General features: G+C 41.6%; 1 protein-coding gene across 1 annotated transcript; it reads left to right on the top strand.

Annotated features, from left to right (window-relative positions):
- The first annotated feature begins 7,555 nt into the window (after positions 1-7,555).
- ITGB1 (integrin subunit beta 1) lies at positions 7,556-67,860 on the top strand. The gene is made up of 16 exons (XM_075550320.1): positions 7,556-7,703; positions 38,523-38,589; positions 39,474-39,559; positions 39,756-39,978; positions 42,295-42,465; positions 43,356-43,594; positions 46,548-46,703; positions 47,421-47,516; positions 52,825-52,914; positions 55,090-55,230; positions 55,399-55,598; positions 56,435-56,673; positions 56,890-57,112; positions 57,857-58,089; positions 59,526-59,692; positions 66,604-67,860. Exons 2-16 carry the CDS (start codon positions 38,523-38,525, stop codon positions 66,667-66,669), a joined length of 2,397 nt encoding a protein of 798 aa, XP_075406435.1. The 5' UTR covers positions 7,556-7,703; the 3' UTR covers positions 66,670-67,860.
- Positions 67,861-144,179: the final 76,319 nt, after the last annotated feature.

Below are 144,179 nucleotides of genomic sequence, written 5' to 3' on the forward strand. Positions count from 1 at the left end.
TTGAAAATGAAAATGGCAGCGAATGTACAAGTGTGCTTGACAAAGTGGATTGTGATAAGAATTGTACAAGCCCCCAATTAAAAAATTAAAAAAAAAAGAAGACAGTTTCCTCTATTCTGGGAACTAGAAATCATGGATCTGCAGCATTTGCTGGTGGAATTCCTGGCTGAAGAAAATTAATTGACAGCTTAGGCATATGGAAGCAATTGGGCGATCCCAGTTAATGAGCGTGGTATCAGCTCATATGCGGCGAATGGTTGTGGAGGAGTCTCATATAAACTGGTAAAATGAGGAACAAGTCAGGAATACAGAAGTACCGAGTACCGAAAGGTTAGACCATCCATGCTTTCCACAGTAAGACGATTTCATCATCATGAAGTAAAACAACATGCAAAAGACCAAAATTCTACTTTAAAATGCCACCACCACCCCCCCCAAGCTGGCAGTTCTATGCAGTTAAAAATAGGGAATTCTTGTGGTCATTCGGGGAAAGTCTATGACATCAACAAACAGCAATGCAGAAACCTTAAAGCTGAAGGGCCATGCGTTTGTTCCTCCACATACCAGAGGGAAAATCCTGTTTGGAAACATAATGAAAAGTTATTTGAAATATTTTCCAACTCATGAAGAAAATGAAGACTGTTGTTATCGACGAGGATCATAAGATCAGGAGGAAAAAGAGGCTTTCTACGCCCATGAAGAATTACAGTCTTGGAATCCACAGGGGCAGTTCTAGGACCTATGAGTTGGAATACACTCGGTGTCAGTGAGTGATTGTCAGACATCATCCGAAGGTGCTTATGTTCTAGTGTGTAAGTGGGAAGTATGAAATAAAGTGTTCTAGTTCCTCTCTGAAGTTTATTTCACCTTTTAAGAAAAAATAGAAATAGCACACTGTTTTCATGGGTTTATCACACAAGACTGCATGTGTGTTACCGCTCGCCTGTTCAAGAACATTGCCATGAAAAGCTTGTCATACCAAAATTTGTGAATGTATTCTCTGATGTTTGAATTTGTTGTTGTTTAGAGCATATCAAACAATATGCACCTCAACGTTCCAAGGTCAGGGAATAATTTACTCTATGAGAATCAGCAAGAAGCTGGCTCCCATGAGGCAGAGGGTAAAGATGTCATACATGACCAGCCCTTTCAAACTGCTGTATCCCCCATCATCTCTCACATCAATTACTCCTTCCCCCTTCACCACTCTCCCTTCCACTTTTGGTTTAACTACAACATCTCACAGAACTTATGAACCGTTAAAGAAACGGTTCACCCTGTGGTGGAAGCTGGTCAACTTCATGGGCCAGACATCAGACTAGAGGTTTCTCCTGAGTCACATGATTTCAGGGTCCTATGAATCCAAATTGGCAGGTGGGATGACAGGCTGCTTGTTCACAAGGCTGTGCAAGATTGTGAATCAAGTCAGGTGATAGGCTGCTGGTTCAAGAACTAGAGATCAGATGATGATGAGTCAGATTCAGGATTCAGAGCAAGACGGGGAACTTTGCAAGAACATTCATGTACATATTGAACATAGGCTCTATCCTCAAGGAAATCCCCCGTCACGTGAGCAAGGTGGTACACAGGTGGGACTTAAATAAGGACGGTGACTAGGGTAGGAATAATGACTAAAGGGATACCCTAATCCAGCCTCTTAATATAACTGACAACTACAACATCTCACAGAACATCTCAAATGGTGCGTAACTGTAGGCATAGAGATTAGGATTTATAACACATCACAAAAATGGAGAATAATTATACCAGGTCACTAAATAGAGGATAATTATATCATTCTCCAAGTGCTAAATAACACCATCATTATATAACTTCTCTAAAACAAACCAAAAAAATTAAAAACAAACAAAAAACTCATCTCCGTGAGAAAAGGCTGGGCTTTTTACTCCTTTAAACAGTTGCATAAGTGCTAGCCCCCTGAACATCATGACTGGCCCATGTTGACACCAAACCGTACCCATCAGGGTCCATATAACATAGCTGCAGTAGCTGCAGGCTTTTCATTCAGCCACGTGCACTTTATTTGCATAATCTCACTCAACCATTCTGTGAGAATCACAAAGACTATAGCTAGAAGAGTGAATACTAAGGAATATACTGTACTGCATAAGGCAACTACAAAAAATTTTGTGTTATAGGAGCTACATAATTTGCTTCCAACTATTTGCCTCAAACAATGATCCTCGATGTTTTGGGTGTTAAAATTCTTTAAAATCAAGAAAAACACACGCACAAATGTATACATGAAAATGTCAATAATTTTAGGAAATCTATGACCTTGGAGCACAATGTGAAATAGGCCCAGGTCCGAGAACTCTACCCTTCCTGAGAGAGCTCTTACTTACCAAAAACACATACTTTAAAAACCTAGCCTTCCTACTCAGTAATGCTGGCTGATCAGTCTAAAATCAAGCTGCTCCTAAATGCACAACTGCCCAGTGGTCTCAAAATTGCCACTGCCAAATTGTCTCAAAGAGCCTCAAATCGAAGAAAACCGAAGAAAGAAATAAGATGCTGTTTTATAGTCACTAACCATAACCCGTCAGTAACACCATCATTTCCTGTTACTGCATGGCCCCGGTTCCTAAAAATAACTCCAGTGCTATTCAACTGCTTATATTTGGCATAGTCTTCATTCCTCTTTGGGAAGGCGCATTCCCTTCTCCAGCTGAAGAAACTCAGTGTTGAAGAGCTGTCTGAAAACACAGTTTTCTCTGGGCAGTTAGAAACGGTCCCTCTCTGAATGCTGACAAGGAATGCGCACACCCAGTGGAGGCAAGTCTCATCGGACCGAACAAGAGCTAAAGGGAGAACACTATATATGGAAAACAGGAAGCAGAACCAGCCAGGGCAGCCTTACTCATACATGACCCATATTCAGAGTCATAACCCAGCAACTGCCATCTCGAAGGGAGAGCACTTAATAGCGAATTGCCTACGCCATAAAGAGCAGGCCAGACACCTCCTGCCATATGCCACCTGACGTTTAGCTAAGCAAAGGCATGAAGCATCAGCTGAAAATTCTCAGGGCTATCCGATATGCTGACATTGACCAGATGTACACAGTTGGGGGAAGTCTTGCATGAAAATGATACTGGTCTCAGACGTATAACAAGATTCTTTAAGCAACTTGATTTTTGTTCACAGTTTCTTTTATCCTTGTATCAGGACACTGAAGGATGTTCACTAAATGGAAGTTCCCAAGTTAATAAACATATTGCTAAAGAAATAAACTTCTAGTTTCTCAACGTTGTATAAATTGGAGGTAGAAAAAGAAGGAACTGGAAGGATTATCTCACTGTTTCTTAGAAAGAAGAGAGCGACAGTTTATGGTTCCAAAGCCTTTCCACATTGTTGCTGTTGTTGCTAGCTGTCGTCAGGGTTGGTTATGATCCCCAGGGACCCCATGTCTATACAGCACATGTCTATACAGGGTGCCCACTTCTGCACGCTCCTCACAATTGTTATATTTGAGCTCATTGTTGCAGCTACTGTTATCAGTCCAGCTCCTTAGTGATTTTCCTCTTTGTTTTTCACTGACCCTCTGCCGGAAAGTATGGTGTCCTCTCCAGGGAATGTTCTTTCCTGATAATGTATCCAAAGCATGTGAGGCAAAGTCTCGCCATGCTCTTATATAAGGAGAATTCTGTCTGCACTTCTTCCAAGCTAGAGTTGCTTCTTCTTTATTTCAATATTATTTGTCAACATGGTAACTCAAATGTATCAATTTTCCTGCGCCTGCCTTAATCATTATCACATTTTCACATGAGTATGAGCCCTGGTAACATATTTGTTACGTGTTGGGCTGCTGACTGCAAGGTTAGCGGTTCGAAACCACCAGTCACTCCATGGGAGAAAGATGAGGCTTTCTACTTCCATAAAGAGTTAGTCTTGGACTAAAACCCACACGAGCAGTTTTACCCTGTTCTACAGGGGTACTATGAGTCTAAATCAACTTGATGGCAATGAGTTTGGTTTTTATGAAGTAATTGAAAATATCATGATTTGATTCAGACCCATCTTTCTTCTCAAAGTGACATCCTGGCTATTCAATACTTTGAAGAGATCTTTTGTAGCCATTTGCCTAATGCATTCATTGTGGCTCCGCATAAAATGAGATCCCTGACAGCTTGAGTTTTCCTCCATTTAGCTGGCTGTTGTCTACTGGTCTGCTTGTGATAAGCTGCAACCCGGGGGTGTGTGGGGGGGCAGTTTTGCTTTCATCACCAAGTGCTTCAAATCCTCTTGGCTTTCCACATGCAAGGTCTTGCTGCATACCACAGGTTGCTAATAAAACTTCTTTCAATCCTGATGCCATATTCTTCATATAGCACAGTTTCTCTGATTAGGTGCTCAAAATACAGATTGAATAAGCATGATGAAAACATGAAACCCCGATGTATACCTTTCTTGATTTTAAACCATGCAGTATGCCCTGTCCTGTTTCAACGGTTGTGTCTTCATTTATGGACAAGTTCCACATGAGCACAATTAAGTATTCTGGAAATCACATTCCTCTCAATGTTCTAAGGAGTTTGTTATGATATACCAGGCAAATGACTTCATTATTCACAATGTGGACACCTTTATTTATAGGGTGACCATATGGGTTATAATCCAAATTAGGAGACTTTTTTGGAGTTATAAGAGTGCTATAAATAATTATGCTTGGACAACAAGCAAACCGGGGTTATCTTGGACATAGTAGGACAAAGTCACCATTCTTATTTTAAAATGATCTGATGTGGATTTTCCCCCTGCCAGTCAATAGCCAATCCCAGGAACTAACTATATATTCTAACCTATTCTGTGCTCTAACGCCATGAAGCTTTACTCTCTGGTGACTGTTGTATTTGGGAAATTATTTATCAGTGTGTACCAAACCTATGTGTCATATAAATAGGGCTGTTTATACTGCCAAAGATGGAGAAACTTCAAGTTATAATGGATAATTTATGGCTTAAAAAGGGGATAAAAAGTGAGGGATGAAGTCCTAAGAGTACCCAAACTGCTCCTGAAATGAATCGTGACTCCCTTTCACTCCCAATGAAGGAGCTATCATGTGACTGATAGTCCCATGTCCTGGTGTTGTAGTCGGTTGCACATTTGGCCACTAACCACAAGGTCAATAGTTCAAAACCACCAACAGCTTCACAGGAGAAAGATGAGGCTATCCACTCCTATAAAGATTTATAATCTCAGACGCCCAAAGGGGCTAATCTATTCTGCTTTATAGGGTCACTGTGAGTCTCAAGTGGACGTAATGGCACTGAATTTGGTTTTGGTTTTGGTGACACTGTGGCTGCTAACCAAAAGGCTGGTGGTTCTAAGGTTCCAAAAGCACCAGCCACATTTGAGGACACCGTCTGCTCCCATAAAGGCTGATAGCTCCTGCAATCCTATGTGGGGTGACTATGTAAACTGGAATCAAGTCATGGATTATGGTTTCAACTGTGGGAGTAAGCACAGCCTATGAGATCGAAAGGTTGATAATCAACCTGTGATTCCACTGTGGGGAGGCCATAAGTTCCTAGAGAAGTCTTTGTCTCTTGTGCATTTGGTTAAATGCAAGTGGCTTTCACTTCTGTAAACCTATCCTATAGCCTATAATTCAAGAAACCCTGGTGGTACTACTGGGTGAGCATGGGACTGCTATCTGTTAGGGTGGGAGAAAGAGGAGACAACCTGCTCCCGGAACAACTGACGCACGCAGAAACCCTCTAGAGCGTTGCTATGGGTCGAGTCAGCAGTCTGTAATTATACGCAGAAATGAAGTTTTAACATTCGTTGACGCATACGCAGGCATCTAGGAATGTCCTGGATATTTTCTACATTTACACTTTACTTTGGGAACCAGTATAGTAGCGTGGTGCTAATGAAAGGCCACCTTGTCTTCATCATGCTGACTTGAATGAGATGGCAGAAGATAATTTTTCATCATCAGAGCTGTTGTTGTTTTTAGTGCTGTGGAGTTGGTGCAGACCCACAGGGACCAGGCACAGAAGAGCATTACCCTGTCCTGTGCCATCCTCACGTTGGGCATGGTTGCGCCCACTGTTGCAGCTAGTGTGCCAGTCCATCTCATTGAACATTCCTTCTTTGGGCTGACTCTCTACCAAGCAAGATGTCCTTTTTCTGACCTCCTAATGTTCCTGTGGCCAGGATTACAAGTGCCATTCCAAGTCACAAACAGGCACGGGAATGTGGGGAATTGTAGCAAGGAATCAAACACGGATGACTGCCCCACTGTCTATTTTCCTCCATGGAGAACAGGCCGATTTTGACTGACTTTCAACAGCTGTCAATTCATTTTACTTTCAAGGGTGTTGAGTTCTAGCGACAGCTTTCACAGAGATTGACAAGGAAGCATCACTTCAGTCTCTTAAACCTGGTCATTCATTAATCAGGACAAATGATACTCGTTTATGAAACGTCTTCAGAGGTTTGCTAACCTACAGACTTGATTCTGCAAATGAGCAATATGGGTATTTTCCAGAGATGGGATTCCTCTGCTTTCTCTTAAGACTGTTTAAAACGAGTAACTAAATGCGCAACTTCATCTCTGATCTACCCCCAAGAGAAACACTCCATTTTCAGTTTCGTAAATTGATAATTTGGGCTCCATTCCCAACACCTTTTGGGGGCTCAGCAGGTGGCAAGCCACAGTTTCTTCAACAGGACAGCAGGCTGCCAGCAGCTTTGTTCTGGGTTCCTGGGTTTCAGTATGATGCTCGTGGGTACAGGTTTCAGTCCTCTTATCAGTGTGCACTGACGTGCTCATTAAAAAAAAATGTTTCTCTTCTCTTTAAGATAGTCCTAACTCCAGTTCTCATTTCCAACGACTTTCAGCATGAGGAAGAACAGAAAACAACCCCCGAGGATGACAGCCTTCTCATTCTCTTAAAAGCAACTTTGTTTGTTCCTTGTTAAGCCCACCGTTCCAAACCAACCGAACCCCAATAACTGTTTCAGTTAATTCTCTTCCAGAAAGCAAAAGCCACAACAAGATGCTTTTGCCTCATGAAGACCCATCGGGAGGGGTGACTGGTGAAGTGGCCAGTCTTTCCAATTTGCCCAGGATGGAGAGGTTCTCAAAAGGGCGGGGCAGTGCTAAGCAAACCGCTTTGGGCAGAGCAGAACCTTGGACCTGGTGGAAGAGTCGAGTTTTTTGTTTTATTTCTCAGAGGAGGATACCCAGAACCTGGCCAGGCGCCGGCTCATACCCCAAACGCCGCCCTCCTTAGCAAAGAGAAAACTGAGGCACAGAGAAGGCCGCGGCCGAGTCACTGCCCGCCTTCCACAGCCTGCCCGGGCTCCGCTCCCGCCCAGGCAGGCTCCTTTGTCCCGGCCGCAGGCTCCCTTCCTGCTGCCCGCGCGCCCAGGGCGCAGCTGACGCGGCCCGGGAGGAATGCGTTTCCGGAGGGCGAGGGAGAGGGAGGCGGCGGCGGCTGCGGCGGCGGCGGCCTGGGCGGCGGGAGTGGCCTCGCCGAGGGGGCGGTGCCGCCAGGGCCGTTTCCTGCGGGAGGGGCCGGAGCCGCGTCTCCTCCTCCCGCCCCCGAGGAGGAGGAGCCGCCGCCCGAGAGCCGGGAGGCCGCGCCAGCCCGCGGGAGAGGCAGAGCGGGAGCCGCGGAGCTGCAGGCCCGAGCCGACCGCGCCCGCCACCAGGACGCCGCCCGGAGAAGGTAGGGCTCGGGAGGGGCGCGGGGAGCGGGGCGCCGCCGCGGGCTGGGCCGGGGCCTGGGTGGGAAGCGCCGCGACGGGCGCGCGGCGGCCGGGGGAGGGGCGCGCCATTCCTGCGGCCCGGCTCGCTGGGGATCCTGCGGGCGCCGCCTCCTCCCTGTCGCCCTCGGGGACCCTTTCCGCTGTCCCCTCACCCCCTCCCCCCGCGGCCCCCTGTCCGGGACCGGGCGGCCTGAGGGCCGGCCGCGCCGCGCTGGTGACCATGGCGAGCAGCGTCGCCGGCCTGTCACGGTAGAAAGTGGGGGGCGTCCCAAGGATCACGGCCCCCCCCCCACCCCGCCTGCCAGGCACCTGCCATCCGGCGCCCCCCGTAGCCTTCCCCGCGGCTGACACGCTGGTCCCCCCGCCGGGCTCGGGCTTGCGCCCGCCGGCTGCCGCGACCGCAGGTGAGGACGCACGGAGGCCTGCGGGGCCCTGGCAGTCTTCCTTTTCCAGCCCGAGGACAGGGAGCGGCCCGGGAGGATTTAGGTCCCTTTGTTTCTATTTCAAGGAACCGTGGTGGCGCCGCCGGGCGTTCCGCTGAGCTGGGCAGCTAGCCCCGAGGGCAACTGTTCGAGCCCATGCGGCTCTGCGGGGAGGGAGACGGGGCAGTCGGTTGTTTCGGGGAAGGTTGCCAGCCGTGAAAACTCGAGGGCCGTTCGACACCGGCCTGGCAGTGGTTCCGAGACCCAAGGGCGAGCAGACCCGGGCTTTGTGGGCGTGTGAGTGTGCGCGCGTGTGCGCTCCCCCTGCGGCTGCTGTTCTCTGGAGCCTCGTGGAGCCTCGTGGAGCCTCGTGTTCAGCCTCGACGCCGTGGGTCCTTTGTAACTTGCAGGCACGCTGACCGTCACTTGGCCATGGAGTGTGGGATAGGCCACAAACCAAAGTTGGCCTTCAGGAAAGAGCGGCGCAGGATTGGCATGCAGTTTCCCCACAACCGGGTTTATAAAAAGAAAAGTACTGAAGCGGATAGAAAGTGGCCGCAGAGTGCTGCGTGGAAGCCCACGTGCGCGACTGGCACCGCGGGGATCCGCTGCCCTGCCCCCTGTCCCAGCAAGATTCCGTGGCTTGTTCCCAATCCCGTCCCATTACTTACCGTTTTTTTATGCCACGGGATTTAGGAGCAGCTCAGTGTCTTCTGCCTACACAGTTTTCATTTCAGCAAAGTTGCTTTTGAGCCAGAACCGTACACCACTTTATGACTGTCGGTGAATTATACTGGTATCAGCTGGCATTTCCTCAAATGCCAACTAGGACCAAGAACACCTGTGTTAAAAATACAAGTAACCGTTTCAGTAATGATTGTGAATGCCAGGTTCAGCTCCGGGTATGGTGTCTTTTGCTTTATTTAACCTTGGAAGACGTAATATGAAGTAGATGACCTTTTTTGTCCCTTTTTTACAAATCAAGAAACAAACAGGAACATAATATTGTGCCTGTACACCTAGCACAAAGATGCGAAATAAACACTTTCACCCCAAATTAGCAGACTAAAATTTTTAAGCTTGTTTATAACTTCTTTTTAAAAAATAAATCATTTTACTGGAGGCTCTTAACAGCTCTTTTAACAATTCATGCACCCATACATAAATTCCTTATAAAATTAGTGAAATCTAATTGTTAACATCACTAACAATATTTATTTGGCCCGGTATCCTACTTATTAGCTGGGTAGACTTACTGGACTCAAAGCTAGGACAAACAAATTGCGAAGTGAATGTTTATTGTTTTTCTTAATGTTCCCATAAGTTGTATAATAGATCACTTTTAGAAAAGATTATGGATTGTAGTTAAAAATTACTCATACTCCATTTGTAACTATCAAGGGCAGAGGGGACTCCCACTATAGTGCTCATTTTAAAAAATAATTTTAGTTCACTGATCAATATGAAACGAATGACAGAAGATGAGTAGAAAATGGATCAGCCAGATTAGTTACAGATTGGTTACAGACATTTGAAGAGAAAGCCATTTTCTTCATCCAAAAAATTCAATATGGAAGATGTTATTAGAGTGCTAGTTCAGAAGACAGGGAATGTGGTTATACTCTACTTCTATAAACAGAAATCAAATAAACTCCAAATTAGGTCATCTGAGCTGACTTCACAGACTTAAAGTAGTAAGGATTTGTGATGTTGATTTGAAACAACATACAGAAAAACCAGAACATTAGACTCCACATTAAGGTTATTTTCTAATCCCCATACATTTTGCACATGAAAAATAAGGAACCAGATATTTAACTCTCTGGCCAGTGTAAATATTGAATGGAAATGAAGTTCTGTGATGATGTTGGTAAATTCCTAATGTAAGGAGCCACTCTGGGCTTATTTGGTCACTTTGTCACAATTTAAGTGAATCAAACTGTTCAATGTGAATGCTAATTTTCATGAGAATGCTTGTCACCTAATATATATCTCTATATAGTTTGGCTTCTTGCCAAAAAATGTGGCTTACTACATGGGGTAGGGGAGCATAAGGGAGACCTACCACAGTCTATCAGGAATTGCTCAGTACTGCTCTGTTCCGTGAACTGGTTCCTCTAGTAGTACCCTTGTAAGTGATAAGATGGAACTTGTGACTGGTAAACATTTCAGAGAACTTTCTGGAAATTTATACTCTCAGTGTATAACCAGCCATATTTATAGGAGAGGATTCTTAGGACTGTTAGTTTTTTAGAGGATTTCTCTACTCTGACAGGAGAATTAGGATCTATTCATTTGTGAATAAGCCATCCATCTCAGGGTACATCATTGGTATAGGATTAATTCTTAAGTAGCATCAGCCAAGCCTTTTCTGTTCACTAAGTGGCTTCCTTCCAATTTGAAAAGCACAAAGGACTCCGGAATGTTTAATGTCATCATACCAGAGGATGTGCTAGTCAATTGAATGGAGCAGATTTGCAGATGGCGATTAAACTCCCCGCTTCCCATTATGCCGAGTACACATTCTAACACATTTGTTCAGAGGGGAAAAAATGAAAGTGACTTCTTGCCGAGTATACATTCTAACACATTTGTTCAGAGGGAAAAAAAATGAAAGTGACGTCTTAATTCCCCAGGCAAGTGAATTAAGCTGCTTGCTTGGTCTTACAAATTGCTCCAATTTTTGGTGTTCGTAATATTGGTATTTAAAACTTGGTTACGCTCCACTTAACATTAAAGGATGTATGCATCTTTTTTTATCCAATTCCCCCGGCCCCTCAACCCCTATTTATCCATTGCCATCAAGTGAATTCCAAGTAACCTTATAGGACAGACTAGAACTCCCCATAGAATTTCCAAGGCCCTGATGGCAGTGTCAGCAGTTCAAATCCACCAGTTCGCTCTGCCAGAGAAAGGTGAGGCTTTGTGCGTCCTTAAGGATGCATCACCTGGAAACTGCCCCCCCTCCCCCCCCATAGGGTCCCTGAATTGGAGTCTGCTCAGTTGCTGGTGGGCTTGGTTTAGGGGCCACATTTAAAAGTAATTTTAGAAAAGGAAAGTAAGAGCTTCCTTTAGAACTTTTAATCTAGATTTTCTCTTCTTTGTAGACATAGCAGAGCTTTATGGTTAATTAACCTCAATAAGCTAAATAACTCAACTTGCAAGTCATTTTAAAAGAGACTATCGGTAATGCGTTTGATCTAAAAATGTTATACCGGAATCTTTGAGAACTGTATTGCACCAATAATTATTTGTTGTACTAGCAGTGTCTTTCTGATTTTGGCTATATGTTGTGGGATATTTGTCTCCCCATCTTCCTTCCCACCCTCCACCCCCAAGGGTGGGAACCATGGGGGAGGGAGGATGGGTTGACAGAGATGCAAGCTGGGAAGAGGAAATTAGTCTTTGAGGCTCAAAAATGGAAGCAGCGTCCATAGCTGTAGCAAACCAAAATAAAATTACAGTGTGCACTTAGATTAAAGGAGGTGCAATCTATACAATTCACAATATTAGCAGGCTTTAAATATTTTAACAGGTAATTGGAAAAAAATGTGCATCTCTTTTTCAGAAATTGTGTGCCAAAGTAACCAGATTATACTTTGTAAATTGCTCATCTTTTGAAAAGATGGTTAATTATGACTTTTAAAATTAAGTTTTAATTATAAAGTAATATAATATGTAATTTCAGAAGGTGGCTTTTTATAGTTCATTTTTGTTTTATGGCTCCAGAAGATAAGGCTAACTATATTTAGCAATATCCTAAAGTATGTGTATATCATCCTGTCTTAAAATGTGTTCATATATGTGTGAGTATATGAAGAAGATACAAATACACATGTGAAATCCAGACAATGAAAAGGGAACTTTTATGATGTATGTGAGTTGGAATTTACTCAAAGGCAGTGAGATAAGGCATTTGAATTGTGATATTAGCAAAGAATATTGGCTATACCTCAGTCAGACGAACACGTTTGTCTTAGAAGAATTGCAACCAGCATGATTCTAAGAAGTGAGGATGGCAAGGTTCTAGCCTGCTTCTTTAGACACATCAGCAGGGAAGACCAATCACTAGAAAAGCTACAGTACAGGGTCAGGAAAACAAAACAATGTGGATCAACACAGCTACAACAGTGACTCAGAACACCAAGGATCGTGAAGAGTGCACAAAGCTGAGGTCACCATGCATCGAAACAGTAGTGCATACACACAAACACAAGCCCACTCTAACTTCTAGAGACCCTGTAGGAGCCAGTCGAACTGGGGTGCCCGCGGCTCTGCATCTTCATGGGAGCACCGTTTCATCTTTGTCATGTGGAGTGGCTGGTGCATTTGAACTGCTGGCTGAGGCTACTCCATCAGGGTTTAGCACACATGTACAAGTTGCCTTCAAAAAGTTTGTGGGACAATGGAATCAAAAGATGATAATGAATTTTTTTCCATGAGTTTTTTTTTTTTTGGTGTGTGCATAGGTTCAAGAGACTTGTGAATGGTGATACCATTCATTTAGTCTCTCCCTTAAGAACAGAGGATCATTGGCATTTAACCCTGTTGAAGCAGTCTTTTAAAAATTATTAACTGAAGAACAGTGGCTACCTTTTAAAGTTTGTTTGTTTGTTTTAACATTAGGAAACAAAAATCATGAGGAGCTAAATCAGGACTATAAGGTTAATGGCTAATTATTTCCCATAGAAACTCTTGCAATACTGTGTTTGTTTGATGAGAGGAATGAGCAGGAGCATTATCCCGGTGGGGAAGGTCTCTAGTGAAGCTTTCTTGGGTGTTTTTCTGCTAAAGCCGTGGCCAATGTTCTCAAAACATTCCTCATCAGCAGATGCTGTTATTCTTTGGCCCTCCAGAAAGTCAAGAAAAAAGCCTTGAACACCACCACGTCTATTGCCCTGACCTCTTCTTTGTGCTGGTGCTGCAGTTACGATCTTTGGTATAGCCATTGCCTTTCTAGTGCACCATCTTTAGTATCTTACTGGGGAAACATTGTTTCATATCCTGTTGCAGTTTTTTGAAGAAGTGTTTCAGCATCTTCATTTCACTTGTTAAACATTTCCATCGAAAGTACCACTCATGGCCGCCCCTGATCTGAATGCAACAGTTTGGACCCCTATTGAGCAGAACGTTTGCTCAGCTTTAATTTTTTCAGCCAGAATTGGGTAAGCTGACCAGTTGAGATGATCTTGGTGTTGGTTATTGTTTCTGCTGGGACACATCAGGCCTCTTCAATTAGAGCATTAAAATGTCCACACAAGTAGATGTGGACTATCTGATGTTATGGACATCATCTTCAACATCGTTTGCCTCTCCCTTTAAAACAAGTTACTCATTTGTAAATGGCTGATTTCCACTGGGCATTGTCCCTATGAACTTTTCTTGAAGCCTCAGCGATTTCACCGTCCTTTGTTCTTGCATCAGTTTTTGCAGCTTTTAGGTTGCTTTGATAGGGCTCTTTCTTATCTGTTGTACTTTTTTAATCAATATTTTCCGTTTTGTCTTTCAGCAGTTTTACTGGCACTTTTTGCACATATCCGATTCAGGAGTTAAGGCATACCAGGAAGAGCTGTACAGCCATTACCACAGTCAGTTTTAGCACATTTTCTTCTTTGTACTCATTACTGTGCCACTGTTAGTGTGATTTCACTGTGGGAAATTATGAACGCCCAAACATTCCCCAATTCAACACCTTCTACATGTACATTTCATTGCCACTGATTGTACTGTTTGCAGGCATTATTGATCTCCTTTTCGAAAGTATTCTACCCGCATTAACATGAACTCTGTCTCCTTCACCCAGGTTGCCATTGGTCAACTCTGTTTTTCTTCTTTTTTAAGTAAGTTTTCTGATATCAAATTCACATCATCATTTTCATTTTGAGCCACTTTAGAAAGTTGTATATACATCATCACAAACAGTTCTAGTGCTCCCTCTGTCGTCCCACCTTCAGTTTGCTTCCCCATTCTTCTCTCCCTCTCCACCCCACCCCTCTCTCCATTAGCCCATGCATCAGTTATTGTCTACTCATCCATTCCTGTGGTTTATAACTGAGAAACCTAAATAACAAACAAAGCAAAAACTGAAGCAGAATGTAAAAATAATAATAAGAGATAAAAATAAAGAGTAAAAAAGAAAAGACCACCAACAATATTAAGAGAAGAAATTTCTGCCAAGGACTAAGCAAGAAATATTTCAGTCTAGAGCAAATTTAGGTTGGGTCAAGAGGGAGGTTGACCAGCCAGGTATTATACTGTAATTTAATCCACCATAATCAAGTTTACAATAGTCTCTGTCTGATTGTGTTCCCACTGCCCTCTGTAGCCTTCTATAAATTGGGTGTTCAGAATTTGAGCTCTTATACGTTTCTTCATATTTGGATTTTATTATTGTCATCTTTGGATCACATAGGCTGGTGTGCTTCTTCGATGTGAACTGAGTTGAATCCTCCCTTAGATGCCTGCTTGTTTGAATGAAAGCCTTTAAGACCCCAGATACTATTCCACTAGATTGCCGGGCACTATCTGCTTTCTTCACCACACTTTGCTGTAGCACCTTTATCTCCAGTGCTCTCCTTTTGAAGGCAAGTATCTTAAAAGTACACACTGGTTTTGGGTTGGGGCCAGAATCCATCTGGCTTCCTCACGGCATATCAACGGACAACTCTGGTTTATTTTGGCAGCCATATTATAGCAAAAACAAACCAGCAAGAACAACTACCAACCAAACAAAAAAAAAACATAAAAGAAAAGGGGAAAAAACAAAAGTAAAGCCCCAAAATGAAAGCAACAACAAAGAAAAGCATTGTCGATCACCCCCAGTGTCGGAGCGGTTACGCTAACGTCGATATGAAGAATTTATGCCAGTATAGTCCACCTGGGGGCTGCACACCGTGAGAGGCTGTGTCGTACAGACTGATTTCACAATTGATTGAGCTCTGTTTCCGTTGGTTCTAAGGGGAAATTTACGTTATCATTTCTTAAAGGGCAGCTCCTTGCCAGATAGGACTTTTAAAAACTGCTGTCTTACCCTTAGTGCCGCAGCTAGGTCCTGTTGAGAGATTACAAGTTGGTTCCAGCTTGTTTTGTTGTCCCTTCACCTCCAAATTGACATTTATGTATAGTTTTTCCATAGTACGTGTTTTCCATGAACTTTTAGAAAACAGAATTAAGACGTAATGGAATTTTCCCACAAATGTTTTGAAGCCCCCTCATGTACATGTCGATGTAGACATATAATTTATAAGGGAACTTCAAAAATTTAGTAGAAAAATGGTGTTTTTCCATGAACTTTCGAAGCTCTCTTGTATAGGTAGTGCTGGTGGGACAGTGGTTAAAATACTCGTGTTTTAAATGCACCAGCTGCTTCACAAGAGGAAGATGGGACTGCTTCTGTAAAGGTTTCAAGGTGTTTCAACTTTATCCGATAGGCGTGTGTAAGTGTTGTAATCATTTGTACAACAGTAGATTTGGCATGTGTGTACACTTGGAGACACATGAACACATGAAATCATGAATACATGTAATCATGGAACCAAATATACTCACACAGTGATAATATTGTACAGAGTCTTCAAAGCAGGTGATTCCTGGGCCCCAGGTATGTAAAATGATACATGACTGCAGCATGAAAACACTAGGTTTTATGTTATTTTTATTTTTGATATCATTTTTTATAGCTTATATTTTTTTCCCAAACCACACTCTCTACAGCATGCAATTTTGACTTTGCCATGTAATGTCTTACTCTACTGCTGTAGAAGCACATTGATTTACCAATCAGTGCACATCTTTTGTGGATGCATGTATTCTCAGAATTTTCAATGGACAAAGTGAGTTTCCAGACACCATTGGGAGCTCCGGAATATAAAGGGTGCTTTTGGTGGAGTGGAATGGATGAGACCGCGTGTCTGAGGTGAGCGAGGCAAAGGCACCCAGCTTGGCTCAGGTTTCTGGGTTAGGCCTCTAGGTGGTGCCATTCGCCAGCTTGGGCAATGCGACTGCTGGAGGTGGTGCACCTGGGGCTGAGGGAGAGCGGAAGTGGTGCTTTCAGCTGCTGAGGTTTTCCTCTGGATCAAGAGGACACAAGATGTCTAGAGTACAGTTGGATACATAGATTGGGAGCTCAAGAAAGAAAGAAAAGGACTGGTTTGCAGATTTAGATTCTTTTCTTTTTTTTTTTAATCATTCACTCATTCACTGCCATTGAGCTGATTCCGATTCGTGGTGACTTTCTAGGACAGAGTAGAACTGCTCCTGTGCATTTCTGAGCTTGTAATTAAAAAAAATAATAATTTTATTGGTGGCTCATGCAACTCTTAACACAGTCCATCCATCCATCCATTGTGTCAAGCACATTTGTACAATTGTTTCCATCATCATTTTCCTTTTTCTTTCTACTTGAGCCCTTGGAATCAGCTCCTCAGTTTTGCCCTCCCTCCTCTGCCCTTCCTCCCTAATGAACCCTTGATAATTTATAAATTATTATTTTTATTTCACTGACCGATGTGTCCCTTCCCCCGCTTTTCTGGGTTCTGTCCCCCCTTGGGGAGGGTTATGTGTAGATTATTGTGATTGGGTTCCCCCTTTGCTCCCACCACCTTCCCCTTCCCCTCCTTGTATCACTACTCTCAATATTGGTCCTGAGTGGTTTGTGGGTTCTGAGGTGTGTATAGATCTTGGATACCCTGTGTTTCCAGCTCTTATCTGTACCTGTGTACATGCTCTGGTCTAGCCGGGTGTGTAAGGTAGAATTGGGATCATGATAGTGTGGGGGAGGAAGCATTAAAGAACTAGAGGAAAGTTGTATGTTTCAACGGTGCTATACTGCACCCTGACTAGCTCATCTCTTCCTTGTGACCCTGCTGTAAAGGGATGTCCAATTGTCTACACATGGGCTTTGGGTCTCCACTCTGCACTCCCCCTCATTCACAATGATAAGATTTTTTTGTTCTGGGTCTTTGATGCCAGATAACTGATCCTATCCATGATCACACAGGCTGGTGTGATTCTTCCATGTGAACTTTGTTGCTGCTCAGCTACATAGCCACTTGTTTATCTTCAAGGCTTTAAGACCCCAGACACTATATCTTTTGATAGTCGGGCACCATCAGCTTTCTTTACCACATTTACTTATGCACCCACTTTGTCCTCATCGATCCTGTTGGGAAGGAGCACACGGAATGCCAATTTATTAGAACAAAGTGTTCTTGCATTTAGGGAGTACTGGAGTAGAGGCCCAATGTCCATCTGCTACCTTAATACTAAACCTATAAATATATGTACATAGTTCTATTTCCATATCATCATATAAATATATTTACATGTGTACATGCCTGTATTTAGACCTCTATAAATGCCCTTTGCCTCCTAGTTCTTTCCTCTATTTCCTTTTACTTTCCTCTTGTCCCACTATCATGTTTAGCCTTCATTCGGGTTTCAGTAATTCCTCTGGGTCACATTGCTCTTGATCAAGCCCTTCCAGGCATCATACACCCTCCTTGACATTGATTTTAGATCACTTGTTGTTGTTCCCTTGTCCCTGGGTTTGTTAACACCTATTTCCTTTCCCCCACCTCCCCCTCTCCTGTGTCGTACAACTGCCCCACCCCACCCCCAGGAACTGTTGGTCCTATTGTTTATCCCACAGATTGTTTATCCCAGAGTCTGTAACTTTTTTAATTAATATTATTGAAAAAATATTATTAATTGGGGACTCTTACATCTGTTAACACAATCCATATACTCATCCATTGTGTTAATAAGCACATTTACCCATATGCTGCCATTATCATTTTCAGAGCATTCTCTTCCCACTTGAGCCCGATATCAGCTCCCCATTTCTTCCCCCTCCCTCTCCTGCCCGCCCTCCCTCACGAACCCTTGATAAGGTAGAGATGATTATTGTCATAGCTTACATCACTCCCCTGGGCGAGGGTTATTGGTTGATCCTTGTGATGGATGAACCTGTATAGGAAGCTTCCTCCTTTTCCTATGGAGCAGTGGGATTTTCCAGCTGCGGAGCTTGCAGCCCCATGGAGCGTGGAACAGGAGTCTGCAAATGAGCCTGGGAAACCGATCTAAGGGCATGGATGGAGGAAGAAGAGTTGGGAAAAGCACCTTCCTTTCCCAAATTTTTGTCTGAACTTATTCCTTTGCTGTTTTCATGTAAATGTCCAATTCTGATTGACATTCGGGCTTTTGTAGACTTTTCGTGAAATTGGTGTTCCTGAGGTAAGGAAAGAAAGACCAACTGCTCCTATCCCTCTGAGGGAACTTACCTCTAGGTACGTTGTTAAAGAAGCAGATGGATGCCACAGCGGCTTCTTCCTCGGCAGGTGGGGAATCCGAGCTTCAGTGACAGCCGCTGCATGTCTGTGACTTTGTCAGAGTGCTTCACCTTCCGTGGCTTTGGTTTCTGCATTGTGCACTATAAAGTGGTCTCTAAGTTTCCTCCATTTGAACAGCCCATGAATTACCTTATAAACTTGTGTATTAGCTGAGTTTTCCGGCACATTTTAAATGCAGCTTTTGTGGTAAAATTAGGTGCCTCGGCTGATAATCGGGTCAGCTTATACTCGAGTACGTACAGTAAGAATAGCGCTTGCCTGATGTACGCACTGTAGAGTGCAGCCCTTGGCTTTCTGGTAAGCAGTGTTTGCTGGCCCGACCTGAGGGGGTGGGTGCTGTGCTACATAACTCCCTGAAGAACCTTTGCCAGTGCTGATCAGCCCAGTTTATCGTTGTCCCTTCTGTCTTGTGCATGATGTCTCGATGGGTCAGCATGAGTCATCCCTTGTTTCCTGAAAATGCTGTGCTGAGCATAAGGCCAGGTCCAGAAGCTGCTTCTGCTGCTGCGGGCTTTCTGGTTGGGGCAAGTGTGTGCATTTCCCGGAACTTCATAACAAATGCCAAGGAATACTTTATGTGATGTATTGTAACAGTTCATCTGCTCTCGTGGCTGTTGGGAAAACGATCACTGTTGTCTTAAGTAGGTTTGAGAGGCTTTGTGAAAGGCACCCGAGTTTGAATGGTATGAGCACAGAGAGGGGCGGCATAGTTAAGACAGTATAGTTAGAAAATGAGTAGTGATGAAGGACGTGGCCGCTAGCTGTAACATTGGTGGTTTGAACGCACCAGACACCATGGGGAAGAGATGTGGCAGGCAGCTTCTGTAGATTCTGTCTTGAAAATCCTGTGGGACAGTGTGCTACCCACTGTGCCTGCTATGACGATGGAATTAACTCAGTGACGTTGGGTACAGTTAAGGCAGGTTGAGGATCCAGTCCAATTGAGCCGCTATTGCTTGAGTGCTTTGTAATTAACCAAGCAGTGTAAAAGTAAAACTGAAGGATATATATATGTGAAGGCCTGGGTTCTTCAGACTCATCACACAGACAAGTATACAGTTAGATTTAAAAGTAAAAATTGGAGCTACACTGTATTGGTTAGCATTGTTGAATGTTTGTCTTGTGCTGTGCTAGGTAGGCACTCTCAAGCGTATCTTTTGGGACCACAAAGAACAGACTACAGTTATGCATTGTTTAGCATCTACGATTAGTCTGTAAAAGTTGTGTGAACAGAGTATTGCCTGGTTTTTTTCTTTAAGGACTTTGAATTGCTAAGGCTTCTTGCCTTAGCAGTGATTGTCGATATGCTGAGTGATTCACTTTTGTGTTTGTTCCTCAGTGTGTGCCATTTTCCCATGTCTAATAGAAGACACTCTACCATCATTAGACCCATCCCTGGTGTTGTGGGTTACTACAAGGTCAACAGTTCAAAACCACTAGCTGCTCCATAGGAGAAAAATGGGGTTCTCTACTCCCATGTGTCACTAGGTAGCCTACAGAAACAAATCTAGAGACACTCATGTGTAAGAGAGAGCTTTAATTCAAGAAGTTATTATGCATCAATAAAACATCCCAGCCCCATTCAGATCAGGTCCATACGTTTGCTATTTGCCATATGTCTGATACTAGTCCATAAATTCTTCTTCATACTTACCCAGCACATGCAGTGATGCCGAATGCAGACGATCACAGGCTGGTGGGTGGAAAGTCCCATGGATTCAGTGGTGGTGAAAGCATCTCCAGGGCTCTGGCTGCCATCAGCATGGCTCCATGTGGTTCTTCAACAGGAATGTGAAGCAGAGAGAGTGTGTATCCCGTCTCCAGGGAGGAAGAGAGGCTAGTGACCTGATTGAGCAGGCTAGACTCCACCTCTTCATTCTGCTTATCAAGTTAACGTGAAATTATGTAACTACTACATCCCATAAAGATGTACAGTCCTGGAAATCCACAGGGGCAGTTCCACTCTGCTCCGTAAGGTCTCTACGAGTCAGAATTGACATGATGGCCATGAGGCTTTTTGTTTGGGCATCGAGCATCGCTAGCCTTGTAGCTTTCAGTGGAGTTGATCCTTCAACTGCATGCAGAGTTTTTCCTGTTTCTGAGGAGAGTCTTCATGATTGTGGAGCTCAGGACGCAACATTCCTACTTGTGAGCAGTTCCATTCACTGGTTTTCCACTGATTGGAATTCAGTGATTTCCCATTCCAATGCCATTGTTTAATAACCATTTATTTCCCTTGCAAATCGATACTTCTCCCTTGGCTCTGACTGCTGCTAGCACTCGCACTGGTTTACTGTATCTGAGCTAGTAGGGCACTCTCGGTGGCCATGTTTTCACAAGAACATGGTACATCACTCAAGAGATGTGCAGTACACATGGTTGTATGCTGTTGTCCGCTGGTCAAAGCATACACTGCTTATACCTTGAAGTTTCTAGAAGGAGAGTACAGTCCACACGTAAGCTGGAAACATGGTCATCATGACATATGCGATTATAGGTGATATGTGTATGGTGTGAGGAACCCTGGTGGCCTGGTGGGTTATGCCCAGAGCTGCCGAACACAAGGCCAGCAGTTGGAATCCACTAACCATGTAGCGGGGGTGGGGGAGCGTGGGGGGAGTGGAAGAGTTACAGCCTCAGAAACCCACACAGACAGTTCTACTCTATCCTGTAGAGTTCCTAAGAGTCAGAGTCGACTTGATGTCTGTGAGCTGAGTTATGTGTACGGTATCATTAGACACAAGAGGGCTTCGAGAAGTCACAGGGAAATCTCATATTCTTTTAATTCCATTTCTCATGATGTTTCCTCGAATGCTCTGCAACACAGCCGATTGGTATACAGGAAGTAGGAGACACGTGCTGCGGCGTGTGGGAAGCTCTTACACTCTTGCGTTGGCTGTACCTCATTCTCCATGAGGATTTCAGAACTCTGTTCTACCTTATGGGATCATGATGTATATGGATGGGATGTTACCCCAACCAACACTATGTGGTGCATGGCTAGAACAAGGAGTATTCTGTTTTGTAGTAAGCTATCCGAAGGAGGTAGTCTCAGTGGAATGGTGAAGAAAGTGCTTAAATGCAGCATTTAATTGGTATATGCTATTTGCTGACATAGAAGCCACATTTCACTGGATAAAGGTTTCTTGAATGAATACTTCAAAGGATTTAAGCGTTCATACTTTGTTTGAAATTAGGATGAGTAGCTTTTATTGGTTCTTTCCCCCACACTCTGTTTTATGGTTTCTGTATGACTTATTCATGCTAGATTACTGAAAGAGGAGGTGGACACATTCAGTATATTTGGCATGATAGGAAATGAGATTTATGCTTAATAAAGATGTATGGGTTGAAAAAGATTGAGAAACATTTGTTAACTAGCCACTCGAGGTTCTTAATTAGAAACTTATAACCATTGAATGAATTGAAATGAAGAAAATTCCATAATCAAATAAGTTGTGAGCTCTAAAATACTATGAAGAGGTTTGTTGCTAAGCGTTTTCATATCCATGAGCATATTTTATCCTCCCAACAATTCTCAGGCGACTGCTGAATAAAATGAGTTTGACTGTGATTTCTTTGGAAACATAACACAGTCTGAAACCTCCAGCACTGTGCCTTGTCCACTGTACTTACTGCAAGGCGGAGAGGAGAGACGCACAAAAGGATGGAGGCTCCATGGTCAGAATCTTAGCTTGATCGTTCCATCAAGTAAATAAAACATAATGCACAATTCACCTTAATTGAACCGAAGTAGCAAAGGTCTTGCATTTCAGTGTTCAGTGATGCCGCTAGTCGGGCAGTTCACGTTGGCTCTCTGCATTCACCGTCCTGGAACACAGCAGTCAGTTGAGAATGCATTCTCTTCCCCTACGGGACAGGCAACATCCACCAACACAGTCAGCGGTACAGAGGATGAGCTCGCTAGGCTGCTTTGAAAACGCACTTCCTAGAAAACGGGCCTTCTTTGGAGTGGACTAGGAACTGGAGAAGAATTAAGTCCAGGCACTGCTTCATCTTATTTTGGATCTGCCCTTCATATTATGGGCTGTTAAACAGTGTATTTTTCTACTTGTCTTTTTTTTTTTTAACAATTTATTGGGGCTCATACAATTCTTATCACAGTTCATACATATACATACATCAATTGTATAAAGCACATCTGTACAGTCTTTGCCCTAATCATTTTTTTCTCCTCTTTTCTCTTTTTACATTTTATTAGGGACTCATACAACTCTTATCACCATCCATACATATACATACATCAATTGTATAAAGCACATCCATACATTCCCTGCCCCAATCATTCTCAAGGCATTTGCTCTCCACTTAAGCCCCTTGCATCAGGTCCTCTTTTTATTCCCCTCCCTCCTCTTTCCCCCCTCCCTCATGTGCCCTTGGTAATTTATACATCGTTATTTTGTCATATCTTGCCCTATCCGGAGTCTCCCTTCCCCCCTTCTCTGCTGTCCCTCTCCCAGGGAAGAGGTCACATGTGGATCCTTCTACTTGTCTTTTAAGCCCTTCCTTCTTTGACTTTATGGTATCCCTACCCCATTTAAAAAAAAAACAAAACAAACCCAATGGATAATTCTTTTTTCTTTAAAAAATAGAAATCCTCACAGAAGCTATCTTTTCTTGCAAATCTCCACAGGAAAGGGGATAACCTCATTCATATATGAGAGTAAGCCCAAATAGATTGATAAAGTCATAGAAATCTTTATTAAACAGAAATATGAAAATGTGTGAAGCTATTGTTTCTGGACATAGCCTTCATCAAGATATAAAAGCTTCTGGAGGAAGTGAGTGTTCATCTCTTTATTCCAGCGGTTCTCAATCTGTGGGTCGTCACCCCTTGGGGGGGGGGGTCGAACAACCCTTTTACAGGGTTTGCTCCATTCATAACAGTAGCAAAATGACAGTGTTGAAATAGCAATGGAAATAATTTTTGGTTGGGGGTCACCACCACATGAGGAACTTTGTGAAAGGGTTGCGTCAGTAGGAAGGTTGAGAACCACTGATCTAATGCTTCCTGAAAGAATTCTGACTCTTCCATTTGTACCATAGCAGAACATCAGCTTTGACATCCACATTCTTTACTTTTGGAAGCAAAAGGTACACATCTGAAAGAGCACGTTCTGAGCTGTCAGCTGGATGGGTGGGTACCGTTTCCTGATGAAGTTCTCACAGGGCAGCCTTTGTTACCTTTGAAGGATGAGCAGGTGCATTTTCTTGATGAAGGGGAAAAAATTTCTTCACACATTTTTCCTGACCTTTTCTACCAAAGCAGGTTTTTAGCTTTCTTAAAACTTCTTCCTAATAGATTCTCGTGATTGTCCTATGTCCTTTCAGAAAAATCTATGAAAATGACACATCTGGAGCCTCAGAAAACAGTTGCTGTGACCTTCAGTGCTGACTTCTCTGCGTTAGGTGAAATGACCTAGCAGGTCCTCATGGAAACTGCTGTTTTGATTGGACTTTATTAGGAGGGTCCCCAACGAGACCAAACAAATGTATTACTTAGCGCACTTGTCTGCAGCCACCCACGGATGGTAGACATGCTTCAACATGTTTTGCGTGAACCAGTCCATGTATGAACTAGAACCCCGGTGGCAATCTTGTTGATGTAGCCTTCTATTTATTGGGCAACCACTGCCTGGCTCTGTCATCACCCTCTGATGGCCTTGAATCCTTGGGATTCTGTGTGATTTTTCTTTTTCCGTCCTGCTCTTCCTGTCAGGCTGTTGTTTGTATTCCTTTTGTTGATTAATTCTGTAGCCTTTCCTCTTAGATGTATTTCCTTATTTCTGGGTGCATTTCTCCTTGTTTTGTAAGCCTGCTTCTGATGTACGTTGGATGCTATCAGTGGTGTAGAGTGTAATAAACTCATCTCCATCTTCTGCTTCCAGGAAAGGGTCGTCACTGAACTTTTTTCACTTTCTGCCTTGCAGAAGTCTTTTCTCATTAAGGGCCATGCCCTTAGCTCCCCCTGCCCCTCCCCGCCCAAAGCTCTGAGGGTTTTATTTGCCTGCATGTGGCATGTGTGTCCTTTGGCAGGGCGGTGATGATTGGTGATTCTCATCTGAGTCGTCACTAGCTGGATTTTATCTCCAGTTTGTTGTTTCATATCGCTGTGCATCTAAACAAGTGAGTGGCGTTGGGGCAGCCACGGCTTTGTTGTTGGAGCGGAGTGGATTCTGACACAGCGCAACCCTGCAGGACAGAGGAGAGCTGCCATCGTCGGGCTTTCCAAGGCTGTTCATATTTACCGGGGCCAGGCCGCCTGGTGCATCTTTCTTCAGTGCATTGACTGACTGGCGGCTTTGAATCACCGACCTTCTGGTTAGCAGCCAAGCACTTTAACCTCTATGCCACCAGTGTCCCCTTGGCGTGAAATGTCCCAGGCTCATGTCCTAGGAGGCAGAGGTCAGACATGCTTCCACCCTCCAACCTTCTTTACCAATTCTGATGCTACCTGCCCCTCCATACCACTTTTAGAGTCTCTAGTTCATTGCACTGGGCACACAGAAGTTCACAGATACTATGATTATGAAAGTTACAGCTTATAATTCAGGGTCATAGGTAATTCGGGGGCACAGTTTTTTGGTTAGGACAGCCTTTTTGCAGCAATGCCAGAAAGTCCTGCCCCTTTGTAGGACCTTGGTCCCTGCCCGACCTCCGTTATTACTGCCTCTACACCATAAGCCTGGGCCCAAAGACACATGGCTCTCTCTAACTATGGGTCAGCAAACCTAGTTCCTCCAATTCAGTGTCTGGAGGCATTCTACTCTGTAAGCAAGTGTCCTTGCTCTGCCAGCAGGAGACCCAGCACTCTCAGGCTCTCGCTCTCCGTTCTGCTGCTGCTGTTCCTGTAGAGTCAACTGCCTCTTTGACTGAGGAGGTTCATTGCACAGGGTCTTTCAATCAAAAGGTCAAGATCCACTTCAGGTTCTTATTTTTGTGATGGTCATAAGATTCCCCATTCCTGTAGTTTACTTTAAATCCAGTGTGATGGCAAAACAGACAAATCCCCACATTAGAGTTCTCTACTTCTCATTCCTGTGCTGTCCCCCAGGCATTTGATGGGAGTTAAAAGACTGGCATAGCAGAGTCATATTAAGTAATTCACTGCACCATTCATCTCTCTCACTGGCCTACTTGCTTTCCCCTCTTAAAAGGGGCTACAGAAAAAAATGATGGTGGAACAGCTTTGGAATGAATAAATATTTTATTCTTAAGAAAGATTTATACGTAATATACCTCAGTATAATTATCTGTTATGGCACTTGTAAGCCAATTTTGTTTTCTAGAAAAGCGTATATAAATGGTGAGAGTTGTTTTCTTACCTTTCTTAATAGAAACCTGTTAAGACTATATTGTAGTTTTAAGTTTGGGTTTTAGAGTCAGGCTTGAGTCATATCTCAGTTCTTTCTTTTATATGCCTGGTACATAGTAGGCACACAATAAATAGGTATAGACTTTACTTCAGTTTTAGTTTTATTAAATGAAGTTATGCCTGTATGTAAAAGTTTTAGATTCTGTTTTTGGACACAAAAAATCTGAAATGTACAACTGCATCATTTTTCAAAAGTGCTTTTTTTTGCTAAGCTATAATTGTTTAATATCTACAATTTCTGCATGTGTATACACAAGTAGGAATGGGCTCTATAGCACACAACAATGTTTCTGAAGATTTCATTTATAAAAGTAAACCAAACAAGCCAACAAACCCACTGCTGTTGAGTAGCAGCCTTGGAAACCCACCTGGGGAGGTCTGTCTACCCTGCCCCCTCGGGTTCCTGAGTCAGCGTCAACTCAGTGTTGGGCAGTGAGGTTTTTTGAGTTAAAGTTAAATATAGTAAAAAGAAAAAAGATCACAAGATGAAATGTTTTTGAAGAACAAGTCACAGAGCCTATATATATGTGCTCATGAAATACAGTGTTAAAACAGCTTTCTCTTGGCCTCCATTCAGTCTGACGGCCCAAGAACTAAACCCAGTCAGCATTATAAACCTCATTTATTTCTGTGCTCTGCGTCAGTTCTGACTCTTGAGGTATGTTCTTTCATTTAAAATAGTGGTTAAGTAGCTGTTTAACAATTTCTGGTGTAGTAAAGCATAATGCATGAGGTCACACCCTGAGGACTCAGATGGCCTGGTTTCAGTTTTACCCTTGTGACTCTGGAGAAGTTATTTAACCTCTCTGTGCTTTGGATTCCTTCTGATAAAAAAAAAAGTGATAGGAGTCTTGCTAGCCCCAGGTTGCAGGGCTGTGTGGAAAGCTGTTGCCCATAGACACTGTTGAATTAGAACCACCTCCATGGTGGCTGACAACAGCCATAACTGAGATAACTACCTGTCACCGATTATCTTAATCCAAACTCTGGAAGGCTGGATGCACGTGTAGAGATAAACTGATGCAAAGGTTTGGAGTGGGGTGCAGGGCTGGGAGGGAGAAAGGATGAGATTTTGGGAGTAAACAAGAAAAGGGGGGGCACTAGAACTGAATGTGATTACACTACTCATTTTAAAGGTGATTTAATCATGGGAGGAAAAAGTTCTAAAATTGATTGTGGTAATGATTGTACAGTTCTTGATATGATTGAACAATTTAATTGTATGACATGTGGGTTACATGCCAAAAAAACTGTTCATAAAATCAAAACTTGGTTGAACTGCATTAATCTTGTCTGTGCCTGGTCTATGCCTGGAGTGAGATGCCGGGCCTCTACATCACTCTTTCCCAAAGTGGACTGCACTGCCTCTCTGGGAGCGCTGGCCAGATCCAGGGGACTGTAGAAGCAGATTGCTACACCTGTTCCTGGGTTATGGGCTATATTACAAAGGTTTTTCATTGCCTGGGAATACTGAACACCCCCCCCCCCTCCCGCCCCTGCCAAAAGCAGGACCAGAGAAGTTTGGGAACCTATGCTCTAACTCTGTGCTCTCAACCTTCCTAATGCCGGGACCCATTCATACAGCTCCTCATGTTGTGGTGATCCCCAACCATCAAATTATTTTTGTTGCTACTTCATAACTGTAATTTTGCTACTGTTATGAATCATAATGTAAATAAATATCTGATATGCAGGGTATATTTTCATTGTTACAAATTGAACTTAATTGAAGCATGGTGATGAATCACAAAACTGTATGTAATTATATATTGTGAAATATTTGTTTCTAATGACAAATAAATGAAATTTTGTCTTGAGGCATGGTATAGCAGGGGTAACAGTCTTCATGCCGGGTACTTGTAGGTGGGCGTATCTGCATGTGGATGAACCGCCTGGAGATGGATAGAGGAGCAGGGTCTTGGTCCCTGAGACCATCAGAAATATGTGTTTTCCAGTGGTCACAGGCGACCCCCAAAGGTCATTCGACCCCCAAAGGGGTCACGGTCCACAGGTTGAGAACCGCTGCTCTAAATGAATCTCAATCTCTCTCTTCCTCTTTCTCATGCACTCTCACTTTCTCACCCTGCTTATAATACAGTCTTAATACTGAAAGTGTCAAGTTCTAAGTAAATTTCGGAGTGGCTGCAAATGTCAGCATCAGTCTATGTGTTGCAGTTGCCCTTTATCCTTCTTTGCTTATTTCTCGTCTCCCCTAAAGAGGATCCACCCAAGGTTTTCTGGTTACAGTTATGACTGCAAAAAAGCAAAACCCTCAAGCATTGTAACTCCTTCAGTTATTGTTTTACTCCAGCTGTAATATTGTTGCTAATAATCATGACATCGTCGACAAGTAACAAACACTTGGGCAGTGCCTCCTGTGTGCCAGACATGGTTCTAAATATGTTGTGTTTATCAGTTTATTTACACTTCACAAAGCTCCCACTGTAAACCATTCCACATCTATTAGGTAAATACTACTATCTCCATTTTAGGATTAGCAATCTGAGACCCAGATTAAATAATTTGGCTGTGGAAGACAGTTTTTCTACTCCCCTATACAGTTACAGTCTCAGAACCTCAGGGGGGCAGTCCTGCCTTGTCCTGGAGAGTCGCCATGAGTCAGATTCCAGGGCAGTGAGTGAGGGTTGATTCACCCACCTAGTTAGCTGTTTCCTAGGAATTTTGCACCCAGGCATTCTGATTCCATAGTTCATACTCTTAATTCCTTGCTTTGGTGTACAGTGGTGGATGTGACTGGTTTCCTGTCCCTGTGAAGCTTACAGTTTTAGAATGTATATTGTTGTCTGTGTCATTCGTTTCTTCATTTACTAACCATCAAGGCACTTTGCTTGACAAGAGCCCAAGAAGAATTTACATTTAGATGACCTTTCAAAAGCAAGCCAGCCAATCATGCCTACAGTAGAGGTGCGGGCTATTGTGCCGTAATAACTCGATTAAATAAAGTTATGTGATAAATGTATACCTTTGTGTCTCTCTGACTTAGCCTTTCTTTCTTCTCCAGTTCTTACCAGCCTTAAGTGGCGTCATGCTCGCTGGTCTGGCAGTTTTCCCTCATGGCCCGTGCTCTTGGTTATTTGAAGCCTCTTCTGTCTTCCTCATGTTGCCCAAAACAAGAGGACAGGATCACCTATCACTATTGTAGCCAAAGATAGAGACCAGGTCAATTTGAGAAATTTCAGAAAAGTTACTGCTCCCCTCCCCCCAGTTTTATTGGCACATAATTTACATATCATACAATCCAGTAGTTTAATCTTTCAATCGTATCAAAGAGAATTGTACAATCACCACACATCAATCTTAGAGTACCTACCCCTTTCATGAGTAAATTGCCTTTAAAATGAGTTGTGCAATCTCAGTTTTAGTGCTCTGTCCGCCCTACATTCTTTACTCCCCAAATCCCCCCCCATCACCCATCTACCCCTGCATTCCCTGTCACCTAACGGTTATTCTCATGTCTCCACTCCACCTGTGCTTCAAGCGGGACACCACACAGAAAACAATAAAAACAAAATAGCGCTGAGGTTGTAAGGATAAAATCATAGTAAAAGACAACGTAGGAAGTGTATTCTAAATCCTGGGACAGAAGGTAATAATGGGGTTTGCTACTTCCAAACTGCTTCAAAACTCCAGCAGAAATCAATCAAGTTTTACACCTTAAACTGTGTAACAAAAAGCAGGTTCTGAGTGGTTCCAGGAAGCTTGCACAGGATACAATGGATACTGTAAACAATGTGTCCAAAAAGTCAGGCTTCGCAGTGATGGAAGGAAATTGTCTATACCTACGTTTCTCCAGAGGGCATCCACCATCATTGCCCAGAGTCTCATGCACCTGCATCTAAACTGGGAGGGCCTCTCCTCTTTCTGTCCTTACTTGACCACTGCCCCCTGAGACCTCAGAATGGGGTGCTTTGTACCTGGCTACCTACCTTAATGGCCTTGCTAACCTAAGCCTTCCTGAGTTAGACCATCTGTATTGATTCAGTATAAAAAGAATTTTTACTGCAAAGGAGGGAGCTATTGTATTTCAGATTTCTAATAAACTAAATCTTAAAGTATGTTACATTTCTAGTATTTTGATTAACAGCAGGCTTACACTCTGACCCTATCACTCCTCTGTTCGATTGTCTCTCTCCTGATTCTAGTCACCTCTGACTCACTGGCTGACTGCAGTTTGCCTCAGATGCCTCCCACTTTCTCTCCTGGGGATTTTCCAGTGAGTCTTCCAACTCTCTTGGTGTGAGGAGCTGGCTCCCGCCTTCTGGGCAGATGCCAGGCAGTTCTGGGAAGTGGGGGTGGGCGTGGCTATTAATATCCTCCCAGAACCTTTACCTGTGAGGGGCTGGACTGGAGGAGTATACTGGCCCATCTTAAAGATCTTCTTGTGGACTGCCTTCCACCCCTCAAAGCCCCAGCAAAGTAAGCCCCGAGGGATGGACCCCCTGTAAGGAGTCTGGTTCCTTTGTGTTTTCATCTTCTTTCTTCAGGCACACACCTCCTTCCCTGCACTCACTTTGCAAATAAGATGCAAGCCCTCCTCTTGGTTCTCATTAGGGGGAAAGTCCTGGAGACAGGGCAAAAGGCAAAATTAGTCCCTTAGACCTTTTCATGCCTGTCTTTGAAGGGTGAAGCTGGCAGATCTTGTTGGCTAATGCCTGCAGCCTCAGTTAAGGTCCCCTCTTCCTCCATCTGCTGCTACGGCCTGTCCTGCACCCCTTTCTCTTTCTTTGTTCCTCCTCCTGCCTTTGCTCCACAAAGCAGTGGCTTCCTGCCCTGATTTAAAAGTGGAGTCCGAGGCACACTCAATTATTTGACCCATTTCTGCACGTTTTTTGTTCTCTTTTTAATTTGTGCTTTTGTGTTGATAATTGTAAAACATCTAGACCAGTGGTTCTCAACCTTCCTAAGACCACGACCCTTTCATACATTTCCTCATGTTCTGGTGACCCCCTGACCATAACATTAGTTTCTCTGCTACTTCATAACTGCAGTTTTGCTACTGTTATGAATCAGGCACTCCTGTGAAGGGGTCGTTCGACGCCCAAAGGGGTTGCGACCCACAGGTTGAGAACCACTGATCTAGACTCTCGATCACAGCTGTCCCATCCCACCCCCATAAACAAACAAGCAAGAAACTGACTGGATTGTGGAGACTACAGATCTCTGGGAGCAGACACCCTCGTCTGCAGAGTGGCGGGTGCATTTGAATCACTGTCTGCGCCAGCAGTTTGCTGTCTAACCCACAGTGCCACTTGTATTTGTACTTAATATCTGATTTAATTTGGGTTTTATAACATAAAAAAGCATGAGTTTGAGGCCTTTTGTGTCTTAAGTTGCCTCTTATAGATGTAAAATCATCTGAAATGATTAGTTACTAGAGCATCTACAGTACCTTCTATTTTATTTTATCCTTTTGGAAGGGAGGGTCTGCCTTTAATGCCCAGGCTCTGCCGGCCCCCCCAGAGCCTGGGGCTGCAGTCCCTCAGTCTGTGGCTGGCCTGCTTCATCCGGGGCTGGGGCAGTAGTGGCCCTATCATCTTCCCGCACCCGTTCAGCGCCCCAGAGGGAGGGGCCCTTGTCCAGCCTGAGTGCACAGGCCCAGAGCAGGCTGGCCCCCAGCATGGCCCCACCGTCAGGGCGACACCCTCTAACGAGAGCCCCTTCCAGGTGGCCAGGCCTGGGCAGAGGAGGCCACAGGCAGCTTCCTGACCCAAGTCACTCTGCCTAAGGAGATGACCCTTATGCCACAGGCCATTCTGGAAACAGGAAAGGAAGGCTATCTCATGTTCCTTCCAGAGGAACCAGCCTCCTTCCTGTGCCATCAGCTCCAACATCTGTAGCGGGGAAGCCCCAGCTGCCAGGGTCAGGCAAGACAACCAGCTCGAGCCCAAATGATATAATTTAATATAGTTCTACAAAAGCCTTTGAGCATTTTCTTTGTCTCAAGCACTTCTAGGTAGTAGTATAACCAGGTTTTTACCTCTTGGACCCGAGAATCCATCAGGGACAAGCACATCATTTTACGTGAGATGCATGTTTGAAATGTGCATTTATAAGCTTCCACGGTTCGGTCACATTAATCCTTCTGCCGATTTCATTTTTCACTATCAAACTTTCCCATGTATTAAAGGAGATCGGAAAGCAACCATGCCTGGGATCAGATGTATCTTAGTCATGAAAGGTGATATCTTTGTTTTTTAAACTTTTAGATAAATCATTTGTAGAAAATTGTCCAATGTTCTGTCATTTGATTTCTTGAATTTTGTCTTCATTAATGTTCATTGTTGATCCAAGGAACACGAAATTATTGACAACTTCAGTTTCATCTCCGTTGATCTGGATGTTTGTTGGTCTGTGAGTGTTTTAGTTTTCTTCAGGTTCAAATGTCATCCATACTGAAGCTGTCGTTGTTCTTTCATCATCCAGGCAAGTTGCCTTCATTTTTGGTGAGCAAGGGTGTGCTATGCACACCAGTGGTTGTCAGCGAATCTTTATCCAGTCCTCTGATACCATATTCTTCTCCATACAGTTTAGCTTCTTGGATTATCTGCTCAGAGTACAGGCTAGTAGGTATGAAGAAAGGACACGGCTCTGTGGCATACCTTTGCCACTTGAAAATCACACGCAGCCTCCCCTCATGCTGGTCACATGACTGCTGCATGGTTCACGTGCGTAAGCAGAATTATGTTCGGAAACTTCTGTTCTTCACAGTGTGCCTGTGAGCCATATTTTGTTATGTTCCACATAGTTGAATACCTCACCAAGTTGATATAACATAAACATCTTTCTGATACTCTGATTTTGGACAAGATCCAGTTAATATCAGCAAACACATCTTATGTCCTCATCTGAATTCACCTTGGACCTCTGGCATTTCTTTCCCATATGTACTTGTTTTTAAGATTCAGCCAGACTTTTTTCCAGCTTATGGTAAGAATGATATTGCTCGGTAATGTCCACACACCATCGATTTCTTTCCTTTGTGCCTATTCCAGTCAGTTAGCCAGGTAGATGTCTCCCAGATTTCTTGACATAAACAAATACGTACTTCCAGTGTGACATTTTTGTGTTGAAGCATCTCAATTGGCATTCGGTCAGTTCTTGGAATATTGTTTTCATAATTTCCTTCAGTGCAACTGTTACTTCTTTCTCTTTCTTCAGGAGTAGTGGTGGTGGTTCTTGGTCATGTGCTCTGCTTCCCCTAATGGGTGAATGGGAATGGCAGACAACCCAGGCTTCTTTGTACACAGACTCTGTGTGTTCCTTCCATCTTTTTTTTAAAAATGCTTCCTGCATCATTTAATTTATACCCTTAGGATCCTTCAGTATTGCATCTTGAGACTTGAATTTTCAATTCTTTCAACCTGAGACATGCTGACCCTGTTCTCTTTTGAGTGTCTCCACTTCTTTACCCATTGCTCCGAACTAAAGTCGTATGTCTGTCACTTCTTTCTGAAACTCTGCAGTAAATTTTTTTTTTGCAGTAAATTCCTCATTGCCTTCTAGCATTTACATCACCATCTTTTATACTACATGCTTTAACTCCATGTATATAGGTACTCATGTTCCTGCTCTGCTCAGAGACTTTCAAAGTTTTTATGTTGTAATGGAGTAAAATCTAAATTCTTTAGCACGATGAAACATAATGGTCTTTATAACCTTGTCCCCTTCTACTCCCTAATCCTAGTTCCTGTGGTTTGCTGCTTAAAACCTTAAAGATTGTTTTTGACTTTTATGATATTATAGTATCTAAAATAATATATTTATATTATAGGGCTGAAATCACCTTACTTGTAATCCCACTACTCAGACATAGCTACAAATGATGTGTAAATGCTGTTGTCTATTTTTTTTCTTCTATAAAGAAAGATCATTCTAGCTGGGGTGACAGCTCCCTAATACCTACAGTTAAGAATAACATTAGAGAGAAGATATTGTAATTCTTTTCAGGATTCCTAGGCATTCACACGCAATCCTTTAACCTAGAATACCTCCCTGCACGGATCTACTTGCCAGACCATGTCACATTTTAATTCTAATGGAAACACTACCAATTCTGTGAGCATTTGAATGTCCCCACCAGATTTAAATGTGCTTCCTGCACTTTGCTTAGTATATTTTCTCATTACATCAGCTATCACCTCATATTGTAATGATTTGAATATTTGTTTTTAGGACAAATGGAAAGTTCTTTGAGGCAGGTACTTTGTATTTCCAGGTCTAGCAGAAATCCTGATAGAGTGGATTGATAGAGCACTTCCAAAGTGCTATGGGGTTGGGGGGAGACCCATTAGCATCCAAGGGATTAAGAGTATGTGAAGATAGTATGAGGCATCGTCGGAAATGTCTCCTATAAGCTCTGTGGGTGGTTGTGTATTAAGTATCTTGTAGGCAGCCTAGAAACTTAAGAATACATGCAGAGAAATTGCTCGTTTGCAAGAGCAAGTACACATGCATGTGAGAGATGAACTCTGAGTGTGGCAGGTTCAGGAGTTAGGAGTAGGAGGGTAAGAAATAGATAACCACACCATGGAGAACTATTTCTAGACTGATGATGAAGAGAGGAAGGTAGAACTAACCACGCAGCCGCCCTCCTAGTGAGCTGCGGTGTGTGCAGCGGCACGGTGGGACTCTGGAGGGCCGAGGTTCTCAGCATAATTGCTAGGAAAGACTAGAAATGCCAGTGTCTAAGTTTGCAATCCCACAGCTTGTGATTTTTAGGTCTGGGGTGCCCATCCCAATTCAATCTGGTGCAGTTACTTCTGAGATGACACTTCCGGAAGGGTTGCCTTAGGGGGTCTGAAATGTAAATCAGGTAAGCAGAACCCAAACTCACTGCTATCTGGTTAATTCCAACTCACAGCGACTCCGTGGAGCAGAGTGGAATGGTCCCCTTGGGTTTCTAAGGCTGTGAATCTACTGGAGCAGTCGGTGGGTTTCAGGATCTGACCTTGCAGTGAGCAAGGCCTACGGGAGCTACTTACAGCCTCTTCCTCCCTCACACGCTGGAGGGGTCCGCGATACCTTCATCAACGGTCCAGGTGGATGAGGGCAGCTGTTGGGTTTTCTCTGCCATTTCCTTTTGAACCTAGTTTCCCAAACTTGGCTGATCACTGGAATCACCTGGGGATCTGATCAAAATAGAGATATAATAATAATTTATAAAATATCAAAGGTTCATGAGGGAAGGGGGAGCAGGAAGGGAGGGGGGAAATGAGCTGATACCAAGAGCTCAAGTAGGAAACCAATGTTTGCGAATGATGATGGCAACAAATGTACAAATGTGCTTGGCACAGTGGATGTGTGTATGGATTGTGATTAGTTGTACGAGCCCCCCCCCCCCTGCAAAAAATAGAGATCCCTGAGCTCCTTCAAGTTTCTGATTCATTAGGTTGTCAGTAAACCCAGGGATCTGTATATCACCAGATCCCTAGGTCATTCGGTGGGAACCTAGGCCTTACAGTATCTGACTAGCTCTTAGCTTTTTACCACCATCACGACCACTTGTCAACTGTAGGCCTCATTCTTTGCTCTTCTTTGTTCTCCACTGTTGTCTTTTCTCTGCTATGGCATCTCCATTTCCTTGAGAGAAAGGTTGACCTTTTGCAGACATCCGCAGCCAATGGCAGTGCCTCTCTATTTCTGGCCAGTGGGCTGGCCGAATAGAGGAGTTGGACGAGCCCTTCCCAGCTGCTTCCTTGTTATTCTCAGCTGTTCTCCAACACTGAAGCCTTGTCTTGCCTGCTTCTGGGCGTGGAAGTATTCCAGAAGCATGCGGGTTTCACAAAGCTGATCTTTGAGTTGCCATGGCGTATAGAAAGAAATGGCCAATTACATTTAAAGTTATATTTTAACTCTAGATCACTTCAGAGTATTAGGAAACTTTATTTTAGTAATAATTTTCTATCCCACTACTCTGGGCGTAGTGGGATACCACATGAGGCTGCTAAGTACAAAGTCAGCAGTTAAAACCACAAGTTTCTCTGGGAGAAAGACGAGGCTTTCTGCTCCCACGAGCTGTCTTGGAAACCCACAGGGGCAGTTCTGCGCTGTCCCGTAGTGCCACTGTGAATTGGAATCGATTTGATGGCAGGGAGTTTGGTTTGGTTTCTGCGAAAGGTTTAATCAGTTGAATATCATTAAAGCCGTCTGAGTGGTGTCCCAGGGAAGCGTCAACCCATATATGGAGCAAATATTCGTTCTGGCTATTTAGTGTGGAAGCTGCCCAGCGGCTCCATTTATCACAGCGGTGCCTCTCCGCAGGAGGCGGAATGTTCCAGGTCTTTTTGGTTAAAGCTTCGGACTTGATAGCATTGTTTGAATTGCCCAGCATTATTGTCTGCGTGGACTTATTGCACCTTAAGTCTTAAGGCGGGCCTTAAAAGGTGAACCGCCACACGTTCCCCACATCTGTCATTCATCTTGGTCTCTTGGAAGAAGCCGACGCTGAAATGTAAGCAAAACTTCAGCCTTGCAGCACATGGCCCTTGCTGGTCTGCCCATAGTTGCCAGGTGGGTGACTGTGCATGCCATTCTTAGAACTTCTTTTCGGAAGTCAGCAAGTGCCCAGGACGCTCAGAAGCACAGCGTAGACAGTGTCAGCTGTGGAACCAGCACCCTTGAAATGGAAGCATTGAAAGAGCATAATCAGTGTTGGGGTGGAATTCAGCAAACTGTTTCCTTAAAGGAAATTTACCAATAAATAATAATACCACACTCTGCCACACTCTGCCGTACTTGTGTACATTAAGAAAGCAAACACTATAAAGTTTTAAAACCCAAACCACTTTGCTTTTTACATGATACAGGTACACCTTGGAGACTTTGTGGATTCTGGTTCAGAATAAAACAGTACTGTAAATAGCGCAATAAAGCAAGTTATAGGACTTTTTGGGTTTCCCAGTGTATATTAAACTTATGTTGATACCGTTGTCCATTGAGAATGTAATGACATTATGAAAAAGTTTGATATGTTGTAAGAAATGAAAAATGTGACAGCTATGAAGCGAGCACATACTGTTGAAGAAATGGTGCTCACAGACTTACTTCCACAAAAGGTTGCCATAAACCAGTGGTTTTCAACCTGTGGGTCGCGACCCCTTTGGGGGTTGAACGACCCTTTCACAGGGGTTGCCCAATTCATAACAGTAGCAAAATTACAGTTATGAAGTAGCAACAAAAATAATTTCATGGTGGGGGGGGGTCACCACAACATGAGGAACTGTATGAAAGGGTCGCGGCATTAGGAAGGTTGAGAACCACTACTGTAGACCTTCACATATCTGTGAAAGGCAGTAAATGTAGTTATGCATAGATATGTAATTCTTTGTTGTCCCAAGTCTCTTTTGTTACTGCATACGGGTATATACTTTTATTTTTCCACAGCTATCATCATTTTTGCATAGCTTTCAACACTGCGTGGTCGCATAGGGCTGCTAACCACAAGATCAGCAGTTCAAAACCACCAGCTGCTCTGCAGGAGAAAGATGAGGCTTTCTACTCCATTAAAAAGTTACACTCTCAGAACAGTTTGGTACCAATGTATGTTTTGCATCCAGAATTCTTTTAATGATACTGTTTTTTTTAAAAATAAATGCCTAGTCATTCATCGAGTTGATACAAGTAGATGTTTCTTGGTTATTAGACATAGGGTGCTTTCGATTTTTCTTTGTAAATATGCTGTATGATATCGCACTGGACATGTGTATGAGTATGCGAGTGCATGTGTATACCCTCGTTTATATGTTTCATTTAATGTGTTTTTGCTGAAAGCTTACAAAGCCACGCCCGTTCCCTTTCAGCAGTTTCTGCACAAATTGTTGAGTAGCCTGGTCGCGTTCTTCACAGTGTGTGAACATTCTCATCATGTCCATTCTCCTGGATCCACTCGTCTAGCTTTTCTTGCCGCCTGATGTTTTCATCTCTGTTTCAGAATCCTTGTTGACCCTATGGTCCCATTCAGGTGATTTTTAAGGGATACACATTCTTCATGAGCGGCGTTCATTATTTTGTAAGCCAGTCTGCTCCTAGTTGCAAGGTGACTTCAGGTGTTAGTTTTGGCTCAAGGTTTGAAGAATTATCTCGGAGCAGTAGTCTCAGGGAGTCCATGTCTTCATAACCTGTAGAACCTGGGGACCTGGCCTGGAAGTAATTTCCGTTGGGTAGGTGAAAGGTGTGATAGTAAACTGACAGGGGAAAGGTGAATGATGAGATGTTAGGGGAGTGAGTGAGGGAGTGAGTGAGTGAGTGAGTGAGGGAGTGAGTGAGTGTGTGTGTGTGTGTGTGTGTGTGTGTGTGTGTGTGTGTGTGTGTAGTGGGAGTGGGTGGGATATATATATATATCTTTATTTAACAAGAACTCTAGTCGTGCTGTAGGGTAAAGCCTTGGACTGCTAACAACAAAGTCGGCAGCTCAAAGCCAGCAGGAGAAAGATGAGGCTGTTTATTCTTGTAACAATTTACAGACTGCCAGGTGGTGGGGGATTTACAGGCTTGGAAACCTTAGGTAGGTCATTGTAAGTCAGAATGGACTAAGTGGAGGCAGGTTTATTGGTCTTTTAAAAAATTTCTCAATGTACACATTTTGTATTTCAGATGAATTTGCAACTAATTTTCTGGATTGGACTAAGCAGCCCAATTTGCTATGTGCTTGGCCAAACAGGTAAAAAAAAAAAGAAAGAAAAGAAAAACAAAAATGTTACTCAAAGCTGTGTCTTCCTTTCAGTATCCTGTCTCATTCTTTGACCAGTTTATTTTAGGGAAAACCTCCATTTTCAGATATTTGAACTCCTAGTGAAAGTTCTGCGCTAGCCCCCGTCTAGGTCATGGTAAAGCACAGAGTTCTCACAGTGGTCTGCCAGGCCCTACATGGCCAGGCTGCCCCCGCTCCTGCCACCCAGTCCCTCCCTGACCCCTTATCCTCGCCTCTTCTGCCTCCTTGCTTTTGCTCAGAGATACTAGGCATCCTTTTGCTTCAGAGCCTTGGCCTTGGCTCTTGTTTCAGTGGTTTTCTCTCAGGGATCTGTGTGCGTCTGTCCCTCGTTCAGCTTCCAACTCCAATGTTAACTTCTCAGTGAGGCCTTCCCTGGCTGGGGATTTAGGATTGCATGGGGTCCCCCCACCTCCTCTCCCTTGCCTGCTTTATTTTTATCCTTACCACACTTATCTTTTACTAACAGGCCAATATCTCATTTGTGTATTTTATTTGTCTGTCTTCTCTATCAGACTGCAAGCTCCCTGAGGGTAGAGATTTTTATTGGTTTTCATCACTGCTGTATCGTCAGTGCTTAGAATGATGTCTGGCACATCACTGTGCATCTAGTGAATGGCTAGACCTACCAGTGACTTGCCCCTGTCTGCCCATTGTGGGGAGTAGGTCTGGATCAGCTTGGTAACTCGGTTCATAACCTTAATACTTATACTTAATACTTACACGCATACAGACACACATATTTTTTGCCATTGTTTGTCATTTCAACCGTGATTTTTCTCTATTTTCCCCCATGAAAATTCCAACAAAGTGGTCTGTTCTTCCTTTCTTGACAGATGAAAACAGATGTTTAAAAGCAAATGCAAAATCTTGTGGAGAATGTATACAAGCAGGGCCAAATTGTGGATGGTGTACAAATTCAGTAAGTAAGATTGCTTAAATCCTCTCCATTTAGTGTCTGATCATTCATGTTGACGCGGACTGTATAATGTGAGGGACTTTATAAAAACTTCAGGAAAAATATTGTTTAATATTTGGGCTTACGTGGTCGTGTACAGGTTTTGATCATCAGGCAGTGACACACATTTATTACCTTCATTTTTCCATCTGCCATGTAGACATTTTTACAAGAAGGAATGCCAACCTCTGCCCGGTGTGATGATTTAGAAGCCTTGAGAAAGAAGGGTTGCCATCCTGATGACATCGAAAATCCCCGAGGTTTCAAAACCATAAAGAAGAACAAAAATGTGACAAACCGTAGTAAAGGAACAGCGGAGAAGCTGCAGCCAGAAGATATTACCCAGATCCAGCCACAGCAGCTAGTCCTGCAGTTACGATCAGGTACAGCAGTCCCACCTTCTCTGGGCCCTCCCTGTTGGCTTCATTGCTTTGGGAGTGGGGTTTGGGATCTGAGCTTGTGGTTGGCTGCCTCTCCTCTCCTATGCCCACTGGCACTCAAAAACAGGGATAGGTTTCCATGTTAGAATTTGTAATACTTTTTTGGCAATTTGTGTCCTACCTATTTGAAATAATAGTAAATATTTTTAATTTAAATATTCCCTAATGTCGGCCAAAGATCCAAAGAACAGTTCATTAGATTTAATGAATGCTGAAGATAACTTGGAAGTATCCATCCTATGGCATGATCCTTGGATGTAAAATACAATAGTTTCATCCATTCTTCTGCCTTGTATTAGCTTAGTGTCGTTCAAATCATGAGGCCTTTATAAGTAAGTGTCTGTGACCGTCTCTCATCTTGATCAAGAGGGGAAGAAAACCCTCTCTCTCGTTCTGCCCTCCGTAGTTTCCATCTCTTCCGAGGAACTCTGCCCGCGCCCAGAAGGGTGGTGTGCACCCTGTCCCCAGCCCCCGTGTCTTCCTCAGCCAGTGCAATCAGGTTTCACTGGCCTGACTCAGAGTTCTTTCCAGGGAGAGCCGCAGTGACGTGCTTGGGTAGGGGTGGGTGCACAGATGTACATCTGTCTGTATATGAGGGACTTAGCTCAAGTGGTTCTGGTGGTGACTGGGGCCGCTAGGACCTCCAGACTCTAGTCAGATGACAGGCCGGAGATTTCTGCAGTCTCTGCCCCCAAATTCCGAAGGTGAGGGGATGGGAAAAATAAAGAGTAGAAGCATTCTGGCAATATGTCTTATTTATAGTCTAGAGCAGACATCCTCAAACTAACGGTCCATGGGCCACATGTGGCCCGCCGAGGTCATTTATCTGGCCCGCCGGGTGTTTTTGCACATTTTGTCTTTTTTACTCCAAAATAAGATATGTGCAGTGTGCATAGGAATTTGTTCATAGTTTGTTTTTGTTTTTTTTAAACTATAGTCCGGCCCTTCAATGGTCTGAGGGACAGTGAACTGGCCCCCTGTTTTAAAAGTTTGAGGACCCCTGGAGAGGGAGAATACATCCGGGGACAGTCCCATTTTGTTCTCAAGGTCTTCAGCTGATTTGATCAGGCCCACCACCATTCCAGAGGCCAAGTGGTTAGGGCACAGGTAACTATTTCATGGTGGAATCGGGCCAGTGCTTGAACAAGCAGCCGGCCACCATAGCCTAACCAGTCAACATATTAGAGTAACCATCATGCTTCTAAACCCGATCTGGCAAAGCCCCACTCTCTGCGTGGGACCCCCAGTCTAGTAGACCCTCCTTACTCACACTCTGTCATCGAGTCGTTTCTGACTCGTGATGACGCGGAAGAGCAGAGGAGAACTGTCCGTGTTGCTTTCCGGGCTATGTGTCTTTACATAAGCAGGAAGCCATTTCTCTCCCATGGAGCAGCTGGATGACCTGACCTGCCTTAGCCCCTTATTACGGTCTTTGCCCGAACTCCCTGGTGACTCTGACCATCTCCTGGCTTCCTTTGCTTCTCAGGCTCCTCTATGTGGGTTTCCACTTCCCTGGTTCCATAGTCCTCTTTTTTCCTCATGAATTTAAAAAGCAAGTGTGTGTTAATTGATTCACAAATATCTGTCAGTCGCACAGACTTCTAAGTACCAAAACTTTTTTTTTTAATTTTTTTTACCAAAACTTTTATCTATCAGCCGCACACTGGAAATCTCTGGAGAGAAAAACGGCCAGTTTGAAAGCTGCGTCATTTCCTGTGTGCATGCTCTCTTTTGTTTTCTCAGTTAATACCTCATATCTCTCCTCTCCTTCCCCACTGTGTTCATTTCACATCTTCATCTTTCTCTTGAGTTTTTCCCATCTTTCTATAACTGTTTCCTTGATTCTTTTCCAATTATATTTTTGCCACTCTTCTAAAGTCAAAATATGATCGTGTCAGTTTGCTTGCATATATTACCCTCATTCCTGCGAAAAGAGAGCTCTCACAACTTCAGCTGTCAAACCGAGGTATACCCTATATGTACTCTGCCTCGCCCGCCCCAGCCTATTGGTGGCTCTCCTCTGCCAGTGTTACATTAATTAACCACCCCCCACTCCCCATTTAGTGTGGCAAGTGCTTGTTGAATTAAATCGAATAGGTCAATTAGAGTTACTTTTGGAAATTCCAGGGGTTTTTTTTCGGTTGTTGCTGTTGATAAAAATGTGGCATTTAATACATTTGGTTTGTATTCATGTTTACTGTGTAAATTCGCCCTTTGTGTGTGACGGCTGACAAGGCCCTTGTATTGTCTCGTCTCTAGGAGAACCACAGACATTCACATTAAAATTCAAGCGAGCTGAAGACTATCCGATTGATCTCTACTACCTGATGGACCTCTCGTACTCCATGAAAGATGACTTGGAGAACGTGAAAAGTCTGGGAACAGATCTCATGAATGAAATGAAGAGGATTACCTCCGACTTCAGGATTGGTAGGAATGTTGGGGACACAATGCGTTGCATTTGTTTAAGGTTGGCCGTTTCTCAAAACCCATTTTGTAGAGTTGACCTTTGTTGTTCACCATGTACGTGTGAGGTCAATGGGCCAGGGTGTAGGTTTTTGTCTCCTGAGAGGAAGTTGACGTTTCTGACCCACTGCTTGTAATCTTTCTGCCTTTTGGTCTGTTATTCCCGTTGTCATATTGTTTAATCGAGACAGGCTATATTGCGCAGATGATGATGGGCGTGGCCATCATTAATCGAATGCGGATCGACTTTGTAAATGTGTGCTGAGCCTTTGGCTTTCTGGTTCCCACCCCACCGATGTGACTCCACCCCGCTTGTCCAGCCTCCTCACCCTCTGGCCTGGAGCTGCTGACTTACAATGACCTCCTTTTCCGACCCTTGTGTCTGTATTTCCTGCAGCTTCAACTTGATCGGTTTTCTGATTTCTGGGCCAGCAGAGATTTAAAAAGAGAATATTGGGAGCACTGCGTTTTCTTGATGACCAAGATTTCCTTTTGAAAATCAAGTCTGTTTCTGTGGGAACATTAGCAAATAAGAGCTTCAATTGTTTAAAATGATTTTTTAATGATCTTTATTCAAAAAACATAAGCTAGGCACAATTGTTTAAAAAATTTTATTCCAAAAATATCATTTAAACAACAAAAGCAGGAGGCTCTTTTTATGTTAGTCCTTTCTGAAGCGGTCAGAATTCCAGAATATGCACCCTTTGCTCATTGTTCCATGTACCCAGGCAGTCATCCCTGCCTGCATTCAACAGGCAGTTGTGTAGAGCTAGCATGCGAGGGGAGGGTATGGGAAAGGGTGGAAGCGGATAGAAAGAGTAAACAGTACCAATACATGCGCTTTTCCTTCACAGGGTTTGGCTCGTTTGTGGAGAAAACTGTGATGCCCTACATCAGCACAACACCAGCCAAACTCCGGAATCCTTGCACAAGTGAACAGAATTGCACCAGCCCCTTCAGCTACAAAAATGTGCTTAGTCTTACTGACAGGGGGGAAGTCTTCAACGAGCTTGTCGGCAAACAGCGCATATCTGGAAATTTGGATTCCCCGGAGGGCGGCTTTGACGCCATCATGCAAGTCGCAGTGTGTGGGGTGAGTACCTTCCTTTCCGACAAGGTGGCATCGTTTGTGTGAATCTCAAAAAGCGTCATTTTACTGTCATTGGCGAAAAGGCACCACGGGGCTCTCATTGGCTGATTCGGAGTAGATTGCTAGTCCTATCTTCATGGTCCATCTTAGTTGAGAACCTGCCGGGACACCTTTCGGCAGCATGGCACCACCTTAGCGTGCTCTGGTAGGCAGGGGCTGAGCATGACGTGTATCAGGTGGGGCTTCTGCACGGAAGGGGAGCATCCAACCACCGGGCCACCGCTTTGGGTCCGTGACATTGCACACAGTGTTTCCTGAGCCCGGGGCCCAACCACACAGCGCCTGAGAATATCAAGTAACAACAGAGGAAAAACAACATTAGTTTTCATATCCTACTAGGATTATGTCAGAGATGTACATGTTTTCATCCTTTAAATTTCCAACAACTACCGGGGTTCATAGACACCTATTTAATCTAATCATTATGTCCCTATCAAAACCTAGTCATTTAAGTCGTTGACACGGGGTTTTACAATCCAGACTGGGCATCATTTGAAATAGTGGGATAACTCAGTGTCCTCCTTTCTGGCTTTGTACCAGACCAGAAATGGGAGTCCAAGGTTTGAAATAATCACCAGAAACTGGAAATTGTTCAATTCTGTTTTCTTCCAGTCATTTTTGTCTGCTCAGAATCCTTTTTAATAGGGAGATAACACTTTGCCTTTTGTTTTAGTAATCCAGAATGAAGCCACCTTGAAAATCCTAGCTTGTAGGCAATATGAAAACGTGCATTTTGAAAAGTCACGTGTTTATGCTTCTGATGGCATGTTCTCCAGTAGTAGCCAGCATGGCTCTGCTGGACCAGCAAGGAGCATTTTATGACCATTTTATTTACCAGCTGAAATTCTTGACTTGATCCTTTCAAGACTAACAGTTGAAACAATGAGAAGTTGATAAGATTTTCTTATCTTACCTTATTACTGTCTCATTCTCCCCAATCCTATTTTCCCCTTAAAAGACCTTCTTTGACTCCACTTGTTTCTTAAAAATTGTTAGCTGTTTTTTTGCCAAGATGCTACTAGATATCCAGGATAATCGGTGACTCAGTGTGAATAGTGGTTAAGTGAACAGTCCTCAGACGGTTAAGATGTGGATTCAGGTCCTCTCCCTGATATTAGTCCATTTACTTAGCCTCTCTAGGACTAACTCTCTTCTCATGTGCAAGGAGGGGTGTTCTTGTGGACTCTTGTAGAGTTTGTTCATCTTTATTACAGAGCTTAAATGGTGTCCATTTAAGGTGCCACAACCTCTCAGCAGCAGATACTGTCTCCTCTACCACCCGTACTGCTGACATTTCCCACCACAAACTCTGCTGCCACATCAGTCTGACTCAGCAATCTGGGGCAGGTGGCATTTATGCTTAGTCTCTGCTTTTGAAGTCGAAGAAACAGTGGTTTCCCAGGATTGCCAACCTCTACACTTCTTCTTATTTTCATTGTAGTCAGTCTTTGTGATTCTTTTCACAGCTCACTAAGGAGACTGGCTCACTGACTCAGCTTTGGGGCACCCATTACCACTGTTTTCCCGCTGTTTGCTCTGTTTAACTGAGAGTAATTCTGCAGCCTGCCCCTCGAAATACAAAACAGATAGGCTGTGCATGTTTGAAAATTAATGAGCCCACTTTCTATCTTTAAGGCATTATAGTCCTGTGAGGATAAAGAAAGCTCTTTTGCGAGGTTTAGGCAAAATGTATCATCCACAGTTGTTAGATAGGAGCGCTCACCAGGGCTTCTGCAGAATCAAGGAGATAGTTGAATGAATGAATACACCATATGGATGACTTGGAATAGGTAAGATCAAGCAGGGCAAGTTCTGGAGAAATTTTTTTTTTCTCTAATTAGAAATGGAAGGTTTAATATGAGAGATTTATGGCAGAGAAGTCGAACAAGGGTGGGTGAAAGGAAGGGAAACGGGGAGTGGGAAGCATGGCAGCAGCTGTAGGGTGAGGTCTGGGCTGGGACACTTGACTCAGCAAATACTTACTGCACTTTACATGTGCCAGGCGTTGAGGCCAGTGCAGTGATGAGCAAAACGCAGGCGGGCCTCCTGCATTAGAATCTCATAGGACAGATGATAACACATTGATTTTTGAAAGGTTGAGTTTTTATCAAGCTAATATATATATTATATAGATATATATATTTTTAATGGATGAAAAAAATATATTTTTAATGGACGAAGAAGCTCAAGCTGACTGTCATTGAGTTGATTCCAACTCCTGGCAACCCTATAGCACCGGTCGACCTGCCCTGTAGCTTGTAGAAGACCTCATCCGTTGCTTGCAGAGCAGCTGGTGGTTTCGAGCCGCGGGCCTAACCACAGCCATTCACTGTGGAACCCACTATGCCACCAGGGCTCCTGAGGATAAAGAAAACCACCATTAGTTAAGTCTCTGCCAGCACCACCTCCCACCTCAGCCCAAGTTCCAATCCTTTTGTAGTCGTGAGTGACGAGTTTAAGGTTCGATAGTTTCTGGTTCTTAAGTAAATTTGAGTCTCAGCTAGCATCAAAGGTGGTTCAGAGAGACAAACAAAAAAAGGAGAGGGCTTCAACCAATGCCGTCACGTGGTGATCTCTTTATAGGGTAGAAGTTTCAATAGCTTGTTAAAGTGGATTGGAAATTGGGAGTAAACAAGTACCCTTCACTGTCATGCTTAGCAGCAAGTCCCCGGAAAGGCAGCGGCTCTCTAAACGTGTTGAGCCCCGCTCCCTTGTGCTCAGCCAGCAAGTCCATGGTGGAGATCAGCGCCTGGGGAAGAGATGTCCAGGGGCGCTGTGCCATGTTATCAACAGGGTTATCAGCACAGTGAGAAGAGAGGATAAAGTAGGAGCCTACAGGATTTAGGTTGACTTACTGTGAACGGTGTTCTAAGGTGGAAATCTTTTTCTTCCCAAGTCATTGATTGGCTGGAGGAACGTGACACGACTGCTGGTGTTCTCCACGGATGCCGGCTTTCACTTCGCTGGCGATGGGAAACTTGGTGGCATTGTTTTACCCAACGATGGGCAGTGCCACCTGGAGAATGATGTGTACACAATGAGCCATTATTACGTAAGTGCTTCACTCCTGTCCTTACTGAATGGGCTTGCGGTGCATTTGGGAGCCCTGTGAGGCTGGCTGTGGGTTTCCCAGGGGCTGGGGTTCTGTTGTTTTGGTAACTATATGGCTCTAACCCAGCGTGCAGGAACGCTAGCATAGCTGGGTTGTAGCTGTGACTTGGCGTCCACTTCCTTCCACTGAGACGGGGCCTCGCCAGGGGAAAGACCTGCCTCCGGCAGCACTTTTACTGTGGGCCTCAGCCACGGGCTTGGTCTCCTCGCTCGCACACACCCTCTGGCAGACGAGTTGGTATTTCTAAACCAATCAGTCTTCGGGCCTTACAATCGTGATTTTATATGACCTGTAAGACACTGCTGTCACTCAACATAAGACGGGCAAGTTACCCAGTCCTAGGAGAAAACCCACCCTCGGCAAGCCTTGGCCTGTTCAAGAATTGATAGATAGCGCAGCTTTGGATGCTATTAACTTCACGGTTCTTAAGCTTAATATTCGTAGTCATTTTATATTTAAAAGTTTTTTTATCATGGGGATTTTCCTACAAAATTACAGAGAAGATAATTTGAAGCACAAGAGTACACAGTACTCACTTAAGTTATGTATATTTGATACTCTTATTTCAAAGTGGTTTTGTACAACCTCCCCCCCCAAAAAAAATCACATTGAAAATAAATTGCAAGATGTACTTACTTACTATATTTAATTTCTTAGGATTATCCTTCTATTGCTCATCTTGTCCAGAAACTGAGTGAAAATAACATTCAGACAATTTTTGCTGTGACTGAAGAATTTCAACCTGTTTACAAGGTTAGTAAATTCATGTGAGTTAAAACGAGAGTAACGTATCTCTACACCTCTCCCTGTTTAGTGAACAGACTTGAAATCTTTTGTTTGAATTGGAATGAGGCACAATGCTACCAGGTAGACAGACTGAACTTTACAAAAGTTAAGATTTACTTTGTCCCTGTTAAGAATATATGCAGCAGAACACACACCATTGCTACAGTCTGTGTGTTCTCTTTATCTTTTTCCCTGTGTGTACTCTTTAAAGACACTGAGTATATTCTTCAATCATTCGAACCCTCCTTTCCTGATTTCCTTCTCCCTCAGTAACATCAACTCAGGGCCACCGATCTAATGCTTTTGAGACACCATTGTCAGTTTGACCTCAAAGAGCGGACAAAAGTCACATAATGCTCCAAGGCAGGCCTTTTTTTGGTTATTTAAGCTAAATAATTGTTGGACTCTAAATGGCTTCAGAAGGTATTTTTGGTTTATGGTGTAACTTTGTCAAGACAGTAGTCTTAGGGGTTCTTTCATCCTCCGTGGCTCCAGAAAGCCTGGCGTCCGTGAGAACTTGAAACTCTGCTCTCTGTACTCTCCCTTGGGATCTGGATTCTTGTTTCGCATCTTAGATCAGAATGCGACGTAATGATAGCGAGGCACCGTCGGTTTTTCTAGTCTCCTGGCAAAACAGACAGCTCTTCCTGGGGGTGCTTAGTCACAAGGTCCCCATTCTTCTGTTCCTCACTCTTCCTGCTTCCTGTGTTGTTTCCAGGTGAATAGAGACCACTTGTGGTGCCTTTCTTAACCGGCCACTTGGAAGACTCCAGGCACCATGCAATGAACTAGAGATGGAGCTATTGGGCCAGTTATCTGGGATGTCCCATCAAAGCATGGCCCTCACCCTCCAGAAGGAGGCTTGGTGGGCGTAGTGAATTCCATGTGGGGCTGGTAATCGTATGGTCACTAGTTTGGAACCCACCTGCTGCTCGGCGGGAGAAAAACGAGACTTTCTGTTCCTTATAAAGATTACAGACTCAGAACCCTCCAGGGGAAGTTGCTCTGTGCTGCGGGGTTGCACTGAGTCAGAGCTGTCTCGATAGCAGTGAGTTGAGTAGAGACACCTCCAAACCAGCCATCAAATCCCGAGAGATCTCTGGTTGTACGTAAACACCTGCAGCAGGGGGTTGGGTTTTTGCTTGGGTGTGGTGGTGGGACATTGATGAAAATATACCTGTTACACACTTTTTACCAGTTCAACTTTTCAGATACCAAATTATTGATAGCCCTTGTAATACTCAGCTGTGTAATTCTTTCCTTACATAATGCCATTTTCCCATCACCTTTCGCCCCGTGTTCCTCTTTCTTCTTACTCCCTAGTGACCAGTAATGAACTCTGGTCTCTGGATTTGCCCTTTCTTCTCTTTCTATCAAAGTAACTCAGGCGTTGATTTGATTCCCAGTCTTAGGGGCCCTATATGAAGGGGTCGAAATGCATCATCGGGTTTGCATGGCTGTAAATCCTTAGGGCTGCACAGCTGCCTCATCGTGCTCCCATGAAGTTCCAACCGAAGATCAAGACTCAGCACACAGGGATCCAGACTAATTTGGCCTCCTGCCCCTTTTCAGGAAACAAACAAACGAACCCAGCACCCCCATGGAAATTAATTGTACTACAGGCTATTATTCATGATAAAGTGTAGGTATCTCTTCCCCAATATTGCTCTAGTATTTCCCAGGGGGTGGTAGCAGCCATTTTTGGAAACCCTGTGTTAGCAGCTCCCTGCTCAGTCCATTGCTCACTCCCTTTAGCAAACGAGTAAGTAAGCACAGTGCGATATCGGTCCTTTCGTGATGGACTTACTTCACTTTCCATCCCCTCAGGCGCCATCTGTACTGTAGGGTGTATTAAGATTGCATTTTATGTATGGATGGCATTTGTTTGCCCATTCTTTTGTTCATGCACACTTAGCTTATTTGCACCTTTGGCCTGTAGTTCAGAGTGTGGCAGTGAATATTTGTGTCCCCGCCTCAGTTTCTGAGTCTTGGCTGTCAAGTTTTTTTGTATCAACGGAGGAGAGGAATTACTGGGTCATTTTTAGGTTTCAGAGGAACTGCACAGTTTTGTACACTAGCGATACCATTTTCCATTCCCACAGCAGGAGGTAATGGGTCCTGTTTTCCCGTATCTTTATCAACATTCATTATTCTCCTTTTTTAAAATAATCTTAGCTATCCTTGTGGCAGTGAAATGGTATCTTACTGTGGCTGTGATTTGCATCTCCCTGATGGGTAATGATGCTGAACTCATTTTCATGGCCATTTGAATGCTCTCTTATTTGTCATTAAAATTTTTATATAGGAGGGTAGCTGACAAAAATATTGCTAAAAATCATAATACATGAAAATGTATTGAAGCTGCTGTTTTCAACATATCGTCTGTCTAGGCACATACATTTCTGTAGGTGCGGCTTCGTTCTCTTCAACTCTTCCCCAAAGAATTCTGTGCCCTTCTGTTTAAACTATGTCAGCATGAGGGTTTTGACATCCTCAGGAGGCACACATGTGTTCCTTTTCTGCTGTCTTCGGCTTCAAGGGAAGTCTGGAGGCGTGAGGTCCGGGCTGGAGGAGGAGTGGGGTAAGGTTCCGCACAGAGGTCTCTTGGAGCAGCCCTGGAAAGCCTTGAAGAACAAGCACTTGCAGTGCCGGACTGGGAAAAAAAATTCCTTGGGACATTCTTCCTGGTTTTCCATTTTCTTAAAGCCTCTTCATAGTAAGTCTCCAGGATCATCCTGTAGCCTTCTAGAAAACCTTTCACACCCCCTGGCGCTCCCAAACAGGCTCCATAACCTTTGGAGCTGTCCGAGCAGATCCCCTCGTAAACTTCGGTGTCGATCCATTAAACCTTTCTTTTTGAAGACACCCTAGTGAGAACCTTGAAAAACAAACCAACCCACCAACCTCACTGCTGCTCCGTGTAGATGACAGGGTGGAACAGCGCCCATGAGTTTCCAGTACCATGACTCTTTATGGAAGTAGAACATCCTGTCTTTCTCCTGAGAGCGGCTGGCGGTTTCAAACTGCTGACCCTTGTGAATTGCAGCCACTGCCTCACCAGGGCTCCTTGTTATGAAAGCCCAAGACAGGTCTGTCACTGAGAGAACTTGTCTGCTGCTAACCAGTGATCACAGAGTTTGTTTGTTGAGGTTAATCCCATGCACCGATGAACTGGGGGGACCCTAGGACAACCCTTTCTGATTTATCCTTTTTTTACTGGCGTCTCTTAGGCTATGGCTTCCAAAGATATTTTCCCAGTCGGTCTTCCCTTTTTTGGTAAAATCTTTTGATAAAAAACATTTTTAATTTTTATGAGACCCTTTTTAATTTATTTGCTCTCTGTGCTTACATTAGATAATCCATTGTTAAAAGCTGGCCTGAGAATATTTTCCCTGCTTTCTCTTCTTTAAGTTCCTGATTCATTTTTCGTTTTTTGTGCGTGTGTAATGTGAGAATGGGCACTGTTTGTTCTTCTGTTGGTGCAAGTCCAGCTTCCCCAGCACCGTCTAGTTGAGGCTCTTCTTTTACCCTTGAATGGAGTTAGCTCCCTTGTGAAAATCACTCTGTTGCCGATGTGTGGGTTTATTTCTCGAATCTACAGTTGATCTCAGATACCTGGGTGTGTAATGCTAGACCAGCACCAGAATATTGTCATGACTGTACCTGAATTTTTAAAATAAGGAAGTGTTCGTCTTCCACGCGGTTGTCTTTCAGCACTGCTTAAGTTATTCAGGTCTTGCCATTCCATATGCAATTGAAGATTGCTCTTTTTATTTTTATAAAAATGGTTAGAATCTTAATTGGTATTTATTTGAGCATGTAGGCCACTTTGGGTAGTATTGGTAGATTAACATTATTCTGTCTTCCAATCCATGAACAAATTATATCATTCCATTTATTTAAATTTTCTCCAAATTCTTTCAGCAGCGTCTTACTGTTTTCATTGTATAAGTCCTCCATGCCACTGGTTAGATTTATTTCGATGTTTTGTCTCTTATATCCTGTCATAAGTAAAGGTGATTTTTAAATTTAGATATCTCATTACTTGTGTGTAGAAAGCCAACTGCTTTTGTTTGTTGACATTGCACTCTGCAACTTTGCTGAATTCCTCTACTAGCTGTAGATGTTTTCTGGAGGATTCTGAGATTTTCTGTATATAAGATTGCATCTTCAAAGAGAGCTGAGTTAACTTCTTCCATTTCTTGCCCGGACACCTTTTATTTCTGTCTGTTGTCTTATTATGACGGCTCTGGCGTCTAGTAGAAGTGGGGAGAGTGGGCGCCCTGCCCTGCTTCCCTGTTGAAAGGAGGAGCTCTCAGTCTTTCTCCACTAGTGTAATGTGGGCTCTTAGCTTTTCATTTCCCTCCAGGATCGTACTGAGAAGTTTCCCGTTGAGCTCACTCTTTTTCAGGGCTTTCATTTTGAGCTTCATCCAATAAGCCTCTGCTTCCATACATAGGATCCTGAGGTAACTTGGTTGGTTTTCTAATGTTGAACTGTCCCCTCAATCTTGGAGTAACGACCATATCTATATTGATAAGAGATTGGGGTCTATAGTTTTCTTGTGGTGTCTGTCAGTTTTATGATGTCCAGATTATTTGCTTTATAGAATGAATTAAGGAGTATTCCGTCCGTACTCAAATATAAGCTGACCTGAATATCAGCTCAGGTACCTAATTTTACCACACATCCTGCATTAAAAATGTGCTGAAAAACTCGGCTTATTCACAAGAATCTACAGTAATCAGTGGGTTTGGGGGTGTCAGTTCAACTCTAAATGTTTAATTCTTCTCAAGTGTTTGGTAGAATTCCCCAGTAAAGGCATCTGGTCCAGAACTTTTTCTCTGTTGGGAGTTCTTTGTCTACTGACTGTCTCTTCAATTGATAGGGCTCTGTTGAGACCTTCTGTTTTCCTTTGAGTCAGTTTGGGGGGCTGTATGGCTCTAAGAACTTGTCTGCCTCTTCTAGTGTACCTCGTTTGTTGCCATGCAGATATTCACGATACTCTATCGTAGCTCCCTCTGATGAGTGAGTTCTAATGCCCCTTATCTTATTTTGTTTATTTGCATCCTTCCCTTTTAAAAATGCAAAAGATTGAATTAACTCAATGTTAAATTTTTAATTCCATATTTTAAAACATTTTTTCAGTCTGATTATTTAGGAATACATAGGGACTAACATTTAAGAATAAATACGGGTGATCAGTAGATACAAATAGGTTGAATGATGAATGCGTGAATATTTTCATTTTACATGTAAGATCTTTATATTTCAGGAGTTGAAAAATTTGATTCCCAAGTCAGCAGTAGGAACATTATCTGGAAATTCCAGCAATGTAATTCAGTTGATCATCGATGCATACAATGTGAGTACATTTTTAATTGAAATCAGTTTGGGATAATATCTTGTTGGAAATACATGGTCCTAAAAAAAGCTAAACTCTTTATGTATAGATTAATACAATTTTGCATGTACAATTTGCAGGTACTGTAGGAAAACTTAGTCATAAGAAAGCATCATTTTTGCATAGCCTAAACAAAACAGATGATAAAGATGTTTGAGGAAAACTTCTAAATATTTGTCTTTGTGTTTGAAAATGATAGATTTCCTTATAAAGCCTATGTGAAATCTTATTAATTTTAATATAAATATATTTAGTGTTTTTTCCTCCCTGGTATATCCTTTAGAGGCTTGTTTATCTAGATGAATTTTACTAAGAAAGCTTGTTTAGGAAACTTCTGCCAATTCTTCTCATGCAGAGATAGAATTTTCAGTTTGAAAGAGATGTAAGAACTATATGTACACACCCTCATAGGTACAGACACCAAAGGGGCGGGGGAGACCCCACCAGATGCAGAAGTTGAGCTGAAATTAAAAAAGAATTGTATCTTCTTCTGGCACTTTTAAAGAGCATCTTTTAATGATACCCACTAAGCATTGATTAATACTCATTCTAAGTATTCTGAAGGTATTTTTAATATTACGGTAGTCATTAATTACTGCACATCGCACCTCTATCACCTGAAACAATGGCAGGTTGATTTTTTTAATCTCTTGCATTGGGATCAAAATATCTTAGAATGGCCTGACACAGAGAGACAGACTATATCTATAAAGAATTTCACGATTATAGTTGTCCTATGTCTTCCCATAGTTTTTCTCCTTGTCATCAGAATATATTATTCTTATAGGGATATGAATGTAAGATAGAGGGTTACTGTATTCCCCTTTTGTCCTGAGAGATGTGGTATTCCAAATATGCACTTTGACCTAATTCCTTCTTAAAATCGATTTGCTGTCAAGTGGACATGACTCACGGTGACCGTGTGTGCGCACACATGCACACAGAGCTGTGCTGTGGAGGGCAGTTTGCAATGGCTCTTTTTTGGGGGAAAGTAGCTCACCTTCTGAGGCTCTTCTGGATGGACTTTATCCTCTAACTTTTTGATTTTTCCTTTCAAACCAAATTATTTTCTGCTTTATATTTTTTCTTGAAATAATTTATTTCCAAATGGAAGGCATTCCAAATAAAAATTTTAAAAACTTACTTAAAGTTATATGGATTTTGATCTATGTATATGGATCCATATATATCCACGGGGCACTGTTGTAAGTGTCTCCTCACTGTCTCTGGTGCCGAGGCTGGTGAAATATGTCCCGTTTCTTCAGATTCATGCACTTCTGCAGACTCCCAGCAGATGGCAAATCAGACTCCAAACTCACTGCCATCAAATTGATTCCAACTCTCAGTGACCCAACGCGACAGAGTAGAACTGCCCCTGTGGGTTTCGAGGCTGAAAATGGGAACAGAAAGCCTCGTCTTTCTCCCATAGAGAGGCTGGTGAGTTTGAACGTCTGACTTTGTGGGTAGCACCTCAGTGAGTAACCCAGTATAACACCAGGGCCACAGATGACAGCAGGCACTAAACATGGGGTTGCCGCTTCCTCCTGAACCCCAGAAGCTAAAAAAGAAGTTGGGCACAGTGTGATGGTGATCAGCCTAGGTCACAACAGGGTTATCAGCCAAATGGGTCATTGCTCCGTGTGATCTAGGCTGTTCCTAACAGCAAACCTTTCCTTTCTGCTGGGTGGTTTTTGTTTGGGGACCAGGACTGGGTGGCTTCGGGGCAGATGTGTTCCCCAGATGTGTTCCCCAGATCACTTGTCCTGGTTCCTAATGAACTGGGAGAGGTGGGACCGAGGGCAGCTGTATTACTGACCAGGGAAGTGACAGCTTTCTTCTGGGTTCTTAGGACTTCTCAGAAGAGCAGGCCCATTCATTATATAATCAGTGACATTTAACTCAGTAATTAAAATAGAAATATTCCTTTTCTATTATAAACATTGTTTTTAAGATTCCATCTCTATTAATTAAAGCATGAGGGGATTTTTTGTTTCTGTGTTTTGGATTTGGATTGAAAATATTTTATTTAGATATTTTTCCCCTAAAGTTCCTTTTACCCCTTGACTTCATGCTGCGAACGTGGCGTGTAGTCGTGTCCAGCTTGATGCTCCAGTGTGTAAGCAGTCTGTCTTTTAGTCCCTTTCCTCAGAAGTCATTTTGGAAAACAGCAAATTGCCAGACGGAGTAACGATAAATTATAAATCTTACTGCAAAAACGGGGTGAATGGCACCGGGGAAAACGGAAGGAAGTGCTCCAATATTTCCATTGGAGATGAGGTATGTTATGTAAATATTTTCTGATGTAAAGAGAAAGCAATGCTGCCTAATAAGCCCTTTAGTTCATATTCTGAAGAACATTTAATATGTGTGTGTGTCTTAACTTTTTAGAAGATTTAAACTCCTTAGTTTATTCTTACTTAATCTGTTCTTTTTTTCCCCCCTAAGGTTCAATTTGAAATTAGCATAACTTCAAATAAATGTCCAAATAAGAATTCTGAAACCATTAAGATCAAGCCTCTGGGCTTCACTGAAGAAGTCGAGATTGTTCTTCAGTTCATCTGTGAATGTGAATGCCAGAGTGAAGGCATCCCCGGAAGCCCAAAGTGCCATGAAGGAAATGGGACTTTTGAGTGTGGAGCTTGCAGGTGAGCTGGGCCCTGGTGGGGAAAGACCGGTGGGAAGAATGTCGGCTGAGCCCACTATGGGCACACACGCTAGTTCCAGGGATCAGCCATCTGATGATCCTGTGCCTGAGCCGGGCAGAAAGACCTGCTCTTCCTTTTTCTCCCATGGGAGACGGTCTATTGTAAAGGTGAAAGCGTTTGTAGGCATGCAGGAAGGAGAGTTAGCAAACCATTAGTGGAAATGCTCATTGTTCTCCTTGTCATGCAATCTGAATTCTCTAGCGCTAAATGTAGATGAAGTATGCTTACAGAAGTGTTTTGGAAAAGCCTACATCAAACTGAGATTGGAAATTGTTAACTAGGAAATTCAAGTGGGGAGCAAGCAAGCCTGTTGGCCTTGTCCTTGCTGTATTTCTGTGTCGGAACCACATTAAAATAAATGTCAGGCTAAGTCAGCAAGTATCGTTGGTTTCTTCAAAACAAAACATGCTCAGACATGCTTCTGCCATCAGCGGAGGGCTGTAAACCAGTTTTCTCACTTGTCTTCAGGCTTCTTTGGGTGCCTTCAAGGTAAAGGTTCAGTCACAGCAGTGGCTTCTGGGGGATTCCGCTGGGGCATATGGACCAATGCACACCGAAGAAATCGTTATTTCTTTCCTAGGCTCATGCATATATTGACTGCGCCTGCTATGTGTGTGTGCTCGTGTACATCTTTGTCCCTGTCTGTGACTTGGGTGGCGTGATGTAATATGTGTACAGCTCAAAGAGCTTGTCCAGAAAGAGTGTTCCTCCCAGGTTTTCTGACTTACTTTCTTTTTTTAAAAAAATCATTTTCGTCGTATGGAATGTTTCTTCAGGTGCAACGAGGGTCGTGTTGGCAGACATTGTGAATGTAGCACGGATGAAGTCAACAGTGAAGACATGGATGCCTACTGCCGGAAGGAAAACAGTTCCGAGATCTGTAGCAACAATGGCGAGTGTGTCTGTGGACAGTGCGTCTGTAGGAAAAGGGATAACACCAATGAGATTTACTCTGGCAAATTCTGCGAATGTGACAATTTCAACTGTGACAGATCCAATGGCTTGATTTGTGGAGGTGAGAAAAAGAGCCTGAAAATGCTTTCAAACATAGGAGCCTGTGTAATATTTTAAAAAATAAGTTTAACGCTTCCTTGATAGATTCCTAAAAGAAAAGGGGAGGACAGCCTTGTAGATCTGTCATCCCTTGGTTAAGTGCTGAGTCACCACCGTGATTTTCTATCCCTGCCACTGTTGTAAGGAATGACACTCTCAATTGCACTCTCAATTGCAGGAAATGGTGTTTGCAAGTGCCGCGTGTGTGTGTGCAACCCCAACTACACTGGCAGCGCGTGTGACTGTTCTTTGGACACGTCTTCGTGCATGGCCACCAATGGACAGATCTGTAATGGACGAGGGAACTGTGAGTGTGGATCCTGTAAATGTACAGACCCCAAGTTCCAAGGGCCAACTTGTGAGATGTGTCAGACCTGCCTTGGCGTCTGTGCCGAACACAAGTAAGTATTGCTGAAGTTTCGAAATCGTGTACCATCGGCTCCCCAAGACCAGAACAGTGCCAGTGTTGGCTTCCCCTAACTAAAATACCTGCCCCTCTGGAGTGCCCTCTTTAATTTGTAGAATTTTTTTGTCTATAGCTAGTGTGAATTGTATTATGACATGAAAACATGTCACAGGAGGGTTGTTAGCAGTCTTTTGTCCTGCATTGGTTCTGTAATTGAATTCCATATTGTAACTTTTGTTAAATTGACAATACCAGTTGGTTGATTACTGTCTTTTGACCATGCTAAACAAAATTTGAGGTTTTCTTTTTTTGTTTTTTTACCTTGGGCGGGGAATGTTTTTGTATAGTACGGTGCGGTTCTAATTATTTTGATTTTATTATGTATTTACTATCTGATAGGGCTAGTTTTAATTTACTACTTGTGTTTAAAAGGCTTTTCTTTATTGCGGTTTTCATTTAAATCACAATGAATCTCTAACTTCATTTGGAGACCCGCCATCTTGATATCCGGATGTTTCCTGGACCTCCCCAGTTCATTCTGACGAGATCGAGCTTGTTCGGGGTGGTGTGGCTACAGACTCTCTCGTTTATTCTAATTGTCTCCAGTCACGATTTTCTCACTCTGGGTTCAGTTTGGTCATCTGGGGTCTATCACATGAAATAATCTTTAAGCAAATATTTCTTTTAAAATATTAAAAACCCCAAGTCAATTTTAAATGCAACTAATGTGTTTTGCCAGAGAATGTGTCCAGTGCAGAGCGTTCGATAAAGGAGAAAAGAAAGACACCTGTGCACAGGATTGCTCACTTTTCAACATTACCAAGGTCGAGAGTCGGGACAAGCTGCCGCAGCCGGGCCAGGTGGATCCGCTGTCTCACTGTAAGGAGAAGGACGTGGACGACTGCTGGTTCTACTTCACTTACTCCGTGAACGGGAACAACGAGGCCATTGTCCATGTGGTGGAGACGCCAGGTACAAACCTGCTGGTTGCAAACTTGCTCTTCACTCCCTGGCATGGCTTCTTTCCACTTCCTGTGCCTACGGGGAGATGCTGCAGAGCCAGAAATAGCCTCCGAGTTAATCTCAGGAAGATTTCATCTCCCAAAGCTGTAGCATAGTCTGCAACCCAACAATATAATCAATACAGAAACAAGGAAGTCTGTTTTAAGATATAAGGAGTGAGAGTCCATACAAAGCACCTAACAGTTTGATTATGATTGGTTTTATTAAAATTTGAGCTTGATTTTAACTCAGGTATTGAGAAAGCCATTCCATAAAGATATTTTTCAATGCACTGAATTTGATTTATGATTTTCTCCATTTGTATGTTGGTGCTTAGGCGAACATACGTTTTCATTCCTGATAAATACTAAGAGTGAGGTTTGGAGATATATGTTAGCTGTCTAAGAAACGATCACACTGGCTCTTAATATCTCTGTTCTGTCGTTCCTTATCAGGTACATGTCATACCAGTATTGTCTCTCAAGCTGTGATTCCCTTTTTCATTTTTAATGGTGTCTTTAAAGCTCTGCATTTGATGGAGTCCAGTCTGCTCAGTTTCTCGTTCACAGAGCTTGCCTTCTGGTGGTCTACGCAGGGAACGTTTGTCTAAGCAAATCACAAGAATTTGCCTTCCGTGTTTTCTGCTAGATAGTCAGTGTGAGCTTCTGCTTTTACATTTACATCTGTAGTTCCCTGTGAGCTAATCTTTGTAGGAGGGAGCTTCAAGAAATTTATAGGAAAATGGAATGAAAAGATAATGGAATTTTCCCATGAGCTTTTTGAGCTCTTCTTTTTTCCTCTTGCCCAGTTGTCTGTCCTGTAGCACTGCCCTGTGGTTTTGATGAGTTTAGTTTTGTGTGTAGGACACCTTAAAGTCAGATAGTGTGAGGACTCATTACTTTTAAGGATTTTGAAACATTTTTCTAAATTCCTCTGTATTGACTTTATCGATGTTTCTGGGGAGGACTTCCACCTTCACAATATTGGGTTTCCCCGTCTCCATGTATCTGGCATGTCTTTGCATTTGCTCAGTTCATTGATGACTTTCATTTGCAAATTTTGCACATATTTTGTTAGTTACACATAGTTATAATTTTTGTACCATAATAAAAGTTACTGTCTTTTTTAAGTTTCTATTTCCAGTTAGGATAAGTAGGTAGACATTTCCATATCTACATATAAATTGTTGATTTTTGTTTATGGACCTTGTATCCTGTGATCCTGTAGCTTCATGTATTGTCCTAATACCTTTCTGGTAGGTGTTTGGGGACCATCCACATTCACTTATCCTGGCTTTTAAATCTCTGTTGATTTCTTCTGAGCTGCTGCCCACCTCCTTGAGTCTGGGCTGTCGTTTTCTCGTATCTGTTAGCCCTGTGTGCTTATTCTTCCCTTTTACTCTCCAGAGTGTCCTACCGGTCCAGACATCATTCCAATCGTAGCTGGAGTAGTTGCTGGAATTGTCCTTATTGGACTTGCATTGCTGCTGATTTGGAAGCTTTTGATGATAATTCACGACAGGAGGGAATTTGCTAAATTTGAAAAAGAGAAAATGAATGCCAAATGGGACACGGTAAGTTGTCAAGCATAAAAATAGGTGATTCACAGAGTAAATGTAGCTGGTTTAGTAAAATATACAACTGATTTCTTCAAGTCCTTTTTATACATGTTATTCCTCCCAGAATTCAGTGTCGTAATTTTACGTTGAATAGAAAGCAGAAAGACCTTATATACATCTCATTGAAACAGAACATTGTAAGTGGTGTGCACATGGTCACACTGTATCTTCTGGTTACTGTAGCTGTATTTTTACTTCCTCAGTCATTTGGGTTCTAAATCTGCATTTCTGCCTTTTCCTAGAATATGAACTGGGATCCTAAAGGATACCTGTGTGGCCAGGGGCTCCTTGGAACGCTGCTCTGTTGCTAACAGGGAACTGAAGTGAAAAGCAGTTCACAGGAACAGACTGCCCACTTCTTGATCTCGTATACGTGACATTCTTGAAAAGGCCGAACCGCAGGGGCAGAAATCAGCTGAGGGTCAGGGGCGGGAGTGGGGCCAAGGGCCCGATGGGGTGGGTTCTTTCTGAGCAGGCTTAACTGCGGGTGTTTGTGCATTTGGAAACCGATTTAACTTGATACTTACACAGAGAGTATTTTACTCTAAATTGTTTCTTCAGCAAGCGGCTTTACAAGACATTGGAAACGCACCAGACTTGGAAGCAGGGCATCAGAGGGGGTTTGGCTGAATACAGGCGCTCGTGCGCATCCTTTGATTGGGAGCGCGCCTGTGCAGCCGTCAATGTTTTCTACCAGAAGTGAATTAGTCATTCGCATTTCCCGACCATGAGCTCCAGTATTTCTCTGTCTTTAACTACGAACTTTGGAAGTGTAGCAAGAGTAAAAACTCTTTTATAGTCAATTTTCTTTCCGATGAAATCATTAGAAACTGTTTCTTTTACTTTAGCAAGAAAATCCGATTTACAAGAGCCCTATTAATAAATTCAAGAATCCAAACTATGGACGTAAAGCTGGTCTCTAAGCTGCCGTTCGTATTTCCTTTCACCTTCTGTCCTTGCATGCGAGCTTCGTTCTCTCTGACTGCACCGTGTGCCCGTGGTCACTGTTGCTCCTTTTTCAACACCTGGCTTTATTCATATGGCAGTATTGTGGCTTTTCTCTGCGTGTGCTGTTTTAGCGCTGGTGGTCAGACGGCATTTACGGTAAAGGATCTGGCATAGAAGCAGCAGCTGTCTTGTAGTGAAAAGAGAGTATGTGCTGAGGGCAGAGAGACCATCTCAGAATCACCTCCCTGCGGTTTAGTTGTTCACATCTACAGCGTGGAGTCAGAAACTTCTAGGAGTGTTGGATGGGGTTGTTGCTCTCGGCCAGTGAAGACTGAAATGAGTGATCTGGGACCCTGGCTGTCCCGTGCGTTAGATGCTATTATCCCTGGTATTGGGCCGAAAAGTGAGCACAAAGTCCAAAGAGTCCAGTGGGAAGGAAGATCAATACAGTCACACTGACACAACACACAACTGTCACATACATCCTCGTTTAGGAAGCTGTGGGGGTGCTGTAGTTCTGGATGATAATTTGGAAGTTCAGTTAAAAGCCAGAAGAGCCTTGATTCTTTTTGTCATTTCTTGTTGTTACATGGTTCCAATTTTCAAATTTAAGGGTTGTTTAAAAAAAAACAGACTTTAAGAAGGCATGTTTAAGTTTACAGTTTTAGAAATCTGGTTGCTAATTCCACACTGTTGTAAGGTTTGCTTATCCTATTCTCTCGAGTGCTGTTTCGGTGAAGGCACCTAATACCTTGAACTGCTTCCCAGCAGCTTTTTATAAATCCCACAAGCGCCAACATTCCTTCATCAAAATGACCAACTGTGCTAAGGTCCAAGTCCTGCTGGCGTTTATACAGACTCTTCTTCCCCATCTATTGGCTGCCATTGAGTCTGCTCCCGTTCCGCTTTTCCCCGGGCACCTTGCTGCAGTAGTCAGCCACTGTGGGGAATGGAATGATAGTGGAGACGAACAGTACTCTCTGTGCCGGGGGCACAGCTCTGAGTGTCGCACCTACATTTAACTCGTCGTCACATTGATCGCATTAGGAGCTATTTTTATTTCTAATTCACATAGATATTAAACACAGGTAGATAACTTGACCAAATTCACATAGCTAATTTGTTGAAGGGTTGAGATTCAAACTCAGACCCCAGGCTACAAGTGCTAAACCATTACACCCGTGGTTCTCAACCTGTGGGTCGAGTGACCCTTTCACAGGGGTCTCCTGATGACAACAAAATTACAGTAATGAAGTGGCAGCAACGAAAATAATTTCATGGTTGGGGAGGTCACCACAATATGAGGAACTGTATTATAGGGTCACAGCATTAGGAAGGTTGAGAACCACTGCCCTACACTGTTCTGGAAACTCAGAGCTTTAGGGTACTTCCTGTGGCCTACGAAGGAATTAGGAGAGAATCCTTTATAGAGAACTACATTTTGGTACTTGTTGAAACTTAGGCAGAGGAACATTTCTGCTATAGGTAAACATTATGTGTTAGACAGGGTTCTCTAGAGAGACAAAACCAGATTGATAATAATTTTATATATATATTTTTAAAGATAGATATACAACACAAGAAATGAACAGTTAAATTATATACAGATAGATGTATAATACAAGAAATGAACGGTTAAATTATAAGGCAGTACAATCGGCTCAGTGCGACTCACTCCCATGAGAGTTGTGAGACATTGGCAGTCCTTCAAGACTTGAGGGCCGCCAGTTAGTCCTCTGTAGAGAGACTCAGGCTATCCCGGTACAGGCAGCAGACGGCATGGTAGATCACCAACAGTCAGCCAGGTCACCAACATTCAGTCCCCAGCTCAAGAGCCAGTTGTGTGGCGAAGCAGGTCTTGAAGGAACCTCAAATTTCAGCGACACAGTCCACGGGTTAGGTGTCCCACAGGTAGTGTAGCTTGCAAATTGAGGCACAGAACAAGCAAGCCAGCCGCACACTGGTCCGATGATCCGAGAGCAAGAGACAAGAAAGGCGAGGCTCGCTGAGCCATTTATCTCTCCGCCCTTCAATTAATCCCACAATAAACTATCTCACATTATTATGGGGAAATGATTTTATTGCACAGAAACCAGAACTATAGGCGAACCTACTTTATTGGAAATATGAGGAGCAACATCAAAAAGTTTGTGGAAAATGAAGTGAAAATGTAATGCTATCTTTCCATGGACTTTTTGAAGCTGGGTGCTTGTTTTAAAGTGATAAATGAATCGGGGCTTACAATGAAGGCCTGTTGGATACTTTGAAAGGGCTATAGGAAGTACCTTGGACCCTTGGGCCACTTGAAACCTTTACTGGTCAGGTTTTTATTTGAGAACACATTTTGAGGCTTTTTAGACATGGCAGTTAAGCCGGATGGCCAGAAACTATCGTCAGATTTACATACTGGCAGATTAATTAATTTTTATATTGAGGCTAGACACTGTCTTCTCTTCCTCACCCGTGAGTCATTTTTAGGGGAAAACTGGTTATCTAAAACAGTTGCTTGGATTGTGTTCTTTCTTGGCCTCAAGTAGTCATATATTAGCAATTTTGTAAGAATTTTTTCTCATGAGAACAGTTTTTTATATTTGCCCTGCCTAAAGGTCAAATTTCCACCCTTGGCCATACATTTGCACTTTGAAGGAAGTTATGAATAAATTGTTAGTATCAAGACTTAATGTTTATACTACAAACTTAATTTCTGGATAAAATATTTTGGTTCCATAAGCCAAAACAAGCATTTTCTGTCACTCAAGAAGCAAAGTAGGGTAGACGTTTCTTTATTCATTAGTAAAATACAAGTATAGCTATAGATTGTTCTAAAACATGTCTTTCCAAGAACAATCAAAATAAAAGTTAATGAATAAGCATTAAGAAACTGAAATCATTGATATTTTTAGATAAAAGACCAAAGTTGCCAGTCAATGAATTATGTCATTAACAGACTTGGAATAATGGGCAGACACTGGAATAATTTCAGTATGTAAGAGTACCATGTAGGTACACTGTAAAAAAACACATGAAATTATCGACGTGTAGCTCTTAAAAGTAGGGTGAGGAAATCGTGTAATCTGTTCTCTGCTTTGGCATTCGTGTGCCCCCACGATGATGCATTTTATATTTAATGTCCCAAAAGATGACTCCATAGCCACCACTGCTAGCCCAGTCCAGAGTGAACACAGGGTGTAACCTGGGCCCTTGGTTTAAATCGGCTTTGCGTTTTGCTTGGGTGGGTGAAGGAGTTTGCTCAGTGAATGATGGAAGCTAATATAATTATTTTAGTTTTCTTAGCATTGATGCGTAATGCAGGTATTTCAGTTTTATCGCTAACCTTGCATGTTAAACTTCTGTTTGGATTGACTCTGAAATAACAAATATGAGTGCTTGTATGTATGAAAAGGCATTGTTTTCTCCAAAGGTAAGTTCTTCCATAAAAATTACACTTTGGACTCATCAGTAGCAGGGCGTTTTTTATTTATTTTGCCCTTCCTTCATGACTCTTAAAATGTTCGTATAGTAGACTCTAATGGTTTTTTTGTTGTTAAGAAATTGAAACAGTTGTTTCTTTGCCCAACATGTTGGCAAGAATCAGACGTTTAAGCTTTATAGGTAGATAAACTAAGCCAAACAAACTCATTGCTGCCCAATTTTCTTATTCAAAATGATTCTGTAGGACGGAGTCGAATTGCCCTATAGGGCTTCCAAGGCTACAGACAGTTTTACCTGAAGCAGGCAACCAAGTCTTTCTCCCAACTACTGACCTTGATGTCATCTGTCAGTACTATACCCACTGCCATCGAGCCGATTCCAGCTAATCCTGAGCCTGTGCAGGGTTTCTGAGATTGTGCGTCTTGGCAGGAGCACACGGCCTCGCCTTTCTCAACGTGAACTGGCTGTTGAGTTGTTTGAACAGCTGATCTTGTGGCTAGCACCCTAATGCTTAACTCGCTGTGCCACCAGCTCTCCTTTCCTACACAGGATCATAGAAGTAACAAATGTAATTTATCTCTGCCAGATAATTCCTTAAGACTGCAATTCCTAGCAGCCAGTTTGCTTATTCTCACTCTTTGAGATGTTGGCCATGAGTCTAACACAAACTCCTCACATGCCAGCCATTCCGATGTCCAACACATAGCATCTGTGAGGAGTAAAGCATCGTCTGACTGCTTTACATTCGCCACTAGTGAACACCTAGGCGCGCGCTGAGAGAGGCGATGGTTATGCTGGTCACGTGTGTGTCATCTTGGCCGGGCTACGATTCTCCATGCTGTGGCCGCTATGCGGTGACGTCATTTAAGAGTTATACAGCGCTATAATTCGGCTATTACATAATGATGGAATCGCCACTTTCTTTTACAATCAGATATGATTATTTTGCATATCCACGTAATGCCCCTTTTCCCATAATGACCTGGTCATTGATAAGTGAGGAGTAGGTATACTGTAAGGGGACTAGAGTTCAGAACTTGACATTTCCACACTTCTTATCATTTGGTTATATAGAGTTTCTCTCTGGGGGATCCTAAAGGTCTCCATGCTTCTGAATTAAACCACATTAGCTTTTTAAAATCTTACTTTAGGAGGAAATAAATCCTGTCATGTTCCAATAGACCTTAAAGTAGTTACTGAAGTGAAATCACAGTGACTTGGTTGGTATCTGTATCTCTCAGGACTGGTGTTTCTGTGTCACACTTTCCCACAGTGGTTTCCTAGCTCCTGAATATAATTCAGACTTGAGTGACGCATCCAGGACCTTTCCCGGGGCCTGTCTTTCCGAACTGGGCTCTGTTTCCCAAGCTCAAAACAGACCACGGGAAGCCCACATGGAAGTACTTTCGACACACTGAACTGTGTGTGGCTTTATCAGTGTTCTGTGCTCTAGACTTGGATGTGGCTTATGCCCTGTTCACTTTTCAATCTTCAATGAATCGTATCAAACTCAATCTTTTTCCTTTTATGGTTTTCAGAATTATATAAGCTTTTTTTTTTTTTTACTACAAACACTTTAATTTATGTCTGTCATCACCAAACTGTATCTACCTTGAGGACAGAAATTGTGGAAACAAAAGCTTCAAATAAATATAACTTATGGTGAGGGGCAACTGAAACATAAAAACGAGTGACCATCTTTAAAATAACTTACAAATGGTTTTATAGTGAATTAAAAACCCAAGCATCATTTCAAAATCTTCTCTTAATTCCCTGCTAGTTTATGAGAGAGAGAAAAAGAACATTTAAGTATAGCACTTAGCATACGAGACCATTTTAAGGAAACGATAGTGTTGGCTAATAGTTGTTTTGCTGATTAAAACATCACTGTCAGAGTATGTTTGTGGATCTTGAAACTGCTGTCATGTAGAGCTTGCCATTTGCTGGGCTTCATTTGTGTACTCTTTGCTAAAGTATAATATTACAAGAAAAACAACCTATCACCAGCGTAGTGTTGGGAATGGCAATTATTTTACTGGAGAAGAGCCCCTGAGAACACCTCCCTTACAGACCTGGAAGCCAAGGAGTCCCAACCACCTTCTGTGCACAACAAAGGAATAAGAATTAGGTAGTTGGCGACAGAAAAGTTGATGCTTCATTAAGTCTGGCAGCAGGAACTACTTCATAGGAAGGAACTTCCGGACAGTAACACAGTCCCATGGAACCTGGGCAGCAAAGCTTCATGTCTTTCAGTGTCAGCCTTCATCGGTGCCTTTCATTAAGCGAGTGGTAGTTGGACAGATAAAATGGAAACTGCTGCTTATAGTGTCACTGTCATGTACCCACTGCCACCAAGTCAGTTCCATCTCCTAGCAACTGCCTCACCACTCTGCCACCAGGCTCTTGAGCTTTTCGATTGCGATTTGCAAAATAGCATGACCTGCTTTGAGTAGAATCACTGGTGATTTCTTTCTCTCTCTCTCTAGGGTGAAAATCCTATTTATAAGAGCGCCGTGACAACCGTTGTCAACCCGAAGTATGAGGGGAAATGAGCACTGCTCGCGCAGACTTCACAACACCGATGCAAAGTAGCAATCGCCGTAGTCACAGTAAGGTAGCTTTAGGGAAATAGCACCGTGAGTTCACTCATGTGCAGGTCTTGAAAATGTACAATATGTATAATTGTTTTTATTTTTATTTTGAAAATAATGTTGTGATCAATGCCCAGGGACTGACAGAAGACTTCAGACAGGATGGTTATCCTTGTCAGCGAAGGTCACCTTGTGCCTTTTCGACCTTTTCCTCCTGGACTATTGAAATTAAGCTCTCGTTGGCTGAAAAGATATTTTAACGTGATTGAAAGGGCAAGAGATAAAGGAATTTTCTCATTAAGTGTTTTATTAATCAAGTGTTATATCTGATTTTTAGCTTTACAGATATGTCAGGACTTAAGTTTTTCAGTTATACAGAATGCAAAGTAACCAACCTGCTAGCTAGTTTAGAATTGCTTCTAGCTTATTATTATTGCTGTTTGCCTATCACACGACTGATGACATATCTGAAAGTTGAGTATGCTGGGAGTTAAGATGAAAAATAGCTTTGGAATATTTGATTTACAAAGGCCATGGGAAGAATTCAGAGTTAGGAAGGAAAAAAAATAGCTTTAAAACCTGAGTGCCATTTTAAGAGTTACTTAATCTTGGTAACTTCTATGCCTTCTCTTTATAAAGTTGAGCCTTGGGTAAAAGTACTTGGAAATATTTTGCAAAAAAAATCCTTGACTTAGCATTATTTCCAGACAGGCCTTAATTTTTGTCATAGAGGGCCCTAATTCTGAATTGGGACCTTTTTTGTTAAATTTATTTTATCCTTTTTATTTTGTTTAAAGCCTGGTGCTTTTTATCACCTCTTCTAATCCTTTCATGTATTTGTTTGAAATTTGGGGGTAAGACTTTTTTTTTTTAATCAGTACCTTTTCTTTGACATGTTAGCTGTACATTTGCCTTCTTGATGAGCACGTGACATGCACTGTAGCATAGGCAACAGCTGTCCCTGAAGCGAGTCTTACTCTCCACTAGTGCCATAAGAGACCACTGTACATGTCCCGCTCACTGTTTGCGTTGCCCGTCTTGTTTCATACCAGCCACAGCCTTGTTTTAAGTGCCTTTTAATTTTACAGTTCACTTTTTACAGTGCTATTTACTGAAGTTATTTATTAAATAAAAACGCTTAAAATACTGAAATTGGGTGTTTTGACTCTGTTGACTTATTTGTTAATTTGTGTGCAAGAGATTTTTGAAGGGTGAAGAGTTTGGAGGGGGCTATTGTTCTGGTTAATGGAGTATCTTAAGAAGCTACAAATATTTCTTTAAAATGGAGAGAGGTAGGTGCTTGGGATATAAGAAAATTGGTGTAGTGTAAAATACAATCTTTAAGACTAAACCTGGGCATGACCCTGAGACCAAGAACTATATAGCGCCCGGCTTTCTCTGCCAACTGCTCTGGAAGGGGTAACATTAGGAGGTCCTGAATAAAATGGGAGAAAAAAGTAGAACATAAGTCATGAGAGTGGGGAACCCCGAGATTCTGGCCCTTGGTCAGCCTTCAGGTCTGGAAATGAACTCTTGCCCCAGGACTCAGTTTTCAGCCACTCAACAGACCGCTCTGTATAAGCAACGCTAGGGAGCCACACACACTTCAGAATAATCAACTGCTGGGGGTCAAAGGGCAGACTTCACTGCAGGACAAAGTTCAGTTGGTTAGAAAAGGAGGAGGAATGGAAACGGAATACACAGCAGATTACGTGATAGAATTTTGAGGTGAAACAAGCTATGAATTGTCAAAAGCAAAACTGATGATCTGACCACTGAAACCTTTGCGCAGTGCATGATCAAAAGTTAAAAAGAAGAAGAAAGACTTAACGTTGGGACGTCTTCTCGTGCCCCTGGATCGAATTTTGCCTCCAAAATTGTGTTGTAAATCCTAACCTATGACATCTGGTTACAGTCGCCTTTGAGCATTGGTTTTCTCTGTTGGTTTAGTGGGGCAGTGTTCTGACAGAGATGAGTGAGTAGACACCTAGGCCAAGACGGGGGAGAAGGGAAGCCAGCTTACCAGATGATCACCAACGAGCCAAGAAACCAAAGCTCAAGAGACTAGCACCTTCCCCTAGAACCAGTGCCCTGCTTCTAGACCTGCAGCCGCCTACGCTCAGAAAATAGATTTATTCGTTAAAGACACCCACTGGTATTCTTCCCTGAATAATTATGCTTTTTCACTTATTTTACTTACACGCATGTTTTAGTTTAATTTGAGTGTGCATTGCTAGTGTGCAAACTCTGAGAAAGGTGGGTCATCTAACCTATTGCCATTGCAGTTCACCCTGCTACGTCCCGTTCTCTCCAGCCACAATCCCACTTAGCTCATTCACTGCCCTTGCATTAGACTGAATTGGCGGCATTGAGTAACGCGTTTCTGCTCCAGACCCTGTGGTTGCAATGAGGTTTTATAAATATTTTAAGACTGAAATATGTTATTTATATATGTAAATTTTTACCCCCCAGCAGAGTCCTTGAGGCTACAGTACAGTGCATTTTTAGTTTATGTAACGGGAGAAGCAACTCAATAAAGGTTAAGAATATTTGCAAAACTCGCCTAATTGTAAATGTGGAAATCGTATGAGTAGAAACTCAGCAACAAAAATTGTTTGTTTTTTTACGGATTCAAATTAGCCCTGAATAAAAATTGCTCTCAAGGTTAATCAGGAGCTTTGGAAAGGCTTAAAAACAATAAAATAAAACTGAAAATAAGCACTTTCCTTTCAGAAGACATTTAATACACTTTAAAGGAAACAAAAAAAAACAAGCATTCAATAATGTATATCCAATTTAAAAAAACAGACATACAAAGAAGCATAGAAACGTGGCCCATAAGAGAAAAACCAGTCAGTAAAAAATAGACCCAGTGACAACATAGTTGATGGAATTAGCAGGCAGATGTTCAAAGAGCTGGTAGAAATGTCATCCAGAGACTCAAGAATGCAAACAAAGAGTAACAGACTTGGAAAAGACGCTCCTAGATCTTCTCGAGAATAAAATATACATTACATGGAATTAAACGTCACGGATAGAATTTTGAGCAATGTAGACATTGCAGAAGACAGGCCAATATAGTCTATCAAAATCAAAGGACAGAAAAGACTAAAAAGGATATAGCCTCAGAGACTTGTGGGATAAATCAGGTGAATATAATAGGTATGTAGTTGAATCTCAAGAAAAAAGAATTGTCCTATAGTAGTCTCTTTATAAATAAAACATCACCTTATCAAAATAGTATCAGACAAACATGTTATTTTGTTAATTTAATAAATAGAAGTACTCTCGCAGGAAAGTTGAGACTTACTGCTCTAGTAAACAGTTGCATTCGGGGAGACTCACAGGGGAAGTTTGACCGCTTTACAGGGTGGCCGTGAGGCAGCATTGGTGAGTTTGGTTTGGAAGAGAAGCACTAGGTACTTGAGTAAGATCAGAAAGGAATCTAAGGCCCTTGTGCTGAAATTTACACATGTTCGTTTTAGAGGCAATACTTAGTTGTGAATGTTTTGGAAGATTGTTTTACACAATCTTCATGTCTATTATATTACTCTTGTGAAAAATTTCCCTTGAAATGGTAGTTCTTATATGAGCCTCCATACAGAAAAAAAGATAAAATAACATCTTCTTATAGTTGAGACATATTATGAACGTTAGGAGTGTGGAAAGCATTGAAACAAAATGCAGAGTTCTGAATGGTGGGAAAAAGACTAGGCTTCAGGATTCAAGGAGCTATGGCAGTGACTTCTTCAGGTTTTCTTTTTACTTGATGAATTTGGAGGATGCAGAAGCTGGCATCCCAAAGTGCCAATAGGCACAGACAAAAATACACCCAAAAGACTGATTTCTGAAGCCAAAGGATCATTCAAACAAGACAAATTCACTTTTCAGCAGTGATTGCTCTACTTAGCTAAACACAGATACATACCATTGCAACTACCTTTTTTTCCCTGTCAGCGTAGGTTGAGTTTGGGAATTTAGAATTCCATCCTTGCCAAGGTGTAATGAAGCACTCCACCCTCATCCCTTTGCTGGGATGTTGTCAGAGAAAGCTGAGTGAGAAGCCAGTATTGTCTGACCTGCTGACCGTCTTCATCCCACACAGTGCCAGTGGAGGCCAGGTGGACTCAGTCACAAAGTATCCATTCCCCTCTTGTCCAGGTGGGTATCATCAGAGGCCTAGTGCGAAGCCAGCTCAACCATGCCTGCCGGTGAGGAGAGGCTCCACCTCGTCCCCTACTGGAACCAGATTTCCACTTCTACTTAACATGGACTTAATGGTACCCCTTTTAGAATGAATTCTGTGGCAGTTATGTAATCTGTCAACTTGAGACAGGGGTGGACACTAGCCTGTCAATCAGGCCTCAGCTTGACAACCACATTTGGAGCCAAGACAGAGATAAATAGCTCACTGGAGGCCAGACACACTCTGCTTCATCTTCCTGCTGACAAGCCACATGGAGCCAAGCTGATGGAACCAGAGCCCTGGACCCAAATAAAGACCCATGCCAGGGTGGAGATGCTTCCACCGCCACCGGATCCACAAGACTTTCTACCCACTGACCTGTGATCTGCCTGCATTGCATGTGTTGCATGAGTCTGAAGAGGAGTTATATACTGGTATTGGACATAGGGTCTAATATTGGACTTAGGGACTTGTTCTGGACTGGTCTGGGATGTTTTCTTAATATACAACTGTCAGGTAGTCAGACAGGGAGAAGGTTTTGTCCTCTCATGCCTGCACAGTTTCCTGCAGGATGTTGGGAAGAGAATAAAGTGAGCATTAGCCAGCCATAAAGACACCAACTGGGCATTCTCCAATTCAGACCCCAGAGCCACACCTGGGCTGCCCAAACTAGGCCCAGACTCGTGACTACCCAGGTGGGCTTAATTCAGCCAATGGGGTCAACCAATACCTCTGACCACACCTCCCCAGCCAGAGATCTAAATACCTTAGCACAGTGGTTCTCAACCTGTGGATTGCGACCTCAATTCATAACAGTAGCAAAATTACAGGCGTGAAGTAGCAATGAAAGTATTGGGGTCTCCACAATATGAGGAAGGTTGAGAGCCACTGCTAGTGCAGGACTGCCCTCTGCCCTTCTCCACTTGACCCCGGCTCCTGCGCACACTTGGCCGGGCTTCTCTGCCCTTAGGGCACCACTTGACAGTGACTGCGACAAAGCTCAAGCAAGAACAACTGTGAGGCCAGGCCGTGCATAGGGTCTCTGTGGGCAGGAGCGAACTCAACGGTGCCTAACAACAACAACAACTAAGAAACACGACTGCCTAACAACAACTAAGGAACGACTGAAGGCAACTGGTAACCGAAGTCAAAACAACGAAACGAGGATCATCAGGACACACAACCCGCTGGAAAGAGTAACATAAAGGTCAGTATCATAGATTTCCCTTCTTGTGTTGGAGGGTTGAAACAAAAATAACTTTAATCTATTTCCTATATATGCAGGAAACATTTAAGCTCATTATAGGCATAGATCATTTTATTGTTTGCTTTGGATATACGCTTTATTAATTTTTTTTAACACATTGAAGGGTTGGGGCCACCCTGTCTGGAGCCAGCTGAGCTGAGCCGAGCCGAGCCATTTTTCCCAAAGCATGTGCGCACTGCATGTCTCTGTAACATTGCGCCATTCTTACACTGTGGTAACAATTTGGGAGAATTCGTTCCAGACTAGTCTTGAGGAGTTGCCTAGTGAAGATGTCCCAAAGATCCAACTTTTTCATTATTTTCCTGCTTCACACACCCCACTCCCACCCCTGCTCCATCTCCTCCCCTTAGTCTATTCCCTCATGTTCCTGGATTCCACAGTTCGCTTTGATGGCTCACAGAAACCCATACAACTTGAATGTCTCAAGTGGATGTGGGTGCTGCGACGCCCCACCCTGAAAGGGCAGGCAGAGGGAGCCGCATGCTGGGTCCCAATCAAGCCAAGTATATCTGGCTTCTACCAATGCTAGTCAGGAATCGGAGGCCACTGCAACGTGAAGGCCTTGGTGGGGGTACAGTTTTTGTCTTTCAGGCACCACCCCCACCCCAAAGGAAATCAAATGAAGGTAACGAGTCGTAAAGTGGAGTCTAAAGGTCTCTCCATCTTAACCCCGTAGGAGAGGACTGACGCCCTCCAAGCCGCAGTTAGGACGGAGGCACAGAAGCTAGAACTTACAACATCACAAACATGGTGGCCAGGTGATCTAGCATTAGACGTGTTAGAACAGTTCCTTCTCCCACTCGGGCACAGACATAACAATTGTAAGGACAGTGCAGGACCCGGCAGTGCTGCGGTCTCTTGTGCAGGGGGTGGCGGGGTTGCTGAGTCAAATACTGATTTGATAGCCCTTAACGCTAATGAAGCCCAGGTGGTGTAATGGTGATGCGATCCGCATGATAACACCTAGTGCCTAACAAGGAAGCCCAGGTGGTCTTGTGGTGATGCAAGCCGCCTAGTCGGCAGTTTGAAACCACCGGCAGCTCTGACGGAGAAAGACTGGCTTTCAACTCCTACAGCCCCAGTCTCGGGAACCCACGGGGGGTGCTGAGTTAGCACTGACTTGGTGCAGTGAGTGAGGACAACAGCAAAGCCATATAGCGTGCTCTACTCTCTAAAGCTCACTGTAAGTACTTTAAGCCTTCTTTCTTCCTGTTCAACAAAAAAAGCTCTATTATCTACATGGCAAGTTTTTAATGATTTTTCTGCCAATAGTGATACCACATTCTTCATACAAGGGGGTACCACCCACAAAATGGGTGTTTGTTTTTTTGTCAGAACTATGTATTTAAATTTATTGTTTAGGAAACAACCTTACCTTCAAAGTACTGTCCGTTACACTGAATATATTTGTCAAAACTGGATTCTGCTCTTGAAAAGATGTTTCAAACTCATCTGTTTGGATGGCTCACAGCACCTCCCTTGTTTTTGCTTCACTTCTGTTGACAAATCGCTGTCCTTTTATCCCGCTCTTTATTCGTGGAAACAAACGAGGAGTGAGGTCAGGCGAGTCAGTTGTGTGGGGCAAGAGAGCCATGCTGTGTTTTGCCAAAAACTGGAGCACCGAGATGGCTGTGTGAGCAGGTGCATTGTCTTGGTGGCAAAACCAAACCCCTGTCTGCCACAAATCAGGCCCTTTTTTTTTTTTTTTTGGTTGCACACTGTTATGCAATCTTTTCAGAACTTCTAAATAGAAAGGTTGATTGACAGTCTGACCTGGTGGAATGAACTCCAAATGCACTATTCCCTCCTCACAGAAAACAAAAGAGCATTGTCTTGATCTTTGATTTGACTTGATGAGCTTTTTTTGGACGAGGTGACGATGTAGGTTTTCTGAGCTGTAAATCTTTATGGAACAGACAGTCTCGTCTTTCCTCCTGGAAGATGCTGGCGGGTTAAAATGCTGGCCTTGAGGTTAAGAGCCAACGCGTAACTTGTAGCACTACCAGTAGTGTGAAAAGACCCTGACACACTTAGTTTCTGACTTTAAACCATGTGATGCACATGTAGTGCACAGGTACACAAAAATGGCCTCTGTACATTGACCTACGTTGGTTAGTTCATAGAAAGCTTTGAATCGGTAGCCCCCTAGCCATCTATACGCTGGCTAGTTCACATTTGAACACATTTAGCATACTTTAAAAACAGCTCAGCTAAGCAAGTTTTTTAGCTACTTAAAGCCTACTTGATTTACATATCCCACAAAACTTCACTTAACATCTGCCAACCCTCATCAAGTGGACAGAACTGCCCTGTGGGCTTCTGAGACTGTAACTTCTTACGGGAGTAAATAGTCCCATCTTTCTCCTGAGTAGAGGCTGGTGGTTTCAAACTGTTGACCCTGAAGCTAGCAGCCCAACTTGTAACCATTATGCCGCCAGGGCTCCTTAACCCTGGGCAAGATAAAATCCTATAGTGATAAGAACCCCAGCTTCATCTGTTCTTCATAGTTGACTGACCCAGAGACTCTCGGCCTTGCAACAGGAAGACACAGGCTACATATGTTACAGGCATATGTAACTCCCACCCTCATTTCTCCCCTCCCCCAGGGTTTCCAAAAGGCCACAAGTAAAATGAAGAGAAAAAAAAATACACCTTGTAATAGTCCCCTAAAGAAAGATTGCTTGGCTATATTATAATGAGAGACTAAGGGGAATTTCATAGTGATGAGTCAAATAATCAGTGAGCTAATGCAACGTTAAATTTGTAGAGGTCACTCCCCAATACCTCAAAGTCCGAAGCTTCCATATGCCCCAGTCCTCAAAGTCTGAATATTTTATTTCCCCAGCTCCCCCGAGTCTGAAGCCTTCATTTCCCCCTGCTTCTCGCCATGGGCATCTCTCAGCTGTGTGTTAGTTACATAATTTCATGTCAACTTGCAGATGTGAAAGTGTAGGGGTGGAGTCTAGTCTGTCAATCAGGTTGCAGCCTGATGGCACCTCCTGTGGGCGTGGGCATAAGGAGGATCCTGGGAACCTCCTTTCTCTCTGCTTTTATCTTCCTGTTGGCAAGCTACACTGAGACCTGCCAGAGCCCTGTGATGCTTCCACTGCCACTGGATCCACAAGACTTTGCACCCACTGCCCTGTCATCTTCCTGCATTCTGCATCATTACAGGTGGCTGTGTGAGTCTGAAGGACATGGTCTAGTATTGGATTTATGGACTTAAGTTGGACCGGGTTGGGATGTTTTCCTGATATACAGTTACTTCTTGATAGAAAGCATTTTCTAACACATATATGAGGGCAACAGGATTTGTTTCTCTAGACAATCCAGACTCACACACTCACTTAGGGTCCTCATTTTTCGCTGATATCAACCTTACACATGACAGCTTGGTGTGAGATAAAAAATTGGAAGCATGCCTCCTAATATATTGTATGCCAAAACAAGGACCCTAATGGGGGTAGATGCCTTACAGAGTATTAAAACTCTACGTTCCCTTGAATCTTTTAGGCTAACATGGGACCTACTTCTATGTTTTAAGACAGTACGTTTTCATTGTTTGAAGATAATACAGAGACCTTTGCCTTGATAGACGTATGCCTCCTTCAGAATGCTAGCAACCTTCTTTTAAAGCCCTCAGACCCAAACCTAGGACTAAATCGCTGTAATCTGATTGACGAAAAGCTGAGCATGCTATGAGAAGAAAGGAACAATTCTCCAAAGGAGCTGTAGGACTTAACCAGTATTACCATGAAAGGTGGTCAATTATGCATGGGGTTAGATTCTGAAGACACTGTAACAAGAAGAGCAAAATACAAAAATGGCTCCAAAAATTGTATTAGTTGAAAAAGAGTTTGTTGACATGGAAGTGCTCCCGATGTATATGACATAGAACCCACTGGACAGCTAGACTGGCTCTTGGGGACATAGAGTAACTAATCTTTCACCACGAGATGGAGAAACGCCATATATGCTAAGGCACAGGGTGGAAGATGACATCAAGGAGGCTCAGCACACAGTGAAGTAAACATGGAACAAAAATATGTACCACATGGTTCTTTCTGCAGGAGGGTACTTGAGGCCACTCTCAATTAACATGATAAAGAATCGCCACAGAGAGCGTTATGCGCATCTTTGAGAAGCTCAGTGGGATTGTCCTCTTTCTCTGTCGGCCAGGTGTGGGAGGTGCTGACCCAGGACCAATGTTAAAAATAGGAAAATTAACCTGGACATAACAGAAGCCAGGTGGTGACCCCTGCAAGGTAAATGCCACGGTTTTGATGAGCGGTAATGCACGAGCCTGGACGGAGGAGAGTTATAGATATAGGTTAATAGAACACAGTGTCCCTAGGAATAAGATCAATGAGAAGTCAACAAAAGTACTGCTTAATCTGTAATCAAAAGAAACCATGCTGGATATTTAGAATGCTGAGCTGAGGGAAACCACGAAATAAATTTCAGGATGCATCACCCAATTTTATGACTTGAGCCATAAGTGAATTTAAACACCACTTTTATAAATGACAGGAGAACAAAAGATGTCGTTATCTTAGTGGAGGAAGAAGTACACTTGGCGTAACCTTCAATATCTATTGATGAGTCACTTCACTTCACTCGTTGCAGTTCCTTAGTGGTGCGTGTTGATTTGCTTTGGTCTCTTAAGGCGTTGACCGGCTTACACAGCTCCCGCCACGGTATCTCACCCGGACGTCAGATTTTTGACCCATTGCTGGTTGTGTTCTTTGTTTTAATCTTCTCGATTCTCTCGCTTATAATACAGTAACTGAATATAAGCGGCATAAGCCCAGCATGGCGGGAGAGGAAACAATAGCAAGCCAATAAAAGATGACAAAACCTGGAAAACACATGAAGGAGGCATGATTAATTTGGAAGATAAGCGAGAGTTGAAGTCTTTGCCTATAGGATGGGTCAATGTATGCCACAATACCCTAGAAAGACACCAGACAGAGGTACAAGGTACCCTAAACACAGTCTCTATAATACAACTGAAAACGGAGGATGTATTTAAGTGTGTGAAATAAAAAGTAAAAAAATCTAGCTCTAACCTCCTTACTTCTACACCCTGGCCCAGAGGATTAGAGATTTGTAGATTGTTAAACCAGAGTGTCGCTCGCCTAGGGAATTCCTCACAGGGTTGCATGTGGGATTTGAGAGAGCACTTTGAAAAGCGGAATTCTGGGAAAGAAAATGTACCAGATGAGGAAACTCTGCCGACTCCCCTTCCCTTTCATGGTGTCTAGAATGCTGACAGCCAGGATGTTACCACGGGGCAGGAGGTTAATCTTATCCTTCCTGAGAACATTGACTTAAGATAAGTGAACTATAAGGACTCATGCTTTCAGGTTTCCCCCTAAGTGGTTAGAAGCCATTTCCCTGGGGGGAGGTTCTATGGTCAATAAGGCTCCACCTGAACAGGCCACCAGAAATTACAATCAGCCTTTTATTGCTGGACTGGAACTCTGGACAGTAAGACAATTGAGGAAACAGTAAAACAGCGCTATCAGAACAAGGCAATTAGTACTCCCTAAAGTCAACATTTAAAGATGAAAATGTAATCATGACTGATTATAGGACTAGGCTATCAACAGTAATAAAATGTAAGTAATGGATATTGATTTGACATCAACCAAAAGGGATATTGTGGAAGAAAATGAGTAGATGTAGTTTTGTGGGCGCACGTAATGGTATTAGGGACATAAGATTTATATTTAAAAATTTCAGAGTAAGAAATCAGTATATAAACGTCCCTACCCCCAGTCAGTCCTGGGGCTTTGGGGCTCGGCTCAAGGGGAGTCCCTCTGGGACATGGGGGTACAGTGAATGGTGTGACCCTTTGCTGAGCATGCCTACACAGTAGGGTATGCTGGGCCCCTCTAGGGTTTCCCATACGGACTCCAATAATTTTCTTCCTTTTTGCTTAAAAAAAATCAGTACATAAAATTCAAAATAGTAAAAGCAACAAACAGCAGCAAGAATATGAATGTTATTTAGGAATATGAAAAAGGAAGAGGTACCCCACACCTTGAACACAGTGTTTTCAGGGAACAAGCATTTTTGACAGTGCTGTACCACTGTGAAACCATGGGTTCACACTTCAAAGCGGGAGGGATGCGGAGAGCCCCCAGCTGACAGAGAGGAAATGGAGGTTTCATAACTAGCTGCAAGGAGCTGGGTTCTGTCCTTAACATGAATGGACTTGGAGAAGTATTCTTCCCTGGAGGCTCTAAATAGGAGTACAGCCAGGCCAATACCTTGACTTAAGCCTTGTTGAGACCTGAATCAGAGAACCGCTTCAGAACCTGTACAGTCACGGGATAGTAAAACGGTGTTGTTTTAACCTGTTAGATTTAAGATGGTTGGTTACATATCAATAAACAACCCATCACCAAGGCTTTGCAAATGGGGTGAAAATGGATATTAGATGCTGGTATCATGACTCTTTTTTTTTTCAAAATCATATTTTCACCTAAAATATGTCCTTAAACCCTACAAACTGATGACAGGTTGCAAGGAGAAAAAAGCAGCTAACTTGGCATCATAATTCGATTTCCTTGTCTTCCTTTTAACAAATTATTACACAGAACAGATAAGAAATGATGTACAAGAATTGCTTCGCTAAGTTGAGCACACACATGTACAGATCTAGGACCAATCAATATGAGCATCAGTGGCACAATGGCTAAGCCCTGGGGCCTGGCTGAAAATGGTGTGCTTCCAACCCATGGGTGGCTCTGGAGGAGAGAGCTTGATGAGCTACCCTGCTCAGATTGAAGCATCGAAAATCCACAAGGCAGTTCTACATAGGGGTGATATGAGCTGGAATTCCCTCTATGGAAACAGCACCATTCATTTACAAGAGAATATATATATATACACATACTTTTGTAATACATATGTATATATTATATGTGTATATATAACATATAATATATTATGTATATTATAGTTATAGTTGTGTATTATATAATACACAGTATATTATAATGTATATATAATGTATTATGTATATATAATGTATATATAATATACATTATATATAATTCTTTTTCTTAAGTTGCCAAAAATATTGATAAAAATCTACCATGTCTTAACAAATTCCTATGATCCAACATCATTTGGAATTTTTTTTTGTTATTGTTGCTTTTTTGAGAAGAACACAATACCTGTAGGAATCAACATACTGGATAACATTTCAAAAATTCTTATCTGTTAAATTCTGAATTGTGCTATGACAAATCACCATAAACTGAGCAGCTTAAAAAAACAGAACTTTGTTCTTTCACAGTTCAGGAAGTTAGGAGTCTACACCAGGGTGTTGGCAGTTTCCCATAAATCATGCGCATAACCAAGGAGATAAGGAATTAGAATAAAAGGTGTCCATATCATTGAAGTTCTTTCAAGAGCACATTTTCTTATTTTTATTTATGGATAGACAGAGTTTTTTACATCTTTAAACTGTGGTTTCTTTTTGCTTTACAATCAATTTCTCATTTTGTTTCTTCTCACATTTTAATGTAAGCAGCAGGGAGAATCCATCATGCACCTTCCACATTTTGTTTACACATCTCTGCTAAAGATCGAAGTTCATCATTTAAAGATCTATACCTTTCACTTAAATGTAGAAAATAGTTCAGCAAAGTTCTCTTCCACTTTCTAGAAAGAGCTGTTTTCCCTTCAGTCTTCATTACATGTTCATCATTTTCATGCTCATGGACCCACCTTTCCGCATTCACATTTCTAGGAAAGTTCTAGAATGTCTACATCTATCTATATCCATCTATACACATTCTCTAAGATGATGGGCACAACTCTCCTCACTTCTAAGTCCCACTATAATCGTGTGTAACACCCATCATTCTATCAATAGTCTCCTCAAGACAAGTGAGTCTTTTTCTGTTAAGCACCTGAAAATTCTTCTTGCCTGTATCTATTACCCAATTCCAAAGTCATTTCCACACTTTTAGGTATCTGTACAACAGTATCCTACCTTCTTTTTCAAAACCTGTATCAGCAAAGATTCCCCAGATGAACAGAATCAGTAAGATGTATGTATGTATATACACATATTCCTTCTCTTTATATATCTATCAACCTATCTAAATGTCTTTAGTGAGAGAAAGGAAAAATGAGATTTATTTTAAGGAAGTGGCTCACACAGTTGTGGGGTCTGGGAAACCTGAACTCTGTCAGGTAGACTGGCAAGCTGGAAACTTGGGCAAGTTAATGTTATAGTCTTAGACCCAAAATCTGTAGGCTAGAGTTTTTACATTCAGGTCTTGGGACAATTGAGTCTTCTCTAAGAAATTCCATGATTTGTTCTTAAGACATGAAGGCATTCAACTGATTGGACAGGGCTCATCCTCACTGATGAAGGTAATTTCTGTTACCAAAAGGCTCCCGTTCCTCACATCTACAAAATACAACAAACCACGGGGGCACCCAGATTTAGCCAAGTTGACACAAGATTATCCATCACACTGTATGTCTGATGACTAAATAACTTGCTATTATCTTTGAGGTAAGGAAGAAAAGAAAAGATAAAGTGTAACGTGCTCAATGGTAATATAAGTAGTATTTACTGCAATCAGAAGGACGCAAGAGATTATTTAGAAAGAAATATATGAGTTTAAAGTCAGTTATCAGGTCAAATGGGAACATGAGACTTTAAAAAAACTAGAAACACAGGGCAAGATAGGACAAAATAATAATTTATAAACTATCAAGGGTTCATGAGGGAGGAGGGCGTGGGGAGGGAAGGGAAAAATGAGGACCTAATGCCAGGGGCTTAAGTGGAGAGCAAATGTTTTGAAAATGGTGAGGGCAATGCATGAACAAATGTGCTTTATACAATTGATGTATGTATATGTATGGATTGTGATAAGAGTTGTATGAGCCCCTAATAAAACAATTAATAAAAAAACCTAGAAACTGAAAAAGGACAACTGAGTCAAAGAAATAAATAAAAAGAGGGAAAATCTGATCATTAGGATATTAGGAAATCCATGAAATATTCAGTGAGTAAGTGAAAAAAAATTACAAAAGTAAATGGGGGCTCTTCCATATGACCAAAAGAGACAAATCTCAAAAAGTGAATCAATAAAGGAGGCAAACCATGTACAAGATAAAAGGGAGAAATAAAATTACACAAACAGAATTTATTTAAAACAAAATTATGTTGAAGGTTGTTTTTAAAGTTATGAACAAAATATGCATATAAAGCTTAGACCATTTCAGGAGAAATATGAAATTTCAAGATTGCTAGTATGAGAAAAAAATAATTTCCTAGGCAATAAAGAAATGAAAGATCCTCCCACTGTTTTCTACACCAAAAAAGCAGTTCACTTGTTCTTCAAGGAACAGAAGGAAAGGTGTTCAAATCATTTATGATGGCGAACATGAAATCACAGTACACGAAAGGAAGTTGCTGGTCCATTTCAGTTACGGACCTAGAAGAAAATGTCTTTAGTTAAACATTAACCCAGTCCAATTAAATATTAAAAATAAATATAAATTTAGTACATGTGCTGCTGAATCGAACACGTTGTCTCCCATACACGGTTTGGTTGTATAACGGGGAGAGAACAGTCCCTGGAAAAGGACATCAGGCTCGTTAAAGTCGAGGGTCAGCAGAGAGCAGAAGGGGAGGGCTGTCCAGCAGAGGGGTGGACTCCGTGGCTGCAGCAGTGGACTCCAACATGACGACTTTGCGGGTGGTGCAGGACCACGCAGCGCTTTTTTACCGTTGCTCATGAGTTTGCTGCAAGTCGGAACTGACTCTAGGCCACCAAGCAACAAATCTGACTCTTAACTATAGGAGAAGATCCTAACGATCTGAATGATGTGTTTAAGAGGCATTCAGGACATTAAGAATATAATGTGGCATCTTTATTTTCAAAGACCAACTAGAGACCTGGAAGGAGGTCTGGTGTCCTTGTTGGATAAGTCGCTGGCAGCTAAATAAAAGGTCAGCAGTTAGGGTCACTATGAGTTGGAATTGGCTCAGTCAATGACAGTGGGTTGGGTTTGGTAATTTTGCATGGCCCCACATTATATATCTATCCATGTGGGCCTTGGAAGAAATGAGATTCCCCACCCCTGATTGAAGGAAACGGTAAACACAATATAGCACATGTCTGTAGTTGGATAGAGGAAGGGTAGATGAAAGATGATGGATGACTCAATAATAGACACACTTAAGTCATAGATAGGCCTTGCAGGGATGAGTGCCAACAATATGCTTCAGTGTTAGTAGTATGATTAAGCCAACTGTGTTCCCGCAGTTAATAATAATAACACATAAAATGTATCAATTTAAGATCCACTTTAGGAATGTCTGAAAATCATTCAATATTGGGTTTTATCTTTCAATTTCACTACAGAAAATGTTAGCCATTCAAACTTACTGTGATTTTTGAATACTAAAATCAACAAGAGTTCTGTCTTTGAATTTACATTGGTAGCTTACTGATGCTACTGTTTTTGAAGTTTTATGTTGTTTTGATATCTTATTTAAAATTAAAATTCAAGGACAAAGTTGCTGAAGTTAGACAACCTAAGTGTGAAATTTAGTAATACTCTTACCACGGTTGTGACTTACTGCCTAGGTCCTCAGGAAAGCAAATTTGCAAACTCTGCTCCAAGTTTAGAGTTCTTGTGTCTCAGAATTTTCCTCAAAACTTATCCTTGTTTGGTTAGCTTTACTTGTCTCTAAACAAAGAAAATAGCAAAATATCCTTTAGAACATTAAAATTAGAAAAATGTGGAATCTTGTCAATTGGTATCAAGTATAAATTATTAGTTGGTGCCAGTGTTTTACTTAAACGTTAGCAATGGGAGGTACCTGCCAAAATTCCCTGGTCCACTGGTTGCTTCCAAGTAAGATTGTCCACAATGATGCCCGGTAGAACCAAACCTTGTTGATCTCTGGGTAAAATGCATACAAGCATGACCCTTTGGCCTTTGGTAGGACTCACTAAATACCTTTGACCTCTTTGAAACTGGGCTTATTAATACTGGCAATGACAATCCTAAAGGTAATCAAGTGTAAAAAAGAAGTTATCCTATCCATTTTATAAGTCAACCAGAAACTTAGATTCAGAATCTTGCCCTTATTGGTCATATTTCTCTCTCATTTTATTTTATTTATTTTTTTGGCCATCGATCTCGCCCCTTCCAGTTCTGCTCAAGACAACTCTGAAAACTCGCACTCCACCTGGGCATTGCAACCTCCCTTGCCAGCTAAGCCACTTTGTTTCGGGGCGGTTTGTTTATTGTTGCTTACTTTGCTTCTTACATACCTGACATCTTCATAGATAGCACTTTCACGGCTACTATCCTAATAGATTCTTACAGCCGGGGTTATGAGGCAAATATGAAGTGTTCCACAGACTTTCGAAATAAGAAACAAACTTGCAGTATAAAGGTTAAATTATGAAATCAACACATTACTATCGAGAACAGAAGCCATTCTACGACCCACATCTTAAATTTAGGGTATCTTCTGCATCTTTTCCTTTTATTCAACAAATGCCCCCTCTTAAGGTGATTCCTATTCCTTTTATTTATGTCAGAATAAGTTTAGACTTACAGACAAGTTGTAAAAATAGTGAACATTTCCCATAGACCCAATCGCGGGTTCATTCTCGGCTTTGCTTTTGGCATATTTGTAGCTTCTCTTGCCTGGGTCTCACCGTGCATTTGCTCAATCAGCTCCACCGTTTGTGTGCAGTAGCCCGGAATTACAAACTTGTGCTCTGGTGAACAGCATGTAGATCAACTAGAGTGTTTGTGTAGTGTATAAATTTGTTTGTCTCGAGCCTTATAGTTTCTCCTGTGACTTGATTTTTTTTCAGTCCACATATGTTTATTAAAATCCTTTAAGGATTATTCTTACGCAAAGAGTATAGACTGAAGCATTAGGAATACAGTGAATTAAGTTCTGTCTCCTGAGTCAAAGTAAACCTTTTCTTAGTAATACTAAGTAGTAAGGCATGTTCAAATAAATGAAATACATTATCTTAATTTTCACGCTATGGAGACTGTTTTATGAGGCATCTGAGGCACTGGTCAGAGGGTTCTGCTTTCGTTATTTCTTTGAATCTCTTTTTAAAAAATGTCTTTTGTTTAATTCTAGCTTCACCAATAAGTGTAACTCATATAAAGGTAGAATTTGACCCAACGTTAGGAAGCATTACTGACAGGAAGGCAGAAGTGAGATCTCTGTAAATTAGATGTAGAAGTACGCAATCTCTCAAAGAGTGTCTGCTTTCCTGAGTATTGGGCTGAAAGTTCAGAAGTTCAAAGCCACCTGTCACTCTGATGCAGAAAGATGAGGCTCCCGTCTCAGAAACCCTAGAGAGGGATGCTATGAGTTGAAATCAATTTGATGGCCATGGAATGGATATTATTTGTTGGAAGTCATATTCTTCCAGGCAGTAAGGGTCTTGTTTAAATAAACATATTCTATAGATTGAAGGTAGACAAAGGTAGGATAACATTATTTCACAATCAGATCTCACATTCTTCAAGAATAAATCACTATGCTGATAAGAACATTTGCATATCTGGCTTTAAATGTGAGTGTAATCCAAAATTGACTGCTTTATATAAAGTCCCTATAATAAAATGTCAAAACTCAACCAGAACAACTCACTGCCGTCAAGTCAATGCCAACTCATAGCGACCCTAGAGGTCAGGGCAGCTTTGTGAGTTCTAAGACTAACTCTTCATGGGAGTAGAATGCCCCGTCTTTCTCCCATGGTTCAGCTGGTGGCTTTGAACTGCTGACCTTGTGGTTAACAGCCCAATGAGTAACCAGTACACCACCAGGGCTCCTATAATAATAACATGTAGAAGAGTTAAATTGTTAGATGTAGACATTTAAGTACATACTAAATTTCTTTTCATGGTAGCAATAATCTCCCCATGTATCAAATAGTGCAATAATTTTTAGATACTTAAAAAAGTATAATTAAACACATAATAGTATTATAGCATTTAATTTTATTGCATTTGGGGTTTCAAGTAAATAAAAACAAAATAAATTATATTTATAAATATTAGAAGCTGATAAAGTAGTAAAGTAAATGTTTACATAAATAGAGATACATGATTAGATAATAATTATCATAGCAAAAGTTGATCAACCTCAGGGCTAGCAGCAAAATTAGAAGGCATAAAGACACGACCCAACAAGTTATCCTACAGTTACAAGTTCCATTTTTTCCTTATCTTCTAACATGAATGACATTCTCACACAAAATGATTTCTTTGAAGCTATAAATAATATCACTCATCCTTCATTCAGAGCTTATGTGTGCATAATATTCTCACTCAGGGGTAATAAATGTTTCGCAAATAACAACTTGCTTCAGAGTTCTTTCCTCAATGCATTTCCAGTATGAATAGGGGGAGAGGGGGTACAGGAAGATACTGTCTTTCCTGAACTAAATCCTTTACCTGGGAGTGTAAGAAAAGCATGGAGGTGAATTTTCTCCATCTTGGATCATACAGAAAAGATTTGCAGATAATATGACACTTAAAGAACCATGACATTTTCAAAATAGGTGCAGCTCAAATTTCATTTAATTGCGTTTACACCACACCGAACATCTCTGTAGGGAGAGTGGTGAAGAGAAGCAAGCTGGAACTTCAACAGAGCGCTCCTTTCTTACCATCAGCAGCACCGAGGCCTTGATCTTACAGGCCCAAATTTGTCCCGGAGGTTACGGAAGAGTTCTGCAGATAAAGCAATGAGTGATTGAGACTTTTAATTTGGTTTCTAATACATCCACACATTTCTGAATCTTTCAGTGTTATGCACTTTTTGGTACTGTACCATATTTTTTACACACTGTAGAACATATTTTCAAAATAATACCTAGAACACTGAGTCTAAAATAAGGAAGAATCTTCCCTCTCTGAAATAATTCAGCTAGACCCCGAGAGGTTGGCTCTGACGGTGGGATGTGTATTACCCACTGCCACGGGGTCGATTCCACCAGATGGGCTTTCTGAAGCTGCAAATTTTATCGAAGCGGAGAGTCTCATCTTTTGCTGAGAAGCACCTGGAAATGATTTGGTCGGTGGAACTTTGTAATTTGCAGTCCAATGCTGACTCAGTAGCACCACCCAGCCCCTAGTTGGCTCATTAGCTCATCTCTTCCCAAACAAATAGGGGTTGCCTTTCTGTCGAAGCTGACCAAAGTTTCCAAAGGTTTGGGGCCCTATTCCTCTCTGCCTGTATTCTGGCCTAATTTGAGCTGGTCTGACTTTTTTTTTTTTTTAGATACTGCCATTCCCTGAGCAATTAGGAGTCATCCTACTATCCTAGAAAGAATGACATCTTATCCAACATCTCTGCTACAAATTCCTTCCAAGCCCAAACGAAACTCCAGCTATCAAGTCAATTCAAATTCACAGGTGTCACAGTGACCCTAAATAAGTCTTTACAGGAACAGGCAGCCTCGTTTTCCTTTCACAAAGCGGTGAGTGGGTTGGAACCGCCAATTTTGTGGTTAGCAGTCTAATGCCTAACCCACAGCATCACCAGGGCTCCTTAGTCCTTGTTCAGGGAGTTGTTTTAAATTGCTCAGTCTTCATCAGCAAAACAGATTTCCTGTACATACATGGAAGGAGCCCTAGGGGGTTCCATGTTGACCCGCTAACTACAAAGTTGGCTGTCTAAATCATGCTTCCTGGGAGAGGTGAGGCCGTCTGTACGGCCACTGTGAGTCGGAATAGACTGGATGGTAGTGCGCTTGGGTTGGTTTAGATACACTGATAGTTCTGGGGGTAATTTCCCAGCTTCCCTGACCCTTGACCTGAGATGTCCTCTCGAGTATGGGAGATACATGTGGAAATCATTACAATGAAATGCAAAACGAAGCTTCATAGTCCCACTAGGCACACTTCAAGTGCTCAAGTGTGATGTGTGGCTTCTGCATGGGAGAGCCAGATATGGGACTTTTTTTTTTCATACAAAATTAACTGAGAGGAAATGGATCCCTCATGGTATTGTGGGATAAGCATTGGGCTGCTAACCACAAGGTTACTAGTTCAAATCCACTAGCTGCTCCTCCAGAGGACGATGAGGCTGTCTGCTCCAGTAAAGATCTGCAGCCTCAGAAACCCAAGGATCAGCTCTAGTCTGTCCTCTAGGGTCACGATGAATCAGAACCAGCTCCAGGACATACACTGGGTGGCTAGTTGCTTAGGTGGAGAGGAAGACATACTTGCCCATGAAAGAGGGTGGGCTGGGAAGAGGAACACTTCCATGTAGCCAAGAGAGAGAGAATTCATTTATCTGGCTCCTCTGCCAGGACCTGGATGGAAAAGTAATCATAAACTGCAGCCAAGGTTCCAAGCAAGGACTTCACAACATGACCAAAGCATGTGAGATGGAGTCGTGCTGTCTGTGCCTCTAAGGAGCATTCTGGATGTACCTCTCCCAAGGTAGCTTTGTTTGCTGTTTTGACAGTCCATAGTATATTCAGTATTCAACAGCTTGTCATTCAAACACATCCATTCTTCTTCAGTCTTCCTTGTTCAATATCCAACATGCAGAGGAGGCAATTTAAAATACCATGGCTTGGGTCAGGCACACCTTAGTCCTCAAAGTAACTTCCTTGCTTTCTAATGTTTATCATCATCATCATCTCTTAACAGCTGCTTCCATCAGCAATGATTGTGGATCCAAGGAAGATGAAATCTTTGACAACTTCAATCTCTTCTCTAGCATGAAGTTCCCTCCAGGGACAGTTGTGAGGATTTGGGTCTTCTTTGTGTACATTGAATTATAATCTATACTGAAGGCTGCAGTCCTTGAATTCATCAGCAAGCGCCTCAAGCCCTCCTCGTGTTCAGAAAGCCACACTGTGTCACCTGCATTATGCAAATTGTTAATAAGCCTCCTCCAATCTGGACGCTGCGTTCTCCTTCATATGACCCATCTTCTCTGATTATTTGCTCCGCTTTCAGATTGCATAAGTGCAGTGAGATGATACAGCACTGAGGCAAACCTTTCTGGATTTCAAACCATGCAGCATGCCCCTTTTTCTGTTTGCACAATCATCTCAATCATTTCTTATACAGGTTGCACATGAGCACAATTAGGTGTTCTGAAATTCCTGTTCTTCTCAACCTATTCATAGAATTCCCATTTTTCTCCAGGTTCTCCTGGAGATTAGGTCAAAGAACTGATATTTTAAAGAAACATGCCAAGTGAACCTTAATTTTTCAAACAAGTTTGAAAAGTACTGATTTGATATATCAGTACATTAGCTCATTTAATCAAATGAGCACATCTGTAATTGTAGCATTTAATTGTAATATTTTAGCCTAAACAGAGGGCCTTCATATTCCACAGAAGAGCCTCTGAATTTCAGATTTTTAATAAGAATTAGTATATACGTGGCACTGTTATCTAGCTATTCCATAGGAACAAACTGGTAAATAGGATTGGATCCAGTTTACATGATCCTAAGAAGCGCCAGTCTGCTATGTTGAACTAAAACTTCAGCTGGAAAAATAATGCTAAAATGAAGCATCCAACCCACTTTGCTCACAGCCCGATTACTAGCAACTTCTATGTCTCCTGTGCATTTCTGCATAGATTCGCTCCAAAATAACCTCTGAGGTATTTCACAGTTCCAGTCACTAGTGGATTGGGTGCCATCCGCCACAGTCAGATGGGGCTTTCAACTCCCATAAGCAGTTACAGTCTTGGAAACTCACAGGGACAGTTCTACCCACGGCCTCTAGGGGCACTGTGAGTCAGCATCAACTTGCTGGCAGTGAGTGAAGAATGACTTGACTGAGTTTCTCTTGACTGAGAGTTTAACTATGCTCATTTCAGAATTTCTCTTTACCATAATAATAACTTTTCATTGTGTATTATTGTATATATTGTAAATAATAGCTATACAATGAGAGTTAATAGAGGACAGGAACTATTTCATTCACTTTTATTGTATTAACTCTACAACACTTCTATAGAAAGCCAATATCCTTTATTAATTTTTGACACAAAATATACTCGACTGGGATTATTACTATTGCTCATGGTCCTAAGTTTTGCTGGAAGAAAAGAATAAACACTTAAGAGGGAAAAACCCCAATACCACCATAGTTAAATGATCATACAAATTAAGGACAATCTCATAGAATATTATTTATGCCCTCACATGGCTAAAGAATAGTATTTAATGTTCTAAAATATCTTTTGGCAAGAATAATGTCTTGAAAATTCTTAGCAAGGTGTATTATGCCCTTACAGATTCTAAAGCATATGTTTTAACACGTAACAGTCAGGTTATCACCATGCAGTGTTTATATTTACTTGCATTCTTTTATAAACTAATGTGTCATGTTCACACATTACCATTTTGAAGAGGATGATCTGTTTTCATTTCTGGAAATTTGAAATGTAATTTTAACTTTTATTTAAAATTAGAAAAAGTAAAATCCATTTGAAGCCTTAGTACTCACCTGCTGCTTGGTCAGGCCCCCACGATCTGGGCCTACCCTATCTATCCAATGCTTTCCACCTACTGTTCGATAAGCCCGGTCACCAGTTCAAAGCCCCCAGACTTGAGATGGTCATCCATTTCACCACAAATTGGGTCGTGGGCTTTATCCTGTCCAGAATTCTCTTCATTCTCGAAAGCATGAGTGTGATGTTGATTTTCAGGTGGTGGTAAACATTACTTTAAAGAAAAATTATTGTGTGATTTGAAAATACAGTTTTAATTTCATCATAGTTCCTATGTATTTCCATTACATTTGGCATCATAGAAAATAGGATATGAGAATAATATTAACAATTGCCATGGAAAGACAATATACAAATTTAACTACCTATTATTTCTATAGAAATGATAATGATATCTTTCTATCTCAGAGTACTATAAATTTAAGGCAATCATTCTCAAACTTGAGCCTGCAAGAGAACCAGAGGGCTTGTTAAAACAGATTTCAGGGCCCCATCCCCAGAGCTTCTAGTTTAGCTAGTTTTTGGTGGAACCCAAGGATTTGAATTTCTAGTAAGTTCCCAAGTAATGCCAGTGCTTGTATCCAGAGACCAACCTCTGAGAAGCATCTAGGATATTTAACAAGTTCGAGTTCATTGGAATATTGCCCTTTGGCACACAGAAGATGTACATGTTTTATACACCACCTTCAACATATTTGTCAGTTTTAAATGAGAAACCAATTTCTGAATACAAATGAAAAGGAACAGGAGAAATGAGTGGCAGGTAGGAGACGGAGGAAAGCCCATGCTAGGTAGAAGACTCATCTTTGAGCTCACGGAAACAAAGGCTGGATTTTAAAATATTTATCCATGTCTAGGACGTTTCTCTATAACACTGTTATAGAGGGGGTAAAAGTCAAAGTGTCCATTTAATAGGTGCCAACTTAAAGAAATGACATTAAATCCATATATAAATGACTTGAAAATAATTAGGTTAATCTGGATGTTCTCATGTGGAAAGATTTCCCAAGATAACATTATTTATTGAGCTTTTAATGATGCACATGCAGAAAAGATGTGGGGATTCTTGGAACAAATACTAAATAATAATAAATATGCATTTTATATTTAATCATACACATGTCATTTTCTCTAAAGCCTATGCAAGAAACTATTAATTCTAGTTATTTGGGGGAGAAGATTTGGCAGGAAATATGGTTTTAATTATTAACTGTATACTCTCCTATATCGTTTACATTGTCTTACCATGTGGATACACCGCATGAGATACTACTTTTAAATATCAATCATGCAAACATACACAGATTCCAATAAAAAGGAGAAAATAACAAGCATTGATAAAGGTACAAATAAATAACCTTTGTATATTGCTGGTGGAAATGTAAAATGGTATAAGCATTTTGAAAAACGGCTTGATAGCTTATTAAAAATTAAACATTAATTATAATACCATTCACAAATTACAATTCAAAATCAAACTTACATGACAATTCTAATAATAGGTATATGTCCAAGATAACAGAAATTATCTTTCCATAAAAAGACTGACATGTGGATGCTCATACTATAGCATGTTTGTAATAGCCACAGGGTAGAAACAACCCAAATGTCCTGTGTTAGAGCTGAAATTCCAAGGTATTGATAAACACCATGACAAGTGAATAAAACAAAACGAAAAACAGACCTCCAAAAGCCAGCACATTCCAGAAGGCTTCGGATGACCACAAAAACTCAAAGAACCATCTTGCTCTCAGGCAGATTGCACTGAAAACTAAATTACCTTCACCACTGTGCAGCCAGTCCAGAGAGGGTCAGTCTGCTCTAGGGACTTGCTTGGGTGGGTCTTTGATGGATCTCATCCACACTGGGAATGGAACTGGGGGAGTCGCATGGTCACGAATCATGCTCAGGCTGCTGTGGTCAAAAGGCCCTGGCGCTGTCAGTTTCAGCTAGAGGCCTGGATAACCTTATGAGGTCTGAACAACCTATCCTGAGTTGCCTCACTTGGTCCACTTCACTGGTCCCATACTGATGACTCATTCCAATGCCACCTTACTTGATCCATTCCACTGGTCATGTCACGGACAACTAGGTCTTGATGACCCATCACAAATTATCCATGCAGAGGTCATGTCTAGGCAAACTATCAACCAACATTGCTTAATACTGAGGTGCACAAGCTGAGACCAAACATTGTGATGGAATAAGGACCAGCCAAGATGCAAGCCCAAGGGCTAATTGGAAAGCAGGATAGGGGTGGAAGTGAGCCAAGGTGGTCCCATCACCCAATCCCCAAAAGACCTGATGTTATGCCCTAGACCGGGTCTTCCTCAAGTCCAGAGGAGACCCACTTCATGATTGAAGCCAGCTGTGTTTATTAAATCTTTTTCTCCACTTACTGTCCTGCCATATTATCTCTTCTGTATTGTGTGCGTGGCTCCCTTTGTGTGGGGACAAACCACATGACATTTGGGGGTCTGTCTGGGATCTGCCTTTCTCCCAGTGTGTCTAACACCAGAGGCAAGTCACGCCAGGGTTTCCTGGCCTTTTAATGGTTTTTTTCATGGCGCGTCTCTTTGTCTTCTTTTGGACTTTTAGGGCTCGTTCTGTTTTATGAGAGTGGGAGGCTGGTTCCTCTTCAAACCAAAGAGAAGCAGCACTTCATCCCACTTCATCAGGTGGCTGAGTAACTGACCTAGTCATGCAGGGGCTGCACAGGGTCATCCACTCATTAGACACCATCCTTCATGAGCCTACCTACTTGTGATCCGAAGATGAGACAGGAAAAGGTGTGTCCAGAGCTCATGAAACACTTGGCCACTGATGTCTTGTACCCTTGTCCCTGGAGGGCAGAGTGAGTTCTGAGACAAAGACTGGTGACCCCTACTCCAAGAGTCCCGTCCAGGGAAGGCCTAGTTCCGCTACAGTCAGCTCGTACCGGCCCACTTCATGGAGACCCCGGCTGACGGCACGGCCTTTCCAACTCCCTGTGTTGGTATGGAATTTCCAGGGTGTATTGCCTACGCCGGGTCTTGTTTCAACTACCTGTGTCCTTTGTGCCCCAGAGGAGGGCTTTGAAGACAACCTGAAAAGGAGGATTTTCTCTTCTGTGAATTCTGCAAATGTGTCTCTGGGTCTTGGAGCCGTTTGGTTCCGTTTTTGGTCCCCCTCAGATCCTGCCAAAGGGCACATTTGAGACCCAGAAGTGTGGTGGTTCCTTGGTCTCCTGCTTGCTCTGGAGGAGGTATGCAGAGAGTAGACTCCACAGTTTGTGACCCTCTCAAAAATAGTAAAGGGATGAGTAAATTTCTCCCCCCGAAATGCGGCCAGGCATCCCCCTACTACCAAATGTGTGGTACAGGGGCCACCAATTAGGAAGGTTTGGGGACACAGGATTCCAGCCGGGGGGCTCGTGCGCCTCCACGAGGCACGTAGACAGACGACAGGGTTCCATCTCAGGGCAGAGGCCTCTAAAGCTTCCAAGAGGCGGGGTTTCCATCTTTGGCACTTTAGCCTTGCTGACAGGGCGCACGCTGCGAGCAGTGGCTGGAGGAGCTGAGGAAAGGCTGCTGGCGCTCAGCATTCATTTCCTGCCATGGGCTGTGGAGCTCCGGCTGCGGTGGCCGTGCAGCTCTTCCCGGGAAAACCACAGCTCTCCAAAGGGGATGCTCCCAATAGGCCTATGACCAACTAGGGTTCCTAGATCCCACATGCCAGCGGCCACAGACTTACCCTACTTTCATTTCTTGTTGCTGTAGCATGAAGATAGGAAACAGATCATCTATCCCTCACCGCAGCCCTTTAGGATACATCCTGAATAATTGGAAAGCCTGCCTTTTCCCTAAATAGTATGAAGTAGGGGTGTGGTGGTGGCTTGGTGTTCCTTTTACATCACGGTCTGGGCCTGTTTCATTTAGGAGAATCCAAGGCATGGCCAGTTAACGTGTCCCTATTACAGTTGGATTGATTTTGTCAGAGGGAGAGGAGGGTGAAGAGGGGTGAGACACCATATTCCAGGCTTTCAGGCTTCCCTGATAACATGGTGATTTTCGTAGTACACCTTCCATCGCGGTCCCTGCCAAACAGTCTCCGGTCATGTCCTCCCACCCCGGCATAGCTCTGAGAAAGGCAACCCCTAGCCTAGTGTTGGCCCTTGGATGGGAAGTAGGGCTTTGCCCCACCTTGTGCCGGACCGAACGAGAATGTCATGAGAGTGCATGTTCTTTTCAGAACACGCGATTTGAAAACTTGTAAAGGAAAAGGATGCAGTTTCTCCAGTGACAGGAGAAGGAGGCAGGTCAGAGAAGAATTCCAACATGCAATGGCTATTTTTAAAAAAATTTGACCTGGCAGGATATCCTGGTCCTTCTGTCCTTTGGTGGCAGTGCGGATGAAGAGCAGAGTGTCCTCCGTGCTGGCAGACACTGGGCTGACCGTGTGCACGTCAAAAACCAGAGCCTTGCTGATGGGCCTGTTGCCGTCCCTGAATGAGATCTGCCATGGATCTGCCAGGAAGCGCAGTTGGGAGGGTGGCTCAGGATGATTTGCAGGTTTGCCTTATTGAAGGGATGAGATATTCCAGTTAAACCAATAATTAGTGTAAATTGGCAGATGTCACTCAAGGTACATATTACTCAAGTGTAATATCTTAGAAGAGGTGCTCCGAAGTTCACCAACCTAGATTCAGAATCAGGCAAGGCCGGGGAAGGTCATTTTAAACACTCCATGTATCCAACAATTGGCCCCTGACATCTATAGGAAGCTGCAGAGCAAAGCGACTCCAAAGAGCTCCTCACGGTGGCCTTCTTGGTGTACAACAACCAGGACTTGGAAAAAGAACATCCAAAGGTCCTCTGTCCACCTTTGTGGCCATCCTAAGCCCCAGGACACGAGGGGGAAGGGGACCTGCATGGTCCCTATGATCTTGGCCCCCAGTTATCGGCTTCAGTGGGGGGAAGCCAGGCCTTGTCCAGTGCAAGTGTCTTAGCGGAGGTCCCTTAAGAGACACGAGAGCAGAGGGGAAGCCTCCTTCCACCTGTTTCCAATGAGGGGCCCTTGGACATCTGGCCCACGAATGCCCCAAGTGAATCTCAGTGATGACTGAACCTGTCAACTGATGAAGCCTCGGCTCCCAGGCTCTGACTCTGACAACAATGTGGACACATCAAACTTCAGGGGCTGCGTGGGGGTGTATGGGTGTGGCCATTAAGTCCATCCGCTTTCTGCTGGACACTGGAGCACCCTTTCAGGACTAAAATCCCTTGGTAGTCTCTTAACCTCCTCCTAGCTCCAGGTTGTTGGTATCGATGGGTCCCTGTCTAAAAGATTTCCCATCCCTCCCTGGCCTTGCATTCAGGCGGGTGCCTTATTCTCCCACCAATTTCTAGCTGTGCATGAGTTTCCTGCCCCACTTTTGGGGAGGGCTTTCTGATTGCAACTTGGGGCACAAGTAACTTTCTCTCCTGAACCCATGATGTTGTTGGCGAAAAAAGTCTCAGAAGGGCTGGCATCCATCCCACCAGAACGCCAAGATGTCAACCCTTGAGTTTGAGTTCATGGGAATCCGGCCAAGGCCACTCATGCAGAGCCTGTGAGGATCAAGTTGAAATCAGGTGCAGGCTACCCCAAACATCCCAGTGGAGGCTTTCACGACAAGGAACCCAGAGTCTTGGCCTGGTGATTCACCAGCTAAGGGAAGCAGACAAGATGGAAGAAAGGCTATCGCCCTGATATGCCCTGGTCCTGGCAGTTCAAAAGTCAAAGGGGAAATGGAAACTGGTTCCGGATCTGAGAGCAATTAATGAGATAGTGTTCCCCAATAGTACCCTGCCCCCTGTACCTTGTACCTCAAAGCCCGTGAGGAACATAGTATTATCCAGTGCAGGATTGGAAGAATGCCTGCTTTTCTCGCCCTTTGCAGAGAGTCGCAGGTACTCTCTGCCTCCATGTGGAGTGACCAGAAACCAGGAAGACCATTCAATATCAAAGGACGGTCGTTCCAGATTTCCCTGACTCCCCTGCTCTCTTCGGGAATATTTTGGGGAAGCGCCTCTTTACTCCATCTGCCACCCCCCAGTATCATATGTTGGTGACCTTTTCCTCTGTAACAGTCCATCATATGCCATCTCTGTAAAAGGCACACGGCAGCTTTGAAGTTCCTGGGACAGGAAGTATCTAAGGAAAAAGTACAGCCGTGTCAGCATCGAGTGCACTACTTGAGATTTACATTAGAACCTGGTGAAAGGTCACTGTCCCATGATAGGATTCAAGCCATTTGTTCAATCCCAGGCCCAAAGATGAAAGACCATCGGGGGAGTTCCTGGGAATGCTAGGTTACTGGAGGATTTGGATCCCAAACTTTGGGTGCATCACTTTGTGAGGCTCTTAAAGGGGTGTGAAGGGAGGACTGGAAGGCCTGGAGTAGAGCAAGACGCAGGAAGGGGCCTTTCACAGTATTAGATGAGCCTTAATTAGGGCTCGACCTATAATTTTTCTGACCTAGCAAAATTATTTTTCCTTTGTGCATCATCTCAAGAACAGATAGCATATGGGCAAGAATCAATAATACTGAAGAAAGAAGTCTAAGCTGCTCTGAAAGAGTTATCCTAATAAAGGTATTTAATAAATACAAAACAGCAACAACAACAAAAACTGCTCTTAAGGGCTCAAGTAGAAAGATGTTTTGAGAGTGATGATGGCAACAAATGTACAAATGTGCTTGACACAATGGATGTATATATGGATTATGATAAGAACTGTATGAGCCCCCAATAAAATGATTTAATGAAAGAATCAAAAAAAGACAAGGTGGCTATAGGAGGCTTGCTTCAGTTTTTAGGACCTGACCCACAGCCCGTAGCATATCTGACAAGAAATCTGGGTGCAGGAGCATCCACATGACCGCCTGACAGAGAGCTGGAGCAGCCGCTACCACATTAGAAGAAGCATCTCAGAAGCTAACAGACATTGGGAAGACGGCTGGCAGAGCCTCTCACTCATGGAAGTCTCTGCTCTTATGCCAGGGAAGTAGGTAGCCTTCCGAGTCAAGAATGCTGAAGCATCGGGTAGTCCTCTTGGAAAAGCAAGACGTTGTCCGAGAGGTAACTCCATTACTCCGGCCACAGGGTGACCAGGCCTGGGAGTGAGCCTTGTTGTCAGGATCCTCTCTGACTACTCTGTGCAGAAAGGCCCGACCTGAGAGCGACTGCAGTAGAGGAGCGGAAGGTGCTTGGTTTACTGATGGCAGCAGTTCGTCATAAAGGGACAAAGAACGGCCGGCGCTCAGAGTCTCAGTCTAGAGTCATAGAGAGTTCACCATTATCCCCAGGAAGGTCAGCTCAAAAAGCAGAGCTAGTAGCTCTTACTGGACCCTAGAATTGGCAAAAGGAAAACACATTCACACTTTCTGGGCAGCAATATCTGAAAAGAAGGGATTGTGATCAGTCCAAACACTCCTGTTAAATATGGGCCTGGAATCGGTAGACTTTTACAAGCTGTGGATCTCCCTCCCAAAGTAGCAGTCCTTCAATGCCTAGGACATCAAAGGGACGGAGCTTTGGACGGATCCGCTGCAGGAGATCATTCCCAGGTTTGGGCTACATAAGCATATACAAAGTGACATAGGGCCCACCTTCATGTCCAATGTAACCCAATCCTTGTATCAGGCGTTAGGGATTCCATAGCAGCCCCACACAGCCTACCATCCACAGTCACAGTCTAGAGCACACTGTAGACCCGAGCAACGTAAAGCAAGCCCACTTAGACTTTGAGCCATGATTCTTGAACCAATCCCAGTAAATGCCCAATCCCCCATCAAACTTGGAGACTGAGTACTAGTGAAAGGATGGACAGAGAGGGCACCCAGTATCAGAACCAGCATTGGAAGGACTTAAACAAGTACAGTCATCTACACCCACAGCAGTGAAAACCCACAGGAGTAAGTCGTGGAAGCGTCTATCCCAGGTCAAAGCAGCCCAACTCCAGATCACATTGACTCAGAACAAAGATGAAACGTCCCAGGGTGAGCCCACACAAGGTGTGAAACGCTTCTTTCAGAAACAGAGGCCTGAGCCTTAGGAAAGCGAAATGGACATTTTTACTTTTAAATAACACCAAACCAGGGCTGGGCCAGGTCTGTTGGCAGTGTAGCCCCCTCTCCTCCTCCAAAGATCCAGCAACAACCACGCCAGCAGGAGCCTGGCCCACACACACAGTCCCCCTTCATCCTACACGGAGGTCCTCCGTTGTATGATTTCAAGATCACCGAGGTGACAGAACCGTCACTGGTAGGACAGGTCAACTCCTCCAGACATTTAAAGGGGCCCTTGCCGGTGTCACTTCTGCACTGAAGCCAATCTGTGGATCAGCCACCACTTATACGGTGCTCAAATCCAAGCCCCACTGGGCATTAAGAGAACACAGGCCTCTGGCAAACCTTTAGGGATCCTGCCAGACTGTGGTGTAATCCTGCAGCTATACCACAGTCATCGAGCCTTCTAGGGACTATGTCCACTTCCAAGTCTCGCAGCAGACTCGATTCCGACACCTGTCTGCTTTCCAGAGAAACCCTCTACACGGAAGGATGGTCCATCTCTTGTCTTCCTCGTCCCAAACGGTAAGGGATCCAGCGCAAGTGGCTCCCATGAGAACTTCTAAGGGGCCAGAAGAGCTCCGAGTTGGTAGTGAGGAGCCTTGAGACTTGGTTTCGTTCTCCCAAAATAAAAATTTCCGTTTTATGTCATTCGTATCCAGTCTGTCGATCCAGTACAGGTGGGAACCAGCAGACACCCCGGGAGTTGCGAATCTCACAAGTTGCCCATGGGGGAAAAGGGGATGCAGGAAGTGAGTCTTCTAGACGATAACCAGAGCATTTGTCGAACAGAACCTGCTTTTTATGGTAAGGAAATTATACACGAGTAATTTTGTTAAGACATCCAGGCATTGATCTAAGAAGAGGGATCAGGAGCAATATCGTTTTTTAAGTAATAATTTTCTGAATTAATAATATAACAACTAATTGCTTAAAGCTCTTTTGGTATTTAGCTAGATCATTTGATGCCCAGAATTAAATTGGAATTATCTCAAAAATAAAGGTTGGATTTGGGTGCATTAATTAGCAATCTCAGTCTTTACTTCCATACAAAGCTCTCACTTAGAAATTGGCAACTTCCAAATTTCAGACCTCTGAATAATGATGTAGGTCTCTTTATAAAGGGCAGATGAGACCCAGCATATTAGAGATTAAATAAAAGATTATTTTAATCACTATCCCTGGCTCTGTCCTCTGAGAGTTCCCCCCTCACACCTCACTACTTAATATCCAAATCCACATCTAAAGTAGACATTATAGATTATGACCATTTTAAGCATCCATCAACTTGTACAGGCTTGGTAGCCTCGAGATTACTTTCACACCGTGAACAGTGCTTTCCTGTTGAACATAAGACTTTTCATATTGGTGTAATAAATCTCCCTCCAAAGCAAACAAAAAGGAAACCAAATCTTAGCAAGTAGTCTGGCCTTCTTGAGCTAGAGTTTTATGCACAAACACTTCCATCCTCTATCTACCTTCATCTGTGTTCTTGTTTATTTTCCTAGCTATCTTGGTAGCCACCGCCTCAAAGGTTAAATACGGAGGCCGAGATGAGGAAGCACGGCTGTGCACGCTATCCGTCCACGCCGCTCTCCTGCAGCTCCTTCATGTGCAGTCAAGTAGGCAGATGCATGCCCACCACTTACAACTTGGAAGAAAAAGGCAGTTGCTTTTTTTCAAAAACACGACTCCCCACCTGGTAGCTAACTTAGAATGCAGGCTCAAGTAGAGATCCCAAGGTCACCTCATGGTCCAGCATAAATGCTGGCGCCTTGGCCATCGTATCTGCAGCCCATGCAGAAGGAAGAAGCAAGGGGACGGGGTGGTAACTAATTAACCCCTCCACTAAAGGGTTTCCTCAGAAGCTTCACCACCAACTTCCGTTTTCATCCCACAGTGGTCACTCCACACCAAAGAGGTCTACACTTAAGTTACTAGTTTTGTGCAGCCTTGGCCCTGACCCCGACTCTGAGCAGCTGATCGGAAGCTTTTGAGAGACGATGCAGAAGTTGTGTTGAACTCTCCCAGATCATGTGTGCTTACCTCTATGTGGCTCTTCAGATCGCCCGGAGGCAGAACCCGTCTTTGCTGATTTCTTGAGTCTAGTTGAAGATTGCCTAGTCACTTCCCAGGGTCCTATTGAGTATAAACAGAACGTTACAAAACTGGAAACTGAACACAATGTAAGGTTTTACATCTGTTACCAAAGGGTAACTTCCCCTTAGCTATTCTCCAAAGTTTAATTATTTGAAGTAAATTTTAGTCATGTAAAGAAATACTTTCAACGTTCTCAGAAAACGCATCATTTTGGTATTGAAAATCTTAATGGAACTTCCTATCAATGTACTGCTCTGACTTTTTAAACTCATTTTCATAAAAAAAACTTACTTGCATGTGCTTTTGCTTGATAATTTCCATACCCTGTTGGGCCACCTTTCTTTGGGACAGGTGCACATGCGAAACTCTTGATGGCCCAGGTAGCTATCTTCCAGATTTGGGGCATAGATGGGTTGGCACGTCTAACAGTGCCTCAGCTTATGGAAAGATACCAACCAATAGGCTGTCAATTCATGATGCTTTATGAACTGGACCCGTTCCTTCAATACCATCAGTTTTCAGTCGTATACTTACTGCCGTTGCGGGTGATTATTTTTTTGGCCCCTTGACTGTATTCCTCTGATCTTCTTGGGATGCATTCTGCATTGTTCAGTAGTTTGCTCATAAAATCTTTCCATACGCTAACTCGAGGCTTGATGTTTTTCCTATGCTTATTTTGGCCTGAGGGATGTTGACCATGTTCTTTCCGTTAGGTTTTCAAACTCCAGGTCTTTGCACATTTCAGTATGTTACTGTTCTTCCAATCACTTTAGCTCGCCTACATTCAGGAACAAATTTCGGATGATCTCTCACCTCCAGTCGGCCCCTTTCTTTCTGTCCCTAGAATGCACCACTGTTTTCTTCACGCATAATGTTTTCTGTGCCTGCGGCTCCTCAAATCTTCTGTCACCAGTGTTCAAATAGTCAAATGTACTATTTTTATTTTTTTTCTCTTTGGTAACTGGTATTTTATTGGTTGGTCTGAGGATCAGACAGAGAAATTATAAACAATTTGTTCATAATTCTTCTTTGTTGCTGTTCAGGATCACACTGGCTGCATTTCTGATGTTTGGGGTTGGAAGGGGCTGCGAGGGCGGGCAGTTTGTCCACCCTGCTGCCATCGGCTGAGGATGTCCTTGGAAACTGAAGACAAGAGCTCTGCTCTGGATCTCCAGCCTGTGCAGGGATCTCCGGCCTGAAATCTACTCTTCATATGTTCTTGAAATTCATCTACTCTTAATATGTTCTTGAAATTCAGGTGGGATATATTGAAGGGCATATTTTCATGCCCATGAACTCATTTTCATGTTCTTTAGCTTCCCCCTGAAATGGGATATGAATAATTCATAGTTGGTTCTACAGTTGGCCCCTGGTTTTGTTTTGTATGATGATATCAAGCTTCTCCGTCATCTCTTCCAACAGATGTAGTAAATTTGAATTCTATCCATTCCATTTGGTGAGGTCCACTTGGATAGGTACCATTTATGTTGAAAAAGGGTATTTGCAATGAATAAGTCGTTGGTCTTAAACAATTCTATCAGGTACTCTCCAGTATAATTACTTTCACTGAGACCATGTTTTCCCACTATTGTCACCGCCCCCCCGTGTTTCCGACTTTGACATGACTCACTCAACTGCCATTGAATAGATGCCAACTCATAGTGACGCTATAGGACAGATGGGGCAGAACTGCCTCTGTGAGCTTATTCGACTGTAGCTCTTCATGGAAGTAGAAAACCCTTTCTTTATCCCACGAAGTCTCTGGTGGTTTTGAACTTCTGACTTTGCAGATTCCAGGCTAACTCAAAACCACTATGCCACAAAGCCCCTGAATTGCACGTGTGATCAATGTCAGACTGCAGAAGTTGGTAGAATTCTCCAGTTTCAGCACTGGCTTCAGTGGCTGGGGCATGTGGTTTTGGATATCACCCTATCACTGATATAGCAGCCCACTTCAAGAGCGAGCTTGAAATGCTCTTTTTGATGGTAGATGTGATACCATTCCTCTTCAGTGTATTACTTTTGTCATAGTATAAGCCTATATAATATGATTGTCCAATATTAAATGGCCAACACCAGTCCCTTTCAGCTCACTGATACCCAGGTACCTATCCTTAGGTCTACATTTTTGATGATGTCCAATTTTCCTAGAATCATGCTTGGTGCATTCCACAGTTTGCAGCTGCTTGTTCTAATTTTGAGTGGTGCCACATGAGGAAATGAAGGTAATGCAAGCTTTAACTAATCCATATCACTCGTTTCAACTCTACTTTGAGAAACAATCTCTTCCCCTGTCCTGTTCTAAGTGCCTCTCCAGCTGCGGAGCTTATATCTTGCACTGTGTCAGACAAGGTTCTGCTGCTGCTCATGATGTTTTCAGGGGCTGCGTTCTCAGAAATGGTCCATCTATTACTTCTTACTCTGTCTTAGTCTCAGAGGTCTGCTTAAATCTGCATAAATGACCCTGCTAGTATTTGAGATATCTGTGACACCATTTCCTGCATTACAGCGACATGCAAGCCACCATAAGTAACACAAGCCATAGAACAGGTAAAATCAAACAAAGCTTAATCATAGAGGAAAAAAGCAAAGGTATAAGATATCTCTCTATATAAAACTTAGTTATGAAAGAAATTATAAAGGCCATATGCCAGTATTTTATTAAATCTAAATTAAATGGAACGGTTAGAGACAAAATAGAAATCATCAATATTGGCCTAAGAAGAAGTCAAACATTTAAACAATTTAATTATCTTAGACGTGATTGGAAAGACGACTACAGTTGTATTACAGAAAGGTACACGAGAACGGCATGGAATGGTTTTATAGGTGAATTCTACCCAAATTCCAAACAAGAGAATTCTAACACTATTTAAAACATTCCTTAAGGAGAGGTTCCAAGATGGTAGACAAAGCAGGCAGACAAAGCAGACCCTTCAAGACAGACCCAAGAAACCAAGAGAAACAGATACAGAAGACAGTCCTGAAATGCCGAGTTTTAAAGGAAAGGACAAAGAATTGGATCAAATAAGTATCAATTAGAAGAAAAAACTGAACAGAAACAATGAACAAGGGGGCATGCAGAGTGGTGAATTTTCAGCCGGCCCAGCCCCGCACATTGCAGCCATTTTGAATGATCACAGGCAGCATTTCAAGCAGGTCAGGGACCAGATCACCAGCTCCACTTTCCCTGACTGCACTAGTATCCAGAGGGGTGTGACCACAGAGGTGCAATCGCCCATGCTTCCCTGACACATCTCCCAGTGAAAAGAGGAACACTGCCCCACCCACTCACACAGCACCTGCATAGCTAATCTTCCCCCCACTGCCCTATCTTCATTTGGTGTTCTGCCTTCGTACCCCCTCCAACACTCATTGTTCTGCACCATTAGCAGGCAAAGTCACTCTTCTACTGAATGAGTGCTTTTATCCTGCTGCCCAGATTTTTATGAATGGAGCTTGTGCTGGAGCTATTCTGGGTTTCCCAGCACCCCACTCTCTCTCTGTTTTTCTTTCTTCTTATTTCCTTGTCTGTCTTCATTTTTCTTTTTATCTCTTAATTCCCCCCAATCTTTTCTTCCCCATCATATGCAGAATAGGCTGATCCCATTCAGTCATCCTTGCCATACCTGTATGTTTTGCTGCTAGAGATTGTGCCCATGGCTCTGCGATCTACTTTTTTTCTCACCTTTCTTTTATTTTTGCCCTTCTTGGTTTTTTGATTCCCTCCCCACTTTACACATTTTTATCTGCCATTTATTTTATTTTCCCCATTATTTGGAACCAGCAACTCTATCCCGCCCTATCTGCCACACTTGTTGCTCCAGCCACTAGGTGAATGCCACCACCCACCCCAGCCCCACCGGATTAGTGAAAGACAGGGGCCAACATCCGCCCAGCGAGGCCTCACTTGCTGTACACAATGATCAGAGACATGCACACCCGCTCTCACCCATGACCAAATCCACCCTAAGGCAGGCGGGGAGCCCTGCAGAGTTGCAAAACGAGGGACAAGAGGAGCACATGAAACCCATTGTTTTATTTACACTGAAATGAAACAATACAAAAAGGCAAGGTGAAGCAAGCCCACACTCAACAAAATCCTACAATAAAACCTCAGTGTCTCGGGGACGACGGAGCATTTGAAACCATACACACGTGACAAGCTGGGTCGAGCAAGTGACTAAAATGCAGGACTAGAAAATCTTCCATAAGAAAATACTGTCAACAACAAAAAGAAAATATTGTATTGGAAATGCTTTATAATGAATTTCAAAGGCCTATATTGAGGACTTTTCAGTAGATTAAGATATCAACAAAGATGGCACCAAGAAATTCATAGACCAAATTAAGGTAAACACAGACAAAACTCCAGAATTATTCAGGAAAAAATACAAGAAGACACTGACAACATAAAATGAAAATTCGAAAGCCTACAAAAACAAACAAAAAGGAAATCCAGAAGATTAATACTAACATGTCAGAAACACGACAGCAGTTCTAAATCATAGAAACCTTTATGAAACCAGAACTGTCAGTGTGTAAACAATCAGAACTATGGAGTAAAATGAGGGGACTCAATGGCTGACAAATAAGTTAAATTGTGAGAATACTCAAGAAAATAGTTTTAAAATAGGATGACAGGAAAGATTATAGGGAAGCTTCAAGTCTGAGACCCTGAAGGAAAAGATAAGTGTATCAGATAAATATAAAAAGGGGTAATAAATAATGTAAAGAGAATCAATAGTGAGGACAATCAAATTGCAATAAGAGTAGCTTATATGCAGCAAACCTTCCACAATTTTTTTTCTCAGCACCAATAAACCTTGAATTCTATCCCAAATAACACACAGATATAAAATGGATCACATATCTAAATATAAAATCCCCAAATATAAAGCTTCTCAAATAAAACTAAGAAGGCTCTGTTGGTCTCCTTAGGTGTATCAAAGATATAAGGCAAGATAGAGAAATCAGTGACCATTAAAGAAAATCTGACAAATTATGCTTTCATTAAAATTAAAAGCTATACTTAGAAGTGATATTATTAAGATAATAAATAGGCAAGCCATAGATGGAAGCAAAAATACTCGCACTATATATACACCTGATTTCTAGAAGATATAAAGTCTCCTAACTCAATATTAAATAACACACAACCACATAAAAACTGAGCACACATTTTTCAAAAGAAGATAGACAAAACCATGGACAAGCACTTAACCATGTCTTCAACAGCATTACTCCTCAGTGAATTTAAAATTTTAAGTGACAAATTAACCCATTCTCTATCCATCAGAAGAGCTACAGTTTGAAAATGACCACCGCAAATGCTGAGGAGATGGCGTACCTCTAAATTGCCAGCGAGAGTGTAAGATGACAGAACGCTCCGGAAACAGTTTCTGATCTTTCCAAGTTTACAACATGGACCTGTCCTTTGACCCCTCCGTTACAGGACTAGGTAATTACACAACACAGTGAGCACGCCTACATGCACACAAAAGACCTGGAGACGACTGCTCATCGTGGCCCGATTCATAGCCGCTCAAACTGCACACGCAAACGAGTACCAAACAGAAGCTCATAAGAGATCGTGATGCGAAGGGAAACAGCAGCGAAGACAATCCTTTCGCACTAACAGCAGAGGAGTTTCTATGTAGCAATCCTTCCTCAGACTTCTTCTCGGCCCCAGTAAACCTTGAACTCTATCTCAAATCACGCAGAGATCCAAAGGGATCACATACCTAAACATAACGCCCCCCCCACAAATAGAAAGCTTCTCAAATGAAACCAAGAGAAGATGTCTGCACAACAAAAGGAAGAATTAGGGGCCCCCACATGGATGACTCACGGAGAATGCTGTGTGAAAGAAGCTAGGTACCAGCGTATACGCTGCATGATCGCACAGACGCGAAAATTCCAAACACATTAACCTGTAGTGGAAAACAATCAATAGTAATTGTTTGGGGAGGATCGATTGCAAAGAGCTATGAAGAAACTTAGGGTGAGGACCGTGCTCCCCAGAGTTAAAGGTATAGGTTACACGGCGAGGCGAGCTTTGTTAAAACTCATTAATACAAGTGAAGGTTTTTTCCTCTAGGTAAATTTCATCCAAAACTGAAATGTAAATCAATATTATACTATAGTTATTTTTTTGTTTTCTCTTATTGTCTGCAGTCCTGAAGTTAATTCTTCTTTTGTCTCAATCACTAATTCAATCATGTTGCTGTACTTCCCTTTGAACCATTTGGAAGGGTTCTGTACATTTCATTTAAGTAATGTAATTGATCGGCGTACTATTCTAATTTACTTTTACTGCTATTGTGATTTGGGTGAACATTTACGAGACAGCTCAGGCACGTTTTGATTGGTAGCACGATTGCAATCTCCCAATGTAGCACATTCTTTTTATTTCCTCCCTGTGTTGTGTTTCCCATTTCCGCTCATCCGTATGTCACAGACCACTCTGCTTTCTTTGATCTCTAGACCTGGCCCGATTCTGCACTTTTGGTCTCGTCTGGTTGATCGGCTGAAAGAGTGCACACTTGCCTGCTGTTATTGTTGACCTTTTCGATCTGTCTGTGGCGTAGCTTCCAGGTGAATCTCAGTTTGTGAGTTCAATCCCAGGCTTGACTTGGGCTGAAGTTTTGTTCTGTTCTACCAGTCTGAGTCAGACGAATGGGCCTGGCAGCTTTGTGGGGCTGAGTCATCGGGCACAGTTTCCTTCCCCTCTCTCCAGGGTTTTCTGCGCTCTTTCCACAGTAGCTCATCTAAGATGGGTCTCAGGCTTGCAAAGCCTGGGGAACACCGTGGTCTATTTATTCTCTGAACTGTTTCAATATCTTCAGTCTTCTTTGTTCTGGATCAGAGGAGACCATCTTAGATGGCTGCTTCCTAGTATTTAAGACTTTACTCACCAAAGTAGGGTGTAGAGCACTGTCTTCATGAATTAGGCTATCCAATTGACGTAGCTGTCCCCTGACACTATGTTCTTGAGGCTCCAGGTTCGGGACTCATTCATTCAAGGTGTTTGGTATGGCTAAGAAGTTTTCATAAATCTACCTCCATATATATTTGCAGCATATTGAAATAATTGTGTAAAAATATTTTTTTAAACTCCTATTTGTCTGTGAGTGTCGGCCCATTCACTTTTCTACTCCTGTTCAGCTTGAGTATTTATCTATGTAGATTATCCTTATGACTGTTATTGCAGGATGGTGTATATGATAGCATGTTTCTTGGTTGCTTCTAACTTGTGTTTCTCACATATCTTCCTTTGCCTGGATGACTTTGTGCTGAGTTCTCCCTTATTGAACATCGCTTCCTCTTTACGAAAGTGAACAGGCGTACGCTATGTAGAGCAACTTAGCCTCCTTTCCCTACCCGTTCCCAGAAACCTTCCAAGGTTTCCTTCTGTGTGTAAACTTTTTCTTGGTTTAAAAAAACCCCCACCTTTTTATGATGATTTGAGTGCAAGTTTACAAATCAAATCGGCTTTCTTTTAAATAACTTATACATGTTTTATTTTTTTACACTGATTGCAATTCCCATGAGGTAACAGCACTCCCACTTCCTCCCTCTGTTTCCCCTTTCTCTTCCGTCTCTTCCGGCCTGCTGAGATTTATTCCTGAACAAGAGCTGTAGAGAATAAGGTTCCAGAAATGACAGACGATGTATTGAAATGTTAAACAAGTGGATATAATACTTGAAGTACTCGTTTATCTGTGCCAAGACATGCGACATACCTGGAAGAGGTGGGATTTGTGCCCATTCAAAGAAAGGGGACCCAACAGAATGTGAACATTATCAAACAGTATCATCGATATCACACACAGGTAAACATGTGACGGTAATATTAGGAAAGAGTTGCAGTAGTACATTGAGGAGGAACCCAATCTTTAAGCCAGATTCAGAAGAGGATGTGGAATGAGATAGATCATTATTGATGTCAGAATGGCAGAAACATGTTTACTTGTAATGTATTGGTTTTGTAAAAAGGGATTTGATTCTGTGGATTGCAATAAATTACCAAAAAAAAAAAAAAATGAGGAGCCCAGCACATTTAAGTGTGGTCAAGTGGCACCTGCACGGCAGCCATTTAAAAGAAATGCTCATCAGAGTTGTATCGCTTGGCCATCTTTCTTTATTTAATTCCGATTCTGAAAATGCTGAGCAAATAATACCAGAATGTGGACTACGTGAAGAAGAACATGGCAACAGGGCTTGAAGAAGTTAAATGAAAAACAATGATGTGCAGATGATGCAAAAGGCCTTTTTAATCTTTTGAAACGTAACGATCTCATTTTGAAGTCAGAATTGCACCTGAGCAAGCCATGGTATTTTCAGTCACAAGTTGCCCCAAACCGGGCAGTGATTTAAGACCAAAGAGGCATGGGGTGATTCTGTTGATAGTATCATTCATTTAGCCAATGGTAGAGGATGTAAAACACCGCAGAGCAGTGGAAAGGATTCATATATTGGGTAGATTTTAGACCACAATATGTGGATTGCTGACTGTGCGTATTAACAACTTAAACGACTGGACCCTCACACAATGCGGGCTGTAGGGCTAAGCTCTCAGTCTCGCTTTAAATGCCCTCTGAGGCCCCCTCTTGGTTGAGGAATCTTTGTATGGCAGGAGCTCTGTTACCTCTGTTCACTTGTCTTTTAGGTGTCGATATCACAGTAGGCAGATTACTTGTAAAGTCAACAATTGTTTTATTTAGGGCCACAGTTTTTGGCCTCACTAAAAAAATAAAATAAAAATAATCAGTGTTATTAATTATACTAGAAATTAATTGATATCAACTTTTAACAAGCCAAAATAAATCTTAAAATTATTTCTAAAGCATAGTTTCTTTCTAATATTTCTCAGTAATAATATACATAAGCCAGCTTAACATGGCAACAATATATTTTTCTTTTATTCCCTTGCCTGGTCTTTGCCTGGTCTTATGAATATAAGCACAAAGAATATAAATCAAGGAAAACAAACAAAAATACTGTAGAGAACAGAAAAAGAATTTTGTTAACAATAGGACCGTGATTAAATTGCTCAATTACCAAGTATTATATTAAATTCATACAAAATTATAACCTTTATAAAACTGTTTATATTTTCATAGAGAAAAAATTTAATTCTAGTATAGGGAGATTCTTAGAAATGTTGCTGCAAAGATACATATTTTGAGAAGTTTCAAACAAAGCTATATGATAATCATAAAAATAACTTCCTTATTCAAAAATAGTTCATTTTAAGAAACCAATGCTAAAATAAAAAGCCAAACATGGGACTTGATTGTGTTTTACAAAATTCATATTAACATGTTAAGTTTTCACAACTTATTTTGTGTTCAGAGATGAAACTATCAATAGTTTATTTTCTTAAGGTGTTTGTAAAATGGATAATTGCCATTGTTTTTAGATTTAAAGATGTATTAATAAAACTTGAAAAATCCGTATCATTTCTAACCAATTCACCAAAGAAGACTATTTCTCTGTACCATGGAGTAAAAATGAGAAGAGTTGATTATTGACCATTTGCTATTTCTGATTCTTTCAACGCTGCAGGTTTTAGTGCTTGTAATTAATACCACCGTCAGAGCCAAGGCTCTAGTTCAGAAGAAACCAGATTATAGGGTCCCACATGACTGCGAATCAAATCAGCACCCTCCCATGGTCCTTATCCTGTCACCCTTGCTCCTCGTTTCCTGGGGGCCTGTATCTGCGCTTCCCCCTGCTTTTCACCCTGCTCTGGGTCTCATGCTTCTTGTCCCAAGGTGTTCCTCAACCATTCTTTCAGTGAATGCTCTGTCACCGTCTTCAATCGCTATGTCACAGTGATCCGTCCACCTTATCTAAAATTTTCACTATCACCCCAATATATCTCTATTTAGTCTCGAGTATATTTGTTATTCTTAGCTTGTACCCCTGTATCACATACCAACCCCCCCAAAAAACAACCAAACTCACTGCCATCAAGCCGATGCCAACTCAAAGCGATTCAATAGGCCATGGTAGAATTTTATGCATTTCCTTTTAATTTTTACTTAGAATCTTTATGAATAATATATGACTTATATGTCACAGGTATTAGAGAACATACTACACCACAGGAACACCATCTACATTTAAGAAAAATCTCAAACTCAGTGTTAGTCCCACAGTACTAGGGTAATGATTACACAGGGCCATGAAAATAATGCCTACGAAACGAGATCTGTAAATGAGAGTTTCAGTATTAGTGGGATTAGATGCTGGGAAGAGGTAACGGAGAGCAAAGGGGAAATGCGCATCAGGTTCATTGTCTGCCATCTAGTCTCATGTTGACTCTTTCTGCTTCACACCCAATTTTCATCCTGTGACTGAACAAAGGATACAGAAAGATAGGGAAAGGATCTGTTACAATGAACCAAAACAAAGTTGAAACAGAATAGAATGATTATCGAGTGGTCATAGCACAGGATGATATATATGTATCTATGAGATGAATTTAATCCAGGGTTTACAGTACTTTTGTGTCCTGGTACTTTGCTAACCTGGATCTATAACTAAGGTTAGTACAATATGATTCTTTGAATATATTCAAATCTTTACATATTACAATATCACACTTTATACCTAAAACAGTAAACATTACCTGAAGTTCTTTTTCTCAGCAAAGGAAGTAGGGTGGTTTTCCAGGGGATTGATGTGCTTGGCACATCCTTTGCTAATTTCAGCGATGTTCTCGGCATTTCAGGTGCTGAAGGTGAAGCGTTTTTCGCTAGAATAAATTTAGAACATGTTTTCTTCAAAAGTGGACCACATTTGTAATTTTTTACAATTACACATTGAGCTAAAATTCCATAAAAATGAAAGTAAAGTCATCGATAAGTTAATTTTCTGCAATTATTAATTCATTCAAGAACACAAAGATCTGCATGCTTAGAAGGGTAGCTTTGGAGATCAAAATCTTATGCATGCACCACTGTCCTGCCTCCCCGCTACATCCAATGTTTCTTAGATTTCTTCTCTCTTAAATTTTGTTCATCATGAGAGTGACATACATCACATTAGAAAGCACCCATTCAAACAGAGGATTATCAACTACAGGCAGAAACCTGAGAGATTTATGTCGAGATTGTAATTGCAGACTCTACTGAGACAGAGAATTTTGCTGATACCCTTTGCTTCAGAAATCATGACTCAAGACTAGCCATCCCATTTTATCAAATAAGGGCAAAACCCGAGGAGGATTTATAAGTCATTAAAAAGAAAAAAATCTTAATACATCCTGCAGTGATAATATCACGCTGTCAGATTTATATCGATTCTGTCCTTAATTTTTATATGTGTCATGTCTAGATTGTTTTCATGCAGTTGTTTTGATATTAAAAGTTAAAACGTGATTTTGGACACAGGTGACATAAGAGTAGCTAATCCAAATGATCGGATTCTAAAAACTAGGGTAATAGATTAAATTTTTATTTTTTAAAGTATTGCTGAGATGTCCTAAAAAAGGTTGGGGTGTGGGGGCACTCCCTGTCACTGGCTTTATTTGGACTCACGGCAATTGAACACAGACCCCCACCGCCCTTACGGCATCAGGGGGATGCAGCTTCAAAGGGGTGGAAAGAAAGCCTCATCTTTCTCCCCTGAAGTGACTGGTGGTTCAGGACTGGTGACGTTAAGGTTAGCAGACACCTCCCACGCCACCAAGGATCCTCCCCTAGGAGTCCTAAAGGAACTCAACTAACTTAATTTGAGAATGTCTGTCGAACCCAGAATCCAGAGGCTTCTGTCTGACAGGAAGAAATCCCCCGGGGTCAGCACTGAGTGCTTATGGCCTTTACTCCAGCCTAACTCTCTGAGGATGGTTGACAGCCCTGGATGACAGATTAATTTACTGCCCATTATTATAAAGATAATGGCTCCCTCCAGAGCACAGGTCAGCAAGGTTTATTTTTCATATAATATAACCTGCTTTGTGCATATATAAATGTCACCTGACCTTTTTGTCATCCTGTAGGAATTAAGAAGTCCTGGTGACATCGTGATTTCAAGTTGGGCTGTGAACTACAAGGTCAGCAGCACCATGGAAAAGGCCGTGCTTTTTACTCCTATGAAGATTTACCGTCACGGCAACCCAGCGGGGCAGAGCTACTCCATCCGTCGGCATGGACTCAATGGCAGTGAGTTTTTTGCTTTTGTTTTTGTTTTGTTTGGGCGGCACGGTGAGTTAAGTGTGGTGCTGCTGATCACAAGGCAGTGGTTCAAACCTAGCTGCTGCTCCACAACAGAGAGATGGGACTGCCCGCACCCACAAAAATGTAGTCTCAGAAACCCTATGCAGAACTGCTGTGAGTTGGTGTCAACTCAATGGCAATGGATGGGTGTGAATCAAACTTTAGAGAACCAGCACAAATACTAATATTAGCACAAATACTAAAACTCTGGTTACTGCAAATGATATGTATGGAGTAACTCATCCTTTGTTTCTTTGTTTGCCGCTTGTGTTTTCTATCAGCACCTGGCCTCAGCTTGTAAGTACAGCAAAATCTCATACCTTCCACTTTTCTAACAGTGCTTTATTGGCTGCATGAGTAAGACTTAGGGGTCAAAAAAAAAAGCCCAATGTTTGTGTACACCACTGCTCATATCCGCCCTATTGATAATAACTAGAAGGTAGAAGCAATCTAGTAAGTGTTCATCAACAGGACAATGCATACAAAACATGGTGCCTCCATATAATGGACCACTACTCATTCTAAAGAGAAGTGAAGTCCTGAGACATGAATCAATGTAGCTGAACCTTAAAAACAATATTCTCTGTGAAACAAGTGAGTCATTAAAGAAGAAATATTAGATGAAGCCACTTACACGAAGTATTTGGAACTGGCAAATAGATAGAAACCAATATTTATGAAGGGTTATCAAGGCTGGGTAGGAAGAAAAAAGATTGCTTAGGTGGGGCCATTGAACTTGTGCTAATGGTGATGAAATAAATTGGACACCATAGTACTTATGGTTGTACAAGATGCATGTAATCAGTGTAACTGAATTGTATATGTAAACATATTAAAAGGACCATTTATATGCATATATACCCCACACAGAAAAAGAGAGTTAAGATCCCTACCCAAACTGGACACTCTATTATTTATAACTAGATCAGAAAATTACATAGCATTATGTGCAAAAGTGAACAGCGAATCTTGCTTGCAATGAATGCCAAATAAATGAACAAAGGAATGAATGAATGCTTCCCTAAAAATTGGCAACCAAAAAATTTCAACAAGGTAAGTTTAAATAACTCCAGATAGTCCCTTGCCTTCCCTCAGCTCCCTCAACTCAACTCAGCTCCGCTCTCTTGCCTGCCCCACCTGGCTCAGCTTCCTGTGGCTCCACACCTCCACCTGTCTGACTTGGCTTGACTTCTGTCCTTTCTGTCTCCAATCCTAAGGCTTTTGCCCAACCCCAGCCCACAAGACTTCTGCCTGGCACTCGCCCACAGGGCTCCCGCCTGGCTTCCACTAGGCTTCCATCTGGCACCGAATCAGCACCCCATCAGCACCTGCCTATATGACACTGGTCTTGTTAGGGTATTATTCCTGTTTTCTGCTCTGTGTTCGTTCTCCTCCTGTTGAAAGAGTTTGACTATATCTATTACTGTTTACCATGCTTCTTAAAATACATATCCAGTATTTTAATCAACATTTTGATGTTTACCATGCCCCATTCCCCCACCCCCACCTTTCCCCTTAATTCTCTTCTTCCCTTTTCCTCCTTTCTCTTACTTCCTGGCACTTGACTCCAATTAATCCTCTGCTGCCACACGTGCTGGAGTCAACTAGTCAACCCCCACAAGCCCAGGACCCCCAAGACAGGTAGCACACACATCAATCAAGAAAACGGGTGCAAACAATTGAACACCACTTAGGCCCAAGGTCTACTTGGGAATAAAGGCCCTGACATTATTAGAAATAGACTCCAGTAGAAGGGTGTTTGCATATCTGTAATGGCTGGAGGAAAGGAGTGAAAAACCAGAGCCTCTACGTGAAACAGAATTCCAGAAGATAAGCAATAAAAGAATTAGACAACAACAACAGATCAAACATGAATATAACTGGAAAAAAGAAGAAGTAAACCCCTCACATTTTGCAGATGATAGAATTTTATATATAGGAAACCCTAAAGACTTGACCCTCCCCCCCAAAAAAAAACAACAAACAGTTGGGAACAATCTAAAGACTTGGCAGTGTGGTAGGAGACAAAATTAGCATGCAAAAATCAATAGGATTCCTGTATACTAATAAAGAGGACTCTGACAAATAAATTAAAAAAATAATACCATTTTCCAATAGCCATACACAGGACAAAACATATTGGAATAAGCCTAACTAGAGAAACAAAAGGCATGTACAAAGAAAACTCCAGAACACTATTAAAAGAAACCCAAAGAGACCTACACAAATGGAAGACGATCTCATAGGGAGGCTCAGTATTTTGAAAATGTCAATACTACCCCAAACAATCACTAAATATAATGCAGTCCCAATACAAACCCCACCTCCATTCCTTATTGAAGTAAAAGAAAACAACAACAAAACTACCAAATATACTCGAGTGTAAGCCGACCCAAATATCAGTGGAGGCACCTAATTTTACCACAAAAACTGCATTAAAAATGTGCTGAGAAAACTCAGCTTATACACGAGTATATGTGGTAATGACAAACTTCTTATGGAAAGGGGAGTGCTCCGGTTAAGAAAGGAAGTTCTGAAGAAGAACAATGTCAGAGGCCTTGACCCCTTAAAATCTATTACACAGTCACAGTAGTCAAAATAGCCTGTTACTGTTACAGTGATCAGTATAGAGACCATTGTAATACCATAGAAAACCCAGAAATAAATTTATCCACCTACCAGCCACTGATCTTTGGCCAAAGGCCAAAAAAAAAACATTGAATGGGAAAGAGACCATCTTTTCAACAAATGATGTTGGTAAAATTGGATCTCTATCCACAAAAGAATAGTAAAGAATCCATACCTCACCCCACATACGAAAAATGAATCCAAGATGGATCAAAGACCTACAATATCATCAATGAGAAAATGGGGACAAACAACAAGGCCCTTGGACCTTATTGTAGGGCATACACCTACTATTAACATAGTGTAAGGTGCGTACACAATGGAAGAAAAAATAGATGACTGGGACCTATTAAAAATAAGACACTTATGTGCACCAAGAGACCATCAAAAAAGTAAAAAGAGTCCGATAGCCAGGGGGAAAATCTTCAGCAGTAACACAACAGACAAGGGACTAATCTCTAAAATCTACAGACTACTGTAAGACGTCAATAAGTGAAAAACAAATAATGCAATTAAATAGTGGGCAAAAGACTAACAGACTAACAGACACATGACTAACAGACACATGAGAAAATGCTCACGATCATTAGTCATGGGAAATACAAAGCAAAACAACAGTGAGCTATCACCTTCCACTGACAACAATAAACTATTTCTAAAACCAAACCAAACCAGAAAACAACAAAGGGGTATGGGGAGATTGGAATTCTCATCCACTGCTAGAGGGTCTGTAAATATATTCATCCTCTGTGGAAAGTGATATGGTGATACCTCAAATAAATATTCGTAGGACTTCTTTACAATCCAGCTATGTCTCTCCTGGATGTATACCCTACAGACATGAGTCGGAACAGGAAGATGTTTGTGCTCTCATGTTCATCGTCGCACTGCCTTCAGTAGAAGATTGGATAAGGAAACTTTATACATGCACACAATGAGATGCTATATATCTCTAAAACAACACGGATGGCAGCACAAAGGCCCTCACAGCGTGCATGGACCTGGAGAACAGTCCGCTGAGTGCAGTCAGCTAGTCACATAGAACAAGTATTATGTGAGACTAATCTAGAGAGCAGTAACGCTAAGGTTAAACAGCCAGACAGAGCCATCATCTGCTTACTGGTGATGCAATAATTGAACGTGGTCTCCCAAGCACTGTGTAGTTGACTGAACCCTAGAAGTGATTTCTCACTCCTGATTTGTACAGCTACAAATCCACTGCAGACAAGGAGGCCCTAGCTCAAATGGGGTTACATTTTCATTTATGAGGACGTAGGAGAGGACCAAGCAGTTCCTGCCATACAGCATGGTTCCACGGTTACCCCAACTTAATAGACTCTCCTACAATGGTGTTATTAAAGGAATTTAAATACTCTGGGGGTGGTAAGAAGTAGATAACTGCTATTCCAATGATGTGGACTTTGAAGGCATTGGGCTCTGGGTTAAAAATCTTGCTTTCTAAGTTGCCCAAGATTTTATAACCAAAGACCAATATACATTTGCCATTTTCCATATTTCTTTTGCTTTGTGTGGTATAGTTTTACTTTGGTGAAGGAATGTCATCAAAATTTTTGCCTTTGTCTATCCCCATTTTTCCTTAAGCAGTATTCAGTCCCTCAAGTTTTTAACTGGTGTAAGTGAATATTCCATGTATTTTTACCATGTTAAGCTTTCCTATATACATACATATTCTCTTTAACACTAGTATTTAAAATTACTTACCAATGACAAGATCAAGGATATTATTAATAAGGGTTCTCAAGGTCCCCATTCATGCTACTCATGTTATTTTCCAAGAACCTGATAGTGCTGTCTCTAAACTTGGCCGGGAACAACCCACTTGTACACGAATGCATACATTAGATGAAGTAAGACGCGGCAAAAAATAAGTAAATAAGGGTTCCTGGGGAGAGGGGGGAGGGGAGGAGATAAAAGGAGGAGTTCAAGAAGAAAGAAAATGTCCTGAAACTAATGTGGTAGCAATTGTACAATAATGTTTAATGTGATCGAACTATGGAATATAACGATATCTGTAAGAGCTCCCAATAAAATGATCATAACATTAAATAAAGTGGACTGGGGATATATGTAAACATTAGATAGCTGAATGGATTTTGAGCTTGCACTTAATCATAGCCTTAATCTAAAAATAATTTAAAATAATTTATTCTTAAGATACGGCCCTGCTCCACACTTGCTTTCATGAAATGAGTACTATAGCAAAGTGTGATGAAGAAATCATATGGTGCCCCGCTATCAGAAAGAATAGTGTCTGGGTTTGTTTGTTTTTTAATGTAAATTAATTGTTTTAATCATTTTATTAGGGGCTCATAAAACTCTTATCACAATCCATACATCAATTGTGTAAAGCACATTTGCACATTCATTGCCCTCATCATTCTCAGAACATTTGCTCTCTACTGAAGCCCCTGGCATCAGTTCCTCGTTTTTCCCCTCACTCCCTGCTCCCCCCTCCTTCATGAACCCTTGATAATTTATAAATTATTATTCTATCATTCACTGCCCGTCTCCCTTTACCTACTTTTCTGTTGTCAGTCCCCCAGGGAGGAGGTCACATGTAGATCCTTGTAATCGGTTCCCCCTTTCTAACCCACCCTCTCTCCACCCTCCCAGTATCACTGCTCACACCACTGGTCCTGAAGGCATAATCCACCCTGTATTCCCTGTGTTTCCAGTTCCTATCTGCTCCAGTGTACATCCTCTGGTCTAGCCAGACTTGTAAGGTAGAATTGGGATCATGATAGTGGGAGAGGAGGAAGCATTTAGGAACTAGAGGAAAGTTGTATGTTTCATCATTGCTACATCGCATCCTGACGGGCTTGTCTCCTCCTTGAGACCCTTCTGTAAGGGGATGTCCAATTGCCTATAGATGGGCTTTGGGTCTCTACTCTGCACTCCCCCTCATTCATAATGATATGATTTTTTTGGTCTTTGATGCCTGATACCTGATCCCTTCGACACCTCGTGATCGCACAGACTGGTGTGCTTCTTCCATGTGGGCTTTGTTGCTTCTCAGCTAGATGGCCACTTGTTTGCCTTTAAGACCCCAGATGCTATATCTCTTGGTAGCTGGGCACCATCAGCTTTCTTCACCACATTTGCTTTTTCACCCGCTTTGTCTTCAGCAATTGTGTCAGGAAGGTGAGCATTATTGAATGCCAATTTAATAGAACAAAGTATTCTTGAATCGAGGGAGTACTTGAGTGGAGGCCCAATATAATTCTGCTACCTTAATACTAAACCTATAATACACTCACATAGATCTATTTCCCCTTCCTCGTATATAAATATATTTGCATATGTACATGCATTTATTTAGACCTCTATGAATGCCCTTTGCCTCCTAGTTCTTTTCTCTATTTCCTTTGACTTTCCTCTTGTTCCACTATCATGCTCAGCCTTCATTTCGGTTTCAGTAATTCCTCTCAGTTACATTACCCTCGATCACGCCCTACTAGGCCTCCGACACTCTCCTCACCACTGATTTGGATCACTTGTTGTTCGCTTGTCCCTGGGTTTGTTCACACCACTACCTTTCCCCCTACCACCCTCCCTCCCATGTCCGACCAGAACTGTCAGTCCCGTTGTTATCTGTCAATCAAATGGTTAAAAAGGAAGCCCAGATGGCATAGTGGTTGCAAACTGGGCTGTGAGCTGAAGCATCAGTCGTTGGAAACCATTGACCACTCTCCTGGAAAGAGTCTCAGAAACTTATGGGACACTTTTATGTTGCCTTTACAGGGTCATGAGGGGTCAGCAGTGATTCGATGGCAGTGAGTCTTGAGAAAATGGTTAAAAACAGCCCTTTTGTTAGCCTTGCAGCTGAGCGCATGACATCAGAAAATCAGTTCTCTTTTGACTTTGAGGAATGTGGTGAGGTACAGGATGAGGAAAGACCAGTTGGGAGTCAGCACAATACTTGAAATATTTTCTTATTGGATGGGAGTGGGGGTGGTATTAGAATTTTGTGCTGAGAACCTCACTCCCAGAAGTTGAAATGGTATAAAAATAGTATATATTGTGTGAAACAGAAACTCAATAAAATCTAGTGTGACAATAAAAAAAACAAAAACCCAAAATGACTCCAGAGAGATGTTGCTGCCAGGAAACTGGCCGAAGTGAATAAAAGTTTATGCTGGAGAAACAATAGCTAATTCTATACCTGAAATTATTCCTACAGAGGAAATAGATGTAAGCTGTTCAGTTAACAAAATAAATGTATACAGAAAGAAGACCCCATGAGTCAGAGCAAGCAGACAGGCATCAGAGATTAAAGCCACAGTAACTTCAGAAAAGAGACCTGTCTATCAATGACTAGACAACCACCCCATGTAATGCAAATATATAAAAGCGACAAGCTTGCAAATATTACACCAAAAAATCAAACATGTGTAAAGAATTAAAAACAGATCTTCTAGAAATGAGAGCATCTCATAATTGATGTTAATGGAACTTATACTTCTGGTTCTGTCAGTATAGCTTGTATGAGACTAACTTTCCCTTAACTAATAAGTCCATTAATACTCACAAATGATAATTACTGGCATTATCAGATAGGAATTTGAAAATAAATATGATTCATATGTTCAAGGGAGGATTTTAATGAAATTTTCATTAAAAAATCACAATGTATCAAAAAGAAACGAGTTATACAAATGAAAAATATATTACCCCAAATTGATATGAATGCATAAAACAAAAGGATACAAAATGTAAGTGGAATACAATCAATTGAAGGCAAAATTAGCGAACTTGTAAACAAATTTCTTAGTACTCCTTTGCTAGAGAAACAGTCATAAAAAGAGAATGAAAAAGACCCAGAGAAATTTTAAGAATGATGCGGGATGTAATGAAGAAGAATCACCCAAGAGGCCCCGTAAAAATGCAAGGAAGAACTCACATACGCTTCGGTTTAGCATAAAAGCCCAAGTTAAATGATTTAATTTATTTGTTGGCCTCTAGAATACCTTCCTATGACATCTCAGTATTGTTGAAAACAAAATTTTAATCTAGCATTTTAGTTGTTAGAATTGGATCATTTGGGTTAGCTAGTCTTTTATGCTACCTGCATCCAAAACTACGTAATACTTTTAATATCAAGATTTATCAAAACTGCATGGAAACAATTATCACCAGGACATCTTCACTCATGAGTAATGACCTTCTTTAACAACCACCACAGAAAAGACCACAGGAACCAAATAGTCAACATTTGGCGAAGGTACCACCAGAGTATGGAATGAATGAGAGTGAGGTGAACGGGCTCTCCCCCCCCCTCTGCGGACATCCTGAATGAATGAGAGCAATAACCACGACTCTTTAGTAGAAATTGTCAAATGGGAGCTTATTTTGCTGTGTAAACTTGTATCTTAAATCCAGTACAAGATTTTTGAAGGATAAAATATAAAATAGTATTGCAAAAAAGTATTCTAGGTAGATACTCCTTTTATATCTTTACGTGTAATCTCTTACCGCTTGTTATGAAAGGTGATAAATTGATCACTTTTGTTGGGAATTTACTTTGTTGAACTTGCTTGGATGGCATGTTCTCTTGAAATGATAATGGACGATCTATGGATTTAAATATGTACCCACCTAAAAGAAAATTTAAAAAGAGAAATACCATGAAGATTCTATGATGATTCGTCCACACACTGTGTCTCAGCTCCATATCTTAATATTTATTTTTGCATTTGTAATTTTTCCCCTAAATTTTAGAGTATGACTCCTTCTCTATTTCTTCTATCTATAAAGCTACTTCAACACCATATTTTCCTTGTTGCTGTTTTGTGTTCTTGGATGGTATTTTTCTTAATTCGTATATTTATTCAAATCTCATGTTACTTTACAGCATAATATCCATTTCTCTCTTTGTATTCTCCTTTCAACCTCTTCTCTCTTGCCAGTGTCTACATACTTTTTTGTTTTGACTATAAATTCATCTTTAATATGTGCAAGTTGTCTAGCACAGTGGCTCGTAAGAGGCACAGTAGTTTAAATGAATTGACATTAAGTGAGGACATTTTATTCATTTTATCCTAAATAGACTTGGGGTCAGTTAGTAAGTAATATTGGAGTAAAAGAAAGAAAAGGATAAATGAAGGGAGGAAGCAGGAAGGGACAAAGTCGGACTAGAGAAAGAGGGGGAGGAGAGAGGCAAGAAGGGAAAGCTACAGGGCGAGAGCGAGGCCGCAAGAAAGAACCCAGCTCCAGCTCTCTTGATAACAGAGGACGTAGAAATGACTTATCCCAACCCATTATTAACTTTGAATATTTGGCTCAAACAATTTCTTACAGCACCAGCTTTCCATCAGTGATGAGCTGTTTCCACACATATTTTTAATTTTTTAAAGTAACAAAGCTAAGACTTAGTTTAAATAAATGCAGCATTCAAAACTAGTTACAGATATCATGTCTCAATAATTGAATTTCAGCAAGAACACATTTTGATTCTGAGATTTCACTTATTTCCAAATTTTATCTTTCAATACCACCTACTCAAAATGTCCATACATAACATCTTTCTTAAGTCATAACGAAGCAAAAATCTAATACTGTTTTTTGAACTAAATAACTACAGGATTATCCTACAGCTGAGCGATTATAGATGTCTATTTTAATCATATAGGAGTAATTAGTAACCATCTGTTGAAGGAAGACTCATTAACAACCTACAATATGCAGGTGGTACAACGTTGCTTGTTGAAAGCACAGACAACTTAGGCCACTTATGAATATTCAAGATACTTATGAATATTCAAGAATACAGCCTTGAGTACATACACTGGATTTGCCTTCAACAACAAATGCAAATCGTCACAACTGGACTAATTAGCAGCCCATGGCATACGCCACAGCAACACCCAGGCTCCTTTAGCTCGTAAATACTAGAATCCCACTAATTACAGATTAGATACTGTTTCCATTAAACGGATTGACACAGTGGTGGCCGCAGCAGGCTGGAGAGGGTGCACAGGACTGGAGGGTGCTGCCTTTGGTTGTACAGAGAGAGGCTGGCAGTGAGTCAGAATTGCTCCGAGGAGCCTAACTAAACCGTGAAAGATTCACACTTCAACTTCAGAGAAGAAAAGGAGGATACAAAATTCAACTTGCAAAAATTGTGTTCTTACCAGGTTGCATCTTCAATTGGGTCTCCTTTATTAAGTCTTTTCCAACAGTGCTTTTCAGGTGTTCTACATCAGTCTCTATTAACATCGAAGCAATACAAAACAATTCAGAAGATTGCCACTACTGAGTGAGTGTATTACCAACTTAGGATTCATTTGTTTACACTATAGTGGTGTTTTCCGAGACATCATATATTTTTACAGCATGAAAAATGAACTTCAATGAAAACGGAAATGTTAGTCAATAATCTATCACGGTGCCTTCTCTATCACTGATTAGTGCTTTGATAAGGAATCGACAGGTGAATCCTGCTCAGAAAGGGAAAAGTGTGGAACGGGAGGTCAAGGTCTTACATGGACCGATGGAGACTGGAGGAACCCCCAAATCTGCGCTGAGAAAATCTTCACACCATGAACTGTGATCACCCCCAGGGATCATCTTAAACCAAACCAACAGTCTGAACCGTGGTCCTCCACCACATCTGTACTCGACATCATCGGAATTTGACACAAAATGTCGAGAAAATTTTGCATTGGAATTTGAGCAGAACATCAGAATCTGACCTGACACAATTGAGTTTTGTAAACAAAAGTTCGTGTTTCGGTCACTCGGTATTAGTTGGCGTCCTTAGTACACATTGTTTAAACCTTTTGCGGATGTGTTCCAAGCATTTTGTTAATGATTTTCTTAGTTTTTGAACTGTTTTTAGATTAAAAGCATGGGTCCTAAGAAAGTTTTTAAAAAAATCATTTTATTGGGGGCTCCTATAACCCTATCACAATCCATCCATCCATTGTGTCAAGTACATTTGTACATTTGTTGCCATCATCTCTCTAGAAATATTTGCTTTCTATTTGAGACCTTGATATCAGCTCATTTTTTCCCTCCTCCTCATTTCCCCCTCCCTCATGAACCCTTGATAATTTATAAATTATTACTATTTTGTCATATCTTACATTGCCCAATGTCTCCCTTCACCTGCTTTTCTCTTGTCCGTCCCCCAGGGAGGAGGTTATAAATAGATCCCTGGAATCGGTTCCCCCTTTCCACCTCACCCTCTCTCCACCCTCCCGGTATCACCACTCACACCACTGGTCCTGAAGGGATCATCTGACCTGGATTCCCTGTGTTTCCAGTTTATATCTGTACCAGTGTACATCTTCTGGTCTACTGGATTTGCGAGGTAGAATTGGGATCATGATAGTGGGTGGGTGGGGAGGAAGCATTTAGGAACTAGAGGAAAGTTGTATGTTTCATTGTTGCTACACTGCACCCTGACTGGCTCGTCTCTTCCCTGTGACTCTTCTGTAAGCGGATGTCCAGTTGCCTACAGATGGGCTCTGGGTCTCCACTCCATACTCCCCCTCATTCACAATGATGCAATTTTTTGTTCTTTGATGCCTGATACCTGATTTTTTTTACCACAATCATCATGATAAGAAATTAGTTAACGGTGTTATCGATATTGTTGATCATAATTTAGTAAACCCTTTTAGACAACAGTTAAGGAAACGCCAACAGCAGACCACATTACATAGCTTTTTTCTTTACCTGTTTATTTTGTTTTAGAGAAAGGCTGCCAGGTCCCAGTGAAAAAAGGCAAAGAAGGGAAAACTCCTGAAAAGCAGCTCCCAGTTGATTTCCGGGAAGGGGATTCTCCTTCCAAACAGTGACTCTCCCTCCAGCCTCCTCTCCACGTCCGCGTCCCCAGAACCAGGTCCTCATCAGTCTCAAGGTATGGGCCATGCTGTCGTTGTTCAAAACTTTGTAAATGTTGTGTTTTTTATTTTAATTTTATTATTTAACTGAACTTATTTACTTTGAAATTTCTGTGTAATGTTTGGTATCAAAAGGCAAGGTCAGGGTAAAATCTTGGTGGTTGGGAATGGATGAATCCGTTTTCAGTTATTTCTTACGGGAACTATTGGTGCAGAGCTTGGCCGCATCGCAGATGGACACTCCTAGAGCGGATTAGTGTTGAGGGCCGGGGTTCTGCTGTATCTCAGTAGAGCGTGGTCGCCGTGCGCATGGCACACAGACTGGCCTATGTGGGATCAAGTTGACGAGAGACACTAAAGCAGAGATAAGACGTTTAGGAGGCAATGAGCCTAAGTGAGTCAATGCGACGAAACCATGCAGGCAGAAACAGTGAGGATGGCATTCAAGTGTACCCTATAGAAATTGTTGAATGGGTATATACTTCGTTCACCAAAGTAAAAAATGTCTGATACTCAGCCAGAAACTCAAGGGAATCCTCTGGAACCCTTCCCAAGAGCTCTCTTTTTCATCCCTCCTCCCCCTCCTCCCCCTCTTATATTGAGTCCTTCACATTCTAGCGGCCATTGCTTTCCACCTTGGAGCTCTGTCCACCCTGGGGCTCTGTCCTCCCTGGGGCTCTGTCCCTTCAACTCAAAAACATCGTCAGGCTGCATTGGACCTTCCTTTCCTGCGCTGCCTGTATCCCCACGCCTGAAACGCTTGTTTCATCCAATAGTACACGGTCCCCTTTCTTAGTTGTTTGCGGTGGGAGAGCACTCCCCAATAATAATTTATCTATGTAATAATTTTTGATTTTGCAAAATGGCAGTTCATATGATTCATATGAATTTAATTCCACGCAGGATCCCTAGGAAAGGACTGATTAGTGGGTTGGCTGTAAGATGTTAAAAAAGAAGTCAAAGTTGGCTCCCCAGTTGTGGGCAGAAGAAACTTTAGTTTTATTAACCCCTTTCCCTTTAAATTATTCATACTTCTTTTTGACCTTTACTTCATTGAAAAACATAGCAGACATCTAAAATATCCCAATAGTGGAAGGAGCTTAATCACCACTCAAAATCAAGAGATAGATAACTTCCCTCTGTGCCCAAACCCCTCCACCAGCCTCATCCCAGCATCAGCTATAACCTGCCCGCTTAGCTCTCTCCTAACTTTATAGTATTCATGTTGCTGTTTTGCTTTATGATAATATTATCCCAGTGAGTATTCATAACTAATTGTGCCTTTTAAAATTGTGCCTTTTAGGTCTCCTTTAATCTTCAAGTTACTCCTTGTACTTTATCTTCTTTTTCCTTGCAATTTTGCAATGGATTTGCTGAGTAAATCAAGTCTTCTGCTTTTCTATACCTGGAATTGTCCTGATTGCTTCCTCACAGTGTGGTTGAACAGATTTCTGTGTATATGACCTGTAAATCGGCTTTGGATCTAGATTACTGCTAGGATTCAGTTCCAATATATTTTTTGGGGGTGGGGCCAAGACAACGTTGATGTTATGTGCTTCCATCAGCATAAACACTATGTCCAATGGTGTTTACACTAAGTCAATTACACATTTTGTAATATTCTTGTATAGCTGTTAATGTTTCTTTTCTTGGTCCTCGAGGCACTGTCGGGTAAGCAGTGGACTGCTATCTGCAAGGTCAGTGGTTCAAGTCCAGCAGATACTCCGTGGGAAAGTTTGAGGCTGTATGCTCAGCAGCTTGGGAAATCCCATGTGGGGTCGCTCACTGTGAGTGGGCGTGGTTGACCTTTCCTACTTAATTTATTAGCAGCAATACTTCTATGACTATCTCCATGTTCCCAAGTGTACATACAAACTGGGACACGTATCAGATGTACAACTGGCACACGGTTCATCTTTCAGCTTTCAAAATAATGAGTTGGTTTCCCATCATCTTTCAAGTATCACCCGTTGATGATCTCTCAGCGGCAACTGGTGCATGTTCTGTTAGCTCTGTAGCTTTCCCCCTTTGAGGTTCTTAGTGCCAGCAGACACTTCCTTCTTCGTGTGGAGAAGTCAAGCTAAACAGGTCCTGTTGTTATGGAAGATTTTTTTTTCACCAATTGTATGCATTTAGAGGTTAATGTTAGTCTGCTCTCACTTGGACTTTTAGGGGCAAGTTTACCATGGATTTTTAATTTTTCTGTCCTAATTGAGAGAAGGCTAATTTTTTTCCCTCAGGAGAGACTGAGATAAACTTAAAAACGATGTCATAGTTAAAGTCACCTTCTTCTCAATTTATACCTTCTACTTTACTTGCTACAAAATCATAGAAACCTTAAATAAAAATATTATGATTTTAAGCAATTATTTCCCAACATCTAGGTCTATACCCTTTTGAAGGTGGTCTCTCTCTGTCTCTAACTCTGTCCTGAAGAATTCTTCACTCTTCCATTTACATCATGTCAAAACAGTAGCTCAGGCATTCTCAAACCAAACTTAAGGGAGGGTGGGGGAAGAATGGGGGGATCGATCACAAGGATCAACCTAGAACCCCTCCCCAGGGGGACAAATAACATAAAAATGGGTCAGGGGTGACAAAGGATGATGAAAGATATGGAAGCATTATCTATAACTTATCAAGGGTTTGTGAGGGCGGGCGGTTGGGGGAGGGCCTGGGAAGAAATGGGGAGTTGATATCAGGGCCTCAAGTGGGAAGAGAATGTTTTGAAAATGATAATGGCGGCATATGTGCAAATGTGCTTGACATTGGAGGAAGATATGAATTGTGATAAGAGATGTAAGAGCCACCAATAAAAATATTTTAAAAACAAACCAAAAAACCCAAACTTACTACCAGTGAGTGGATTCTGACCCATCCTGGAAGGACACAAATAGTGTTCTTTTGAAATGTTATTTGAGTTTGGGGAGCAAAACTAAGTCTGAAGGGGACAGATCAGAGCTGTGGGGTGGCTAGGTAAGATTTCTCCACGAAGTTCTCAGGGTCATTCCTTGCTACCCTCGATGTAGGAGCAACTGCATAGTCTGATGGAAAAAAGAAATTCCTCAGTGCCGTTTCCCTTAAAACTTCTTCATAATCAGCCCCTGTTTTTTTTCCACGAGCTCTTTAATAACTTCTTCTCAAGATGACCACTTTGGAAACCCCAAACATTTGCCAATGACCTTCTGAATTCACTGCTCACCTTGAATTTCCCTGGCCCAGCAGAGCATCTCAGAAGCCGCTGTGGTGACCGGGCCTTGCTCTCTGGATCCTATTCCAGGGACACGTATCCCTGCTGATAATTCTTCACATGCAGTTGTTTTCATGAACTTTGACCTTGTTTTAAAAGCGGACGATCAGCTGATCTTGGTATAAGGCTTCTACCACCCAGCAGCTGAAAGCTTGCTGAGGCCAACATGCTCGCTTAAAATTAGAAAGTGTAAACAACGTGTGATCCTAACTTCTGCATTTATTGTATCAATGGCAAGTCTATATTCTTCTTCCACTGGCTGCCAGACTTCATTCATTGAGTTCGATCTGGTTACTCTAAGTTCACCTTTGAGGCCCTCCTGATTTTCCTTAAATTGCTTGCTCAATCTAAAATTTGCTGTTTTGTTAGGGTGGGGTCAGCATTACTGTGAATTTGAGGCAACGCTTCAATGATTTGGGAAGATGTCCACTCAAGTTTTGGTAAAATTCGATATTAGCTTTGACCTCAAATTTGTTGTTTTTTCCCATGACCCAAAAGTAGCCTTTTTTTTTTTAAAGGCACCTTAATGAGATGAAGACAGACGCATTACAGAGAACATGTCTTTAGCCAACCACTAATTGCAGAGACATGGTTAAGCATGTTTTGTTTAGAAGAAATTCCTGTGTATATGAACTGGAATAATTGTTGCAATATGTTTTGATAAACCATAATACAAATACAGACATGAAAAGACAACTTAGTGTCTCTAGTCATTAAGGAAATGCAAATAAAACCATAACAGGATGCCATTTTATACCCACAAGGATTCCTGTCATTAATAAACATAAAATAATGGGTGTTGGCATGTATATGAGGAAATTACAACCCTCCTGCTTTGCTGTTGAGAATATATAATTGTAGAGCCACAATGGAAAATTGTGTGTGAATTACAGCATTTCCCAGCAATACACTCATAGGTGTATATTCAAATGGTGTTATTCTGATTTAATTTTTGCCTCCCCCAGAATCAGTGTAGGATTGATGCCTCTATCTGTGGATATATTTCCATTTGGGGAGAAGGTTTTCTTTGCCATGTTAATGAAATAATATCAGTGTATTGTGTATCATAAACCCATGACTTCTGAGATACGAGAAGACAAGATAAACACAATGGTAAGCGAAATGCAGAAGATCAACACAGAAGCACCACAGATACAGGAAGAGAGATGCCACAGGAAGACTGACAAGGATGTGAGGAGACAAAGACTCCCTTCTAGAGCCTAGGGGAAAAAAAGGTTTCCTCTAGACCACTCCTCTGAATTTAGACATCTTGCCTATTAAGCCTTGAGAAAATCTAAGTTTCTGTTTGTTGAAGCTATATACTTGTGGCATTTGTTATGAAAGTATCATGAAATTAAGTGAAAGTAAGGGAGAGTGGACAGTGGGATAGGAAACTGCCAGAATAAAAAAATGAGGAAAAGGGTAGAGAGTTTAGTACTTGCAAAAATAATTATTTTTTTCCTGCAATAATTTTCCCCCCATGGGTAGATGTATCTAACTAGAAACTCAAATCATATCTTAGGAAACACAGCATTTGATTACATTTAGATCTAGCTAAAGTGTGATTCCCCCACGCCCCACAGACAGCTAGTATTAGCTTTAACACACATTGTAACTTCTGACACATTGCAACTACATTTCACCATAGAAATTTTCCTTTTTTATGAAAATTGATCACAGTGCAGCCATACTCCATATATATCGCTAATTCCATTTGTTGTTCTAGCTTGCTATTATGAAAAAAGATATAACTGATGAAAATTGTATTCTGTGTAGAAGGGATCATAGAATATCTTATTTATGTTATGGAAAATCACAGCATAAGAGAAAAAGCCTATACGTTTTTATTTCATGAGCAGGAAAAAAGAAAGCCTTGCACGCTACATAATTAATTAATTTTGATTGCTAGATGTAGTAAGGGGTATCTAATGAGTTATTTATAGATACATACTGTTTGGTATATATATTGAGTAATTAGAATGAAATTATCATAAAGGAAAGAAACTATTCCATGTTTGGATTTCCCTTATCAGTAAAGAATACTGTTGAAACACATTAACTCTTAGATTGTGTTATACTGTGCCAAACATTATAAATCTCTACTTACCAACCACTCTGTTTAAATCTAATTCAGCTATTAGGTCATTAATTGATGGAAGTGATGATGGTAGATGTCGTACCATATTTTGAAGTTCAACACTTACTTCATTCATAACTGTAATAACATGACAGTGGTGCAATATTAGTTTCTTCAAAATTGATATTTTACTTAAGGTAGAATTACAGTACATAAAACTAGGTACCTTATGGTTACTTAATCTTATTCTGTCACATTTTAATATAATAATTCAATTCACAGCGAATATGTGTAATACCATATTTTTATGCAAACAGTGTACACATGATAAGTATTTTTGCCAAGCACACATGCCCTCACAGGTAGTTTTTCTAGACTGTTGTGTCATTTGAGTGGGTACATAGATGGGTGCGTTCTTTGAAAAACACACAGGAAAAGTTAAGAGCTTACCAAATATTACAGACACATCAGATAACCTACTGGGCACTTTTCAAATATCGCTTCACGTAAGTTTCCTAACAGCTCTAGTAACTAGGCGTTTTAAAGTTATCGTGGCAGGTCACATAAGTATTACATGCAACAAGTTGGATGGAAGTTGATTTTTGTAGGTTTTGAAACTTGGTCTCCACGTGGAGAATGTCATGGTCCGTCTGGGCTGAGCCTGGAACGCGCGTGGAGTGCACTGTGGCCGTGGCCGGGCAGCGTACTGAGCAGAGGAGCAATGGAGACATGGAGGGAATGACCTGCGGAAAGCCAGTACTGCCACTGATTACCACACAACCAGTTCCGGTGACCCAGGTCTTCTGAATTTTTAAAGGAAGCTAAAAACCTGGAGATTTATCAAAAAGCACAAGATTTAAAATATATGCTAGTACATACATATATTTGTTTTCAGGAAGAAAACAAATCAATAGCTAATATTGCAAGAGGGTTACCTCTGTTTAAAAAATAATTAATACGAATACCTGGATGGGAGATGAGAATTGACTTAAATTGGCCACTGGTGTTTCCTGCTACATTTTTCTCTATTGCACTGGGCTGTATGTTTTTGGAAAAACATTATTTATTCACCAATGTAATCTATCATCTATGAGTAGGAACAAACAATTGTAGATGTTTATCCCTCATCAAGTCTCTTCAGGAATCGAACTTACAGGCTCCCTCCCTAGACGGCAGTTATTTAAAATGTGTTCTTAAAGATGCCCCCATGTATTCAAAGGCACAGAGTCATGTAATAAGCTTGAAAAATCTCGGAATCTTTTCTATGATTAAATCCATGGAAAGATGGCAGAATAAAAGTTAAAATCCTCCCCCCGCCCCCTCCCAGTTCCCTTCCACAAAGCCTCCAAAAACAAAAGAGAAAAGAGAAAGTATAACTGTGCAAATCACAAAGAGGACTGTGAAATATTGTGTGGGGCAACGGAGAGCTTTCTGCTAGATGAGAGCCAGGCAGCCTGGGCCCAGTGTAACAGGCGACAGATTTTCCTCTAAAGTGTCACCACTGAAACCCGTGTCTCTGAAGCTTTGATTTAGGCGATAAAGGCGAGTGCCCTGAGAACAAGGAGTTGGACACCACTGGATGAATCATTTCTAGTGTGCCTAGCAGGAGTTGGTGTTAATGATTAAATGGGCTGAATACCCGAGCAAATTGTGAGGATGGCAGTGGGCCGCACAGTGTTTTGTTCTGTTGTGCACAGTGTTGCTTTGGCTGGGCGCTGGCTCAAGGGCACTGAGCATCAGCGACAATACAGGATAAGGAGCTTGCGTGGCGTCGTGACTGATGCTTTGGAATGCTAGCCACACGAGCGGACTCGCCATTCAGCCTGTAAGACGGACAAAGCATGGTCTGTCCCCATAACATTCACTCCTTGGAAACCCAGCCCGGCAGCTCCATGGGTCAGAACAGACGTGATGGCAGCGTGTGTGTGGAAAATGCAGGACAGTGTGGCCTCTGGACAAGGAGGAGGCTGCTGTAATATGGGAAGGATAGAGAATGGACATCGATGTTTAAGATGGACACACAAGTGTTTAGTATATTATTTATTATACTTTCTTTTAGAATTCTTTTAAAAATCATGTTATTGGGGGCTCATACAACTCTTATCACAATCCATACATACATCAGTTGTGTAAAGCACATCTGTGCATTCGTTGCCCTCATCATTCTCAAAATGTTTGCTCTCCACTTGAGCCTCTGGCATCAGCTCCTCATTTTTTCCCCTCCCACCCCACTTTCTCCTCCCTCAGGAACCCTTGATAATTTATAAATTATTATTTTGTACTTTTTTATAATTCAAAGGATGTTAAAGGTAACAAAATTTAAGCTTAAAATGTTTTATTTTTATTTGATGCTGATGAAACTGAGGTAAGTCTTCAATGAGATCAACTAGATCAAAAGTCCAAGTACAGCTTTTCCCTCAAATGTACTTTTCAAACAGAGTCAATAAATTAAAAATTGTTCTTTCTTACTTTTTCAAAATAGATACCAATATCAAGAATTAATTCTAGTATAAACACAAGAATATAACCATACCAAAAATAAATTCAAATAGATAATAAGTTGCAATATTAAGACTATGTTCTCACAGGTAACAGCAAATGTTGCTTCTCTCTGGAAATTAGGTAATGACAGCAAGTGTAACTTCACAGCCACAATGTTCAGCAGATAATCATAATTGGTAAAAATGGAAATGTAAAGACTGATATATAGTCATACTTAAAAACTACTTTTATTAAATAGCTCTCTTAATTACTACAAAAGTATTTTCTAAACTGATATGCTATAAAATATAATTCCAAAAATGTGAAAAGGCAGGATCTCTTGGCTAAATAAAATTAGAGCTACAGTATAATAATTAGAATTTTAAAGGTGGTGCAATTAGTGTTGTAGATTTATTATTTCTGTGGAATTTCAATTTTTGGTAAATTATGTTCTAAAATATCTAACCCAAAGGAAAAAATCCACTTATAAGATCATAAGTAAAGTTGATACATATTTTTAATGTATTTTAAATGTTAAGCGTTTCTAGGGTATTTATTTTTATACATATATCATACATACTTCCCCATCTTTGAGAGCGGTCAGCTCCACTTGTTTGAACTTGATCCATATGTTCTAGGTTCTTAAATGAACCATCTGACTCCTCATATAAACTCTGACCTAGAAAGACAAAATCAAAGTTTTAGTAAATGAAATTCATAAACAATTTTAAAGCATATCCACTGTGGTGTCATGACAAAAAGATATTTTATGGTTAGGAAAATACGAATCTATTGTTATGTTAAATTAAGAAGAGAAAATGATCATATCAGTAAAGCCAAAAAATCTTTTGATAAATTTCAACATCTATTGTTAATAAGCCTCCTTGAAAAATTAGATTTATACATTGATTTCCAGAAGATTACTCTTAAGAGAGTAATTAAGGGACTGAACACAAGTCGACCTCTCAACAGCTTCATTAATAGTGAAACACTAATAAACATTCCTCTCAAAATTATGAATAAAAAAGAATGTAATTAAGTACCATTTTATTCCACAGTTATCAAGTTCTCATGAAGTTGGAAGAATGTGAATCAGTCATTAAAAGTAGAAAATATGATGGTAGTATGATAATACTTGCATAAAAATATAAACTTGCAATTATTAATTTTCACTGTGAAAAATTAAAACCCCCCAGAAAAAACACTGTATATTAAGCAAACAAACAAAAGAAACCACTGCATATTGTTAATATCTGGTATATATTTTCATATCAATATCCAGAGAATATTTAATTATTATGCACATCAAGCTGTAACATTGAGATCTTCTGCTTCCTTTCAGTCTTCCCAATACGTATCGTGTATTTTTGGTATTTCTGTTGTTTGGTTTTGTTTTAATAGTTTATATTTGTTTAGTTTTATTCTTAATGTACATTTACTGCATGAATGTATCTCTTTTAATTTGTTGAAATGCTCCCATTTTTATTAAGGAAATGATCTCAATGAAATTATTAACATTTCAATGTAAGCCCTTTCGTACAAGGAGCCTCCATCGTGCAGCGAAGCATGACTGTGCTAGCCACTTGCCAAGTGCAACCCAAACTCACTGTCATGGAGCCCCTCCCACCGGATAGCAACCCTCAGGGCGGAGCACAGCTGGCCCTGTGGATGCAGACTTCATGGGATCCGAGAGGCTGGTCTTTCTCCGCAGAGCAGCTGGAGATGGTGCAGCCCACACTGCCACCCAGGCTCACAGCACAGCAGGTGGTTCATGAATCCTCCTTCAATTCTGATTGAGTCCTTCCTTATACCGTCCGTCTTCTCAGATGGCTTCCTCAGCCCACAGAAGGAATTACGTGAGAGGACCCAAACCTGATGCACCTCCTCACTTTTAAACCAAGCGCGATTCCCTGGTTTAGTTCAAATGACTGCCTTCTGATCTGTGTACGACTGCCTTCTGATCTGTGTACGGCTGTCTTCTGATATGTGTACGGGGGCCATGTACATGCAACGAAGTCCAGAAAGGATCGTTTTCCCCCAAGGTTGTCCATGGTTTGTTATAATCCACACAGCCTTTGTATAGTCAACAAAACACAATATATTTCAAGTATTCTGTTTTCAGCCAAGGTGTATCTGACATTAGCAATGATATCCCTTGTTCCACATCCTCTTTGGAATCAGACGTGACTTTCTGGCAGCTCCATGGGAATGTCCTGCTGTAATGGGGTTTGAAGTATGCCCGGCAACATTTTAGGTGCATGTGAAATTAATGCTATTGTTAGCTAAGTTCCATCTTCTATTGGGTTACCTTTCTTTGGAATGGGCACACATATAGATTGCTTCCAGTTATTGACTAAGTAGCCGTCTTCCATATTTCTTACCTTAGGCTAGTGAGTGCTTCCAGAATTTCAGGGGTTTTGCAAAAACACTTCAGTGGGTATTCTGTCGGTCCTGCAGTCTTATTTTTCACTAATGACTTGATTGCCACTGGGAATTCTTCCTTCCATCATTCAATATTTTGCCAATAGAAAACCTTCAATACTGAGATTAAAGATTTTTCTTCAATTCTTTCAGTTTGAGAAACACTGAATGTTTTCTTCCCTTTTGGTCTTCTAACTCCATGCCAGAACACATTACACTATCTTCTTAGATACTTTGACTTTTGAGACTTTTCTCTTCGGCTCTTTCACTTCGTCATATCTTCCAGTAGTTTTAGCTACTCATTATTTAAGCCCAACTTTCCCAATCTCTTCCAAACAATCACTTTGGTCTTTCTTTCCAGTATTTTAAATGACCATTTGCCTGTTGTGTTCTTAAAGTCATCCCGCAACCTGTCAGGTCTCCTGTCTTTACTGTTCAGTACATCAAGTCTGCTTCTGATACGGTCTCTACATTCAGGCGGATATATTCAAGGTCACCTCTTTTACCCTCATGGACTTGCCTTAATTTTCTTCAGTCTCAACTTGTACGTGTCTCATGAGTCTTGCTTTGCTTGACGATGATCTTGAGCTCCTCCATCATTTCTTGGCATAGATGTAGTCATTTTTTTACCTGAACAGCCCATTTGGTGACGTTGATATGGATAGTTGCTGTTTCTGCTGTAGAAAAAAATGTGTTTCTGATACAGAAGTCATTGACATTGCAAAATTTATCATGTTGTCTCCACCTTTGTTTCTATCACTAAGGCCATGTTTTCCAAACCTTATGTTTCCAATTTTTGCATTGCAATCATTAGTAATTACCAGTGCATCTTGATCTCCTTTGTTCCATTTCAGACTGAAGAAGCTGATAGAATCGTAAATCTCTTTAACATTGCGTTAATCAGTCATGCATAAATTTAAATAATATTTGCATTAGATGATCTTCCTTGTAAGCATAGAGATATTATCTTATCACATACTGTATTATACTCCAAGACTGAAAGCAAAGAGTACTTAAAAGCATTTACTGATGAAAATTAAAGACTACAGTGTTTAGTATGGGTTACAACTCAATGTAAAGACAGCAAAAATCCTCTTAACTGGACCAACAAACAACATCGTGATAAATCGAAAAAGAATTGACACTGTCAAAGATTTTATTGGATATGGATCCCTATTCAAAGATCATGGAAGCAGAAATTAAGAAATCAAATGATATATTTCATTGGGCTCTATAAGACCCCAATAAACTGTTAAAGAACAAAGATGTCCCTTCAAAGAATAGGATGTACTTGAACCAAATCTTGACACTTTCAATCACCTCATATGCATGTGAAAGTTAGATAACGAATAAGGAAGATCAGAGAAGAATTGATAGATTTGAATCACTCTGTCTGGGAAGACTATCAAATGTATCGTGGATTACCAAAAAACAAACAAATCTCTACTGGAAAAAGTATAACCAAAATGATCCTTAGAAGTGAGGCTGTCCATACTTTGGGGACATGCTCTTAGGAGGGAGCATTCTCTGGATAAGGTCATCATTTTGGGTAGAATAGAGAGGAAGTGAAAAAGGGGAAGATCCACAACGAGATGGACTGACTCAGTGGCTACAACAATTGGCTCAAACAACAATTCTGAGAATGGTGAAGGACCAATCAATATTTTGTTCTATTGTATAAGAGTTGGCTATGGGTCAGAGCCAGTTGTACTGCATCTAAGAACAGCCATGTGGTTTCAACCCCACCAGTGACTATGCAGAAAAATGTTGAGGCCACCCCCTAGGGGTTTGATCTCTCTCTTTACTCAACACTATATCTAGGGACCAGAGGCATGCCACTACCCACTACCAACTGGGTGGCAGTTAACTGCTCCCCATTACCACTTTTCTCCCCTTTGATTCTTCTTTTTTGTCAAATCCTCTTCCCCTCTGCCCTTCCCTTTTCTGTTTTAATCTCAAGGAGTGATCACCCCACAACGGCCACTTTTAAAGCAGTGCCTTCTACGCCCACATGCCGTGGATGGTAGAGGGTGTTCCTGCAGGGCAAGCAGAGTATTCCAAATACAGCTATGATGGGCGGTTGGCACTTGCACCTGTACAGTACCATTTCCCCCCTCTGCTTTCTTTTATGATATATCCTTAGCTCTTCTCTCTTACCCCAATCTTCACTCCCCGCCCCCCTTCACATCAGGTTGGAGCCAAAGACCCTACTCAGCCATACCCACCACAACTATCCAACATGCCCTCATCTTTTCAACACCCAAATCAACCTACACCCATGGCCATTGAGTCAATTTGGCATAGCAACACAATGAGTCATTAAAGACTCATGCCTACATGCCCTCCTGTTAACAAATCCCTACAAGCAGGCAGTAAGCAATCTGGTCGTGTCAAAATATTTCCCCGAATGGCACACTGGCTTCATTACCTATGTATTTTCAAACAAAATAATACAGAAATTCAGTATAAAGCTAACTAAGATATAAGGAACATATATTAATAAAATAACCCCAATGTGTCTTGGATACAACAGACTCTTGAGACCACACTTTAAAAATTTGGATAAGATAGCTCATGTAAGTGATGAAAGACAGGACCAGAAAACTTTCTGCAGGAAGACATGGCATTGGAACTACCTGATGAAAAATTCAAAAGAATTCCATTTAAGACTCTTCACCTGATGAACAAAGAATAAATACAAAACAACATCAAGGGAACTAGAGGCTCAATGAAGGGACACGCAAACCAAATTCTAGAAGAATTCAGAAAAGCAATACAAGAACAAATTGACAAAATATATGGAAATTTTGATGCCATGTAGAAACAACAAGCTTTATAGGAACAGTCAGGAAAAAGCCTAAGAATTATGTGGACACCATTAAGAGGAATAATTTGTATGTGACTGGAATTCAAGAATCGGAAGAACCAAAAAGGCTCTGAGAAAACTGTCGAAGTTTGTTGGGTGAAACATGAGAAGATACACAATTAAGCTCTATGAAATTCCAAATGGGGGAGCCCCCAAAGGAACATCACCAAGACATAATCAAACTTCCCAAAAAAAGAAACAAAAAAGAACCCTGAAAACAGCTCAGGAAATTGAAAAGTTACCTACAAAAGGGAATCTAAGATTGAACTGAAGCCATGAGGCAAAAGGCAATGGGCTAACATATCCAAAACCCTGAGGGAAATTGCCAACCCAAAATTACATATACAACAAAACTGTCCTTCAAATACAATGGCCAAATTAGGATACTTCCAGATACACAGAACTTAGAATCTGAAAAGCACCAGTTTAACCTTGCAATAAGGAGTCGTCCAAAGAACCAACAAGGGCAGACAACAATGTGAGATTGAAACACATGACGACATCACATGGCAATGAACCCAGATAACTCAGAGATATCAAGTTAGGAGAAAGTACAATACTGGAAATAGAGAACCAGGCATGTCAACTTGTAAACCACCAGGGAAAAGAAAAATAAATGAATGGTCCCACACTTCCAAATGGAGAGGATGTCAAGAGGCGATCAACATAGAATGGACTGTTTTAAACTTGGAAATATTGTAATAACTTACAGAATGCCTTAAACACATGGAATAAACAGTCTCACCAAAATAGAAAAAAATCATAAAAAGTCAACATTGAAACACCAGGGAAGGAAATGAGTGTAAGATCTGTAAAAAAGGAACTCGGTAAATACAAAGGGTGTCAAAAAGTTTATGGACGATTAAATGGAAAGATAATAGAATTTTCCTATAAACTTTGAAGCCCTTTTATATATGCAGAAATATGAGAGCAAGTACAAGACATTGTTATTAAGGCTCCAGATCAAATATGCGCAGTTTTATTTTAAACACAAGGTGTCTGAACATGTGTCTGCAATCAGTAGTTGGCTGAAGGCGAGCTCTTTCACGGCGAAATCTGTCTTAATATCATGCCTTGAAGACATTCGTCCAATCTAAACGGTGGCTTCTAAGAGCAGCTCCTGGGCCAGTCAAGTTCAATTAAGTTCAAAAGTTGTGGTGACTGTTATCTTGAGGATCCCCAAGGGTGAATCTTGGGAATTTTTCTGAAAGGACACTGGGTAATCACAGAGACATATTATCAAGAAGTTTTAATTAAGCTGAAAACTCCACTGATAATAAACAGGCCAGTAACTTTGTTCCAGTGACTCCCCCTGTTTCCCACCGCCCCCCATCATCACAATGCTCCATCTGCTGTAGCAAGGGCTGTCCTATGAGAGTTTTGTTGGAAAACCAGACTCCATCTTGCCCCTTCAGACATTTTTTTTGTTCCCTAAAGGAAAAGAACACTGAAGAGACAAAAAGTAGTTTTTTAAACTCCTTTAAATATGATGGTGAAACCAGGACCTTTCCAGATAAACAGAACTTAAAAGAGAATTTGAAACAAACTCCAGATCCACCTTACGAAAGCAACTAAATACAAAAATGTCTTCAAAGGCAAATTTGACCAACCATTCAAAGGAGACATGACAGCAGTTCTTCTAAAACGATTACAGAACACAGAAAAGGAGGGAATATCCCAAACTCGTTCTACGAAGCAAGTCTCTGAAGCAAGCATACCCCTGATATGAAGACCAGGTGACCCCCCACACCATCTCCCTGTCGCCAAGTGTGTGCCGACTCATAAAGGCCACACGGGGCAGGGCAGACGGCCCCTGTGGGTTCCCGAGACTGTAACTTGTTTCAGGAGTAGAAAGCCTCATCTTTCTCCCGAGGAGAGATTGGGGGTTTAAGGCTCGTGGTTTCCAGTTGCTGACTTTGTGGTGAGCAGCCCAACGCTGAACTACTCTGCCACCCACTGCCAATGCGTCGATGCCAGCTCCTAGCGACCCCGCAAAACAAGACAGAGCTGCCCTTCTGAGTTTCCAAGAATGTAACTGTTTAGGGGAGTAGAAAGCTTTGTCTTTCGCCCAGGGAGCAGTTGGTGATTTCGAACAGCTGTCCTTGCAGACTGCAGCAGCTCATCATGTAATGGCTATGCCACAAGGGCTACTGATACCAGGCAAAGACCATTAAAAAAGGAAACTGTACATCAATATCCCTCGTGAAAAACATAGACAGCTAATAATTTTCAGATAATAGTCATAATGCCTCATCTTTATTGCATCTATTTTCAAAATAACAGCCTATTTTCTTATTACATTGGCTGTAAAATTACAATATTTACTTCAAAATATTAATTTAATAACCTTCTGTGTGACCATTAAGTATGGTATTAGGAGAGTAGAGACATAGTTTCTTCATTCTACTAAGAAAGGATTTCTTGTCCCATACTTTAAAAATGAGAATCATAGATAAATAAAATGAAATTTATACCAATATTAAAATTAAGAAACTGTGTAAATTATGCTTATTTTTACAATGTGATCAATTATTTCTTGTCACCTCAAAGATCTGAAGCTGAGAAATGTGCTCTTTCCTCTCCAATTGTTAAGGTAACATGCTACTACGTTTTATATCAGTGATTAACTGTAGAAATTCTGATGGAAGAGGGGGAGCAAAGAGGAGTTTACAGGAGACATGCAAGGAATAGGTCTCATTGCTCTGAAATCCAATAACCAGGTGGTTCCTGTTTTCCTCCAGTTCTCCCAGCATGATCGTGGTGGGAGTGCAGGAGTGTGTGGACCTGAATTCCACTCCCCGTGAGGTCACTTGCACCTCACTCGCCTCAAACATGATGTGGTGCTAATAATTGTATTTTCCTGATGGAATTTCCGTGTGGAATACAGATTGATTGTTTGATATTAAATGCTTAATAAGCAATAAAATGTGTGTTGTTATTATTGTAAAGTTAATTCTTTGAAAGGGAACACTATAGCTTCTTTTGTGACCACATCCCAAATTTACTTTTGAACATAAATAAACTGCTAGATTATTTCATCTTATTGTCTAATGTTGTACTAACCACGTATGGACATTGAGGAAATAAGTTTCTTTAGCTGAGGATGATCAGTTGTTTTCGATTCTATTGGCAGAATGTTTTTACTTGCTGGCAGCTCCCATCTGTAATCTACAAAAGAGATATTTAAAATACATGGAGAAATACACATTTACTCTCAAAGTGTTTCAAAATACACTGCCATATTTCTTTCCTGTTGTTAACCTGTTAATTTTCCATAATAAAATGCATCACTAAACAGTCATTAATTAATCCTTAGTATAGTAAGAAAACATGTGTGAACATGTAAATAAAAACCCAAAGTTGTCCTATTCTTGTCCTTTCCACACTCTCCTGTCAAAAATTAGACACACACTCACACACACAGAGGTCTGAGACCAAAGTCGATAAAAAGATGGTAACTCTTAAAGAAATATTCAGAAAGTTAAATACTTTGAAATCTTATGGACTAAGGGTAGCTAATGTAGTCGAAAGATATTCTACGATGTGTAGTATTTTTGTTTGTTTTTTGTCACCATTATATATTCCCATGAGTAACAGTACGAATTCAAAGGATATTTAGCTTTATGTTTACATTGACAAACTATGTTAAATAACGTGTGTGATTATTCATGTGTATTTATTGTTTACTGATGGGGCTGGAGGATTGGTCCATGTTGAGTTATTTTCCTATAGTATGAAAGAAGTTATTTTCTTATATCTCTTCTAATCTAAGGATGAAAGATATAAATTATATGAGTTTTATATCAAGGACACATCGTGTTCATATCAAGAATCAAATTTATCGAGCAGACACAACCTCTCCTTGTTGTTGGTAGGGGCCATCAAGTCTGACTCAGAGATGCCCGATGGACAAGAAAATACAACACTGGGGCTGGTGCTGGGCCAGCCTCACAGTTGCTACTGGGTCAGCCCTTGGGGTCAGTGTACCTCGTAGGGGGTCTTCTTCACTGTTCCTCTTCTGGATGAAGCAGGATGTCCTTTTCCAGGCACTAGTCTCGTCTGACAACATGTCCAAAGTACAGGAGACGGAGTCTCACCATCCTTGCTTCTCAGAGCATCCTGGCTGTATTTCTTGTGAAATGGATTTGTTTGTTCTATTGTCAGTCCATGTTACTTTCAATATTCTTCATCAGCACCATAATAAAAATACATCAATTATTCTTTGGTCCTCCTTGTTCATTGTCCAGCTTTCCCAGGCACATGAGGTGATTGAAAAGACCATGGCACCTTAGCCCTCAAAGTGACAGCCTGCGTTTCAACACCTTAAAGTGATCTTGCGCAGCGGATTTATCCAACACGATGCATCATTTGATCTCTTGAGCATTGATGCGAATCCGAGCAAGATGAAATCCTGGACAACGTCAATCTTTTCTCCATTTACCTGGGGATTTTTATTTTCGTTAAGTTGCAATCCACATGGAAGGATGCACTCCTTGATCTTCATCAGCAAGTGTTGACAGTCCTCTTTTCAGAAAGCATCTGTGCCATCTGCATCTTGAAGGCAGTTAAGGAGCCTCCCGGCTCCTGATGTGGCGCTCTTCTTCATATTGTCCGCTTGTCTGATTACTTGCTCAGCACACAAATTAAAGAAGTGTGGTAAGAGGATGCAACCCAAATCACATCTCTTGACTCTTAATTTTAAACTATGCACCAGTCCCTTGTTCTAGTCCACATCCGCCTCTTGATCTATACACAGTTTCTGCTTGAGCAAAATTAAGTATTCTGGAATTCCCCTTCTTCTCCCAGCTATGTAGTTTGTTATGATCCACACATTTGAATGCCTTTTATATAGTCAACGGAACACAAGTGAACACCTTTCTGGTATTCCCTGCTTTGAACTGAGATCCATCTGAAGTCAGCAGCGATATCACTTGTTACACCCTCTCTTCTAAATCCAGCCTGGATTTCTGGCAGCTCCCTCTCAATGTACTGCTGCAATCATTGTTGAATAGTCATCAGTAGAATTCTAATTGCCTATGATTATCAATGAGATTGTTCTATAATTAGTCATTCTGTTGGGTCACCTTTCTTAGGAACGGGTACAAATATGTACTTCCTTCCAGTCAGTTGGTACAAGTAGCTGTCTTCCAAATTTCTTGGCATAGACCAGGTGAGTGCTTCCAGGGCTGCCACAGCTTGTTGTTAAAGCATTTCAATTGGTATTTCATCACTACCTGGAGCCTTGTGTTTGACTAATGCCTTCATCGCACCTTGAGCTTCTTCCTTCAGTACCAGCGATTCTTGGTCATGTGATACTTTTTGAAAAGACTTGATGTCAACTAGGTTTTTGGGAGCAGGGAGTCTGCTTGTGATGCTTTTGGTAGCAGAAGTATCTCTTTTTTTAATGCTTTCTATGTCGTTCAATATTTTGCCCATAGAATCTTTCAGTATCGCAACTTGAGGATTGAATTCCATCTTCAATACTTTCAGTTTAAGATATGATGAACGTATTCTTCCTTTTGGGTTTTCTAACTCTGGGTCTTTGCATATTTCACTATAATATTTTAAGACATTGGCAAAATTCGTCACTGGCTTTAGTCGATGGTGTATAAATTTGAGTAAGTGATATTGACTAGATTTTCTTGCATGCAGATAGTTATTATACTATCGCACAGTATTGCACTTCACGGTTAATTTTGAAATGTCCTCTTAGGACGATGAACGTGATGCTGTTGCTCTTGCATTTATCATTCCTGGTATAATAAACCACATGATTGATTCAAAATGGCCAACATCCATCTACTTCAGCTCACATTGATCTTTGTGTTCTCCGTTTTATTTTTGACGGCTTCTAATTTTCCTAGATTTATATTTATGCATTCCAAATTCCAATGATTAGTACACGTTTGCAGCTTTTTCTTCTCATTTTGAGTCGTGCCTCGTCAGCAAATGAAGGTCCTGAAGCCTTTACAGCATGCACACAATCAGGCTCACGAGGAACCCCGCAAAGACACCCAGGCAGATACAAGGCAGAACTATTATTTGTTACAGCGTCCAGTAAGAGAAGGTTGTCCCCCAGAGCCACACAGTGGGCAGCACCCAGGGACAAGGTAAAATCAAGCTGAAACTGCAGGGGGTGATTTCGGTTGGCAAGCTGGGTAGGGCTAAGTAGGTTTGACAGGTTTTCTGTGGTTCCCATGTTTGGAGTAGTTACACAGGGCACCAGAAGAAGGGATCTCTCTCTCTCTCTCTGGGTGTTAGGAATCTTTGGGCCTCTAAAGATTTGACAGGAAGGTATGAGTATTGGAGCCTGATAAGGGAGTAGGTGAAATGTGGACCTAACAAACTATCTAACAAAGAGGAGATGGGAAGTTTTCAGCCTGGATCTTAAAACTGGGTCTGAAGAGCACTTGTAAAATATTATGTCACAATATTCATAAATGTAAGGAAAAGTTATAGCATTAATTGATGTCATCAGTGATATTAAAAAAATGTCTGTACTTACTACTAAGTACTTCTGTTTTAAACGTTCCAGATTTCTTACTTTGAGATCGGCTTCTGTAAAATAAACCTTTATCCTTGGAAAAACGGTGGTCATACACCTCAGTGAACCCCTGACCTATAAGAAAGAGAGTTTTAATTCATTAAATAGAGAAGCAAATTTAATGAAACAACTATAAATGTATTTCAACTCCCCAGCAATATTTCCTCTCATGTTTTATATAAATACAATCAAATAGTAATGTTATACATATAATAAATTATAAAGTGGTTATTGGAAATATAAAACCATATCTTTCAAGAGAATGTAGAAACAAATGTATTAGAACTAAGTATTAAGTAGTTATTATTTGTCAAATCAGGGTTTTATCTGTTAGAATGAAGTTAAGCAAAGTTTTATAACAAATATGTGTGAGAAAAAAAGAAATAATGAAATATTCAAAATATTTTAAAATGGGAGATATAAATAGATTTAAATAATAGTAAACATAGTTGATACCTCCAAAATATCAATACTTACATTAAATGTAAATGTATTACATGTCCTAGTTCAAAACACAGAGACTGTCACATTGGAAAAAGTAACCAATTATAAAACACTTTATTTTCAACGCAGATATAGAAATTCTAATATTATAGGAGGTTAAAATAGAAAAGTGGAAACCATACTATGCAAATATTACAGGAGAAAAATATGTATTTGCCATATTCTTACCAGACAGAATAGATTTTAAGGCAAAAAAAAGTACTACATAGTTTTATCATATGAACTTTCAGGACATGACAATAAAATAATTTAAAATCTGTATAAACTAAAAAGTTTTAGAAAACAAAAAATTGATAGGACTATAAGGAATAATAGAGAAATAAACTAAGTCAGTAGAGGAATTTGAGATATCTAATTAGTAATAGAATAAACAAAGGAAGTTTCAAGGAAATGAAAAAAATATGAACAACATAATTTGTCATATTGATTTTTGGAGTGTATGACTGAAT

The sequence above is a fragment of the Tenrec ecaudatus genome, chromosome 5, assembly GCF_050624435.1.
Source record: "Tenrec ecaudatus isolate mTenEca1 chromosome 5, mTenEca1.hap1, whole genome shotgun sequence".
In the NCBI taxonomy this organism is placed as follows: domain Eukaryota; kingdom Metazoa; phylum Chordata; class Mammalia; order Afrosoricida; family Tenrecidae; genus Tenrec; species Tenrec ecaudatus.

Excerpts from the sequence above, each read along its gene's own strand:
- ITGB1 (XM_075550320.1), top strand. The coding sequence starts at position 38,523 with ATGAATTTGCAACTAATTTTCTGGATTGGACTAAGCAGCCCAATTTGC. Across the intron at positions 55,599-56,434 it reads TTTGAGTGTGGAGCTTGCAG|GTGCAACGAGGGTCGTGTTG; the intron begins GTGAGCTGGGCC and ends ATGTTTCTTCAG. Across the intron at positions 56,674-56,889 it reads CAATGGCTTGATTTGTGGAG|GAAATGGTGTTTGCAAGTGC; the intron begins GTGAGAAAAAGA and ends TCTCAATTGCAG.